This window comes from Perca flavescens, chromosome 2, assembly GCF_004354835.1.
Source record: "Perca flavescens isolate YP-PL-M2 chromosome 2, PFLA_1.0, whole genome shotgun sequence".
NCBI classification, from domain to species: Eukaryota; Metazoa; Chordata; class Actinopteri; order Perciformes; family Percidae; genus Perca; species Perca flavescens.
In genome coordinates, this window is record NC_041332.1 from 29,936,822 (window position 1) to 30,081,000 (window position 144,179).

Consider the following 144,179-nt stretch of genomic DNA (forward strand, 5'->3'; position numbering starts at 1 on the left):
TGGCATGGTATTTTTCCAGTGTTATACACAGCTGCTGTACCAGGGTCATTCACTTGCCACCTCTCTGCAGAAATACTGAACTGATTATTTGCATCAATAACACAGTTAATTTATTAGTCATTAAACTGATTGGTCTTTGGACAGAAGGAGATATTTCTGGCAGACAAGCTGCACCTGAAATGTTATTTTAGCTGCCGCAGAGTATTAAGACATAGTAAATGCTGAGCCCCTAAGGAGCTGGTGAGGTTTGTAGTTCAAGCAGCTTGTTGTAATCACCCTCTTCGCTTTGCCCCATCAGCTATAGAATCTAATCAAAGACTAATCCATCCCCCAACATCCTGAAGGAGCAGGTGTACATTCATCTGTTAGTGAAATTAAGCCTCTTGTTAAACCCCTGCTGTGTTTATCTTCTAATTAAAACCTGATAGATAGTTCTCTACATTAATATCACACATACAGTGCATGTGAGCTTCAATGTCTAAACCTGGGTGTCCTTGTTTGGCAGGGATAAGAGGTGTATTATGTACAATTTCTGCAAAGCGTGGATTTAACATGCTTTTCAGATTTGAAAGGCTCAGTGCTTGCTTAGACACTCAATGTGCCTGCACATGCTCGCTGTTTCGACAAAGGCGTTTTCTCTATGAATCTCATTTTGGCAAACAAATGCGTCAGTGTTGCATATACATGATGCCTACATCCTGATGAATACTGTATTTCGCTGTGGACGTGAAACAAGGCTGCATCTTTTGATCAGCTAATCGCTTACTTTGCCAAATATAAAAAGGCTAATATGATTAGATACCAGAATGCATAAAAGCAACTCGAAGTTTTGGAGTAACACAGCATTCAGGCTATTAGTTGATTTTAGTAGTGGCAATATGGATAAAATCCTTCTATCATGGTACATTTCATTTTATATTGGTATATCGATATATCTTAAGGCTCGGACACACCAACCCGACGGCCGACCTTCGGCATAAAAGGCAGTCGGGCTGACTGCAGGTGGTGCTAATCTGTATTGTTGCCCAAAAAATTAAAACCGGCAGCTGATTGGACGAACGCATCACATGGATCATCTGTCTTCATTTCAGATCGACAAAGGTCAGTTTAAAAGATTTTTGTCAGATTTTGAGAGGCATTAGTCACGCTCATCCCGCTCGTCATTTCCGGGTTAGCACTCCACCAATCAGATTGGTCATTGAGTCCAACTGCCCGCCTTCCGATTCAACATATCAAATCGGCCCAAATGAAGGCCAACGGGTCCTCCAACTGATGACGGCACAGAACACACCAAACAAACTCAAGTCACTGACCTCGCCAGACTAGTGTGTCAGCGCCTTTAAGGTTTCTAGAAATTAATGACATACCATTTATAGATACAATAACTGGATAATCCCGTAAATCAGATACCTGTAAGATGTATGCAATAGTCCAAATATTGTACTACTTACTGTATAAATGCTATAGTGAAATCTATGACACTCAAGCAATTTATATTGTCTCACAGTACGTATATACAGTACAGGCCAAAAGTTTGGACACACCTTCTCATTCAATGTGTTTCTTTATTTTCATGACTATTTACATTGTAGATTCTCACTGAAGGCATCAAAACTATAAATGAACACATATGGAATTATGTACTTAACAAAAAAGTGTGAAATAACTGAAAACATGTCTTATATTTTAGATTCTTCAAAGTAGCCACCCTTTGCTTTTTTTGATAACTCTGCAAACCCTTGGTGTTCTCTCAATGAGCTTCATGAGGTAGTCACCTGAAATGGTTTTCACTTCACAGGTGTGCTTTGTCAGGGTTAATTAGTGGATTTTTTTCCCTTATTAATAAAAAAGCAAATGGTGCCTATTTTGAAGAATCTAAAATATAAGACATGTTTTTAGTTATTTCACACTTTTTTGGTAAGTACATAATTCCATGTGTTCATTCATAGTTTTGATGCCTTCAGTGAGAATCTACAATATAAATAGTCATGAAAATAAAAAGGAAACGCATTGAATGAGAAGGTGTGTCCAAACTTTTGGCCTGTACTGTAGGTATGTAGGCTACCGCTCAACTCAGTGCTGGAATTTAGGTAGTGTTTAGCAGTACAAACTTACAGCTCTTGTTTCTTTCAATGTACGTCTGTTCTAGCAGTGTGTTTAAGTACACTGACAGCTACTGGAAAACCTTTTTTCCTTGTATGCCAATAAAGACGATTCTGATATTGTGCTCCTTTCTGTGGTTGGGGTTTAATTTATGTTTCATGTTTGGTAATGGTTAGACATCCCAAAGATGAGTGGTTTGAGTTAGAGCTGAAGTTAGGTTGAGATTAAGGGTCGGGTTAAGCTTGAGCAGAACTAATTTGTGTTGTCCGACCACGTTGGAACAGTTTGTTCTGAATGGCCACACTCGAAGACGGAGTAAAAAGCCAGTCCCCACAAAGAGGGGGGAGACGCGATATATATTTTCAGACAGTCTCTCCAGGAAAACAGTAATAGTGTTGCATTCAGTTGTTCACATGAAAATTGACAGTTGTGTAACAAATGAAAAAAAGAGAGTTTGAGAGGAGTTCAAACCCTGGCTCCTTTCCCATACTCACAGTTTACCAGTCATGGTGTGAAGTGGGTGTAATAGTCGGATAGTTGATTTTGGAAACAGAAATGGTTGAATCCCCCTTAATACGAAGCAAATAAAAATGAAGAAGCATACTGGCAGCTTAAGCATCGCAGAAGTCGACAGGTTGGTTTAATGTTGAGGTAAGGGGGAAACATACTTTGACACAACGCCTGTATGTTACAGATCTAGTCCAGTCAGTACTGTTACTTATTACTCAGTATAGCATCGCCATTTTCTTTGGTGGAAGTGGCTGTGTTTTGCTCAAACAAGCTGCAGCTGTGTGCAATACAGTATGGGAAGTTCAGTTCAGACTCTTTGCAAACCACAAATAGGCTCTAGGAATGTCTGTCTGTCTGTCTGTCTGTCTCTCCCCGTCCGTCCGTCCGTCCACTACTTTGGTCCAGACAAAAATAAAAATATCTCAATAACTATTAGATGTAGATTGTCATGAAATGTGATCCAAACATTCATGGTTCCCAGACAATAAATGATGTTCACATTTGTGGTTTTGAGTGAAATGCCTCAGCAACTATTGGATGGGTTGACAAGAAATTTTGTGCAAACTCAAATTGATGTCCCCCTCAAGATAAATAGTGACTTTGTGATCTCTGATGTGTGTCTGATGCATGCATGTAAGGAGGCTCTGGGTGTCTCAAGGTTAAGATAAGATGAGGACCTTGTGGATATTACTGACTCCGACAGTCTGAACAAAGAGTTAGACACTGCATTGTTATGTTTACACTTGGTTCTGTATGACGTGGATATGCACTGTAAAAGAGTGAAATTAGTGTTCTGTACGCAAGATTTTCATATGGCTGTGTATATGCATACATGCTGTACTAAGGTCTTCTATGATATATCGGATTTGTGTTGTATTAAACATATATATTCAAGTAAGGACAACTGAGGCTTGTTGTTTATTCTATTATTATTTCATCAAAGTGGAGATTGACCTGAAGTACAAAGATTTCTACAACTCCTGACCGATTAGTTAATTCTATTTTATTAATAATTCTTTAGAACAATTTTTGCCCCCAAATGTTGCATGTGCATTCTATGCAGGCTGGTAGGTACAGTAGGAGTACTGGTACCTTCTTTTTTTTCCAATTCAAGTAATCTGCCCTTTTCACAGAAGACATTTTGACATTTTACAGTAGGAAAGCACGGGTTTAAATAATAAAGTTAAAGACGGCGGAATTTTGTTCTGCAGCCTGAGTTTCAGGGTCATGTTCAAGTTTTAGGTATTTATTGTCAAATGCACAACAATTAGAGAACCCTAACCCAATGGAATTCAAATCCCGCTCAGGCCATGGCTAACATTGAATCCAGTATGGGTCCTTCAACAAGACCTTTGATGCTATCTGCCTACTTCAAGTGTGAGTGAAACCACAAACAGGAGAGTCATACCGGCTCCGACGTCGCCCGGGTCAACAAGGTCCGCGTCAGGTGTTAGGGAACCAGGGCTTGAGATTGATGAGGTACAACAAAAATGCTACGGCAAGAGGGAGCCAGGACGCAAGGTCAGCGGGGGGATGTCATCATCCCCCTTACAATCCGAGGTTGGGTACCAAGCCCCAAGAACAGACAGGCCTTAACACAATGTAGCAATTCTAATAATACTTCCCAATAAAAACAAAAGTTGCTTTGTATTTACACTCAGCAGTGTTCCACGTTGAAGCCAGCGCTGCAGAAAGACTCTTTGTCAGAGCCTGCGACTTCCACTGGTGGATCATTGGATAATAAGCTCAGTGTGGAGTAAACTGGCAGTTATGGGGTTAGGATGAGAGAAAGCAGGATGGAACAGATCTGGGTTTTGATTGGTTTGATGGAGGAGAAATCTTGTGATGTTTGCTTTTGTTTGTTTTCATATGTAACAGCCTGACCTGTCTGTATTTCCTTGATTAAACAAATAATAAAACACTGCAAACATGTATAGTTTATTGAATTCACTTTAACAAAGATTGAGAAACTGACAAGGATGAAAGTCTAGCTGTGGTTCATTAGTTTATGTCGGACCAATGTTTTCTGAATCTATGAATATTTTATATTTCCAGCACTTGTGTAAATTGAACAGCTGTAATTAAGCGTGCCTAATAAAGTACTTACAGAGCATACAGTTTCTAACTGCAGACACTAAACTTTGAAAAGATTCGGTACCAGCACTCTAACAGTATTAGATGGTAGGGAATTTACAGCGGATCTTGAAATAGTTTACAATTAAAGTACCGAGGGAATAAATGAATTGGGCATGAAATTGTTCTGCAGTATATCAAAAGAATCGCTTTCAACTTGGACGGCAGCCTTGGGAGCCCATTTTTTCAAGATATACTCAAAGATATGAAGAAGTGGCCTTTTTAATTTTTGCTGTGACAGACAGGAAGTGGGAAACGAGCGAGGGAGGAGGAATAAGAAGGGAGGGAGGAAATGCATCTACTGTGTGTGGGAAAAGAGAGAACGGGGATGCTTTGCTCATTAAAAAACAAATGTATGTCTGTACTTCGACATGGCTGCCTTTTATGATTTGTAGGACAGATGTTTCTGTTGCTCACTCTCTCTAATGATGAATGCTTGAAAAAGCCACAATGTTGTTTAACAAGACTTACTGCTGCTGCTTAATGTATTTCCAGAATCCTCAAAGACTCCTCTAATCATTTTGATTAAAAGTATTAACTCTGCAACACAATAAAAAAACAATAAATTTTTTACCCTCTCCCCAAGTTGCAGTTTTGCTTTCTTAATACAGGTAGCCTTGCTAGTTTTGTATCACACAAGACAAATATAAACACAGTATAAATTGTGTAGATTGTGTATGAAAATAATACAATGTGACATCAATACAAACAAACTCATAATTAAGTGTTGTAATTTTGTTTTTTGCCATACATATTGATCACGGATTTATGTAATTTCTGGCTACCGTTTTTGTTTGGATTATGTGACAGTGGCACAATATTGGAAACATGTTTACAATAGACAATGCCACGCTAGCCATTCTGTAAAGCACTAAAGACAAAGTAGAGCTTCGGGCTGATCAGAATGTCATTAGTTTTGCTGGTATTTAGTCATAAACCAAAATATCGGACAAAGAAATATTTTGACCTGATGATGGCGAAGAAAGAAAGGTCACCGGTTTAAAGTTTTTAGAATTTATCCTGAGGAGGACATGGATGTGTTAATCAAACGTCACAGCAATCTCTCCAATAGTTTTTGAGATATTTCAAGAGAAGCAAACCTCATGGTGGCGCTAGAGGAAACCACAGGGGATCATCAAAGTCGTTAGAATACATTGTCAGTAAATCCACAAATGTCTGTACAAAATTTAGTGGTAATCCATCCAGAAGATATTGAGATATTTAACAAAAAAATGTAAACTTTGACCTGCTGATAAAAATGAAAAGAATCACAAAAGTCATGAGAATTCATCCTCTAAAGAAACCTAAATACAGTATCTGTAGCAAATGTCCTGGCAATCCATCCGATTGTTGTCAAGATGTGACTGAACCACTGATGGTGAAATCAGGGGATCACCAAAATCAGTAGGATTAATCCTCTGGGGACCATGCATGTTACAATTATTCCATCTGTATATTATTTTTTTTATCCAGATGGTTGAAGTATTTTGTCAAATGACCTTTTTGGTTGTTCAAACATTGCCAGGTGTGTTTTTTGTATGAACGGATGCTTAGCTCTGTGACTGGAATGTAATGGTCACACATGAGAAACACAAATTGGGGCTTAGCTTTGACCATCTGCTGCTTCAACCCACAAACATTTCCTCCTAAAACGACAACAACATGCAGATGTGCGAGTGTGTGTACAGACACTTGTGGCCCCTTACACACTTAATGAAATTGGCTATGCCGGACCTCATACCAGGGCCTCATGTCTTTGCAGCGGCTGTCAGTGGAAGTGGGCTTCTGTCAACAGATGGCTCAAGCAGCGGTTCTGACAGATTAATTTGTTCCCCTAAACAAAGTTGTCGCCATCGACCGCCAGACCGCTGACACCAGAACCCCATTAGTGTAGTTTAGTGGTCTGGGCGGGAGACTGAACATGAACTGACGCAGCAAAACGAGCGAAAGGAACATCCATCTGTTCTTTCCCTCTTGCTCTACAGTGAGCGCATCCATCTATCCTTTCATCCATCTAGTCTGCTTTCCATTATTAATGAGACATTAGCTCTGTATGTAATTAATTGGTGCTGTTAATAGTGAATGCATCAAATTAATGATTTTTAATTAAGGAGATGTTTGGGTGTTGTTGATTATGCCTACAGGGCACATATCTGCTGTGGTTTATGTAAACTGTCAAGCTCTCTTTTGTCTACATTTAATGAGCTAAGTCATGGTTTGGGCTGCCCTAAGTAGGTAATGCAGCACATGGGCCTGTTTAATCTGGCAGCAACAGTTGATGCGTTGAAACCTGTTAATTTCATAATGATCTGAGAAGCCCCTGTGATGTCGGCTCGCTGTAGCATATGTCTTCATTATTTTGCCCCGCTCAGCAGGAACGCTCTGACCATTTAGCGAATAGAAAACCAAATAACGGTCTGCACACAGACATCATGATGACTGTATTTCTTTTTCTTGCATCACCAGGAATATTCTTGTTCTTTTGCCACAGATCAAAGCCTCCTGTCAAATACAATCGCATCCAGATGATCTTTTGAACCTTTTAGATGTCGTAGCACGAGGAGGTCCAAATACAGCAATGGACTTGTATCTTGAACAGCCAACCCAATCGGGTTGGTTTACATGAGAGTAACAATTTCACATCTGCAGGTCTGTTTAGCTTCGAGTGCAGCTCTGTTCTGTTTTCTTTGGGCTCAACAATGAAGCTGAATCATAGAGTGAGCTGTGGGCTTATCATTTATGTCTCTGTGCTGTAGCTCTGTGTCTGCGTTTTTCTTCATCTTCCAGTGCAGCAGCAGCAATAGTAGTAGCAGCCTATATGAGGACAGTTGGTCCTCATATAGGCTGCTTTCTGATGAAGACCACGTCTTCCCATCTCTCACTGTCGTCAGTACGTGCAGATGCATCAAATCGCCAAAGAGAGAGACTTTTAGAGGCTGGTTTTGCCAGTTGCTTTTACAAATGGAGTGAAGAGAAGGAAGAGTACTGTAATTTTGAGATGATAATAACACTGTCAGCATGTGTGTGAGTAAGTATTAGTGTTAGCTGGTGCAAAAAGGCACCGTCTTGTTGGTAAATGATGGTTCTGCATGGCGGTGTGGTTGCAGCCGGGAACAGACAGTCAGCAGTTTCCAGAATGTTCTGTGGTGTTGGTCTGTGGAAGCGGATGCCTCGACTCCCACCACACCCTCGTGGGTTTCTGCAGGACTGTTTGTCTTTTTTATCATTTTAAGGAGCATCAATATTTAACTCAAACAGAGACTTCTTTTTTTTTCCAATCAAGAGCACATTTGTCTGAACTCTGCTGTCATTCTACAATGTCCGATTCTTGAATTATGCACCCTTGCCTATAAAATGAGAGCCTACTTCAATCTACTTGCTCGTGGGAGGAGACTCAAGATTTTAAGTAGAGGTGCTGACGTCATACATGTGGTCCAGTCTGTGACTCAGCCACGTTGCCAGCATGGTGGCGACTGTTTATGTCCAAAGTGGCAGCCGCGGTGGGAAACCTTTCCATCGCTTTTGTGTCTAAGTGCGTCATTCAGAGCACTGCATCATTTATGCTCCACCTCAAATGAGAGCCTTCTCAGGCTAAATAAAGGCAACTGAGTCTTATGTAACCATGGTCCAAGTGTGCAATAACAGTATGCTGAGTAGAAAGAAAAGACACAACTTGTTCATGTTGTTCTGAAAATATCTCAGGGGCGTCACTCTGAGAGGAGCCGTGGCTTCACTTAAATAGGGGGTAATTTAACTTAACCTCTCGCATTTCCACAAGAACAGCTGAGTCTGTTTTCTCAGTAGTTTATCTGTTTGTGCATCCGAACCAAAACTATATACAGTATGTGTGTGTGTGTGTGTGTATATATACAGTACAGGCCAAAAGTTTGGACACACCTTCTCATTCAATGCGTTTTTTAATTTATTTTCAAGACTATTTACATTGTAGATTCTCACTGAAGGCATCAAAACTATGAATGAACACATATGGAATTATGTACTTAACAAAAAAGTGTGAAATAACTGAAAACATGTCTTATATTTTAGATTCCTCAAAGTAGCCACCCTTTGCTTTTTTTATTAATAAGGGAAAAAATTCCACTAATTAACCCTAAAAAAGCACACCTGTGAAGTGAAAACCATTTCAGGTGACTACCTCATGAAGCTCATTGAGAGAACACCAAGGGTTTGCAGAGTTATCAAAAAAAAGCAAAGGCTACTTTGAGGAATCTAAAATATAATTCATGTTTTCAGTCATTTCACACTTTTTTGTTAAGTACATCATTCCATATGTGTTCATTCATAGTTTTGATGCCTTTGGTGAGAATCTACAATGTAAATAGTCATGAAAATAAAGGAAATGCATTGAATGAGAAGGTGTGTCCTATATGTGTGTATATATATATATATACACACACTGTATATAGTTTCATAGTTCAAAATGTAAGAAATACACAATGCCGTAAAGTGGTTTTTTAACAAAGCCAGAGTAGCCGGTCTCATGATTAACTACAGAGCACATTATGGCGCAAAATGCCGCTCTATCTCATTTCCTTTGTTAGATAGCATCTGTGTCACTAAGAGCGCTGAGAAGCTAATGCTAAGTGAGGGGCTAATGGGTCTTTGAACAACAAATGTAGCTGCAGGATACGGTTTTAATGTGTTAATTTTGTGAATGAGATAAATGAGGGGTAGCGGCCAGCAGGAACCTGACCAGATCACACAGACAATAATTACAACCACTTAGCAAGACAAAAGGCCAGGAAGCAGAAACTGAGGAGAAATAGGCTGGCTGTTATATCCCTGACATTATGGATATGAGGGCACATTGGGCTTCAGTTATTTAAGATTTAACTTAAAGCTGAATTATTGCACAAATAGAGGGTTTAAGTAAAAAAGAAAACAAAATTTCATTGTTTTTGGCGGTCCTTTAATGTGTTACATTAAAAAAACAGTAATCTATATTTTTATGATAAAGCTGGATCAGATGACGTGTATGTGTGTAATGTGAAAGGAGTTGCTCATAGTGACACTTCCACAGTTATCACCCAACTCTGCAGTTTCCCTCAACTTTTCAGGGCATTTAGTAGCGTCGTCTTCAAAAACAGAGCTAAAAAAATGTATTTGGTGTGCCGTCTGCTCCAATAACAAATGCTTGATACAACACAAGGCATCTACAATAAATAAAAAATTACAGGTACTTCTTCGAAGTCTCTTTGTTTGTTACGGTCTAACACGCTTTCTTTTGAGCTGTCCCTCCCTACACTGTTCAACAAGAAATATGCCATCAAAATACCATTTCCCTGTGCCTTTAAACTGTCACTTTAATCCACTCTCATTGTTTACGTACTTTGTCTTCAGGCTTTGTTTCATCTTTTTCTCTTGGGCTGCTTTTCGTTTTTTTTCTTCTTCCACTTAGTTTACAGCCTTTTTCTACATAAACTTGAATCGGAGCAATTACTCTCCTGTCCCGCTCTAATAGCTGTGGTTAAGATGGAAAACAAGCCCCTTTCAGTCACAGGATCGAAAATGGCTCGAGAGGATGTATATGGGACCAGCACCAACAGCAGCACATACACGAAGACCGAACTAACAGCTCTGCACTGTCACTGCCCGGTGCTGCCTCACATGGAGAATCTGGCTCTGAGAACTTCAGGAAAACTCTGTGCCCCACAAAAACTCAGTGATGACCTCTCGACTCTTGGAATAGGCTGCTGTCACCTGGGTAGTAATTACCTGCCAATCAGGGCAGTAGATGGACCTGCAAAGAAAAAGGGGTGGCAGTCAAAGATCAGGCTCAGTCACTGCGATGAAAAGTAAGGGAGAAATAGAAAAATGAGGAAGAGATCGCAGGCGAGGTGTAGGAAAAAAAACAGATAGAGAAGCTCATTATGAGGCCTGTGTCACAGACACAGCAGTCACAACAGCACAGGGAGACTGAGACGGTCCGGCTGGAAACACATTCTCATGCCTCATCTATGGATGCCAATTTTGGGGGCTTTCATCTGGGGATGCCATTGTGCTCCATTTTAGGGCTCTGATCCTGTACGCTTGCTATTGTACAAGACAAACTGCAAGGAATACATCAGTGCTTGCTGCTGTCGAGCAGATGATTAGAAAGAAAAGAGAATACGGAACAAGGACTGAAAACTGGGCTATATCTTTAAAGAATGTTTTGCCAATAGATAAGGACTATTTTTGGAAAGATTAGAGGATATTATAAATGATCACTGATGGTTAATTGATTACATTGTTTCTTTATAACCGTGTTGTCAGAAAATAAAGTTTCTCTTCTTTGACAGCCCATTGATGTGAAGCAGAATTCTCTTCTTCTGTTGGATTTATTATTTAGGCCCGAGCATCAATATTGCATTGCTCGTAGTTCCTGGAGTGTTGATCCCGACTGCGCATCATCTTTGACTTTCAGGCACTGTCACTGAGTTTGTGTAGAAAATGGCAGCTGTCTCCAGTATGTTTAAATGAAATTTTTTTTGGCCGCAGGTTGTGAATTTTAGTGTCACTACTTAGTAGAACACAAAGTTTTGCAAAATAAGAAGACTAAACAAAAAATACAAACGGAGCTTCCATGCTTGGAATACTGATTGTTGGATTGGGGATTTACATTTTCTATACAAAAGTCAAACAAAAGTGCAAAACCTTGAAAGCCTTCGAGGAAAGACTGTCCCAAAGAATGCGCTGTTATACCCAGCTTCAATTGATTAATGCGTCTCGCCTCTCTCTGTGACAACATGCTTTTCCGCCCGCCCTTTGAGTGTGGCCATTTGGAACAGCTATAAACACTTGACGTGGTCGGGCATACCTTGCCAGATGCCAAAACACTGCATGGTGGTTTATGTTTTATAACACTACAAGATGGAAGCGTAAATGTCAAAGTTAGCCAGGTTCACCTACTTTGCTGGACAACCCTGCATTTATTTGCCAGAGCCCTCTGCATAACGCACCCTAGCTTTGCTAATGCAGTGGTCTCTGAAATAAATGAGGGCGCCTATGGTTCAGAACATTGCGGGGTTTATGAGTGTGGCTTGCAATTTATTTGATTAGCCTATTAATGGAAATTAGCCTACTTACATACTTACATTAAAATCCTGATCACAGTAGCTTATATTATAATGTTATATTCAAACATTCAAACGTAGGCTTTATCTATAAATTGCAGGAACGTCTTTGTGTGTGTGTGTGTGTGGGGGTGGGTGGGTGGGTGTTATGCGCATATCTCTCGAACCGTTAGTCCGATGGATTTCAAACTGGATTTCAAAAACTATATTTAAAGATATCATTAAATATATCGGTAAATGAAGCACACATTGGCTTTTGGCGCTCTAGCCGCTGGCCACTCCCCCTCTCACACTGAGGACCAGAGACAGAAAGCAGCGGAGTTTTGGCAGCTAAAATGTGGCATACACCTCAGACCCACAAAAATGTGCAAAGTTGCACGTCTTGGACTTTGAATAAACAAACGACAATTCCCGAATTTAAGGATGTTTCAGAATCCCACACATGCAAAGCACAACCACAGACAACAAGTGCAGACAGAGCGTGATGGCAGTTATAGGCAGGCTATCTATTTTATAAAACGAGAGGTATCTGTGTGTCCGTGTTTGGGGGAAGGTAACCTGCACATCAGCAGACCCCACATGCAGAACGCTTTAGAACAGCGGGGGGACTCTTTTCCTGCTATTGTATTAAATTGCTGTGAGCTGGCAGAACATAATGTAATCTCGGAGATTATTCCTTCAGAGCGCTGTGCAATCTCAGAGTTGAACCGGGCAGATACATCAGTTTTCATCAGACTCGCCAAAATAACCCCGCGAATCAAATCCATAATTCACCATTAACCGTCAAGCCACTAAACTTGTATGGAAATGAACACGTCTGCTGAAATGTTAAATTCGTTAACGATCTGACACAGACAACACTCTGTGTCAGATCGTTGTCAGGTTGTTGTGTTTTAGCGGTTCCTACCGTAATTTTAAGCCGTAAAAAGTATGTCTGTCAGTTGGGTACAGAGCTCCGCGTGAGCACCGGCTTTAATGACTGTCAATATAGCCAGCATCTAACGTTAGCTACTCCGCTGTGCTGTGGAGTAACATCTGGCTATGTGAGACAAGCATCTAGCAACATTGTTGTGGATGCTGCGGTTTAAGCCTGGTGACCTCAGTGAACTTCTAGTCTGGGGAGGAGGGGGTGGGGGAGAGTATTTGTATTTGTACTGCAGTAACTATTTTAAACACTAGTTGTCAGTATTATATATTGCACCTTTAAAACACTTAGAAACATGAAAAGAGATGGCATGAACATGTTCATGCATATAACATACATCAAGCACTGTTTCAGGCCTTTTTTTGTACATGAAGGCATGCATTTGTGGCCACAGGAATGCCTCTCACATGTGATTTAAGTTTTGGGATTTTGGAGCCCTTGTACCCCCTCCACTCAGGCACTTATGCTGATCATGTATGTGGTAGCATTTAAAGTCTGCGAGGGCTTAGTGCTTAAAGTGGAGACTGGAACTTGGCAACTCTCATTGGAAGGCAAAGGAGCAGCATAATGCCCTCTGACCTCTTATTTTGGTAGAAAGAGCAGCTTCCTGTTTGTTTGCACTCTTGAAGGCGGGACAGGTGGACGGACTGAGGATCAGTGACCTGTGACGGACTGTGGATACACCTGCTGAAGCTGCAGGCAAAACAGACTGATAGGTGTAGTGGTACCACACAGATGAACCCAAAAGAGCAGACATGAAATGAGCGACAAACGGCCACTAAAACAGGAAGGCTGGAAGCACAAGAATTGTTTCATTTTATTTCAGTGTTGCAAATGAATAATTTCATACCAGTGTTGCAATAGCCAACGGCAATAACACTCTGTAGAGAATTAGCAACAGTGAGGTTTATTTCACCTCTAAGTTAAGCACTTATCACTTCGAAATCATCCATGCTTGGCCATGGCTGCTATGTTAATCAAATAACACGTAAAAACAAGTGTCAGTAATGTTTTTGAATTTCATCACATCTCCACCAGTGTGGAAAGTGGCCATGTTTAACTAATAGTTTCCTTTAAATTATGTAGAGGGCAGCGCTCAATATTGCTCTGGACAACGGCAGGCAACTTGAAATGATGAAAAACACACTAATTGTCATTTCCTTCGTTTTAGGTTTCATGATTTCTTGTCAAAGACCACACTCGTCATCATTTCAGGCCATTCAGGCTGTTTAGATCATAGCCTCATCTCCCTCCGTTACTGCCATCTCTCCATCCTCTGCTTTGTTATCGTCAGTCTCATTGTGATTGCTGTTCCTCCTTCCTTGTTCTGCTTGGCTTGCCTACTGACAAGCTGAGGGTAATGGAGATGGGTAGGAAAGGCTCAGAGCGTCGCCCCCGAGCCCAGAGATATGAAAAACTAAAACTGTGAGAATTATGGTAGTAGATTCATTTGGACTTATGATGTTTGAATTTGCTACTTGCGTGTGCTCCTTTTCTTTTCTTTTTTTTTATCCGACAGGATGCGAACAGGGTATTGGAGAAGGGTTGTTCTGGAAAGCAAAACAACAAGCAAACAGACAACAAGCAAACAGACCAGCAAAAACGTATCATTATTTAGCAGATATAGTAGCATAAAAGCGAATCAATTTTGTCTTCGTTTAGGATACGTCTTTTTAGATTTATTTTAAAAAAACACAATGAGCTAAGGTGTACTGAGGCAAAAAAACATATTTTAACTGTATATTGGAGCTGAGTGTACAATAATGGGCTTTGCCACTGAGATGTTGTAAGCATCGTACACACAGAAGAGGATGCTGTGAGTTTTGATCAGTAGGACGGATTCACTCGCAGCCTTTTCTCGAGATTGACTGGTGCCTCTTGTTTGGCAGACTTTTTATATTAAGTCTTTGCCTACTTTGTCCAAGAAAAATAGTTCTCAGTCTCTTTTTACACACACACACACACACACACACACACACACACACACACACACACACACACACTCTTCATCTACTCCTGTTCCTTCCCCATCTTCTCTCCTTCCCTCAGTGCCTAAGGGTGCTCATTTTTCAACAAGCTATAGTTTGCTGTGGCCAGCTTGTGCATCACAAAAAAAGCCAACACATGCAGAGTGTTTGCATTATAGATCTGCAGAGGAAAACCAGCAGCGGCGGATACCTGGAGGTAATCATTGGGAAGTTAATTTGAGGCGATTCGGGCGAGTGGCGATTGATTGTCTACCTCCTGTGTCGCTGTGATGCCCACAGGAAGGCAGCCAGTCTTCATCTGAAGCGGCTCTAAAATAAAAAAAACATACATCCCCATGCACACACATATACCCCAAAGCTAAAGCAGTGAGATGAGACGTATGAGGAATACTAACAGGGCCTCGTATAGGGCTCGAGGTGAAAATACTACTCTCATTACATCAGGCATTGTAGAACTTATGTTTCATGTTTCTGGATGGAAGAAATAAGCAGATAGAAAGGGTGGAAACTGTGCTAGTCCTACCAATGGATAATTTAACACATATTCTGGCTATGCATCTTTCTCCACTTTGTAGAAATGCTTTCTAGAAATAGATAACTCATAACAAGTGTCCACAGCTTTGAAAATTAGCCCTATGAGCTGTGTTTATGGATCTTTGATTAATGATGCTCCTCCCTAGCCGTATGCTCCCTAATGCAATATGTATGCATTGTTTTTCCTCCGTTTCCTCTGTGAATCTGAATGGACTGCAACTAATTACACACAAAGCAAAATGAAAAATACAAACTGCTTTTGCGCATTCAATTTGCATGAAATCTGGCTTTAATGTCACCTAATTTTAAGCTTGATAAAAAATCGGAATAAAAGCCTCTTATGAAGATCTGCTTAATAAGGGTTGTTTGTGGGAAGATTCAAACGGCTTTGTCCTCACTTTGTTCCAAAAGATGAGTCCAAAGTGGAATCGGAGTCAAGCTGGAGTGCTTTAGCTGAGCTTGGCTGAACCTCATTATAACTTTTCAATTATAGGCTGATTGAAGTCTTGGCTACTGTAGAATCAGAAACCCTCCAACCAATCGGGGGGATTTTTAATCATTCCCTTTGGTTTAAGGGGAAACTATGAATAAGAGAGGGTAATGAATGGCCCTGTGAACTGCAGTGCCAAACGAAAAAGAGCGCTGAATAGCGTTTTTGTTGGAGAAGTTAATGTTGTTGATAAATAGAAAATTTTCCTTATTTGAAAACAACCGAAGATGGAACTTTGTCACTTATACTTGCATACAGAAGACACTCAGATCCCCTGTATGAAGTTACTGTTAACATTTCTTTGTTGTCAAATTACAACAAAGAGGCGCAGAACGACAACAAAAAGATGCAAAACAAAGGAGACTTAAAACGACAAAAAAGAGATGTAAAATGACTTGAAAGAGGAAAAAAATGACAACAGAGATGCAAAAAGACAACAAAGAGATACTAAACAACTGCAAAGACATACTAAACGACTGCAAAGAGACGCAAAATGACTACAAAGAGATGCTAAAGGACTACAAAGAGATGCAAATTTTACAAAGAGATGATAAACGACTTTAAAGAGATGCAAAATGACTACAAAGAGATGCAAAAACAACTGCAAAGCAAACTGACGACAAAGAGAGGCATTGTCTGTAGTTGTTTTGTGTCTCTTTGGCATTCATTTATTACACTGAAAACGTTTTGTAACTATTAATAATTTACAATTTATTATTGCCAAGAACCAGAGCTTTAAATGTGAGTGTTTTTTATTTTACTCATTTCCCAAATGTGCTGCCTCTGCAAAGTTCAGTCTCTGAAAAAAAATTACCTTTGTGTGCACTTTGAGAAACAGCAAAACAGCCGAAAAGCAGGACACCGTTCTGCCTCTTATCTGATACAGGCCCGATACAGTATGTTCGGTGATGTCAACTCATCTCATCTGCTGGCAGATTATCTCATCCCACTCACTGTCTGACTGACTGACATCCCTCTATTCTGCTTCCTGTCTCCTTTGGGAGCAGTCGGCCACATGGGGAAATCTAGCATGTTTTAAGGCCGAATGTTTTGCTGTTACACACGTGGGTGTTTTTCTTTTCTTTCTTTCACACAAATGGCCTCCTCCGCTTTCCTACCACCCTCCCCTTATCTGAAAGAGTCGTCCTCCAGTGCAGTTGGTGTAAGAGCCCGGCTCAGACAACACAAGCCTGCCAACAGTCTGCCGCAGATTCCTCCAATCCCTCTTCACAGTCGTCTTATCCCAGGCCTCATTATCCCAAGGCTCTGGCAGTCCTCAGCTGCACAGCAAACGTACGCTGAATCCGCTCTGAACGGGCTCAGAGCATCTTCATTATGTGTCGAGCAAACTGATTGCATACATCATGGTCCGCTAGGGAGGCCTTTATGCATGCCTTAATTCACCGGGGTTTGAAGGAGTCCTCCCTGAGAGAAAGAAATTCTATTTCTGTAAAACATCTGATATGCACTCATTTCCTCATTTGCTGTTTCTATGGTGAAACCAGCCTCTTCCCTCTCTCTCTCTCTCTCTCTCTCTCTCTCTCTCTCTCTCTCTTTTTTTTTATTTCAAACATTAATCTTCACATTTCATTTTTGGGGGCTTTGATCACTTTTGTGTGCTGCACATCATCATGCAAGTTGTCTCACACAGCCGGGGGCTACCATCATTATTATCAATCAAAATACCGGCAACGTCCAGCCACGTTTTCCTTAATTATACATCACAACAAAGCAGGCTTCAAAAGGTGAGGGTGTGTGTTTGGATGATGCACTGTACAGTCTTTGTAAGTGGACTTGAGTCTTAGGTGTCTGCTTGTCAATGTTTGAGGGCATTCGGCTTTGCTTTAAATCCAAACCCTTTATATCCTGCTCCCTCAGACGCCCTCAGCCTGCTCTCTGTTCTGACACGTTATGTCTGCCTGTGTTTGCCGTGTTTCTCTCCTCTTATTCGCCCCTTTGAAGTCAGGCTTTCTCGACAGTCTGAGCTCTCCTACACTTGTCATTAGGAGCAGCACTCCCCTTCCTGTCCCCTGTATGTCTCATCTCACAGAGGGGGGGGTTTAAAGCCTCACCCAGCGACTGGCTGATCAACTCCCCAGGCACGGTAAAATGTGAGATATTGATATGACGCAAGCCTTTAGTGTCACTGTGGAGGAATGAAAGCAGCACAGTCTTCTTCTTCATTAGTGCCTAATTACATTTCCTGCTTAGACTCACTCTGCTCCTTTGATGTAACACCAATTAATTGAGATTTCTTTTAAGAAACTTAAGAAAATACAACATTTCTTCAGTAGCTTTGGAGAAGGATTAGCAGAAGCACCGCAGTTATTATGGTTGTGATTATCTGCTCTCTAAAATAGTATTTTAGCAATTTAGGTAATTAGACAAAACGAGAACAGTGAGAATCAATAACGATTACACAACGTTTCGGGGTAAATCACTTGTCTTGGAAGCCTTATCATACTGCTGGAGAAATACATCACATCCTGCAGACTGACAGAAAGCCGTTTGGTAGCAGGAATAATGTAGCAGAGAAGAGAGGTGCAATGACTTCAGGTCACAGTGGTGGTCATAAGAGGGTCGAGATTTAAACAATTGTAGCTTAAGGTGGCTTTTCTGGCTTTTTCCAGGGCTTTCAACCACATCTCACGGTCGTAATCAGGAAATGAAGTTTGCCTTGTTGTCATGTATGCAATTTTGGTCACGTGGTAACAGGCAGTCATATATAGAGGGAGACTGTAACTTTCCTTGTGCATTTCAGTAATTGTTTGGCTCCGTCACTTCCACTCGGCACTTGATATTACATAAGTCATGCGAGCTCGGGGAAGGGTCTGATGGAAGCGGATGTTTGAAAAGGAGCATGCTTGCCCTCATCTGTAGACTCCTACATAAACTATTAAATAATAAATTGTGAAACGGCTAACTACATGTGCATTGTTACTGTGACTCACAAACGAATGCATTTGTGATCATTAGTTGAATTCTTCAGTGTCTTCGATTACAACAGAAATATACTGGATTTATATTGCATTTCACTAAACAAAATGGTTTAAAAGCAGAAAGAAAAATGCAAAAATGCAATGTAAAGTTGGATAATATTAACTGACGCTGTTTATCGCAACCACACAATGCACACTGGGTAGACTTAAGTCTGGGACTGGGATTCCCACAAGAGGAAGGGCCAGCGATGGATAGCTTGTTAAAGGTGCTCTAAGCCATGTTGGGTGATGTCACTTCTTGTTGACATTCGAAGTATTGTCAAACAAAACGAGGCTAGCTCACCCCTCCCTCCTCCTTATCCCTTACCCTCCCCATCCCTTCCGTGATCTAAACCCCCAAGCCCCAAATCCTTCTTGTCTGTTATTGGTTGGAACAGTGAGGAGATGTTTGCTGTTTGTGACAAAAAATGTTGTAGCCTAAAAAATGCGTGACATCGCTGAGAGCACCTTTAACCGCTATTGAAATCCACAAACTGTGTCTGATCTTTCATTGACCCCCAGTGACTCCTGGATGATGACTTTGATCCTTTCCCAGTTGATGTTTTGACTGGTTTTGGTCTGCTCCAGTCTTTCATTTCAAACATTTATTTAAAAATGTGATAGTGGGTGGGGTCCTGTCTTTACAGCGTATTGTATAGAGAGCAGAACAGCAGAGATCTTAAGTTGTTAAATGGTTTGTGGAAAGTGCTGAACCTTGTGACATGAAGTGAAGGGATGATCCCTGTGGTCCGTGTTTATTTAGCAGCATCCGTCCTGGTCTAATGTCTGGGTGGGATTCTCACTGCATGCATGTACCTGTTGGTCTGGAGCACCACCTGGACCTCTCTCCAACCTCCTCTGCTATTTGTAGCAGGATCCTCCTCACCACTGATTGTATAATAAAGACTGGATGCAGGAGCTCTCTAAAAGTAAAAAACATATGCCTACCAGCACCTCTTAAGTTCACTAATGAACATTCCCTTTGTTTAATTCATAGACAAACAGAAATATAACATTTGCAATTTGTGTTTTAGTGGAGTTATGTAGTGTAACCTTTTCTATGCTAAACTAAGCTAGTCACCACCCGACTCCAGCGCCATACTTAACACACAGATGGGAGAGTATTTCCTTTAAAGACTATTCTGTCAAATAAGTTGTTATGGTTTTCAAAAATTTGATGCTTTCTATCTCATTTCAATATGGAAGCATATTTTGATCCCTTTTGAATTTAGCTGGCTAGGGTATTGCAGTGCCTTTTTTCACTCTTCACCCTGTCATAGCTATTTAAGGGTCTTATTCAAAATGCAGCCCCTCACACCTTAATGAGAACCAAAACATGCAATCACATCACTCCAATTCTCGAACATCTCCACTTGCTACCTGTTAATTACAGAATTGACTTGAAGATCCTGCTCCTGGTCTGTGAAGCTCTTAATGGTCTGGTTCCAGATTACATATCTGACATGTTTCCAATGTATCCGCCTGACAGATTTCTCAGGTCACCAGACAGATGTCTTCCTCAGATTCCCAGAGCTCAGTCTAAATCTGGCAATTAAGCATTCAGTGTTTATGCACCTGAAGCCCGGAACAGTCTGCCTGATCATTTGAGGTTTGCACAAACACAATCTTCATCTACTTGTGTGTGAATATATGTGTGTTGTCTGTCTGTATATCTGTTTTCATCGTTTTAAAAAAAAATGTATCACCCTGTATTGCATTTTGAATTGCTCTTGTATGCGATTATGCTCTTCAAATCAACCTGAATGTGTGTACAAAACTAATTCAATGCTACTGTGACCTCAAACAGGATAATAATCAAACTGTTACACTGCAACACTTGACCAGAGCCATTTGCAGACTTGTATTGGTCCCAAGTTGGATGGAAGTGTTTCCTCCTGGGGAAAAGTGTGATCATGATGAAAGCGTATCAACACGGCAGTCTTGGGAATCACTGCTGTGCAATATTTTGCAGATGGTGAGTATAATTAGTGTCCCGGTATTAAAGGCAATTCAAGTAATTGCTCCATTGCATCCTTCCTCTTCCTCTGTCTCTGGGTGATATTTAACCTAGATAAAGTAAAGCAGTTTTACTCACTTACATACTGGCATTGGCCTTTGGATTAGTAAAAAAAAGTCTGGCTTACGTCTGCAGTCCAACTCGGGATAAACCTCTCATTCATGTTTTCATGGCAGTCAACTGGCCCTGGTCATCCAGGGAGCCAGGTAGGCATTACCCTGACCAGACTAACAGTCTTTTGTTAGCAGTTCATTTTATAGACAAATCTCATAAGTTGTACTGAAGGAGAGAATTTGACAGTTTTAGCAGGGATTCAGACCGAAAACAGCCCTGCATTAACACGAGCACGGGGAGCTGCTTTGTATTAATGTGTTTAAAAGCTTATGAGATGCCAAAATACGGCACAACAGTTTTTAATACTCACAGACAAGATTTTACAACTCTGGAAATACAGCATTCATGTTACAAAGTAATCCTCCAGGAATATGCACTTGCATGACATGACTGTCCACTGTATTGCTGGGTGATGTAGAGTTGCAGCAAAAGTTAAGCCCGGTTCAACTTTTTTGCTGGACGATCCTGCGTTTTGTTGAAGGAGCCCTCACCCTCACTGCACCGGCGGACTGACTCCATTCATTTGAATGACAGTGCTGCGTTTTTTTCAAGCAGGTCTCGAGTCGGTCTAAATGTGACTTTACAGAGCAGCTAGTTTCAGGAGGGCAAATACCTCCACCTGCTCAACCTCTATTCTGTAGAGCATTCTATTATACACCTGAATCAACCCACCAAATTCAATGGCCAATGGCTACAGTCATAAAAGTAAAAGGGTGTTGCCACACTTTTGTGAGTACAATATTCTGAGAATTGATAGAAATTATGACTCAAGTTTAATAAACCATGGATTTCATTTAAATGGTTAAAAAAAGAAAATCCAGCGTGCTAACCTGCTGCCTATACTCACACTATTGTGAGTATAGGCAGCAGGTCAGGGCATCAGGTACTGGAGTATTTTTGGAGCTCGGCTCTGTTTAGTAATAAGCTTGCTCCAGAAGGGCTTGTCATGCCCGAGCTCTGCCTGCGCCACTCTCCTGCTCAGTGTCTCCCTGCCAGACCACAGCAGGCAAAGGCAGGCGAGCACCAGCAACAACTTCCACACACACAAACACGAGCACACAACTGCTTCAACAGGAAAACAGAGAGCGAATACAACTGCATTTTCCAGACATCGAATCAGTTCAGTATTGGACATTTCTGTTCCATACTCATGCGAACATAATAAATGTGTCTCTGAATTGCTCACACACTGTCCTCCGTTGCAGAAAATTGACCGCATAATTAGCACTTGAGGACGACACCACAGGTGAATTTGCTTACTCATCTTCTCTGCAGATAAATGAGAGCACACACCGTTGGACACCTTGTGCTCATCAGTTACCGAAGTGAGGCAGGTGGTGCTGGATAGCCAGCGTGTGTGCCCTCTCCATAGCAGTATGTGCTGGCATCCTCCCCTGCCATACTTTCACCGCCTACGCACACGGGTGTTGCAGATGGGCTCGGGTGTAGTGTGAAGCTGAATGCTCCTTTTCGGTCCTCCACGGTAGGAAAACACACGTTCCCACCTTTAAATCCAACACACTCAAGGTCACAATGCTCAGAGAGGTCATTTAAACGACAACATACTGAGACAACCGCATTTCATGTACAATGACAATAAAGTTGAATCTAATCTAAACTTTGTCCAGCGAAAAATGCCAAACTTTCCACTTGTTCCAGCTTCACAAATGTGACAATTTAGTGATTCTCTCTGTTTCATATCGTAGCCAATTGAATATCTTTGAGTTTTAGACTGTTGGTTGGACAAAACAAGACATTGGAAGAGATGACCTTTGATTGTTGGAAAGTGTTAGATGCATTTAAGAAAGTTTGATACTGTAGTTGAAACAATGAATCGAGAAAATGGTCGTTAGAACAGTCAATAATGGAAATACCATTTTATATTTTATATTACTATAAATGTAACATATTTGGGATTTGGACTGTTGATCAGACGAAACATCAATTTGAAGACTTCTCCAAATTTGTGATGGGAATTTTCTGGCAGGCTGTCTTTGATTGCAAAATCACTAAATCATACGTATGTGGATATACAGTATGTCAGTGTGTGGTGGTGTACGACCGGTGGTTTGCATTTAGGTCTCTCTCACAATAGTCAACTTTTTAAAGGAAACCCTAAATTACACAGTGTGAAGAGGTGTTAAATCCTTTAGGTCACAGGATAATAGTTCTAAGTAATCACTCACAGATAATATCATCCTGTTTCCTCAGGCAGTTTCACACCAACTCACACAGCTCTGATGACTCTCGTGAATGTGATGATCATCAAGTGATATCAAATTACTTATATGTATTTAAAAATACTTGGAACGGAATTTAAACGTCTCTTGGGTGAGTACCATGACATCTTTAAGAATATAGTACTTCTAGACACTGAAGCGCTGACACACATACTGGTTCAAACTTTGAAACCCAAGATGCCATATTTGTGTTGATGCATCATTTTATCAAACAGAATTTTTTTAGACGTCTCGTACATTATTTTATACGTTTCTCTACAATCCAACCCCACATGGTTTGTAATTTATGGAGACACTGTATATAATTTAAAATAAAAGTCTTGCGTTTGGAGGTCCGTTGGATTGTCAGCGTTTTAAATGAACGACCCCTGCAGTTTTACCTCCTGCTGTCAGGTTCTTGATGCTGTAGAAATGGCAGTCAGGCATGAATCCCATCAGGGCAATCAAAGAGATTTCCGCTGATCTGATCCACCTCTTATTCACCTGGCTGTTATTAACCTTGCCTGATTTGATGAGAGAGAGAAAAGGTGAATGTATATTTCTGCTTCTGGCTTCCTCACGCAAGATTATTGTATTCTAGAACGCCGTCGACACATCTCATTATGAAACACAAGATGTGATTTGGTGCGCTGCTGAGCTGTGAGCAAACGAAGGGAATTCATTCAAATCGCCAATTTTCATGATAACAAACTCTGCATTTCAAAAGGGTTTTTGACAACTACAGCTTTTTGGCGGGGGGGGACAAGACGAGTGTAAAGGAGAAAAAGTTCAGACTTGTCGAATTCACACACTTTCAGTTGAGTTAAGTGAACATGCTGACCTCACAGAGGGCAGCCGTCAAGATTAATGGCCAACATCAACATCGGCTCCCTGAAGGATCCAAAGGCATTTGAGATCTTCCTGTGTGTGTGTGTGTGTGTGTGTGTGTGTGTGTGTGTGTGTGTGTGTGTGTGTGTGGATCAGTGGTGAGCTACAATACAGTACCTCCATTCAACATCATCCATTGACAACAGGTTATGGTGATTAAGTGCTCCTTTATCAGTTCTCGGGCTACAACAAAGGTCCAAAATAGGATTAAGCGGAGACACGGAACGCTACTACTGCTAATGCTACGGCCCTTTGAGAGTCTGCTGGCAATGAGAAGAGCAACGACGCTGCAGGCTAGGATTACTGAACAAAGAGATGGAGGGATATGGAATGAGGCCCCCCCCCCTTTTATCTTGACATCGAAAGCCCTTAAATGCTTCCTGTACCATCAAATTCTGCTCTGTGAGGCAGCATTCCTCGCTTGTTTTTCCATCCCTCATGTCCGTGGCGTGTTGTTTGTCGCCGGATGAGTTAGTGCTGAGGGGCAACAGCAGACGTGGTTCGTTCGAGTGGCGAGAGCAGCGAGAGGGACGTTCATTCATCAAGAGGAAGTGCAGTGCAATCGAGGCAGTAAGTGTAAGGTAGATAAATGGCTAATAACCTCAAGGGTTGAAATGATTCATCACTTCCTAAAATTAAGTTCATTAAAGGACTCCCTGTGGACATACACAAGTGTCTCCTTGTCCAGATGATCTTGTTTGTTACAAGAAAAATACATTTATATTAGTTATTTCTTCATATGAGCACACACAAATCTGAATACTGTAGTGCTGCAACAAATTATTATTTTCTTTATTGGTTCTTTGATGTGTTTCTTGCAGTGGAGGAAAGTAACAAAGTACTGTGCTTAGTATTTTTTAGGCATTTCTACTTTTACTTATTTCATTTTTAAACTACTTTATACTTCTACTCCACTACATTTTAACATTGTCAAAAAAGGAGCAAAATTAAAGCAGCAGAACCAGCAATACCGTCTATTTTTAATTGTATACATGTCAAAACCTGGCGCCTACATTGCCCACAATGCAGCTGGGCCACTGATAGTTTGGTCTGAGATTCAGGTGTGTTAGGCTAGATGTGGCTAATGTACTCACTTCTCTAACTCCACACCCTCCGATTTTCTTTCCATTTTCAAACTTGCAGTCTTCAGCCGCATCACTATTTTCAATTAATCAGATTTCGCACAGCTTTTTTTTTTAAACATATGCAGTGGTACTCCCAAAGACCTTTAATCAGACTTTTAATCACACTTCCCCTGATTGATGATTTTAAATGCAGGAGTATTTTTACATTGTGGTATTGGTACTTTCACTTTATTAAGGAGTAACCGTTCCACTACGGTTTTCTCAATTAGTTGATCAATCGTTTAGACTATAAAATGTCAAAAAATTGTGATTAAAGTGCTCATCTCATTTTACCAGAGCCCAAAGTCATATCTTCTTCTTGTTTTGTAGGACCAAACCCAAACATATTGAATTTACAGCAATCATAATACTGAGACAAGCTGCAAATCCTTACATTGGCGAAGCTGGAGCCAGAGAAGATTTGCTTGACTAAAACAATTCTTCTTTTAAAATTGATTTAAATTATGTCAATCGACCTATCGTGTTAGCCCTAAATCACAGATTTGTTGTAGCATTTTGTGTCGGTGCATGAAACCAGAACCACATATATAAAACAAATATTCTACAAACTAGATTACTCTCCTCCATGACCAGTCAGTGGAGCAGAGCTGCTGCTTACACAACACATGAGTGGAGCCTGGGAACAACAGGCGCTCAGAGTAACCTTGCCAACCAAAGTGGAAACTCCCCCACGCGTCTATTCATGTGGGGATGTACAGCCATCACTGCTTCCTCACAATACCGTTTATACTGCGAGTGCACACTGAGCTCTGAGGCCCGGCCAGAGACGAGCTATCACTAGGCAACAGGCAGGAAGGGAATCCGCAGCACAGCACAGACTCTGTTACTGCTGCTACTGTGAGCTGTATGGGCTCATGACAGATAACGGTCGGGATAGAACTGACACTGACGAAACAAAAAACCCAGAGGGTCACATTCAAATCAGTCTTCTTCGCTGTGATTTAGATGCAGCAGCATGAAAGCAATATGTTCTTCTGTTCTGGCTTCAGTGAGGTTAAAATCACATGAATTATCTCAACAAAAAACAATTAAAGAACCAGGACTTTTTTATCAGTTTTTTTTAGACGTCTAAACTACTGTCCTTTTCATGATTTTTTCCAACATACTATACTATGCTTTTTTCGATACACTATACTATGACTTTTACTGGATATGACTTTTTTTTTGAATACTACACTATATCTTTTTTTTTTTTAGCACTTTTTTTGATGTACTATACTTTGAGTTTTTTGCCTTTTTTATATACTATACTAGGACTTTTTTCGATATACTATACTAGGACTTTTATATGACTTTTTCTACATACTATACTGTCTTTTTTTAGCACTATTTTTGACATAATATACTCCAGTAAGACATTTTTCAATGTACTGTACTATGACTTTGTATGACTTTTTTCAACATAATATACTATGACTATATATTTTCAATATACTATACTTTGACTTTTTTATCACTTTTTTCCGACATGCAATACTATGACTTTCTTCGACAGTCTAGAGCATGACGTTTTGTCGACATTCTAACTATGTCTTTTCGACATAGTATATATGACTTTTTTTAATCACTTTTTTAGGCTACTATGACTTTTTTGGTATACTATACTAGGATTTTTTCAACATACTATTCTATATCTTTTTCATGATTTTTTTCAAAATGATATACTATGACTTTTTTGGACATGCTATACTATGACTTTTTGTGATATACTATACTTTGACATTTTTATCACTTTTTTCGATATACTATACTATGACTTTTGTCAACATACTATACTGTCTTTTTTTTATCGCTTTTTTCGACATACTATCATGGCTGTATTAAGAGAACTGGATACAGCGTTCGACGGGAAGCCCCATTCATTCCAATGAGAGTGCTCATAAAGCACATAAAGCAATCATGGTCTGGTAGCAAAATGCTCGTTAATGAGCTTCTCTCTCGTGTCTCTTACAAGTGGCAAACTCATGAACTCCCCGTTTAATTGTATAAAATAGTCACTAACGTTAAACATTGTATTTTCGTTGTTCCTGATCATTTACATGCTTATATAAATAAACAATGGATGTATTTAGACAACCAAGGAGATTTAGCTAATTATTATGTTGTGCTACTAGCTAGCTATTAGCTAGCGCAGGCTATTAAGGTTAGCCTGCAGTTTCATGAACAGAGCTTCTCTTAATAACATCCCATGGCTTCATCTCTCATCCAAGTTACAGGCTTTACAGCATACATTCCATGGATGTATTAATAGAGCACATGGTGAATTACAACAATTAGTGTTAGCATTATCCATTATTACAGCTACAGGACCTCGGGAGAACAGTCATATGAGCATGCGTAGTGCAGTCTGCTTGCGTCCATGCGCCGTCCATCATGCCTAGTTTAAGAACTCTGGATTCGGCTACTAGTAAATGTTAATAACGTGACGTTTTAAACAAGGACCCTTTAAGTGTTCGGGCTGGTAAGTTGATGTACCCCAAAAAACATTATCCGCTAAAATATAGAAGTTTCTTTCGCCATGCAAAGTCTATGGGAAAAGTCTTTCTGGGCCAGAGGGGTGCAATTCCACCGTTATCCGCTAAGCCCATGGTTGCTTTAAGACATGGCGCTGTTCCTAGGGGCTTGTATACAGTATGACTTTTTTTTCGATATTCTCTACTATGACTTTTTTATAACTTTTTTTTCGACATAATATACTATGACTATTTACAACATACTATACTGTCTTTTTCATGACTTTTTCAATATAATATACTATGACTTTTTAATTACCTTTTTCAACATGCTATACTATGACTTTCTTCGACATACTATATAGCATGACTTTTTTCAACATATTATACTATTTTTGACACGCTATACTATTACTTTCTTCGACATACTATATAGCATGACTTTTTTCAACATACTATACTATTTTTGACACGCTATACTATGATTTTCTTCGACATACTATACAGTCTTTTTTTATTACTTTTTTCTGACATACTATACTGTGACTTTCTTTGACTACTTTACAATGACTGGTTTCAACATACTACACTAACTCTTTTCGACATACTATACTATGACTTTTTTGGAATACTATACTATGTCTTTGTTATCACTTTTTTCGACATACTATAATATGACTTTTTTCGACATACTATACTATGACTATTTTATCACTTTTTTCAACATGGAATGTCATGTGGACTAAAAGTTGGAGAGGTGCCAGTTTTTGGTTTGAGGTCCAATTCTGTAGCGTGCAGTTGGTTTCAAGACCTACTTTACAGATATGAAGACAAAAGTTGTGTTCCTGTCAATCTCTCTTATCACTTTTTCCGACATACAATACTATGACTTTTTATGACATACTATAGCAGGACTTTTTTCGGCATATTATACTATGACTTTTTCAACATAATATACTATGACTATTTACAACATACTGTACTGTCTTTTTCATGATTTTTTTTTCAATATAATATACTATGACTTTTTATCACCTTTTTCAACATGCTATACTATGACTTTCGTCGACATACTATATAGCATGACTTTTTTCAACATACTATACTATGACTATTTTTGACATACGACTTTCTTCAACATACTTACAGCATGACTTTTTTCGACATATTATACTATGACTTTTTTGACATACTATGTCTTTTTACAACATACTATACTGTCATAAATTGTTTTCGACAACTACACTGACTCTTTTCAAAATACTATACTATGACTTCGACATTCTATACTATGATTTTTTTTATCACTTTTTTGACATACTATACTATGACTTATTGGACATTCTAAACTATGAAATTTTCATAAATGTTTTTGACATGTGACAGACTTTTTTCAATATACTATACTAGTCATATATTAGTCTGTAGAGGGTTGGGTTGGGAGCCGGAGGGTCTCTGGTTCAAGTCTCCATAGGGACATGCTATACTATGACTTTTTTATCCGTATTTTTCAACATACTATACTATGATTTTTTTTATCACTTTTTTTCGACATAATATACTATGACTTTTCTATCACTTTTTTCGACATACTATACTATGACTTTTTTTGATATACTATACTTTGACATTTTTATCACTTTTTTTCGACATGCTATACTATGACTTTTTTCGACATGCTATGACTATTTTATCACTTTTTTTCGACATACTATACTATGATTATTTTATCACTTTTTTCAACATGGAATGTCATGTGGACTAAAAGTTGGAGAGGTGCCAGTTTTTGGTTTGAGGTCCAGTATACTAAGTGAAAGAGCCAAATATGACGAAAACCTAAACTCGTGTGAGGTCAGATATCTTAGGGTGATAAGAGAATGCTTAGAAGACAGAAGGTTGAGTGTTCAAATTCTGTAGCGTGCAGTTGGTTTCAAGACCTACTTTACAGAGATGAAGACAAAAGTTGTTCCTGTCAATCTCCCTTAATACTTTTTCCGGCATACAATACTAAGACTTTTTTTTGACGTACTATACTATGACTTTTTTCAATATAATATACTATGACTTTTTTACACCTTTTTCAACATACTATATACTATGACTTTTTACGACATATTATACTATGACTTTTTTCAATATAATATACTATGACTTTTTACACCTTTTTCAACATGCTATGACTTTCTTCGACATACTATATAGCATGACTTTTTTCAACATACTATACTATGACTATTTTTGACACGCTATACTATGACTTTTTTTCGACATACTATACCATGACTTTCATATGACTTTTTTGGAATACTATTGTCTTTTTTTATCACTTTTTTCGACATAACTATATGACTTTTTTCTACATACAATACTATGACTATTTTATCACTTTTTTCGACCTGTTATACTATGATTATTTAATCACTTTTTTTCAACATGCTATACTATGACTATTTTATCACTTTTTTCGACATGCTATACTATGACTATTTTATCACTTTTTTCAACATGGAATGTCATGTGGACTAAAAGTTGGAGAGGTGCCAGTTTTTGGTTTCAGGTCCAGTATACTAAGTGAAAGAGCCAAATATGACGAAAACCTAAACTCGTGTGAGGTCAGATATCTTAGGGTGATAAGAGAATGCTTAGAAGACAGAAGGTTGAGTGTTCAAATTCTGTAGCATGCAGTTGGTTTCGAGACCTACTTTACAGAGATGAAGACAAAAGTTGTGTTCCTGTCAATCTCTCTTATCACTTTTTCCGACATACAATACGACTTTTTTTTGACATATTATACTATGACTTTTTCAGCATAATATATTATGACATTTTCATAAATTGTTTTCGACATACTACACTGACTCTTTTCAAAATACTATACTATGACTTTTTTTGACATACTATACTATGACTTATTGGACATTCTAAACTATGAAATTTTCATAAATGTTTTTGACATATGACAGACTTTTTTCAATATACTATACTAGTCATATATTGGTCTGTAGAGGGTTGGGTTGGGAGCCGGAGGGTCTCTGGTTCAAGTCTCCATAGGGACATGCTATACTATGACTTTTTTTGATATACTAAAATTTGACATTTTTATCACTCTTTTCGATATACTATGACTTTTTTTCGACATACTATAATGTCTTTTTCATGACTTTGTCTGACATACATACTATGACTTTATCACTTTTTTCCCCGACATTCTATAAGACATTGTCCGACATACTATACTGTGACTTTTTTTTTTAAATCTGTTTTTTGGACATATGTATTTATCCAACATACTATACTATTAAAGTTTTTTTTTTTTTTTTTTTTTTTTTTAATTCAGTGGCAAGGTGGCTCAGTGGTTAGCATTGCTCCAACAAGTAGGCACAGCAGACTTTGTCCCTTGATTTGATTCCCAGTCCGGGATGGCCCTTTTGGTGTGGAGTTTGCATGTTCTTCCAGACTTTTTGGCATACTATACTTTCCTTCGACATACTATACTGACTTCCTTTTTTTTAATTTAAATATGCTATACTATTAGTGGCACAGTGAATAAGTGGTTTGCACCAACTAGCACCAGTAAGTTTCAAGTTTGAAGGTTAGAGCTCTATTCAGCATAACAAATAAAGGGCAGTTGCTTTTCCAGTTCATATCCTGTTAAGTACTGTGAGATGGATCGTGGTAGGCCATTTAAATAAACCTGAGTTGACAAAGTTAAAAAAACAACCTTAACAGAAATCTTTTAAAAATGATGACCTATAAAATTGCCATTGAAGCGAACACATGTTCAGTATGGAAAATCTAACCTGATAAACATTGCCTGGTTTCGCCAAATATGACGGTCCATCATACAAAAGGTTTGTCGTAATAAATTTGGCCTAAAAAAACCTGCACTGTGATACATGTTAGAAGTATTCCCTTTGGGATGTAATTAACCAAATGATTTGCTTTATTGAACATATAAGATGCCTTCACACAGGTAACAAAAACAGACAACTGATATGCTTGAAATGAAAAAAGAAAAAACCCACATTTTATTGCACTTAAGTTATAAGAAAATAAAATTCTAAGTGAATCAAACAAATACACAATCCCTTTAAGGTTTTTTCTGTCTGTTTTCTTTTTTGCCAGGCAGTTTACATGAACTGAAAAAATAAAACACCTGCAACAAATCTGATTTCTCAAACCAGATCATAAATTAAAACAGGGAGAAAACAACGAGAGGAGATAGAGCAAGATTGTTTTCTTTTTTAATATACAGTGTTATACCACTTTCACAGTTCAGCTTGAGTTGTGACTCTTGGAGATTGAGACGATTTTACGTTTGGCAACAATGTTTCTGTTCATGTTTGTTGCCTTTGTGTTTTTATTTTTCCCCACTGACAATCCTTGAGGCTGCGACAGCCGCCCCGGTGATTTTAACTGCAACACATGTAACACTAAGACTCCTGGCAGCTCGACCTGTCAGTTGATCCTTGTGATGGGTCTCCTCTGTTGCTTCAGACATCTTTGAATGGAACAACAATCACACACGGATACGGACAGTTCTCTCATTCACGTGTTAAAATCAATACATCTGCTAGTTTTTTTTTTCTTTGCCAGTCCACACAGCATTTGTACATTTCCCCAAAGAACAGGCTGAAAGAGCGTTGTCCCAAGGAATGTGTTTACAAGTTGCCCATTAACACGCTAACACACACACTCATGCACGCACACACACGCACCCCAACAGTGTACATCCCCTTGTTTCCTCTCTGCAGGCGATCACGCTCCTTCCTCTCAGCCTCGTAGAGGCACGTTTGGCTCAAGTTTCAGTGGCAAAAACAAACAAAACAGAAATGTTGGATGTTATATTTTGTGATCTTTTGTTTCTTTAAGTCCAAACATATAGAGTTCAATTTGGAATTTTGCCTGGGACTAAAACGTCACAGCAAGTAAAAGTTCCATCTCTCTCTTTTCCATTCAACTAGCAGCATAAATACAGTTTGGCCACTGGGAGAAAACAGTAGAGGGGAAGAGGCTGGGGGTTCAGGGGCATTAATCCACAGCGCTTAGAGCTTTGCTGCCTCTCGTCACAGCACTGGCATTGAGGAAACCACCCCAGCTAGACCGAAAAATTCTGGACAGCATTGATGTTTATGTGGAGACGGAGCTCCAAACCCAGGTATGTAGAAAACAAAAAGGAAGAACAAACAACTCGAATAAAAAGACGAAGAAAAAAAACCTTATGACATAATGACAGCAAACCTAAACAGAGCAGGTTTCTAATACTGGGATTTGTTGCTGTTGGCAACCGAAGAAGAGAAAAAAAAAAAAAAAAAAACCGTGAGAAACGCCTTTCATATGATAAACCAAAAACGTATTGAAATTCACAGTTGTGTTTGTGTGCGAAATTGTAAAGAAAACTACAGAAACCGAGTGGAGAACAATAAGAACGGAAACGGAGTGACAAGAAACGAGCCTGATTACAGGCTGAACCCTCCAGTCTCCCTCTCTCCTCCGATACAAGCAGCTCTTTAGGTGTGTGGAAATTTACCTTCCTTAATCTTTTCCTACAGTCAATGTTTTCTACTTTCCGGGTTGAGTGTATGTGTGTGGGTGCGTGCTCTGATGGGATGGGGGGGATCTTTAAAAAATAATATATCTCTGTACATCTCAAAATCTGTCAGGCTTGAGCGAAACCAAGTCTCTGTGTGAAGCGGACCCCAAACGGAAAGGGTTGAGTCACTTCAGAAGAGTTCAGTTGTCATCAGTCGTTCCTTTCTTCCTCTCTTCTTTCTCCCAGCCAATTGCGGGACAGACCGGTCGTGCACCGCCGCCCCGTTTCCAGCCAGATTCCCTCCGACTCCACCTCGTACTGGTGGTAGGGGCTCGAAAGCAGGGGCCGAACAGGTGAGAGGGTCTGTGGCTCTGTCAGTAACATTTTCCCATAGGGGGGATGGGGAAGATAATGGTAGAGGACAGGACAGCCCACTGTCAGTGGTGGTGGTTGTAGATTTTGCGAGTTTGGGTGAAGAGTTCTGGGCTTTGGCCCTCTGGTTTCTAGGTGCCTCCTCTCCCAGTCCCTCTCTATTCCTTCCTCTCCACGGTTCGCTCTCTTCGTCCTTCCTCACCACATCTCCTCACTTCATGTCCACGTCAAAGTCCAGCACCAGCAGCTTAGTCTCCTCTGTGCCGTTGCGGCTGCCCACCGCACACACCAGCTTGGTGTTGGAGGCCCGGATGCGCCACACCACACCGCCGCTGCCACCACTCTCAAGAGTCACCAGGTTTCGGATGAACTCGCCAGTCTTCAGATCCCACAGTTTAACTGTGCCATCGTCCGAGCTGGTGATGACAAAGTTCTTGTTGAACTGGAGGCACGTCACGGCGCTCTGGTGCTTGTGGGGACCTGAACACACAAAGAAACAGATGGTAAGAAGGATGTAAAGAAAGGCTTTAGCTCCATCCCCCTGGGCCTCTGTAGTTCCTGGTTTCATTTGGTCAAGCCATTTGTAATAAATATGTGTGTGATGTAGTGGGTAGAGACATGGATGGGTGACTTTGAAATAAAAGTTAGATACAGAATAAATAACTCGTAACAAATCTTCTGTTAAATATAGGGAGAATTCATCTCTTATTCCTGAAGTTGTTATGACAGTGTAGTGAATTCTTCTACTGTAGGCAGGCTTTAGGCTCGGGCCTGCCTCTGTTGCAGCTTCAGCTACACATCTGTGTATCTGTGTGTGTGTGTGTGTGTGTGGGCCACACTTTTAGTGAAGATGGCGGCTTTTACTGCCTTCACTGAGGTGACTTTATTTATGACTGAACGTGTGCAGTAACTTAAGATTTCCATAAGGGCTTGAAATGATATCTTAATTAAATCAATTAGGGCGACACAAAGCACAAACAAGCGCAGAATCAAGTGCTGGCAAATGAACTGCTTTTTTTTTTTTTTTAAGTTTGTTGCCATAGCAGCTATTTCATTCATCAGACACATTGAATTTCTTTCCTCTTTCACAATCAATTTGCAGACAGAATTTGTTGAAATCTCAGTCAACAAGCTTTCACTTCTTTTCCATTTCTGTCTACAGTTGGTTCAGAGGCTGCGCTATTTACCCCAGTATACAATACTGCTCTGCACCAACCCCCCAACATGCCTGCCTCTCTCCTCCCTCCCCTCTCCCTATTACCACAACAAAGCCTGCTCCATCATTACCTATACTCTCGCCAGCTGACAGTGACGACCTTGTTGTCGGCCTATTGTCTTATCAAAATACACTAATGAATAGCAGAAATTGTCCGCTGACCTAATTATATGACCTACAAAGTCCCCCAGCCTTCATCCCTTCACTGTAGTCACCCCCTCTTCACAAGACACACACAGTCGGTCTTATTCCTCCTTCTCTCTCTTCAGACTCTCACTGGGGCATCCCTTTGTTCAGTGGGGGTGCGTGTTGGTGTTTGTAGGACCAGCACCCAGGGTTGTAGTTTGCTAATGAGGGCATTTAGGGGTGAGGGGCGCTGGTGGTTGCTGCTGCTATTCAGCAAAGGATTTCCAACTTCCTGTGAGGCACCAGTGCTGCTACTAATGCAGTTTGAACTATTCAAAACACACAAAGGAAACGAGAGTGTAATCAGGACCAGCAGGCCCACAAGGTGTTGGCTCCGTACTGCCACACACAGACAAACAGGTCATTTATAGCCTGGGTTTTAATTGGACAGTCCGTTATAGCCAAGTCCCATCTTATGCACCTTTTGTTGTTGTTGTTGTTCAAGGCTTCTATTTGTATAACAGTTAAGTGTACATCTGAATGGTTCTGCAGCCTGGTGCATAAACTCACCACTTTGTACAGTCTCTACTTAATCTCGGTAATGACTATAATTCAAATATATTGCTTCAGAAATGGACATTTCACCTACTGTGGTCTATCATTTAGGTGACAAGCTGCAGAAAGACACTACCACCTAGTTACAGAAATGAAGAGACCTACAATAGACTAAAAAGGTAATGTATGCCAGAAGCAACCAATCTCAATCTCAAGTACCTCTTCACCACATGCTACGTTCCAAATGTGTATCCATTACTTTTAGACTTCTCACCATTTATCCATTACTAGCATCATTAGCAAACTATTTAGGCTTATGTCACACACTCTCGATATCACTCTTGAACTAGCTTCATACAATGCAACGCATGTTTGTAATAATAATGCAAGTCAATAATTCAACTTGTCTCCGGAAAACCTCCAGATTCTGCTGAAGTAAACACCTGCTGTAAGCAGCGGCAATTTCCCATCACAAGTGAATGTCAGGTTCATCATAAATGTCCATGAGCTCCTGCTGTAAACATCAGAGAATATTTTTCTCTGACATTAGTTCCTACCATTTTTTTTTTTTTTTTTAACCTTTCTGCCATAACAGCAGTTAAGTTGTGACTTACATCTGCTCAGGGGAGGTGCACATGTAAGTTCCACCTTAACTCTACATTTAAACTTGAACCTGCTGGGATGGGAGACTCACCTTGCAGTGTTTGCAGGCACTGGCCCGTCTTGATGTCCCAGATCTTGACAGTGGAGTCAGCGTTGCCTGAGACCAGGATGTTGTCTTTGAGCTCCATGCCGCTGGTGAGGGACTGATGCCCTGTTAGCGTGTGGATGCAGTTGCCCGTCTCCACGTCCCAGACCCTTATAGACGTGTCTAATGAGCCGCTCACCACGTGGATCCCATCAAACTAGAAGGCAGAGAGGATCAAAAGTTCAGCCCCGACATGTATTGATTTATTCTGAAAGCAGGCTGAATGTTCATTTTAAACTGGGTGAAAATCAAGTTGCCACTTCAAGATAACCGCAACCGTCACCTTAACTTGATACCTACACAGCATACCTTCTTTCTATTAACAAACTTAAGATTAAACTCATTGAAATGAATCAATTTTATTGATCCGTTAAACTTTGCTTCGTATTCCCATGTCCAATAGTAGAGCACCAACACTTTTAAAAGCCTAATGATGCAGCGTGCTACAAAAAAACAATCTATCTGTGCAGTAAACAGCCTCCTGGCTGAGCGTGATGGCACCAACTAAAAGTGCACTGTAATCACACAGAGTGGGTGAGAGGACACCTTAAAGGACACAGAGAGATGAATTAGAATCTCTTATTGGCATTTCTTTAAACCAATCACAATAATCTTGGGCGGTGCTGAGCGGCACCTCTGCAAAAATAGCCTCGGGAAGTCACTTGTTTTGGTGCACGTGTGTGCGTTCAAAAGTTGCTTTAGTCTTTCGACAGAAAACTCAGATTGGACAGATAGTCTAGCTAGCTGTCTGGATTTTAGGTTAACATTATCTGATATTTCCCACTCATTCTAAACAGCATGAAATAAAACAAAGTAATACTTCTATTAACATTGGCAGTTAAGTTGAATATTTAATTTGGCTCCCTAAAACAGTTTTTTGACAGTTTGTGATGCTACAGTGACTCGCCGTTGACATAGATTGATTGCTTTTCATTGGATGGTGCAATAGTTTCCCAGAAACCAGTTTACAGTCTTTACTAGATAAGATTAACTTTTAATGGTGCAACCTTTTTTTTTCTTTTTTTTTAAATCAAATTACTTATTTAATTTAAATTTAACCAGCTACTACTTTTAAGACCTTAGGGAGAACTTAACTGGATTTATGAATAGACTACAGAATGTGTGTCTGAAGCTGCTCACCTGTAATGAGTACACTCTGTTGGTGTGGCCCTGCAGCGTGTGGAGGCAGGTCTCCGTCTCGGGGTCCCACACTTTGACCATGAAGTCGTAGGCACCGCTGACCACCCGTCGCCCGTCATACTGGACGCAGCGCACCGCCGCCACGTGGCCCATGAGGACGTGTAAACACTGACCTGTCTCAATGTCCCAGACGCGCAGCGTGGCGTCACGAGAGCCACTGACCACCCTGAGACAAAACCAGAAAAACACAAAGGGTCAGGTACGTGTGGTAATACATTACGTTTTAAGTTAGACATTCAGTGTTGAAAGTATGAGTCTGGGTGCAGCACATACAGTTAAAACGGTTGAAAGGGTTGTGAAATTAATAGCCTTTATGTTGAGCTTCAATTTTTCAAAGGAGGCACATCTCCCACAAGTTTTAAACAATTAAATTTGATAGTCTACACAACTTCATTCATACTGTGGCAGCTGCATTGACAGAATAATGAGACCGGTATGAACATTTTCCTTCACTCCTCTGACATCGAGTAACCTACAGCATCACATTCATGTTCATACTTGAAAGTACAAAAACATCCATCCATTTAACTCAAACAGCCCTCCAGCAATGTCTTCACCCAGAATGGAAAAAAGAGATATATTATAGGTTACAGAATAGGAAACTCCCTTTAGGGAAGATTGTTGGTTGAGCTGTACATTTTTTTGTTTTGTTTGTACCAAGGATATTATTTAAGGTTATAATTAAAACATGAGAAAGGGAGGATAAAAGTATTCAAATCTGGTCACTGATTGACGAAGCTTTGATTAATTTCCATCAGATTCCTGATACTTCGCTAAAGACTGAGACATTCCTCCATATTATCTCTATTCACAAAAACATGCTGTAAATACACACAGAACACACTATTCATAAAATGCCTCACGGTGTTACACAGATGGAAATCACCAACATGTTATTCACTGTCTGCCTGCAGCTCACAGCATTTCCACTGAGTGAGTAATCAAATGCTACACAAAAACCTTGGTGGGCCCTAAGGCCATAAGAGCACTTTGAGTCTCCGGAGTGTAATACTGAGTGAATGAGCGAGCAGCAGTTCACTTAAGATGGCTCACAGGGTCTATTTAATCACTATGAGGCCGCATGCTCACTTTCATAGATACTGTCCTCTTTGAGTGTTGTAGAGATGCTCTTTTTGCTTGGTGCGAGTGCTGTTAAGTCAGGCATTATGATTCTAATAATTACAGAGCTTATGGGCACATTAAAGGAATTGTCCAAATGCTTATTTGGTTTGGTTTTGAGAGTTAGATGAGAAGACTGTCGTTTAAACAAAAAAGATATAACGTGTTATTTGGTGAGCTTTAGAGGCGCCGGCAATGGATTTTATTACCTTTGGGCAGAGCCAGGCTAACGGTTTCCCCCTGCCTCCAGTCTTTATGCTAAGATAAGCTAATTGTCTGATGGCTTTAGCTTAATATTTACCATACAGACATGAGAGGGGCATCGATCTTCTTATCTAAGTCTCGGCAAGAAAGCAAATAAGCGGATTTCACAAAATATATTAACTATTCCTTTAAGAGAAAGAGAATGTTAACAAATCAACTTTTAGATTTATGTACTGGTTTGCCATAACATTATTTGTAAAGCTCATTAAGGGCTGTTTAACAGTCACCCCATCCGAGCTGGCGTGCGCCAATGTGACGTCAAAATGACGTTGATCTCGCTGGCGGGCCAGGATTTTGAGTGTGCTATCATAATCAGTTTGTCAGAAAATAGTGTATAATCACACTATTCAGAAGCTCAAAAATGACATCTTAAAATGTCTTGTTCTGTGTGACCAACAATGCAAAACCTCAAGATATTCAGTTTAATATCACATAAGACAAAAAGAGCAGCAAATCCTCATCCTAATAGTCGATCAACTCATCAATTAATCAACTTATTTTTCAGCTCTAGAAGTATTAGTTAAATTTGCATCTTATCAAAAGCCCTAAGGTGCCAAAAGACACCACAAAAAAGTTTTTTTAATTTTACACTTGATAAAGCTTAACAATGAGCTTGCCCCATACCTTTTCTCATGTAGGTGCATGCAGCGCACTGTTGAGGTATGCCCATAGAGGGTGTGGATACATTCTCCTGTCTCTGCGTTCCAGACCTTGAGTGTGCGATCAGTGGAGCCGCTGATAATGATGTTGTCTCGCATCTGGGATGACCACACGCCCCCTGTGTGGCCCACCAATGTGCGCAGACACTGACAAGATCACAAAAGAAGAAGAGTCTTGATCAGTATAGTTCTCACTGCTACTGCAGCCTTTGGATGTTTGAAAAGTTACAAAGACATTTAGGGTGATTCATTCATATATTTCACATTCGAGTTTAAGAACTCAGAAAAATCATATATGTACATTTTCCCCCCACTGCGATCTCCTATTGCCTTCGGGAAGAAAAAAAAGACAAGTGCAATGACATTTCTGACCTTTTTTGAGGGAAAGAAGAACTTAGTCGTTCCCTACCTGCTGCTGCGCTTGGACGAAATCTCTCCCTGAGCTTTTATAATAGCTTTTACTTATCTGTTGGAAAAGCGGACTATTCATTCTCTTTGCTGAAAGGTCTGACGACTGTCTTCAATTGAAAAATGCACCCATTTATCCTCATTAGGGATGGTAGTTTAGCTATTGATAACAGCAGTTCTGGAAATATTTCTGATCAATTGAATTTGTGTCTCCACAAGTTTCTAATTTGCTCCTTGATTTAATTTTCCTAAAATGTATTAAATTAGAATCCTTTGGGGAGAGGAGCGAACTGTGGAAGAGGTCGGTGGCGAGTGCTGTGGATATAGTCGGGTTCAGAGTAGAGCGTGTCAATGAAGTGTTCAACATGTGACCCCCTGACTGCAGCTGATAAGCCGCTGAGCAGTGAATGGCGGCGCAGGGCGAGAGGTTTTTATTGCAGCGAGTGAGAGAGGAAGATGATGCCGCAGCCTGTCTTCCCCCTCTCCTGTGATAAAGATAATCACTTTGTTAACTGTGGGCCAATGGGGCATGACCTGACAATCAACCTCACTACAGTGTTAAAAGTCTCTTGTTTTATCACCATGGTCCTTTTTTTTAGATTTATACAGCAGTGACATGAATAATACTACAGCTGCAAAAACATCTGGCTGAATAACAATTTATTGTGCATTTAAAAGATGGCAAACACATGGCTAATTTGAGGAATAATGTGGTGCATTATTAGGATTATTTACAATGTTCTGACTGTCTAACAATTAGATTAATAATTAATAAACAATTCACATTTGTAATAAATATTTGCTTTTCTTCCCTAACACTTAACCACAGGCTTGCAGTTTATTGTAATCATACTCCCATAGATGCAAGATTGTTCGCGTGAATCAAAGCCACTGGTCGAGGTTCCAAGAACAAGAATCACAATGTGTGAATAGAGCCTACTCAAACACTGTGTGGGAAGAGAGAATACCTGAAACGAAGGGCTTAAGCGTCTTCATCGGTCTATGAAAGAAACATAAAATGAGGCCGTCCCTGAGAGTGAAAGAAGATTTGCATTCTTTTAATGAACCTTTTTTTAAACACATGGGGGCTTTCATACTATGCTTAACATTTGCATTATATTTTCTATTCATATAAAGAAAAACAGTGGGAGAGTATTCACTATAGCAGCCCCAGAGCTCTAGACCATGAAAGACTGGTTATTTACTGTCGTTTAAAAAAAGCCACATTCTTTGCCTTAGCAGGAAATATCAGAAAATAGGGATTAACAAGGCTAAAGCTCATAAAGCTAATTATTTGAAAAGGTTAAAAATAAACTACCACAGGTTAATAAATCTCATTATAGACTGACGCTGCATGTTTAAAAGATTACCTACAGGCTACAGTTGAATCGACATTCAGCACGCTTGAAGGACTAGCCACGTGGGGATATTATTTTCTGTTTTGCTCTTTCTGATCAGTGATCATGTGCAATAATGTATTCAATGGCCTCTTGATAGATAAAGTCATGAACTTGGTGAAGAGTTATTTTCTGCTGGGACACTTAAGCCAACTCAGCCGCCAAGAGCTGATGTGTCACGTATGCACAGATACACTGTATTCCACCACAGAATTACCATGGAGACACAAACTCACAGCCTCTGTTGTGCAGTCACACATAGCCATGGATAAATGCTTAACGGCTTTCATTAATTTAAGGGATACTTTGTTAAATTTTAGTCCAGCTCTGTGTCATCTTTGTGTGGGCAGTGTGTTTAGATGAACAGTGTTTGGCTTCGCTCTGTAGCGCCAAAGCACAGTTTGGAGCAGCTGAGTTCTGCCGAGATCATATCACCGGGCCTTCATGATGCATTCCGTGTAACCGGCAGATATTAACAGACCTCCGCTGCTCTGCTCAGCTTGGAATTCTGTGCGCTGCGGCCACGGAGGGAAGCCACACAGCATTTATCTGCACAGTGCCCATACTTCCATGACACAAAACTGGATTTAAATCTGCAAACTTTCTCTTTAAATTTGACAAGTAGTAATTTCCCTGTCTCCAATAATCTTAAATGTACAGCTCAAAAAGCAATCTCTAATCTCTGTTAGTTTAAAAAAAAAAAAAAAAAAAAAAAAAGGAGAAGGTAATCTGGGTATCCATGCAGCTTAAGCATCTGGCAGAGAACACCTCTCCCTGGGTATGACAGCAGTCCATAGAGGTCTGCCATCTTAGATCGGCCTGACAGCTGAGACTGCTGCTGACAGATGCCACCAAGGACATGCGCTGCTCTGTTAAGCACCCGGCATCCACCTTAAAATCCTGATATGGGTGCAGCCGTTTGTGTTTGGAAGATTGACATATTTCACTGAAACTGGAGGACACGCAGAGACAAGGGTCCATCAGGTAAAGACAGGGCCTTCAACTGTCGTCTAAGCAACTGCTGCTACAGCAGGAAAACAAGCTTTTTGAAATTTCTTCCAGACCGCAAATCCAAACTACACATGCAAGCTTCAACAGATTAATTTTACATGTTTAATCTCTAATGCAATACTTTCACCACAATCAAATCCCCATTCTCTTACCTGATCGCTAAGCAACGGCCCAGGGCTATGGAAGCATTTACATATGTGCTCATATTATCATTCCGATTGCCTCACAGCAAGGGTCCAATTTACTTTGTTTTATATAACAAGAGAAATCAAGGGGAAGACCAAACTGGCAGCAAAGATGAAACATTAGCAGATATGTTCTGCAATGCTGCACTGACGAGTATTTGTTGAAACATTAAAATGAAGCTATGTTCATGCAAATAACCCTGTCAATGTGATGGGACACTTTAGTTTCTAAAAATGCCCAGCGATTAAAAAAAATAAATAAATAAATAAATAAAATATATATATATATATATATATATATATATATATATATATATATATATATATATATATAAAAAAATTAATAGAAACATCTGTTACAATCTTGCCAGCCTCATAACTGAAGCATTATTTAGAGATGTGCTCTGTGCGGAGGAAACAAGATAATATTGTGACACAGCAAAGTGATGTAACACCACTTGATTCACCCCACATCACAGGAGGAATCTTTTCATCGCTCTAAATTGAACACAAGGTTTCTGAGGAAAGGCAGCACAAGTGGCCAAGAAGAAGTGTTAACGCTGCTCTACCTCTGGCACAACTTGTCTATGGTGTGACCAATTTCTTTTTCCGTCTCATCAATTTAAATCCTCTACCTGCAGTGCAAGCTGCCAGAGCTGCATTTCAAATCTCTCCTCTGAAGAAAAAGGACAGAATTAACTGATCTCCGAGAGTTTGAGCCAGTTTACCCTTGTAATCTATAATCGTCCAACAAACTCATTTTTGCAGGGACTGCTTTTCTCCTGATGAATGGAAAACAACTCGTTATAGAGCATGTAGAAAAGACAAGAAAACCACATCTTCAGTCTAATGGCGTCACGCTTCAAAAGGAGAACGTTTAAAGACTAACATCAGAGCTCTTCCATCTCTGGTCTGCTATCTCTTATTGATCCTGAGTAAGACCTATGTTCTGGTGTTGGTGGCTGAGCTGTGGAAGGGTACGCCGAGCTTTCTCCGAAGTCCGAGGATTAATGTGAGAGGTAAAAGATGCACCAAGGTCAAACAAATCACTTTTAAATGGAACATTATAGAGCAGATACCATATGTAAATGGGAAGGAACGGATATTGGCATGTGGATTGGGAGCCAAAAGAGACATTCATCCTAGGGCCAACTCAAACTGTGTAACACCTCGAGATCACTGATAGCCACTTTACAGGCCGGAATCTAACGGGGATAAACTGACGGCGAGAAAAAACCTAGCAATCAGGTCCTCAAATACGCTGGCAGAGACTATATAAAGAACGTTGACAGCAGAGGAAAGACAAATGCAGGTGCTGATAATACCATTGTATTTTTATTTTACAGTTTTACTGACGGCCACTACACCCAAAATGGTCGACGAGGCTCAATTGGCCATTCCTCTCCAGTGAGAGATTCTCTCTCTGGAGTTGAGAGCTAAGGAAGCAAAGAGATGAAATCCAGAGGGGGGGGTTGTGCTCTGAATAAAGCACCCAACAGAAATGGATTTAGGCTCATCTCTTCTTCATGACTAATGTAAACAAACAAATTGGAGGTGGATTAGTGTTGTAGAAACCATAGACTGGTAAGGTGACTCAGCGCAGATTTCCACCACCAATATGGAGCCGATGCAGCTGTAACGCAACAACCTTCCATCCAGATGTTAGTCTTTGGCTGAAGGAGAGCCAAATCGTGCTCCATGCCTATCGGATGACCTTGGTGAGATCGGTTCAGATCAGCAAATGCTGGGACTGATATGCGTGTAATCACCAGTTGGCTGAATGCCAACTATCCTATCTGTTGGGCCGAGTCTTTAAAGCAATTAAAAGCAACAGAAAGAGAAACCGACTGCAGTGTGATCATGCAGAATATCAACTTCTCTGAAGGGTTTTCTTTGAATGTATTTTTATTTTTGTTCACAGCCCAAACGTACCTCATTCATTAGCAAAGCAAAGGTAAAAAGAATGGAGACAAATATTCAACAACAGTTCAGAGGATTTGTTTTTTGAAAAGCTCTTTTGAAAATAGAGTCCAACACAGAGGCATGAAAGCGCTGTGATTCACAACCATCTGTGAACCTCTCTCCAACACCAGAGTACAACCACTGCTTTTCTTTTTAATACACAGCGTAAAACTGCAGCCAAGGCCTGTGTGGCTGCACCAGCTTCAGCTATGAATACTAACAACTCTTGCGGACATGTGCTGTGTAACAAGTCTGCAAAACGGAAAAATGTAAAAGGACGCACTAGACAAAAATAGATCGAAGATGCAGTTAAGTGTCAGATAGGAAATCGGTTTTGATGTAAAACATGCTACTTAAAATGACAGGAAGTCTTATAAATAGGGCTGTCAATCGATTAAAAAAAATTAACTAATTAATTGCACAATTTGCTGTAATTAATCGCGATTAATCGCTTTTTTAAATTGAGACTGAAGATTATAATAATGGATATTTAAATGCTAAATCACTTAACTTTGCAAATATGAAGAAAAAACCAAACAAGGAAAGGTTCTGCTAAGTTCAGAATGTTTAATATCTTTCAGAACAACAGCAGCAACAATTTGGCTTATTTAGTCCTGCTGAAGGCTGCTGGAAACGGCTAGAAACTGTCTGACTTGAGAGCAGATTTTTGTCACCGTCCCCGGCTGCTGTCGCCTGCTCTCGTCTACTTTACAGGCGAGGCGCAGTTCATCTCCAACGAGCCGAGAGTTCAGTCGCCGGCAGGGCAGTCGGGAATCACCCGGAAATGACGAGCGGAATGAGGTGACTAGTCTCTCAAAATCTGACAAAAATCTTCTACACTGACCTTTGTTGAGCTGAAATGAAGACAGATTCAGCAACTGCAAGGCCTATTTCTCGCTTAAAATGTTTTCAGAAACATGTTTCAGTGAACTATTTTAGTACAATATGAGATCGTATTCTGAACGGCCGCCATGACAGTCTGGCTTTGGATTTCCGGAGAAAACAAACCCATGTGACGCGTTCGTCCAATCAGCTGCCGGTTTTCATTACAGTAGCACCGCCTGCTGTTATGTAGACGTATTACGTTTCTCAGCCGCCACATGAAGTAAACAAACACAGCTGCGTTAATTTCGTTAATTAAACGAGTTAAATATAAAAAAATTAAGGCGAAAATGAACGCGTTAATTTTGACAGCCCCACTTATAAATAATTAAGATGTGTCCGAATCAACAAGTCTGAAAAATGTATGAAGTTCAGTCAACTTGAACTACATGCTTTAAATCGATTTAACGTCTGACCACAGTGCAGAAGGAAAGGAAGCCATTAAGATAAAAGGAGAAAACCAGAAATAGAAAAGCAGTTAACCCATACCTTTCCTGTGATGGCCGACCAGACTTTTAGCGTGTTGTCGTCAGAGCCGCTGACGATGCGGTTGCCACAGAACTGGAGGCAGGTGATCACATGGTCATCATGACCTTTCAACACCTTGAGATGGGACAGACAAAAAGAGATGCAATGAGAAGGACATGGAGGACAGGGGGGGATGCAGAATGACACAGCAAGAATTGAGGCTGACAATGACAAGTCTCCGGTGCTTTGTACATCAAAGAGGAGATAAGAGGGAAATGTCACCAAGTGCTGCAGTGTACACAGCTCTTTAAGCAGTGTGTGTGTGTGTGTGTGTGTGTGTGTGTGTGTGTGTGTGTGTGTGTGTGTGTGTGTGTGTGTGTTTCATACTGTGTCACAGCACTGCTAGCTCAGCAAACGACAGATGCAAAGGAGTATGAAGAGCACAGTAACCAAATTTACATCAGTGTCGCCCTAAAACGACCCGCTGCTGTTTCGAAAGGAGCAAAAGCATACAAGGCCCATTTTTGGATCAGCTCTAGCATGCTGGTCATGCTTTATGGGAAACTTCTGAACAGGCAAAAGACAAAGGAAGTCTTTAGATGAGAGTAAGATCCTCCGGTGCTGCAGCTCAATTATTATTCAACAAGAATACTGCAGAGTCCTGACCTATCACTAACTTTCCATCTACTTTCTGTGACTCCAAGCCATTAGATATCAGATCTATAAGAGAAGCTACCCTGTGAGGAATGTAAGTTTAAAGGAAAAGCTACCTTGGGTGATTTGAGGTCCCCTCTCCTCCAGTTGGTGTCTATTCTGTGCTGCCTGATGTAGGCACTCTTCCAGGGGCTGTGAGTGAAGCCAGGCTTGACGATTTTCCTCTTCTTGAGGGGCAGAGGCTCATCGATGCCTATGAGGAGAGAGATGGATGCAGATTGGACTAACGGGAACGTGTTACCCCTAAAAGTTTTTTTTTAAAAAAAGGTATAACTGCATCTTTAAGCACAGCATTGCCCACGGCAGTAGCTCCAGACTGCTCCCGCTGGGTGACTGCATTTTCTGTCTGTCTGCATCTGTTGCAAAGACTTAAGACTCACCTTCTTCCCTGCATTTCTCCCTCCACAGCAGGTTGTCTTCTGCCAGGATGCGCCAGTAGCGACACGTCTGGGCTGCTTGGAGTAGGTCCTTCGGTTCCAGGAATGACAGCACATACAAAGCCAGCTGTTGAAAGACAAGGAATGTGAGAGGTGTAAATGGAAAAGGAAACACAAAAAGGAACATTTATTCACTGCTGCAGGTGTATACAACTGTACAAGCCCCTTATAGAAGACTTTATGTTTGAAGCAACTAAATCACAATATTGTGAGACACATTAACAGCATGAATCTAACTGACAGGGTAGACAATGGTATTACCATAGAATTGAGTCAACATTTCTATTAAAGCTGAATAAAACAAATACACAATAGGAGCTTGACACAGCTAGTAATAATGCCGGGGCTACAGTTCGTTAAGCCAAAGCCGGCCTAAAAAGACACAAAACCTGGTATGACGAGTATAAATTTGGACCCCTCAGCAATGGGGGTGGGGGGAGAATGTTCTGCTATTTTTTTCAAACATGTACAACAGGTGTATATTTGGACAATGTCTGTTGCAACTATGAAATAATGCGGTCGGTCCAACCATTAGGACAATATCTTGTCCTCTGTATAATCATCATCATAAAACGTGTAAGGATTATGGGTTCATTTTGTAACCCGCAAATATTGTTCTTCTATTATATTACAATAATCCGAGATGATAATGACCCACGGCACGCTGTGTGACAAAATTCAGAAGAGGATACCGGGGGCCGGTTTCACAAAGACATTTTAGACTGAATTGTAAAGATAGGCCAGTCCCAATTTTGCTCTTAGATCTAGTCTATCTGCAACTATTTTTCATCATCATTTTCACCTTCATCATCATTTTCTTGATTAGTTATTTTCAATTTCTCAGCCTGAGGAGCTTGTTTTGTTCGACCTAATGTCGAACAAAACGATATTGAATTTACCATAATTTATGATAAAGGATCCTGTCATCAATAAATCCTCACAATTGAGAATCTGGAACAAGATAATTAGTTGGGCAATTTATTTGCCAAACGATTAATGAATTATATAAATCAATACTATTTTCTCTCAAATATTTTTTTTTTTGTATTGTTATACTCTTTGCTGCATATTCTCAGTAAATCACCCCTGTAACTGTTGAATCTTGTTTAATCTTCTGGAGCAAACCGAGCTGAGAGGTTTGACACTGCAATGTGTTTTTACTTAGTTGATTTACCCAGAATTCATTGCAAATTAGTCCAGTTAAGATAGTCAAGAGCTAGGCAGCTGTGCAACAGAGGGATTTAGACGTCCATCTGAAATCAGACTATTTGTTAGATTTAGGCCACAGTCAAAGTCTATCTTTGTCAAATCGGGCCCCTGATCTGAATCTCATTGTACCTTCATGGAAGATTTGGAGAGGTTTCCTTGTAAAATATCCGACCTCACGCAGTTCAAAACTTCTTTGACAGCATTTCAAAGAGGACTGAGGGTCACCATGAAGGACATACCCGGTGAAAGTATTCCGGTATCAAAGTTTAGTTTTAGGGATATTTCAAATCACTAGTCCCAGACAACATCCACAAACCTTGACATACCTAAATCACCTGAAAGCCTGTCTAAGCCAGTAGTCATTATTGGGCTACAGGATATGTCAAAGGTTTTATGAATGGACCTCGAGCGATTGCTTTTTTTTTTAAGCCCAACACACCGCCTTCTGCAGATTCTCTAGGTGGTTTCAATTTCAACTGTATCTATAGTGCGGCCACAGGGATTGTCCTGTTAACATTTCTTGACAGCCCTTCAATATATTTCCAGCAGCTCCAGCAGAGAGGGCAGACAGGATTATCAAAAGAAGGAACAGGATATAATGAAGGAGAAACGGAAAAAGAATGAAAAGAGCGGGCAGATTTCCTAGTGAGAACACACACGATGCTGTTGTGTATCTGGCTTTAGAGCAAGTGGTGCTGACACCTTGAAACTTTGCATCCTATTGCCTCCCTCTATGCTCCACCAGCCCCCTCCTTTCATCCCAACACCTGCCAGAGAGAGACAAGGTGTTAAGTATTTGATCAGCTACAACAGATACGGTGGATTGAGGCGGTTTTGTAAGAATACCTTATGTGATCTTATCGTCAGCGTGGCACTTTAGATTGTTTGTATTGTCAGTTATGATGCAGATCAGAAACAAGACACCCCACTATGGATGTTAGATGATCTGAAGGAAGACTGCGACAGGATTACGGCTGGAAAGGAAGCCTCGTCTCTGTCACATTCACAAAACAATGTCTATTACAAGGGATTCCCATGGGAGTTCAGGTCAGACGGAAGAGGAACATGAGGAGAAGGACTAGAGATGAAGTTGTGTACTGATAACAGAAAAAGGGGGATTCAGGAACTCACCTCTTTGGGCAGCAGGGAGATAAAGTCTCGCTGAAACTGCGGCTCGATCACCTGCATCATATGCTTGACTTGTGTGGGCTCACAGCTGTCTATCAACTCATCCAGCGCCAGCAGCTTCTCTGGGCCAGTCCAGCTCTGGAACACAGAGGAACTGGTTTAACAAAAATGGCATCCTCTACATTACATTCATTTAGCAGACCCTTCTGTCTAAAGTGACTAAACCTAGATTGGAAGTAAAGCTACACTTCATATTATTAAAAAAATTCAACTGCAAGTCTCAATGCACAGCTGGTGCCAATGGGGAAAAGGTGTAGCCATTAAAAAAAATACTGAGCTGCAAGGGTCGTCAGCCATGTTAAGATGCTTCTGACCTTTATCACGGCTAAACATAATGTTCTTTTTCAAAACGTTAAAGTTTCCAGTTGCACGGTTATTTATTCGCTGCTTGCTTTTCAGGAGCACCATGTTCACTTACTTTGCAATTTCAAACACAGCGTAACATTCCTATAATTCCTCTTGTATCTAGTTGTGTTTAGTGACTCTGCAATTTCTTTTTTATGTACCAAATCATGTACTAATACACTTTCTGCAGTACAACATTATAGGGACTGACTTGTACAGCGATGTATGCAATTGGCTTTTATTGCTTTCTATTTCACTGCAGTCTTTACTCTGTGTTCTCTTTGTACTGTCCTCTCTAGAGGTTCTCAAAATAAAGGGAAAAATAGGTTTGGCTATCACAGGTGGTGATATACTAGTGAACTCTGTTAGCAGAATATTAATTTGGATTGCCACACCCGACACAGCTGTAAATAGTGAGTGTTAACTGAAAAACATAGCAGTGGGGCGTTATGGCCTGATTGTGCCAATTTATCGGTGTCAAACTAGCCGCCTAAGTGTGCTTGCGTATGCTCTTATTTTACGTTGATTGGAGCGCCTTGGAAACGCACTGCCTTGTGCAAGGTGTCTATAACACGTTAATGTTCCCTACGTGCCTTCCACAGCAGCGCAGAGTTGCTCGAGGCACCTGCCTATTTCTAGCAGCCAACACAGAGGAAAATTTGAACATCAGGAACCACACTCTATCAACAACATTATTAGAACTCTGTGGGGTTATTTCTTCTGCTTGAACATTCAGTTGTTTAACGCTGGCTGATGACTAGCACTGCACCGTATGTTGGACTCAACAGCTGTAGCTGTTTTTCTCTGTGGAGCGATGAAATCTAACAATGATTACAAGCTACAAGGCAGGAAGGAAAATCTGGCACACTCAAACCACCTGTAATTTGGCAGCTAAAAGCTTTAGCCAGAGGTGCTGGTTCTGGAGATAATCAGGGGGTTCAGAGACCTCCTGAGACATGAGTGGCATCAATCTTCTCATCTAACTTCCACCAAAAGTGTGAATAAGCGTATTCTCCAAAATGTTATCTAAACCATGCGTGTCCTTGTGTTTGTCTTTTAGAGTGCAAAACCCCAAAATAAGAAATCAAAAAAGTTTCGACGTATTTTTTGTGAAAACAGTCTTTCTAGCTAATAGTATGCTGCCGTGTAGTTTCCCTCCAATAGCGGCAACAGGCTAGGACTGGACTGGGGAATGTATAGAATGTAAGTTTGAGGTTTAGCTGCCTGCAGCCTGAACTGTCAAATTAAAGACCGTAGACTGCAGCAGGTCAGGCTTGAAGAGTAATATACGTAAAATAAACACTGAGGTGTCACAGGTTCGCCCAGCTATTCAAACATAATGAGTTTAAGCTCTCTAAGGTAATGAAGTCCATGGCAACCTATTCTATAGGAAATCATAGAGACCCCATCAAGGCTAATATGTTTAAATGACATCCTATTTTCCATGAAGTCTGGAATCACTAGAGCTGAAGTCTAAGATGAAAGAAATGACTCCATTATGTTGCATCTGTACAGACGATGATAATATAGAAAGATTAATATAGAAATAGGGTAAACTATAAATACAGTATTATATTTTAGGTCTTTATCGGTCTATGTTCTCTACAGACACTGACCGTAATCACTGAAGTGGTCGAAACAAGATACAAATAACGTTGTCTATTCTTGCTCATCATGGACACAAAATTACCTCTTAAAAGATCCAAAATCTGCATTATTGTCCCTGGATAATGCAGTAAAGATACACAACAAGGTAACCGTAGGCTTAGATTATACTGCAGTGACTTTAACGTCTTAATATCAGAGGACAATAGAAGACAACATGTGTTCAACTTTTAGTACAGACTATAAGTCTACAGTAGAAACGTAACTCTGCTTTAAAGTCTGAACAGGTACGGCTAATTCCAATTCCACGCTACAGTGGCTTTGGTAATGTGGTGGGCCAGAACAACAAGGCAGCAATTATCTCTTAGACTAAGTGAACATTGATTGGGCACAACATCTGCTTTTTGATGAGCTTTTGCTCAAGGGGCTCGGAGTTGCCCGTGGGGGAAAAAAAAAAAAAAAAAGGGACGAAGAAGAAAACTCCGCTGTGCTCACCTGAAATGTTCGGAGCCATTCTTGGAGACCCGTGGGTGGCTGGATTGAGGTGATGCGCCGTCTCTGCTGCCCCTGACCATTGGCTGTTCTGATGTGGCCAAATGTGGTGGGTGTGGCTGGACATGGGACAATTCCTGTCGGGCTGCAATTTAAGGAAAAAGAAACCCTTAGAAGCTGCTAACAATAATAATAACAATAATAATAACAATAATAATAATAATAATAATAATAAGACATCTTCACAGACGATTGACCAACAGACATTAGAGAGAGGACATAAAAGCACTGCTTTCCACAAGAAGTATCACAAAAATATAGAAACATTAGGAATACATTACAGACATTTAAAGGATACACTTTTAATGAGAACAATAAACTCGATAGGAGGGCATTTTTTGTTTTTCACAGATTCATTTTGCTGCAACCTTTGTAGATTTGTCAACCAGAAATTATTTTGTAGTGGACAAAAACATAAAAGATGGCCCATGGGTCCCTGCAACAGCAAATAATGCTAAGTTAAATATTTAAAGCTGCACTAAAAGCAATTTTGCCAATCTTTGATTTAGCAATAGAGGTATACAAAAAACTAAATTAAAGCTTAGCGAGATCTGATGATTGTCCTTCAGTTTAAGAAAGCTTAAAGGAAGTGCATTCTGCTAGGCAAATAAAAAAAAAATGTATTCTTAAATTATGCTAATTTACTGAAAAGAGGTGTTGTTATAATAAAAAGGTAAAATCTTGTTTATTATGAGATTATGTAACAATAATACAGCTGCTGTTGGAACTGAAGAATAGAAATGACTTCTGAGCTGTGTAAAAAAAAAAAAAAAAAATACTGTTTTGTTGTACAGTTCTAGCAAAGAAAGCTAAATTTACAACCGTAAATTCATACTTGACCAAAACATTGTGGTTTCAGAACAACAAGGATATCATTATGTCCTAATCACACGTTTACTAGTTTCAAACTGAATGCTATCCTGTTGGTTACAGAAGGAGAAGCAAATCTGACGTGCACTATGGCGAAATCCCAAAAAACTTTAGTACATTTATTTTATTTTTATTTGACAGGCACAGTGCATATTAATACAAAATATTGGCCTGAAAGTACCAGGATATATATTTTTTTCCTTCACAGTATGCACAATCCTACAGATTTCTGTCGGAGTCCAGATTCTCCTGTTGTAAGAACTTGGATGTGAAAAGCAGCACAGGACTTCAAAGGGCACCCATGTGCCCTTGTAACGTAAGGGCAGTGGGAGAAACCATCCAGTAGGCACCCTCAATACCCCAGATTCTGCTTGCTGACAGCAAAATGGAAAGCTGGGGGTCCATTTCATTATGGATTCATTTTTAATGGGAGGGGAAGCTGAGACGGAGCCAGCTACATGGCAACATTTAAAGTCAAGTGGCTGTATTCAGTCTGAATTTTAATGTGGCTACATGTGAACACGTGCATTAAATATTGAGGGTTAGAGAAACATCTGGGGCTGCTGGCTGGATGCTGGATATACAATATGATGTGAAGCATTATTCTGTTTGAAGACACATAGCTTCTTTGTTCATACCTCTTTTATTATTTCTTTTCATGGTAGCATCATTAATGTGTATAGCACTAAATTAAGGAGATATGCCTCTTTAAAATGTCATTTCTACTTAAGGTAGGAAACAAATGCAGGACACTGCAAGGAAATATGGGAGAAGGGGTGTCTCTGTTGGGAGGTCTTAGGGGTGAAATCTAGGTTGCTTTACCTTGGATACTCAGGGCCTTTACAGGGCTTTTTTCCTGAAGGGAAAGATCGGACCTCGGGGCCATGGTCCAACTTTCTTTTCATCTGAAAAAGAAAGAAGAAAAACATGAGAAACCAACAGAGCATAACACTGGTGGACACTGAATTTTAAAACACAAAACCTAATGATTACACTACATTCTTCTGAGAAGTAAATACAAATGTACACCATATAGAATTTGGTTGGAGGGGGCAGTTCTAGCATGTGTTGTATAATCCATCATTGTTTCTTTCCTTTCTCATAACTTTCTTTCAAAAACAGAATCTAAGCCACTTTACTTTTTGATTGAGAAGCCAATTCTTGAAACGCAAATTTAAAAAAGGAAACGGACGTTTATAAAAACGGGTGCAAGCTGAAAATTGCTTTTGCAAGTCAGACTTTGTTAACATCATGTCTGAAATCCAGCATATTAAAATACAGACACCCACCACAGTCTTGCAACAGCTTTATGCAAATAGGAAATTAAACTTTAATGCATAGGCTCAAGATTCCAAGTATTAACATGTTCCATAACAAAGCAGAGAGGTAATGACCTATCTGTGGTTGAGGCAGCGCAACATTATGAGATAGCTCGATCGAAAGCATGTTTAACAATGCTGTGCTTTATTTTGATAATGTTCCATGTTGGAAATCCTTGAGCAACCAGACACCCCATAATATCCAGAGGCACTCGCACATTCACAAACAAAACTCCAAGTGTACACCATGTTCATGCACACAATATAACCACAAAGTACAAAAGGGAGGATAGAGGGTGCATTCTTTGGCACTGACGTTTTCATACTGATACTTGAGAAACAAAAACAGTGCAAGTCAGTTCTTTATTTCTTTCTATCACCTGCATGTGTACACACCACCGAGTCCCTGTTACCACCTACCCAACTGCACAAACAAAGGAGCCTGTGTGAGCCCGGGCGAGCCAATTTTCTTCATCCTATGCCTGCCACTCTCTGGCAAGGCCTCTCACCACACACACAAGTGATCACCATCTCATTGCCGGTCCCTCATGTTTCACAAGCTAACTGAATAACTGAACTGAAGTGTCTTGCCAAAATAAGATATATAATGTAACAGTCTGGCCTTGTTTCTTGATAAATTAAACGGTTTCATGTTTAAATTAAAGCTTAGCGAGATCTAATCGTTTTGGACTTCACTTAAAACAAGGTATGTAGGACCCACCAGCAGTACCAACATCATAGTGCAGAATGATTCCTTCCTGTTTTTCCATCAGGTAATAAGATTTTTTTGTACTTCCTTTTAGGATCAGTTTGTCTACAGTTCCAGCCTGTTGTGCTGCAACAAAATGTGTTGCTGTTCCAGAACTTCCATCTGATCTCCTGCAACTGTAAAAACTGATAATGACTTTTAAAAAGCAGAAACCACATTGAAGATGAACTGTTTTTCTCCCCCCTTTTGAGGCAAACAACTGCATTTTTGGAATGTTATTGTAGCATTGGATCTTACACAAGAAAACAGCCCTGGACATTTGACTCCATACTGTCTGGCTTTACAGTGGCATGATTACACGTCTCTCCTCAAGAAGTGGGTCTTTTGTTTATCACTATAATTTGCATTTGGTATCAATACAGGCTACCTCAGTATTTAATGTGGAGTACAGAATGAATCAATGCACCAAGACAACTGACATAACAACCAAAGCCTGAGTTTAGAGAGGCATGAGTACATGACCAGCACACCAACTTGTACTGCAGGTTTGGTGTCCCCTGGACATTACACTGTAATCTGACCAAAGATCTGTGATCTTTTCCTCACAAGTCTTAAACCCAACTGCCTTGTTCTTAAAGCGGTGATCTCACTGCAATGGCAGTTCAGTAGCCAAGGAGAGCCTGGGTGTGGGTATGCATGAATTTGTGTGTGCTTCAAAGTGGGAAAGAGAAAAGGGGGAGTACTGGCTGGCTTTAAGAGTGTGTGTGTGTGTGTGTGTGTGTGTGTGTGTGTGTGTGTGTGTGTGTGTGTGTGTGTGTGTGTGTGTTTGTGTGTGTGTACAAAACCTCAAACTAAATGCAGGCGTGAAAAAAAGCAGCATGTAACCAGCCCCTTCTTGTGTTTCAGCCTGGGAAAAAGGTAACCAAAGCGCGCAGTGTTTGTAAATCACCACTAATCAGTCCTCCCCTCCTTCCTCTTAGCCTCCCCTTCCCTATCTGGCCAAAAGCACGACAGATGGATACACAGAGAGTTAATGATGTTTTAAAGACAGCAATCACTCTAACATAATGTGTTGATTCATTTCAACGCAGACTACATCCTGCAGCATCAGTCACTTGAAAAATCTTTTCTCATTTTTCAAATACTTTTTCAAGCAGCCATGAAAACAGTTTCATCATGTCAATCAGCAATCACTTGAGACGCAGCAATGCATCTGAGAACTGGCCATATTGGAAAGAATTGGCAAGTTGTAGGATTGGTCTATTAAATGGGGAAAATGGGTTTTAACGTCTTCCAAAATAAGTCAGTCTTGGCGTTTCAGTGTCTTTCTGTACCATCAAAGCGCGGCATGAAAATATTCGAGCTCTAGGGGCTGACTTCAAAATCCTGATATTTCAGGATGAGCGCACACACAAAATAGATGAGAATACAAATGGGTCACCGTTCAATTAAATAAACTATTGCCCATTGATTCAGAATTACATTTTCACCTAATTACACCACTACACAGACAAAGTGCACACAGCTACACAGAAAAATCCGCCCATTGCAAGGGAGTGTGATTTTTGAATGATATGTGATTATTAAATTTGTTTACTTTACACACTCTGCGTAATGGATTCCCTTTCATATTCTTGTTTGTACCCCCCATTTCCAACTAAATGAGCATCATTTCATGGCTGCCATCCAGCACAATACACCCAACATCCTTGAGGATATTCTCTACCTCACGCAGTCTGACACAGTGACCCATTATCTGTGGTTGGAGCCTGAGGCGTGTGCACAATGTCAGGGAATAGGCTGCTCCAACAGGCAAGAGCAGACTGATCACATGCATGCATCTCAAGCAGTCACTTTGGTCCCTGCAAGATAACCACTGCTGCATAATGTAGAATCATAATAACCCTGCAAACTGGGGAGGATAGCAGGGGGAACAGGCTATTTTTGTTCATGGAACTGATAGTTATTTACAAAAGTGGAAGTCTGCATGTTTTAGAAAATATATGGATGTGATATTCTATCTATATGTATTATATACGTTATAACTAAATCATCAGCTAGGTTATGTTGAGGGGAGGACCACAGTTGATGAACAGTGCAGGGAGCATCGAGCCAAAGCTTATGCAAAATGGGATCCTATGCCAGCCAGAAACGGGAAATAGTGTATAACGCGGAAATACAAAAATATGTTCATCCAGCATTGCAGATTTGAATGGTCATACGAGTGCCACAGCAGTAACCACTTTACAAATACAACGATTAGCCCTGAATTGGTGAGGTGGCGTTTATTTACACTGCTGAAGTTACTATGAAGGAAAGGATGCATTTAACATTTAAAAGCAGCGTTGACATACTATATAGGCCCAATTAAAGCGGCTTCTCTGGGGGGGGGGGTCTGCTACACTGCTGTTCATCCTCCGCAGTGGCCGCACAATTTGCCGTGAGAGGCGCGTCAAAGATAATGAGGGCGACAAAGCGAGTCAAACACTAAATAAAAAGAGACGGGGATGTGTTGGAGGTGACACGGGCGGTTAATACAACCATAAAAGCCTACTCACTTTGTAGAAAATCATCTTTAAAGTGCCGTAGAACCCCATCCTTATAATCCGGTGTGTTTTCCTTTTTCCTCTTCAGTGACAATCGGTGAAGTCCAAATCTGTGTGCGTAGTGGGGAGATAGCACTGACAGTGTGAGGGCAGCGCACTCTCAGGTAAATCCGACGCCGTCTCTCATGTGAACATGCTCGGGCACGTCACCGGAGTGGCGTGCATGCGGTAGATTTCCCCGGTATAGGCATTCAAAAAAAAAAGAAGAAGAAGAAGAGGGGGGGAAAAAAAAGCTCTGCCGCGTCACGCCGACTTAAACGGGGCTCGGTCGGTGGGGTGAACAATGCGATGCGACGATCCCGGAGGCGTGTGCGCCGCCGACCAGCCTCACCGAGCAGGGAGTGAACAGATGAGGGAGAAAGAGGGTGACACTCGGCAGAAAGGGGGAGGAGTGGAGGTGAGAGCGTCAGAGCAGCAGAGCAGAGCTCTCTCCCTCCTCACAGGCTGCACGACGGCTCCTCCAAACAGGATCGGATTACAGCCTCCCCGGCGGAGACAGCAGGAATGGTGCAGTCCAACATTCAACACTGTGCGCAGCGCATCCTACGCGAGCAGGGAACCAGGGACATATGCGTAAAAAAGACGAGGCAGCACACACAGACCGGGTGGGGTACACACTTGTCCTTTTGCATAAAGGTGGACCCCCACTTGTTGCGGAATCAAAAACACACCATCCATCCATCCACCCAGCCAGCCCAAGGCTCTTCTCTCTATTTTTACGCTCTGCATCAAATATCAAATTTGCCTACATGTAAAGTATATGCAGTGGTGGAAAGTCACGTTATATTTTCTTTAGTACTGTGCGTAAGAACAATTCTGAAGCAAACCGTCTGCTATTATAATCTATCAGGCAACGTGTGAATGGATCCACCTTTGCTGCACCTGCTTATTTTCACACACACACACACACACACACACACACACACACACACACACACACACACACACACACACACACACACACACACACACACACACACACACACACACACACACACACACACACACAGAACAGTCCAATATTTGCATTTCAGTATGGCAGGTAATGAGTGATTGCCCCTGCCCAGTGTTTTACAGTTTGTAAAAAAATCACAACCTCAAGATGGCAGCTTTAGTTAAACAAAAATAACATTTAGCACAGATTAATGTACTACACATATTTATCTTGTTTAGCCATACAGGATACGTTCATCAGAGGCCTTTTGTTTGATTAATGTGGGCAAATTGAGAACAGAGAATATTAAACTGTGTTCCCTGCCAACTGTGCTGCAAGACAACAAACTGAAACATATTTCAACATCAAACTGACCAGCTGCCATTTATAAACAGTTGCATTTGTGTGTAGTTTAAATTAAACTTTAAGCATTTGTTTGCTAGCTTTTGGGAATGCCATAAAAAAAAAATTCTGGTATAGATATCCAGTTCATACCAGTTTGGAAAATGGTTTTATACATCTTTGTTACCCTTGACATCACAAGACGTCAGCATTAGATCATTGACACACAGGACACAATGAAGGATCATGGGAAGGGCTCTATTCACAGGTGATGGAGCATTGAGATCTGCCAGCATTTCAGACACTCCTGGTTTCCACCTGTAATTACTACGTGACCTGGCACAGAGGACATTTTCTAGGGCTTGTTACTGAAAAGAAAAACTTGGCAAGAGAGTTCTGGTAAAAAAAATCTGTCACATTTTTGAGCTCGAACTTGTGAGTTATTTTGGACTATACACAAAAATAAATTGATGTGACACTGCAAACCGTACAGCTTTTTGCATTGTGCAGACTGATCTCATAAAGTGGCTAAGTATGACACGCCAATTCGTATGCTGTTTTTGCGTGTTATCAAGACGCATAATCGCTTTTTAGCATGTTTATCAACGCCGTTCGGCCGCCATTGACCTACATAACGTTTTTTTTTGTGTTAACTTTTTTTTTTTAAGCCTTACCCAATGTTTCTTTCCTAAACTCAACCGTTTGTTTTTCTAAGTGTGTGACGTTGGTCACGTCTTCTTTTCCTATAGTACGATAGTACGGCACGTTCTTGCGATAAGACGCCACGTGGCAACAGCGTAGACATACACGTGGAAAGCTCAAAATGTGTACAGATAACACACCATTTGGCTTTAGGAAAGTGGCGTATATGTTTACGCAAAGTCATGATGCCATGTTGCATGGTGAATTACCATAGTAAATAAAAGTGAATCATATGCAGTAAGTCTGAAATTAATGTAACAAGAGATTTAAATCATGATCATTTGAGAAGACATGACCGGTGTAAGAGATTTGGCTAATCCTGGGATTTAGTCACACTTTCTCCACCACAGACAGGCACACAGAAAAGCACCCAAACCGGTGCACGTCAGGGTGCATCAGACAGAGCTGGTCGGGCTTTGTCTGTGTGTGTTTAAGGTGGCCCTCATGAGAAGGGCCCTCTCATTGCGCTCTACTGGCTCAACCTTTACACAACACATTGGAATGCTTGGCATGCGAGAGGGGTTGCACTGTGGCCTTTGAATAGGCCGTGGCCTCCTTTGTCGCTCTCCTTCTGCTAGTTGGTAAAGCATTAACAGCCTGCCCCCCCCCACCACCACCAAACTGACCTTCTGCTTATCAGAACCAAAATCATGCTGGTCCGATATAAAGCCGCAAAAAGACGTTTTTCTCTCAGAGCAGAGTTTTGTTATTATCAACAAACAAACCTGTTCAGGTACCAGTGATCCAACAGACAATGGCTCTAATATTTGAACAGCAGAGGATGTATCAAAATACACTCATTACATCGCAGTGCAGCAGATAGCTTGTGGGGAAATGCAAATGTCTCATTTGACTGTGCACAAATAATACACATCAATACCAAGGTTTCAGCACAGTGTCTCAACAGATACCGTACAAGCCTTGTACAAGTTGAGCATCCTTGGATGTATGAAGATACTGGAGGAGGCCATTAATAAATGAATGAGAAAATGATGGCTGCAAATATTGAGAAATTTCCTCATTAATTTTACATTGATCATTTCTTAAGCAATAAACTGAACCCTTACAATCCAAAAGGTATTTCAAAAGCAAGAAAATCCTCACATTTTGGAATAAAGTGTTTAATATTCTGACCAAGAATGAATTGATTTAGAGCTGAAATGATCAGTCAATAAATCGATGGACAGAATTAATCTGCAATGATTTATCAATCGTAAAAATGCCCAAAACTGTTTATTATTTTTATTTTAAAGATGATTTGAAGATTGGCTTGTTTTCTTAGTCTTCTATAATAGTTATTTAAATTTCCCTGAGTTTTGGACTGTTATTGTCAACTTTGGCAGTTAAGTTTTTACTTCCTAGACCAAACAAATACTCTACTAACCAGGATAAAATAATCAGCAGGTTAACCAATTATGTAAATAAAAGTTACTTTCAGCCCTAAATTGATTAACTAAAATGTCTAATAAAATTTCTGTTCAGTCCCTGATTAGAAGATTAGAAGCCTTAGAAGAGGTACTAAAAAGGTCTAACACCTGTCTAGTATGATTATAGGAACGTGAGTTGGCCTACTATTCCAAATCAACAGATGTTCACTACAGGAGAAAAGGAGCTTTCTTAAGCAAATGTTTAATGTGAGGTGGCGAACTTGAAGGAGGCAAATACTTCTTGGGTAGTGATGCATCACTAAACGGCACTGTGTCATTGTGCTCTCTGTGAAAAAAAAAAAATGAGGACTAGGGGATCTCCTCTCAATAGATTTTCCTGAAATGTTGAAGTGTGAGCCCCATTCCAGGCTGGACAGATGCAATGCATGTGGGGGAGGTTTGATGAATAAGGAAACCATGGATCATGGCATTCTGCGAAGGATAATAATAGCATCATCTGCATGGAGTTGAATTAACATATTCTGCAGCCACCCACGCGACTAAAACATTCAAGTTTGAAGGGGTAAGGTCAAAAAAGAAATTAAAGCAGGAGCCACTGGCCATCTCCCTTGTGACATCAATGGTGTTCATGGAAAATAAATGAACAGGGGTCAGTATTTGCAATTATTGGCAAATATTTAGGAATTTAAGATGCAGCATTTTAAAATGTATACAAGTAGAGAGAAAGCAATTAATAGAAAACACAATGAAAATCATGTACAAAAGCTACAGAGAGAACGTCAAAATTCAAGGAGCCAGTGTTGTCCTCATTCACACAGGTATACATACATACACTAAAAGGCTTAAAAGTTCCCATGACATGTTGCTCTTTGGATGCTTTTCTATAGACCTTAGTGGTCCCCTAATACTGTATCTGAAGTCTCTTTCCCGAAATTCAGCTTTGGTGCAGAATTACAGCCACTAGAGCCAGTCCCACAATGAGCTTTCTTTAGTATGTGTCATTTCTGTTTCTGTCGCTATTGAGGAGGAGAGGGGGGTCTGGTGTGAGTGCTTAAGGAAAAAGGAGAAATCCGCATGCAGAAAGCCAAAATAATGCTTAATTCATAACCTTTAATAAATGAATAATGAATATATGTGTTCAAAGTAAAGTGTGCACTGGCCATGTCAAATTCATAGTTTTACAAATAAACAGATGGACAACATTCAGTTGTCCTTGTCCTGCTGGGACACATTTTAGAGGTGTGGATTAAGATGGACAATGCATCGCTAGTTGTTCCTCAAAAGGTGTTCAATTTGTTGTGCAAGAAGTAATGAAGTCCAAGTAATCAATGACTGACTGTGTGTTTCATTGCATTTTAAAGACTTCAATTATGCTCTCAATAGTTATGTTGTCCAATCACAAGCATCATACCCAAATCCTCAGGACATCAGCAAAGCATACTTCAGCCCAGTAGCACTTGCTTGCTGGAAACTGTTGTAAGAAAAAGCTTCAAACTAAAAAGTGTGACCCTCTCCAAGAGCCACAGCCTCCTTCATACTGACCCTCATTACATTTGACCTACAACATGGTGGATAAATTGGCCTGCAAGTTTGGACAGCTTGCTCATTTGTCCAAAGCCAAGTTTATTTACATAGCCCACAATCACAAGTTTGTGTCAGAGTACTTAACAATCCGCACAATTATATCTGTACATTGACACCCTCTTTTATCCACATCAATGATATGATCAATGACACTTCCTTCCATAATAAAAAAAAGGCACCGTTTGTACAGTGAAGACAGTAGCACTAGCGGAGTTGAAATTTTGAGTAGATAAATGTGAAGTACAATATAAAGTCAATATTAAGTGGTATAAGTTTAAGAGTTTCAAGTATTATGATGCGTATGAAGTTCTGTAATGAGAAAAAGTCCACATTTAGTCAGGACAGTTTCAAAGTTTTAAAGCAATGTTTGGCTCTGTAGAGGAAGATTGATTTTCTTGAAGTCAAATAATTTCCCTAAAAAATAAAAAATAATAATAAACTATACGATAAGTAACCTCAAGGGGGGTTACTTACTATACGCTCTAATGGCAAGTAATGGAGTGATTAACATTTTTCGCCCTTTCTAATCCTTTCCCAGTAATACGTAGGCCTATCTAGATTTTGCATTTGGATGCAGCCTGAGCAGTCATATCTCATTTAGAAATGAAAGAGGGTTACGGAAATGTGTGTGATGAGCCAGGTGAAACTTGGCCGGGGCTGGCATCAACATTTACACAGAAACGAATAAACCTCTTTAATCATCCAGAATTACCATTCTGCATCGCAGATAAAGCAGACCAAGCCAAATTGTGCCTGCTGGGTGTTGCCTGTCATGTGTAGATCCCTAAATATGTTTGAGAAGGTGGTGGGAAACCATGTGACTTGGTGACTGACGGTGACTTGGTTGCATGCCTTAACCTTAACTCATGCATCACGCTGCCTTTGGTATTTTATCTCCTCTTGTGATACTGATCTCATCTGGAATACCATCTTCCCATACAACCCTTTATCTCTCCAACAAAGCAGCAATTTGCATGTTTGCTGTTCTAAAGAATGGATTTCAAAAGAAAAAATGCCTGAGTAACCTCTGAACGGAGATTTTACCTTAATCTTAGTGCAACAGAGAATCCTATTTAACACACACACACACACACACACACACACACACACACACACACACACACCTGTTAGATGCAAAGCAATTCTATTGATCAGTATGTATTAGCCACTTTATTACATACTGATCCATCCATCCATCCATCCATCCATCCATCCATCCATCCATCTTGTCATGACATTTTTTGCTGACATTCACGATCCCCAGTGGATGAAACCTAATGACTTTGGAGACTTTTCTTCTAGCGCCACCAGCAGGGCAAAATGTTCACTTATCCCGTAATATATCAACAACTACCAAATGGATTGCCATCTAAGTTTGGACAGAAATTCACGGTTCTCAGATGATGTAACCTAAAAACTTTGGTGATCCTCTGGTGCCCTCATGAGATTGACATTTGTGGTTTGGGGTAAAATGTTTAAAAAAAAATGTCTGTAGAGACATTCATGCCCCCCTCAGGATGAACTGTAGTCGCTTTTGTGATCTCATGACCTTTCATGTAGCGCCATCATCGGGTTAAAATTGGAGTTTGCCAAAACTTTAGTTTATTACTAAACTAATGACATTATGACTGCTAAACATCCGTATGTTATCATTGTCATCGTGTGCATCGTAGCACGCCAACGTTAGCATTTAGTCACTTGTTATACAACATTACAGTGTTGCTATATGAACTTCACATACTCTGTATAATTAAAAGTGGTGTGTACTGTATGTTTAGCACTTCTAAGAGGTGTGCAAGTACAGTACCCACTCAAAAACACATAATTTACCCTATTCTAAGCTTATGATGTAAGCGGCGCTCTGCATTTAAAGTTTAACAGTTCAAAGTTATATGCCAGTGACACTACTAATGATAGAGTTTTGAGGGGAATGATGCTCCTCAAAAAGTTTCCTTGAAAAATCAACAATTTTTACTGTGATGAAAAGATCATAAACTCCAGTATAGAACAGACTGTAGTGTTTCTCAACATGACAAACCGGTGAGGAACAAAAGAGCGAAGAGTGCATGGTGGTAACCCCTCCACTGGTAAGATAAATGGAGGGATACTTTTTAACAACTTGTAGACTGTCAAATTTCAAGAAAGAAAAGGACAATAAAGACAATGATCAGAGAAGGTGGATCCTACTGACCGGTGAGCCTCACTAATGGGGTAATTGGAAAAAAATGCAGGTTGAACATCTTCAAGTTTGCTCATCTTTAAGTTGAAAACACAGCTCTGATAGCCAGGTTAAATAGAGAAGTGGCACAAATGGACAGTGACCAAAAACAACCAACCTTTTGATAAGCGCTAAATACGTGACTCCCATGTTGACACAGAAATCCAATTTTCAGAAAATGAAGGGCACATTTGATCTTGTTTAGATAGGTCTACTGGCTTTGAAAGCCAAGGCTCTTGTCTAGAGTGTTTGGGATTATGATTATCTCTGATGGACCACCAGCAGAGTGGGGGATAGCAACCTTTTTAAGTGCCTGACTTGACTGCTATCAACTGCGATGTCTGATGGCACAAATGGCACGAATATAAGTCCAATATTCACTCTGTTTTAGCCCTGGTTTTGGTCTTTACCAACTCCTGAGGGAAATATCTGGCTCTTCAGCTGCTAAATGCTTCACTATGTTAACCAGCTAGTAGATATCTGTGTCTGTCTGTCATCTGAGCAGGTAGTGTACAGTGGGTTTTTAGAGATTTTTTGCTGAAGCAGCTGAATCTTTACACATTATGGCTGCTTTGAAGAATCCATCTTCAAATAATTGTATTTGTTCATAATTAAGAGATAGAATAATTGCACAGGTTGATTACATATTTGACATTTAATTATTATTATTAAATGTGCCAATTAATTACTCTTCCACTATTTTTTAATTACGTAATTCAAATGCAGCTTTAATGAATAAATTAGTTTACCAAATTTGATTTAAAATCTGTAGCAAATATTTCTATGATATTAAAACTCAGAGGTAAATGCATCAATACAAATGGCCTGAATAGGTGGAAATATTTGTCTGTATTTGCTTACTATTGCTACCATCGGCCATTGTGTACAGACAATCCCAAATGGCAAATGTATCGTGTATCCCTCCACATTAACAAATGCAGACACTTAATAGTGCTATGCACTGTGAACACAGAAGACGTGGAGCTATTACTTAACAAAACAGCCTGAGGTGAACTGAAAATTACTTGTGAAGAAAGAATGCACCAGTAAGATGATCATAAGTAATGCAGTGATTTTGCTCATTAAGTGTACTGTGCTATGGGATCATATTTACCACCGTTTAATATGGTAGGACTGAGGATCAAGTAGCCTTTTTGGCTGAGGCAATAAGACTTATTAAGAAAAGTCACCTAGGTTGGAATTTGTATATGAGGAAAAGAGTGGACCTCATTGTTCTGAAAAAAGACTGGCCATGCTACAACACAGTAAAGGCACAATACTAAGCAAACTGAGACCATCTTTAGAGAGCGTGGTTAGATGGATGATAGTGATGCCGATAGAGATGGGTCTCCCAAGGTTTAAAAGGCTAGATGGAATGACAAAGGTTAAGGGTCATACATGTTTCATTTTAGGAAGGGCAGAGGAGCAGTGAACCTTGGAGCACACACACACACACACACACACACACACACACACACACACACACACACACACACACACACACACACACACACACACACACACACACACACACACACACACACACACACACACACACACCAGTAGTTGTAGACAGAAGAGACAATCTATGTAATAATGAAGAGTTAAGAGAATAGGCAGGTTAAACACTACTGCTACAGTACTCTTTAAATATGGTGAAACATATCAGTCAACTCATAAAAGAAGCTCAACAATAGATAAGGCTAACATAAGAAAACTTTACTAAACATATGAGATAAACAGCCCCTTACAATAGGAAGTTTATTGCAAAAGCTTTGTCTTCAAACCTAATAAACCGCACCAGGGAAAAGCACAGAACAGAAGTATAAAAATGTACTAACTAGGTCTGCAGTAATAATTGGTGAACATATAGGTGGTTGCCATATGTCCATTGAATCTTTTTTTTTAAAGATTATTTTTGGGCTTTTCCGCCTTTAATTTAACAGGACAGCTACGTGAGAAAGAGGAGAAAGGGGAGGGAAGACATGCAGGAAATCGTCACAGGTCGGATTCAAACCCTGGACCTCTGCGTCGAGGCATAAACCTCTCAGTATATGTGCGCCTTCTCTACCCACTAAGCCAACCCGACCACTGTCAATTGAATCTTGAGACGGAAATCGGTCTGGCAGCATGCAGTGTCTGAGACGTTATATCCCATGCTGGGCAACATGGAGCCAGACGGAGGACAGAGGAAAAACCCAGCTGCTGCCAAAAGGAAAATGCATTTCAATGTGAAAAGGACAGAGTTTGGCATAATTCCATCAAAACTCCTTAAAAGTAAGACTTCTGCTACAAGAACTTGTCTAAATATGATGCTAATAAATTAGAAGATGAACTAACATTGCCGTTGTTAAAATAAATTAATTAAGGTGAATTTTAGCAGGCTTTTAGTGAGTATTTCCAAATTTCTGTTGATTGCTTAACTCTCAAAAAAAGAGGCACAAACACTAAAAGCAGTGGTTATGTGTCACTGATTCGATTCAGACTGTGCTGCAGTCTTCTACTCCTCCCTGCCTCCAACTCATATAGCGTCTGACACATACTCAGAGCACTCCTACACACCGAACTACACAGAAGACACCACTCTCTTACTTCCTATCTTGCAGAGAGTGAATAAGGCAAGAAGAGTATATCGGGTCATTTGGAAAAGCACCTTTTTCGGAGCCTTGAGTTTGTTGATTTGTCTGCTCATGTGTAGTGCTTTATGCCATGCATAATAGATACAAGAAATCCCCCAAGAGCCCTGGCAACAAGAAAATACAATGCATAGTCACATACTAGGCAGCAGAGTGAAAGTCTTGGGCATGAGGTGATATTGATATACAGTACTGTACCAGAAGGTTTGTAGGTAGAGCGAGGTTTTCCCCCCAACGTTGTTATGGAAGTTTTATTGTTTGAAATACAATTAGATTAATATTGTTTGAAATTCAATTAAGTCACAGGCATCATATCCATCAATAATTTCTGAAAACTGTATGTTTTTCTTAAATAACACAAATCACACAGACGACAACTAAAGATAAAAACGCAAGACTTATATCAGAATAAAGCATGTTTGTGTCTTGAGGACAGGAAAATGATTGTTCAGTCAACCATCGTGTCTGTGCTCGACTATGGAGATATTTATTCCTGTGCTGTTCGCTGGTACTAATAACTTGATGCAGTTTATCATTGTGTTTTGTGTTTCACGCCAGGAGATAAATATCATATTCATCACTGTGTGCTATATACACACACACACACAAGTAGGCTCACTAGAAACAAGAAGAGAGCTTTTAACATATCTGTTTATAAAGCTCTCCTGCAAAAGCTGCCTCAGTATATCTCCTCAACTTTAATGCTCACCAAACCAAATCTCAGGCCTGTGTAACCCTAGTTACCCCTCGAGTAAATACTACATTTAGGAAGACTGCATTCCACTAATTTGCACCTTAGAAATGGAATCAATAACAGAGCATTTTAAGTCTTGAATGTCTCATCCCACTGGCCATTTTCAACGTTTAACCTCAAAGTCATTTAGTGATGTCTGTGGTTGTCCCGGATGCTGTATGTCCTTTTATGATGTTCTTTGTATGCATATATTGCCTTTGTTTGTCTGGCGATGTCGGTTTTTCTTTTTCTCTGATCAACTTAGGTCTCTCTTGCAAAAGAGAGCTTGATTTCAATGAGATTACCTGATTAAATAAAGGTTACATACTGTATATTTCACAGTAGTATTATTTTCTATCACAATGTCGTTTGTTGGCTTCATTGTTCACACAAACTGCAAAGTAAAATGTTTAGATATTTTAGTATTAGAATTAAAACAGTATGTGGCGTTTGATTACACACTCCATTACTGTTGTGGCTTCTTTGTGTCCCTGTTCTGAGAGAAATAAATGGACTGAGAAAATAAGGCTACTATTTTCCCTTGGTAAGTTGTTCAAAGTGGACTGCAGATTGCCTAAAAAACAAAGAACAATCACTCGGTCAGTGTTTTCAGTTTAAGGTCAGGGGTGTGGTATTATCTTGAAAATATCTGTCCATTTAACATAGAGGTCAAGCTATAACACGCTACAAAATGCAAATTTTCACCTTGTGGCAGGAAGTGTATTGTTAGTTCAAGCCATCAATTGTCCTGCTTCAGTCTCCAAAACTTGTCATTCATCTTGATGAGCTGTCTCCCTTGAAATGACATCTAGCCTGAGGGGGAGCTAACCAGCATCTATAAATGCTACTGCAAGCATCAAAGAAACAGATGGCATGACAAAAAGTAAACACGCCTTCCTTGTTTAAATGATGCCGTCTCTCCTGGGTTCGAACTGCAAGCAGGGACATTGTGTTAAGTGTTGCTATAAGCATCAGGATTGTTATGCCTTAACACAATGCCTCATGAGAATGACAGAGCAACAGTTGTCTGGAATAACTTTAAATATGTTTGAGTGATACGTTCAAACATAACTCCACAATCAGAGGTCTTTGGTCTTTTTAAAACTCTGAAAGAGCTGTTTTAACCCAGTCCACCACAGAACTTTGAACTGCTTGTATTGGGTGGATGGTTGTCATTTCTTGTTTTATATGGAGCTAGTTGAGTTGACATGTCATGCTGTCACTTCTTTTCCTTTACTTTAAACCAACAAAGAACCTACGCAGCCAACTGGCCAGTCAATGAAATGAGCACAAGAGTGTAAATTGGAAGTGGGGTTGGAACAACTTCCCCAAAATAGACATCCCTCAGCACACACTGCACTACTCTCACACCGCAACAGCATGGGAGGCTTCAATGTTTTCTGCTAAGAAACCACATTGGTCTGCATTTCAAAAAATAGTGGGACAACAACTTGGGGGTCAATACCGCTCAAAGTGAACATAACTAGCACAGCAACCAGAGTATCCAAACCTCATCCCCATCTACACAGCACTTTAAGTCTTTATTGAAGCAGACATTTTAGTGGGTGTTGATTTAATTTATTCAGAGTAGCTGACATATATATTTCATGGAATTTAAAATTGACAAAGTACTGTATTTATTTATGGGTTGCACTTGCCGTTCATGAACCCTCAGCTAAACTCAAGGTTGTTTAAGTCAAAGTGTATTATCACTTTCAGTCACTTTCTATTTGCCCTGCCATGTTTCATGACCTTTCAGTCAAATTCAACTGGAAATTCAGGATTTTAAATGTCAGGCAAGTCAAAATGATGCAGATGTCTATCCTTTACAGTCAACTCAAGTTAATGTGTTGCTCCTCGTTTCATGATGACAGTTCATCCACTGGGACTGTAGTGATCTGTGCGGTTGTTTTAAATGGAGTAGGTGGGCATATTTGAAGCAAAAAATGGTGGCAGTTTATCAAAATAATGGAAGATTTAGATTGGTGATATTCTATATTTTTCTTATTGTCAAAAAAGATGAGTGTATGTTGGATCGACTATAAATAAACTTACTGTAAATTTCCATGTTCATCGTAATGAACAAAAATGTCCTCCAGTGCAACAGTGTGGCACTGACTGATGTTTCAATGTGATGTACAGCACAGAGGAATAAACTAATGGAATATATAATATGCTTTGGATACACAGGCAATACTTGTTGGTAGGATACATGTTTGTTGTTGCCTTTTCATGGGGTTAGTTGAAAATAAAAGGAGAATATAGAATATCATAAAACTTGTACTTTAAAATGTATATAATGCAGCTGATGCTAAACATTTCATCCTGTGCTACTGCTTGCAAACTACACTCTGACTCTTGCTTGCCCTTAGCACACCATCTATTGATCAATATTCCTGACAAGCCAAAAAGTCTATCATTAGCAAAACCTTCACCAACACAGTTCATGTATGGGAGGTAGTGCCTCACCACACAAATTCAGCCTTGACCCAATAGATGACCTTTAAATTTCACAATAGGCAGCCCACAATAGATTGCCATGTGCCTAGTGGTTTAATCTCCACAGCCCATCTGCTGCGGCTGCTGCCTGTGAGTTGAATCTGGGAGAGGAGAGGGAGTGCCCAGCTTCCCTCTGAAGCTTTCGGGTGTCTATCTCACTACATCCTGTGGGACAGCTGTATGTTAATGTGCACAAGAGGCCGGGGACAGCAGCAGTCACTGGGATTGCCAGGCAGACACAGAACAAGGACCCCGTTCTCAGTGGGTAGCCAAAGGCATGAACTTGGCAGATTAGACATTCAGGAAACAAATAAGGCTCCATCACAGACGGGCATCCAAAATACAGAACAACAACAACCAAACACACAAGGCTGCAGAGAGAGCCCAAAAAAGAGAAAAAGGAATTCTTGAACTATTTAAGTGATGAGACTGAAGAACTCTGCTTGCCACCTTGTGGTTTTCCTCCCTTTGAAAATAAAATACATGAAGTAATTAGGATAGACACCATCAAGTACAGAAATCTCTTCACTTCTTATATCCTCAAGAGTCCTCATTTCGTAAAAGAAACTGCAGCATTAAGACGGTCAGTTTTTTATGGCTAAAATCAAGAGGAATTAATTTTTTACTCTTGTACTGCTGCAAGTATTGGTTTTCTTTTCTTCTCCCTGAGCCGTTACAAATAGCAGACTGGCGGTCAGTGCCAGCGGATGTCCGATGGTTCAGGTAGGACCAGCACAGTAAAATGTTGATGCTTGGGGGAAATCAAATCAATAATTCAAGGCCAAGCAAGTTGCAGATCTAATCCTGACGCCACGATGACGAAGGACAGGAAGAGGCGTGGGCAGCAGTGGAGGACCCTGCTACTAGCCGCCCCCCCTTCCCCCTCTCTGTAAACTGTTGCCTGGCAACAGGATTCACTCTCGCTGGCCTCCAGGCTGCAGTGTGCTGCCTCTGGCCTCATCCGGGGATAAGGCTCTTGTTTGCCATTAAAGTCAACCAATTCTGGCAATGGATGCAGGGCTTGCCATTCAGTAATGAATACTGCAGAGGCTGCTAATATAGGCTTCAATTTCACGATAATAAGGCCAATTTTGTCTCAAAATGTGACACAAAATCATACAGTGGGGCTGGATATTTACCAGGAATTTCTTGCCATGTGTATTATTACAATTTGTCACTCACCTCACTCAGCTAACAATGCCATAACCACCAGGCCACAGCCCCAACAGGCTGTAAACAATCCTCTTTAAAAAGGAAACAGCACAACATCTAGAGTTTCTCTTTTCCCTTCTGTATTAGCCATGCCATCTGTCTCTGATGCCCTCAGTGACAATGATGCTTAATTGTTATGCAGGAGAGATGTGCTTACAACAAATGGATTGTTACCAAGCATTCAGCCAGTCTCTGAAATAGCCATATCATCTGTGTTTCTCCTGTATTGTGCTCACAGACATATGAAGAGCATCAGGATGTTATGAATGAATCACCATATGGCGAAATGATTTTCCACAATAGCCACTGGAAGATGAAACCTAACAGACATAAGAGAGAGAGAGGTATGGGCAAAGTACAAGTGAAGACATCCTGGTCATTGGGGCTGAGAGATAAAGTTGACAGAAATTCAACTTTCAGGCTTGCAGGCTTTACTAACAACACTCAGCTAACACATCAACATGCAGGCTGTACTTTACTTGACATTACAAACACACCAAAGCACGTCTTAATGAAAGACTCTGTTTTTCATTAGAAAAGGTGCTAAGGCTCTTAGAAATGCAAATGTTAATACACGTGACAATAAACAAAGCAAATCAACACAGCAGCGAGTTACTTTTGTGGCAGAAACTGCTGGGAGCAAATATTTGACATTACTGGTTACTAATTGGTATTAGCAGAAAAGAACGTGTGCTCTTTTTCTTTTTAAGTAAAAGAATTTTTTCTGAAGTGCAAAATATTTGAAAGCATCTATAAGGATGAGTTTGAAGTCTATGGCAGAAAAACTGCACATGGGAACCTTATTTTCAGTTATATAACAGACTCCTTTGAAATCAGCACTCTGAAGTTCAACTGACAACATGACATGACTTTGCATAAACATACACGCCACTTTCTAAAGCCAAGTGGCGTGTTATTTGTACACATTGAGAGCGCCGTATACAGCGGACGGGTTTGGTTTAGGAAAAGAAGAACCAGTTGGGTTTAGTAAAAGAAGAAAGCTACGGTTGGGTTTAAGAAACGTGACACGCGGGTTGGGTTTAGGAAAAGAAGAACGGGGTTGGGTTTAGGAAAAGAAGAAAGCGACGGTTCAGTTCAGGAAACGTGACACGCGGGACACGATCCCCGGTCTCCTGGGTGAAAGTCCTGTGTTTTATCCATCCACCACCCCGACCAACCTCCCTACACAGATTTTCGCCCTTTCATACTACTCTCTATGGCGTCAATTCACATGCAATCGCAAGGTAATATAAGGGAATGGAGGCCAAACGGCGTTGATAAATATGCTAAAAAGCGAGTATGCGTCTTGATAACACGCCAAAAATGGCATATGAATTAGCGTGTCATACATACGCCACTTCACGAGATCAGTCTGCAACTGAAATCAGTGCAAACCTGTGGGTCTCTGCCTTAAGAGAACCACAACAGAGAACCACTGACTGGTTCCCAGCAGAGAGGTTTGGCATGCTTTCGTGATTCCTTGTGTCAATACTGGCTGTAAAGAGATCCCTTCCTAAAGCAATTTCAAGGTAAGAGATGGGGGACAAAATGAAAACTGAAACTAATATGAGCCTTCAGCAGTCTACATTAGACAAATCACATAAATATGTTCCACATTTACAATCTTGTTAGTACAATTCTCCCTCTTCTTGTTCCTTGCTGAGCAACAGTGGAGAGATAGTGGCAAAAAAAGGACAATTTGTACTAAAAAGCCTGTTACTTTGAAAGATATCCATTTCTATTTGTCAGACTACTGAATGCTCATATTAGTTCTTTTCTTTACAAAACAGGGACTGTGGATTTGTCCCCCATCAGTTACACTTAAATTGTTTTAGAAAGTGATCTCTTTAAGGACATTTTGTATGGAAAAGCCCCAGGAACACAGACATAGGCAGCATTCTTCTATTTGCATAAACAGAATAAATATAGATGTATATAAAAAGAAATTAAACTATAGCGACGGATAACTGCCACAGGGCAGCGGTGCCCATGTGTGAATCCATATCTCGGCAATTACTTTTAACACGCACAGTAGCATTCCGGTTATGCGTCTTTTTGGTGAAATTTAGGATATGTTTAAAATAAGCATACAGTAACATTATATTGACTTGATGAATTCCTTAAAATGCCCACAAGTCTCTGCTGCACTTTAACAGTCTGCTGGATTCTTTATCTGATCACCGGTGATATAGGAGGAAAGCAACATTACGGATGTTTCAGCAGTTTTTATTTTAAATAATTCCATCCTTTTTAATGAGTGAAGGCAACACATTTATCCTTTGTAACAGCTATGATATAAAAACACATACTGTGAAATTCAATCTCTTGTGTGCCTACCCTCCAGAAATGGTTTTACAACATAGTAGTTTTAGTGTTTTACAGTTTGTTAAGGGTCCACAAATTATCTAAAATAGATTGGCCTGGCAGCATTGGAGGTTATAAAATATTTTCCAAGTATTGAAACATTAATTTGCATACTGGCAAAATGTGTTAGAGAAATGTGTTAGAGATGCCAAAGTCTGAGGACAACTGGCCTAAAATGAGTATACATTAGAGAACGATTTCAACAATATTAATCAAAGAAAAAGTGACATTTTCATATCACCCTGGGCATAAAAAAGGTAAATTCTTAGCTTGCAAATTCTACTCTTCCCAGTAGTGATGAGAACAAGAAAGTGAACTGGGTAGCCGGCGCTGACTTAGCAGGTGCAGGTACAGCTGGCTAGGAGGATGGAGCAGCAGCCCAACCTGGCCACAAGGCTCTCCAACGGCCCTGTGAGGTTCCACTCTCCCAAGCTCATCACAAATTAAAACAGGCCAGTCGGACCAAATCAGCACTTTCTCTTATCCACTGTAGCGTGCTGATGTTATATGGAGGTGTAAGGGAGGCCCTGAGAAGATCAGGGGAGATGAAGCATTAAGTGCACATGTGAGTACTGGGAGCCTTAAGCAACTTCAACTTTGGTGAATCTAATGTGCATGACAACTTCTGAAAAGGATTTCATGATGTGGGATCTGACAGCCTTCTGGTGTTCAGGAAAGCACGACAACTGGACTGTAATGTATGTGGGAGAATTACCTTGGATTATGGGAATATGTGGAACTAGAGATTTGGGTATGTTATGCTAGTGGCAGCTAATGTAGCCTTGAGCCCCTAGTCTAAAGCAGAGATGACGAGAGGGCTACAGAGGTCTGGTAACCTTACCTCTTTCACCTCTCCACACCATCAGTTTGGGGCTTTTGGTTTTCATTTTCAAACTTGTCGTCTTCATCTCCAACCAACACTGACTCAAGTGACATACAGTAACTTGAGTCGATTTATCAGATTTCACTGCAGCTCAGTGTTCGAAATATCTTTTTGTCTTCAAGGGGGTTTCTCTATCTGATAAAAAAAGTTGGCACACCTCGCGCATAGCCTAACAAGGCTATACAATTAAATAACCTAGGCGCGAGTGGTGCTTTTGCGCAGTATGCACACAGCAGAGTCTTTTGCCACGAGTCCAAGTCAAGTCTCTGACCATATGATCTTTCCCATAAATCTTATGAAGTCAAAGCATGTCCAGACAGTACAGTATTAAAATCAGTTGTGGAATAACTTTATGGGGTCTACTTAACACATCCCTCTAGTCCTCAGACCTGGTGAAATATTAACCTAAGTCTGTCACATTATATGGATACAACTATAAAGATACAATGTGCCTGTTCCTAGCATTAGCACAACACTTTGCCATGGTTAGCTTGTTACTTGTGATGATATCATATATTCTAAATGTAACGTCTCTTTCATTCAAAAAAATGTTCTAATGTCGAAGTGGAAATCAAGAGAATAGTGGCAGCGCCACACCAGTTACAGAACAACATGCATCTCAACGTCAGCCCAAATCACGCACAATAAGCAGTTAGAACTCACTGATGTAATGCAATTTATTTTCTAACTGTTAGTACGCTCAGTGAAACTGAGTCCAGCATGAGGGGGACCTGACTCAGAGGAGGAGAGGTTAGTGAGGCCAGCGTCTCCACGGCAGCTGACAGTGCGCACGGATCCGCTGTGCCACGCAAGGATGAAATAATGAAATAATAAATAGGACTACAGTAACACAAATATGTGCAGAATTAAGACCCGGTGTTTGGTGGACCGGGGTACACCTTGTTCACTTAATAGCCTACAAATCATCCACGGGATCAATTACGCATCACATGAGTTGCGTTCATGAGCGTAGGGTAGGCTCAGGTCTACGTCCGAGTAGCCTATATTTTAATTTAACATCTTTAATGGTAAGAGATCGCACAGGGATGGATAATGAGTGTTGATTAAGATTAAATTACAATGCCACATATGGCAGACACCTTCAGATATGAGAGACCCCCTCAGATTTTTGACTTTGGTGCTTTTTTGGGAGCCAGTCCTCACTCTATGGGAGCTCGGCTCCCTCTGGCTCCCATGTAATTCGGACACTGCTGCAGCTCCCTCGGCATGCTTTATACAATTTCTCACATATGCTGACTGATTTCTTTTTTTATAATTATTTTACCAAAGGCTCCAGGAAAGAGACCAATACACCTCACATTTCTAAGAGCTATACTGTATGGACAACATTTCAGGATGGGAAATGCCTGCCTCTAAAAGTTAGTTTCAGTGTAATTCAATTGTAACTTTTATTTGGCTAAACTTGAAGTCTGTCCCCAACACGGTTGTGTTTTTCCACTGGACTAATGGTTAACAAGTGGGAGGGGTAACGAGCAGAGTAATGAGGTTGTGCTAATTACATCAGAGTTCTGTTTAAATGAAAGGTTGCGGATGTTGCTGCCCAGTTAGGCGACGTAGCTGGAAAATCTAATGTAGCCATGGAATCCCTTTCATTGTCATATATCACAGTAATATAACAGGCTGCTGACACACTGCAGCGGAGATAGAAACAAAGCTCAGAAGATCCAGCTGCTCTGTGCTCATGTATGTGTGGATCTTTGTGTGTGCATTTATGTGAGAAGCCTATCATTGATTTTTCATTTTGTATTAGTAAATTAATCCCTAAAACGTGCACCCTCTGTACTCATCAGAGGAGAGAATATTGATTGCTGGGTTATACTGCCTTAAGGAGGCCATGAATTGCTAATCAAAATCGAAATTCTGCTGGGAACTGTAACAGGGTAAATATTCAATTCCTGGCCATGCAAAACAAACAGCTAAACTGTTGGGGGAATGAGAAAATGGAGCAGAATCACTGGTTGTAACTGTGTGTAATTGCTTTTGGTCAATTTAAAAATCCAGGAATGGCATGCTTTTTATGAAAGGCATAATGTATACTTTAAAGAGACATGGAAAACATTCTATGTTTTTTAAACCTGAACACTTATCCTGGTCATGACTGACTTTTGCCCAAGTTGAATTTGAACTCGTGATTATTATCAGAGTTTTAACACACTATACACAATAGTACAGTTTTTACTGACAATTCTAAAAAGAACTAAGTTTTTTTATAGATGAAAAGACATTGCCATTTCTGACAAAAGCACATCTAAGACCTGTGGGCGCTATTGGCATACTGATGTACAATAAACTTGGACTGACATTACAAAGACATATTACACAATTTGAATGTTGTCTTGGCAGCAACAAAGATTACTGGTGACATACTTTTTCGCTCCGGCACTTAATGCCACCCTCTTGTCTAATGTCTGAGCACTCTGAGATGGGTATAACACTGCGGAAAACACTGGAGCGTTTGAAGTACTGCTTTAACACACAACTCCTTCCAATTGGTATTCCACCATTATTATCCATCAGGCAGCTCAATAATTTCCCTTCACACTGAGATAAAGTGTTTATATTTTGACATATACACTCAGGCAGCTGGCTGAATACAATAATCAACATGAGATGCTGAAACGAGATTCCTACTCTTGTACGTGGACAAGGCTTATGTTCAACGTGAGGTCAAAGCTGTCCTGGGCTAAAAAGGAGCTACTTTTTCTTCCAGTGGTAATCCATGCATAATGAGACAGGAGGTTAGATCAACAGGGACAGCGCGCCTTTCCTTGTAGCCTGACGTGACCTCCACATGATGCAGATGTACTGCGAGGCAACTTGTTTTTTTATGCATTTCAGACGCCTAGCAGAACTGAAATATGTCAACTGAAAATACAAAAATGCAAAATAAATTGCATTTGTGTCCAATTATGGATTTCCATGTCCTTTTCAATATTAAAAATGAAGAGTGATTAATTCCTGGATTTTCATTGCAAATAAACAAATAATGAGCCCTAAATAAGATGCCTGGAACCTGGACAATTGAATTGTCCCCATCACAAGACAAATTAGCAATGGTTTTCCTGTATTACCACTTAAGCTCCAAATAATGATTTGATTTTATCCAATATTTCCTTTAGGATTTTTTTTTAGCAGTGGGGGCAGGTCCATACCCTCCCTCCCCATGAAACGGAACTAACACTTCGCTGCAACACAAACCAATATATTTATTCACACACACAATGAGGCATATTTTCAGTTGTGATTGAACTGTATTTTTTTAGTTACTATATAGGCCAACTTTGATCTTGACATATAGGCTAAGCATTCTGTAGCAAATAACAATAAACCCACTATTAATTACATTATTTTAATGCAGTGTAACTACTTCAGCATGTAAATAATGCACCTAAAATACAAACATGAGCAAGGGCATTCAGCAATCTCTATCGAATCAACAGCCACGTGCAATTTAGCTAGGAGGTGAAGAACCCAAACAACGAAAATCACCAGTTTACTTAATTTAAATTTGCAAGACCAGGCTTAAATGAACTGACAACATAAGTTATACGACTTACAGTTCTCAAGGACGTACACGCACAATCTTAACTGGCTAGTTATCCTTGTGTGCCCGTGCTATTCTCCGACATGCACTCTAACAATGCAGTCCTATTTCTGATACCGTGGGGGGCAGAAATGTTGCCGTGGGGGGGCGCCACGGTCAAATCAACAGAGGAAACACTATCATTTTATTATAAGAAGAAAATGTGCATTTGTTTATCACAGACAATACTTAATTGGCAAAACCCTTGGCTTTGTAAAAGACTATACATTTTAGTCTGAGAAAAAAAGTGACAATGTATTTATTTTAATGCTCTTTTAAGTTGATGTAACCATTAAATAAAGTATAAAACGGGACACTCCTGACTCCACACAAATGATACACTGTACTAACACTGTGTGGTAGACTGGACTTATAGCATGCAGTGAGAGATGAACAGAGATGCAGCTTTTGACCACACACTACCACTTCATGCCGTGCCCAGTTGTGATACTGGCAGCCACTTTGCATCTGCTGACTTGCACCCCATCAAACTCTAGCACAACCAAGGATGATAGATGAGCAATTACACCTACAGACCTCGGCAAAGTGACTGAAGGCCAAACACTATAACAACATTTCATAATTCAATAAACAAAGAATATTATGCCAGGGGAAATGATTTGCAGATTGCAGATCTGATAATGGTACGGCCCATCAGTCCAAAGTACCTGTGTGTTTTGATGGGCCAGTTATGAAACAGCTATTACAAGTTTACCTAGTATTTTGAAAAACATGTATGCAACATGCATTACTGTGATAATGAAAACTAATTTATCCTCTGTTTTTCAGACTAGTCACTAGCACCACCAGACCCTTCTCAGTTGTAACTGAGAGTGGGTGTGGGAAAGGTTAATTGACAGTTCATTTCTAAAGGGGCGTCACCAACGGATACCGCTCAAATGTCTCTGGGCGCATTGGATAGTCCTTCAACCAATCAGACCAACGATCCGGGTGACTCTGTGCTTCGGTAGCCGTCATGTTGAATGTAAACAAAAAGCTGCTCGCCGTCGCTGCGCTATCGTCGTCGCATAAAGCCCGCCTTAGCGGTTGTGATTGGTGTAAAGCCCGCCTAAGCGGTTATGATTGGTGCCTCGATTTTGGGGACATTGGAAATGGGTTTGAATGGGCTCTTGGCCAGACTGACTTGCAGAGCAAATCTCAAATTTGCCGGAAGTTCGTCAGGGTTTACCCAGGCTAACTAGTCACAATAATTCTATTAGACATATTTACTCTTAAACAGGCAGCAAAGCATCAATTTAAACAATAAAATTGAATATACTGCTGGTATTTGTATTGGTTTCTCAAACCAAAACTTGATCAAAACCTATTGATCTTTTAGCAGAGACCTTTTTGGGAATTGAGTCCCAAGAATTTTCTGTACAATTACTGTCGCATTAAACCTAAAGAGATGTGCAACAGCGTAAGAGCTTCTTCAGACTCTTAACGTAGTATTGAGTGCTGCACTCGTAGTCGTCATAACAACCTGAACATTTATTGAAGCTCTTAGCCGGGAGTGTCTGCATAGTGAAGAGGGGAGAGTTGGTGCTTGAAAAACAGCAGATGTGTGTCTGAGGGACACAGGAACTGCTTATAAATACTAATTTCTGCAAGAGGTAGACATGTGAATGGAAAACAGCAGAAGTCATACAGTCTTCCGGCACAAAAGCTGCAATTGGGAGGTATCCATGATTTCACAAAACTGAAGCATGACAACAGAGAGGTGCAAGACCACTGCTGATACTAAAACTGCAGCAAACATGAAGCCAATAACACTGTCAAAGCAAGATAAATTAAACACACATGGTGCAAACACAGACATAGTCGTAATGCACAAACCCTCTTAGCTGTATATTAACATGGGGAAGGTCCAGGCACTGAGCTTTCTACTGCCTCAGTGAACTTTTAGTTCATGCTGCCCCCTAGAGGTACTAAAACAGCATTTTGAGTTGCTGCAGTCAAAACATTTCAAGCACCAGTGAAGAGCACAGTGGGATTATGATCAGCGTTTCTCCGTTGTACGTAAAATGATGGAACTAATGCTATAGATAAAGATGAGGAAATAAACACAAGTGCTACATAATCAAAAGATTAGGTTTTTCTTACCTGTGTGTTCAAAGCGTTGCATAACCGGAGAGCAGGACATAAAAGAGAAAAAAGAAAAAACACATTTCTATTAGTGAAAGACTCTTTAATAGAGGTAAGGGCATCAGCATGAGCAGATGAGTGCGTTATGAACAGGTTCAAGGAGGAGTGTGTGCTATAAATCACTCTCTACTAAAACAACGTGATGTTGTCATTTATTAAATCAAATATGAGCCCTGTGGTGGACGGGCGACCTGTCCTTGGTGTCTCCTGATGTGAGCTGGGACAGACTCTGAAGAGGTTAGCATAAATGCTGCAGTAGCATCAGTTAGATCACAACTGGAGAGTATATCTTCAAGGAACGGCACTCAAGGCTTTTCTTGACAGAAAAGCTATTTTCGCTCTTCTCCTGATTGGCTTCGGCAAGAGTATGGTTTGTTGATCTGATTGGTTAAAGTTAGCCCGTGATAGACTGTCATAGGCAGATGCTTCAACAAATCACCTGCCAAGTATTTTATCGGTATTTTTAACGGTTTCAAATGACGTCAGGTTAGGTGAACTGCTCCTTTATAAGTATTGTAGCCATTAACAAATACTGTTGAACCGCAACACAAAACATGTGGTCAAAAAGAATTGGACAGCAAATGTTAAATAGCAGCTAACCACTTCCAAGTATCCGTCTAGCTGTCTGTACGTAGCTTTGGATTTGCTTGGCAAGTTTACACAGAAAAAAGCTAAATCTGATCCTTCAACCTGTAAACTGAATATTAAAGCACCACAACTGGGGATGTAAGAGACTCAGTCAATGGAAGGAAGATTCAGAGGAATGAGTAATGAGGTGTGTGATTAAGGAAGAGAGTAGGATTACAATAACCTACCCAGTAAAAAAAAAAAAAATAAATCATAAAAGATTTATACCAAGCAAATCCTTTTGAACCTACTCTAAAGCTTGCATGGTTTGGACTTCTGTGAGGCCGACTTGCAAGGACTACACGGGGGTGGGATTCACAGAGCTGTAAAATTGTGCCTACAGCAATTAGACTGCACAACAATAGACTTATAAGCTCTTAGGAATCTTAAACTATGAGCATACTGTATCAACACTCAACTTTTAAATATGTGCTTGTCATGTTTCCTCAATGTTTTTACTGTCTTGTCCTTGTTTTCCTGTCTTTTAAGGTTTTGTATTTATGTTTTTAATGTTATGCAGTAGGCTGTATAACAATGGAGCGTGTAATGGTGACCACATGAATTTCCTACTTGTGGATAATAAAGTTTACCTTGACAAGATTTTGTTGTGGGTGTCTGATTTATTGTGAAGGTGATGAAGCAATTCACTTTTGGTTCATAGAAATCAACTTTGCTTCTGCAGTTTCTTGAAACATTTGTACAGACCGGCATCAGCTGAAAGCTTATTAGCACCGAGCCTTGAGAGCACAAACCGCTGAAAAGTAAAAGCAATTTCTTTGTTTGGCTTAAAAGGAACAAACTAGGGCTGAAACAGTGAAGAACAGTGATAGTCTGCGGTCGTTCTTCTGAAAGCAAAATGTGAAACTTACAACTCCCACGCACAAATCACAGAGGTAAACATGTTGTGAGGAGACCAAAGCGTCAAGTCACAGGAATGAAAATGCACTTATTTTTCACTTTTTACTCACTTTAATGCCATATATTTCTTTACTCATTGATTTAAAAGTTATGCACACTGGAAACCCTCTAACTAAAATGTTCTCACATACTGTAAATTAATAAAAATTGCCGCAATCATTCCAAACATTTTCTCAAAGGCAGCTCTCAAAACTGCCTTTTCATGTTTGTTTGTTTTTTAAATCAGAGGGACCAAGATGGACCGTTCAAACAGACTGTTATGGCTTGATTTGGGGATTTATTCCAATATGAAAGACTGCTTTGTTACATTTTAGTTCTGATTCATACAAATAAACTACTTGACAGCAGCTATACAGCTTCAGCCAATTAAGGATTACAACTGATGTCCACGGGATGCAGCTCTGTCGCACTCGAGTTGCACCACAGCCACCTCTCTGCCGTGGTAGAAATGTCCAGTGAACGCATTTCAGAAGCGTAGCATCTCAAAGTAGTCTGTTATGAGCTATTTTACCAGCATTTGTGTGCCACGGATTTTAATACATATTTGCATCTAATTTATTATCAATATGGACACAGATCCTTTGTGGCTGCACCTAATTCAGGTTATCTTTTTGTATCTGTATTTTGTAGTAGTGCATATTAAAAATGTATTTCAAATTAGTACAATACAGAAAGGAATTTGTAGTATTTTCTTTCCCATGCTTTACAGAGTTTGAAGTGACAAACAAATGAGAAGTGTTACTAACAAATACAATGCGTTTTAAGTTTATTATGTTCCTGCCTTTGTCTGCCACTGAGTCTTAAAATAACTTAAAGATAAAATATAATTGTTGTTCATAAAGAAGTAATTTGCACCTTACAATGCCGCCTTTTTAGAAAGTTGCAAAATGAATCATCGAACAGTATGTGTTGTGCTCAGTCAGACGGAGTCATCTGTACTGCGACTGAATGACTCAATTTAGCCGGGACAAAAAGCTGCCCATCCAGTGTGAGGAGGGCGGGTGTTGATTCTGCTCGTCGGAGATAAGACCAGAAGTCATCTCTCCTTATGATGGGAGGAACATTTCAATGAATCAATGAGTGAAAGAAAAGACTGCAGAAGTAGGAAGGGAGAATGACGAAATGTATATAACGGGTAGGCAAAGCATGAGTTTTATGAACAGTGAGTCAATATTCTGCCAGGCATGCAGCCATCCTCTTTCTGTTCTATACCCACAGAGGGCAACTGAAAGGGAGCTATAATTTCCACATCGTTGTAGCGTTAATGACACAAAGGAAAGGTATGTCCTTAAAAGACTAGAAAGACATATTTCTGTGCAGCCCAGAAGGATTGCTGATTATTCTTTGCTATCCATTGATGGAGATAAAACTCTCAAAGGTATGAACTCTTGGAGGAAGGAAGCTTTAACCATTCCAACAACTGCAGCAAGAAAATTCCTCTAATTAAATGTTACAATAGAGTATGATGCTATAGGGCGGCAGTCATTCATGCATTATTCTTAACATCTCCTCTCTCAAGATCCAGTTATCAGTTGATGCATCTTTTGGCCAAATTTACTTAAGTAAGAGCACATTTACAGTGAATGCATCCACCTCCTCACAGCAACAATGCCTTGATGTTTTGAATAATAAAATGCTGGGAGTGCTGCAGCAAGACTAATTTAATCAAACAACACGTTTAACTAACAATTTGGAAGGTTTTCATGCCGTGTTGGCAGAGAGTAAAAAGAAAAGTAAGAATCTGGGGAGTACGTGTTTGGCTGCGTTCAGACTGACGACAGCACTGCTTCCCCATTCATTTCAGTGAGCCCTAGGAGTTGGTACTGCGGCAAAAAAACAACGCAATGCCCCATTGTCCTGCAGCACACTGCATTAGTCAATCAAATACTGTATATAATCTTCTGTTTACCTTGAGAACATCGTGACCATGGATCAAATGACTGCCGCCATGATAAGTTTCCAGCGTTGAGTAATTCTGCCTCATAGTATTATAAACCCCTGTGCAGTGTTTTGGCATGTGATAAGCCTTCAAAGGCATTGATGTACTCCTCAAACTAAACCTTCCGGATCATATTTCATTTTCTCACCGGTACCTGTGGCAACGCAGCCCCTTGTGGTTTTTTAAACACAAAGTGCTATTTTTGCTCTGAACATAGCCTTACTTGTCAGACCTGAAGGTACAGTACACCAGAGCCAAGGTCATTTATAAACTGTACAAATTATAAATATGGATGTCATGGCCTCAACCTGGCAGTCATCCATCATCTCTCACACTGTACATGCTGCTAATCAATGGCAGATGATGAATCAAATATACTAGAAAATTGTCCTACTTCTTGAGAAGGGCTGCAAATATTATCGATTAACGTGCCAACTATTTTCTCAATTAATAGTTTGTTTATAAAATGACAGAAAATGAATGACAAATGTCCATCAGGGTTTTCCAGTGTCCAAGATGATGTCTACAAATGTCTTGACACCCCCCCCCCCCAAAAAGGCAAAAAAATTATCCACATTGGAGAAACTGCAATCACAGAATTATAGCATTTTTTCTAAAAAAAAAAAAAAAAAAAAAAAAAAAATGAAGAAAAAAAAAAAAAAAGTCTAAACTGAAATCATTAAAAAAAGTTGGTAGATTAATTTTCGGTCAATTTACTACTCAATTACTTGACTAGAAAGCTAAATAAACCATCTAAAAACCTATTGGGTTAGCTGAAAAAATGAAATGTTTAATTTTACGAGAGTAATGTGAGTCAAGGACTGCAGCAAGTGTCCAGACAGCACTGCAGTACAATAGAAGTGCCCATCAAAACCAGGAGACTACACGCTGCGACTCAGACAGCAGGGTTCATACACAGATTAGACAAACTATGCAGACAGTCGAATCAGTTACAGCCAGTCAGCCATCCATTCACAGGCTGTCTTCACTGATGACCAGATTATAGCGAGCAGGACACTGTGAAAGGCGCAGGAGTGGCTTGATGAAGGTCAGCACTCTGAAATGCTGATAGAAAGACAGGGGGAAAGGACCGCACAGAGTGATTCACGGCTCACATTTCTGGAGAGAAATCACAGCCTAGTCGGGCGGAGCAGCCAATTGTAAAGACGAAATTACACCAAGGAACATTAAGAGTTTAACACACAAAAACGCAACTATTCTGCTATATCAGGACTGTGTGGGAGTAATTTGATCACATTTTACTGGCATGGTATCCGGCAACATAAACAAACCTACCAACCATCAACAGATTTTAATTCAGACCATTGCACATCATCATGTATTACAAACAAGTACCACAAATAACCAAACTAGCAGCAGATGACTCAATGTGCGAATCAATTTACATACATACAACCGTTTCAAAACTAATATAGCGCTTGCAATTATCAGATTTCATATGAGAATCTAGTGCTTTACAGCCCATTCACAATGACAATCACTGTCCCAGCTTTTGAGTCCAAGTGAACGGCCCAGAACTCTGAGGACTCACCTGCTAGCTTGCCACCCAAGTGAGATTACGCTATATTGGTTCCGTTTGAATGAATGCAGTGTGAACCATGGGAGAAGGGTCCTTTGGATTTTGTTTTGTGGGGAAAAGAAATGTTTGACAGTTTAGAAAGGTGTGGTTTTTCAGTTAGCAGCTTAGAGACTTTAAAACCCCAAATTTTTCGAACATCTCAGAGCAGCCTGAGTGTGGTCACTGTCACAGGAGGATTGCACTTTTTATATAGAGAAAAGATTATTTTTGGGGGGCTTTTTTCCCCTTCATTTCAGAGTGACAGCGGATAGATGGGAAAGAGATTGGGGATGACATGCAGCAAAGGGCCGCAGGTCGGATTCGAACCCGGGGCACTGCAAAGGCCTCAGCCTACATGGGGTGCATGCTCTTACTGGGTGAGCTAGAGGGGTTTCATTAAAAGAAGACTTCAGCATATTAATTGCACAAGGTAAAAAAATAAATAAACAACGGGTTTTCACAAAAACAAACTAAAAAAGAACTTAAATGTTCAAAAGCCGGTTACCTGGGTGGTCGTTTCAGATTCAAGTCTATTGAATGTGTCCAATAATGTTGAATTATGTAGCAAAATGCGTGTGCCATGCAGCACAACTGAGATGAATAATTTAACTTAACGAGTAATGCAAGTGTTTGCCAAAAGTTTTGAGAATGACAAATATTAGTTTTCACAAAGTTTGCTGCTAAACTACTTTTAGATCTTTTTTTCAGTTGTTTCTGTGATATACTGAAATATAATTACAAGCACTTTATACGTTTCAAAGGCTTTTATTGACAATTACATGACATTCATGCAAAGAGTCAGTATTTGCACCGTTGGCCCTTCTTTTTCAGGACCTCTGCAATTCGACTGGGCATGCTCTCAATCATCTTCTGGGCCAAATCCTGACTGATAGCAACCCATTCTTTCATAATCACTTCTTGGAGTTTGTCAGAATTAGTGGGTTTTTGTTTGTCCACCCGCCTCTTGAGGGTTGACCACAAGTTCTCAATGGTATTAAGATCTGGGGAGTTTCCAGGCCATGGACCCAAAATTTCAATGTTTTTGTCCTCGAGCCACTTAGTTATCACTTTTGCCTCATGGCACGGTGCTCCATCGTGCTGGAAAAGGCATTGTTCTTCACCAAACTGTTGTTGGAAGAAGTTGCTGTTGGAGGGTGTTTTGGTACCATTCTTTATTCATGGCTGTGTTTTTGGGCAAAATTGTAAGTGAGCCCATTCCCTTGGATGAGAAGCAACCCCACACATGAATGGTCTCAGGATGCTTTACTGTTGGCATGACACAGGACTGATGGTAGCGCTCACCTTTTCTTCTCCGGACAAGCCTTTTTCCAGATGCCCCAAACAATCGGAAACAGGCTTCATCGGAGAATATGACTTTGCCCCAGTCCTCAGAAGTCCATTCACCATACTTTCTGCAGAAGATCAATCTGTCCCTGATGTTTTTTTGGAGAGAAGTGAGTTCTTTGCTGCCCTTCTTGACACCAGGCCATCTTCCAAAAGTCTTCGCCTCACTGTGCGTGCAGATGCGCTCACACCTGCCTGCTGCCATTCCTGAGCAAGCTCTGCACTGGTGGCACTCCGATCCCGCAGCTGAATCCTCTTTAGGAGACGATCGTGGCGCTTGCTGGACTTTCTTGGACGCCCTGAAGCCTTCTCAACAAGAATTTAACCTCTTTTCTTGAAGTTCTTGATAATCCTATAAATTGTTGATTTAGGTGCAATCTTAGTAGCCACAATATCCTTGCCTGTGAAGCCATTTTTATGCAACGCAATGATGGCTGCACGTGTTTCTTTGCAGGTCACCATGGTTAACAATGGAAGAACAATGATTTCGAGCATCACCCTCCTTTTAACATGTCAAGTCTGCCATTCTAACCCAATCAGCCTGACATAATGATCTCTAGCCTTGTGCTCGTCAACATTCTCACCTGAGTTAACAAGACAATTACTGAAATGATCTCAGCAGGTCCTTTAATGACAGCAATGAAATGCAGTGGAATTTTCATGGCAAATGACTATGCAATTCATCTGATCACTGTTCATAACATTCTGGAGTATATGCAAATTGCTATTATAAAAACTTAAGCAGCAACTTTTCCAATTTCCAATATTTATGTAATTCTCAAAACTTTTGGCCACGACTGTATGTGTTGAAGAAGTTTCACTTTGCTTCACATCTTCATTTAAAATAATGTTTAGGGGTTGTGACACCTCCCTAAAGGAAGCGTGTATACTTTCTCAGCTCCTCGAGTATCCAAAAGCGTGGGAAATGTCAGTGCCTTCAGGCAGCCCTGTGGCAGGTGGGAGCACATCGCTATCCAGTATGCTCTGAATGTAAAGCACAACCCTACACAACACTATACACCCCCAGCTTGAACTCAAGAGGTATTTAGATCAAGCTTAAGTTTACTGATCATGTGCAATGTCAAAATGCAAAGACCAATTTGACTTTGTTGACTACTGACTATAGAAAAGCTGTATTTAGATATTCAGAAGGTTATCGCAATATGTTTTGAACACATTTTTTGTAAATGTATCCCATTTCCAAATAATATATTAAAAGGCATAGCTAGATAGATTTCAATCAAGGCAGAGTATTGTTTTTAATAAAATAATCCCATTTTTTGGGTGCCATAGTTATGAGTCTCGATTGAAATCGAGGGTAAACAAAACTGTTTGGCTGATCTGCGTGTTTTGTAGATAGCTGACTGGATCGGTGTGCTCCCTGGAATGGGACTGCTTCTCAGAATAGCCAATGGCAGAGGCCTTCCTCCCCTCTGTGTTATTTGGAGCCGAAGGCCAATGGAATCCAACCTCCTGCAGTGTACTGTGGTGTGGTCCTTACTTCAGGACAGAGAGAAAGGATTGAAGTCCAGTGGACGAAATCAGCTACCTTGCAATCATTTACTAATACCAGCAGTCTGCATGTACATAACAAATGGGGTCAAATGCATCAAGGTAATATCATGGGATGACTCTTTGTTGCAAGCAAAGAAAGTTTGATTTAAAACATGCAAATACCACAGCAGATACTAGAGCTAGGGCTGCAGTCAACTATAATTAAATAATAAACACTGCATTTCGTTGTCTTTGTACTTTACACAATGACAATAAAGTTGAATCTAATCGTATTATTATAGTGAAAATTGTGAAGAAATACAGCATTTCTTACAATAACAATTTCCTACAATCACAATGTCTGTCTTCAAAGGTCTTGTATTTCCAACTAACAATGTAAAATCCAAAGATATTTAATTTGCCGTCTGAGAAGTTACAACGAGAGAATGGTGACCACTTCAAATATCACTAAATTGATTATCAAAATAGATTTGACTAATAAACTTATCTAATGCTTATCCACTATTAAGAATCCAACAAAAATAATTACAACCCCATTTTCATGATAGTTAATGTCTGTTTCTCTTACATGGTAGAGAAACAAGCAATTGACAACTTTTTTCTAGTTTTTTCGGGGATAAAAAATTGAAAATTCTGAAATTCAGAATATACATAGTCATACACCAAACCAATTCTCACTTCAACTTCACTCCAGTGTGTTTCAATAGATTGCATCAGTAATGGAAGAAGAGAAATAAAGTAAAAAAAAATTCAAAAGATCAATTAGATTCTTGTGCTTTCAAACCCAATAGTCTACATTTGGCTATCCAAAAACAGGGGGAAACACTTAAAAGGCCTGATGGTGTTTTTCAAGCAGCATGATATTGTCAGGAGAGCCTTACTTTCTTTACAACACTTACCTACCGAGACCAACATTAGTAAAGGCAGCTGCTCCTCCAGGGCAGCAAGCTTATCTAAAGTGAAACGCTGACTGCTAATGAATAATGAGAGAGTGAGGTAGTTTAAAATAAATGTACTGTTACTGAGACACAGAGGAGATTAATTTACTTACATTTCATAGTGCTTAATAAAGAGCACATACAAATTTGCATTGCTGATGTTAAGAGAGTTTTAGTATTTTAATAAGGTGCTTGTTTCACAAGTTTAAGTTTCTTGTGGTGGTTGCTGTTAGTGTTCCTGCTGTGGCTATTTTTGTGGATTTCCCATTTCCCCATTGTACCAACCTTTAAAATGTGTGCTGCCTGTGAAAGTGTTTTTTTCAGCTAATATTAACTCCTCATTTTACTGACACGATAACACAGTTTTGTTATTTAAATTTGACAAGCTACTCAACCCTAACTGTTACTCACATGCATCACTGTAGTACTTACAAAAGATAATCACAGAACAGTGACAGGTTGTATCAACAGGTTGCATTTCTGTAAAACTAAAACTATGAGTCAAAAGAAGAAAGAGCAGCAAAAACAGGGTGATGACTGTGATGCTAAAATTAACTAAGCAAAATCCAAACATTGAATCAGCTGAGGTGATGTCAAGGTTTTGTTGATGGAAAACAGTTGGTTTTGAAATATGAATAGTAAAGACAACCAACACTTGAGCCGCTATTAAGACCATCTGACTCGGTAGTAGCAGGATCAGGATCATGTCCCCCCTGTGGTCACGTAACGGACAGGGACAGACAACTCAAATTGAAAGTGAATACGAATGTCCTCAGTGTATCCAGGCATGTTCTCAAAAATAGATGGTAAAAAAACGTGGGGCAAACCGTGACAGATGTCACGATGATTCATACAAACTTAATAATTAACTGTTACACTCTGCTTTCAGCTCACACATTACTTTAATATTTTTTTTAATGGAATTCTGTCCATCTGTAATTAACCAGTTGAGTAGAAACTGTAGAAACAGGGGAAACGCATGCGAGAAGAGTCCCTCGATGGATACATATGCGTCTCAGACCAGTGGGCCACCAGTATAACTAAAGCTCACAGTCGTGAAGTGACAGACTGAGAAAGGCCAACAAATGAAGCAAACAATATATAAATGCAGCAAAAACATAAAAGTACAGTAGATGTGTGGCTCTAATTAACGCGTCTGTAGACAAAACCACAGGAGACCCTGAGGCTCTAATTCAAACTCGCTAAAGAAAGTTGCCACACCAACAACACCTGCTCAAACAGCATATGCATCTTGCTGATAGCTGTTGATACAGACATAGCTTCTTTGGGCAAGTCCAGATCACCTTACTCAACAGGCCTGCAGTGCAGGGTGTGGTGGGTGAGAAGAGCAATACCACAACTAAAATGTCCTGCTGTTAATGTTCTATATCTTGATCGCTATCTCCTGCAACAGCTGGATGCCCATTCTGGCTCCCGGAAATACAGTGTGGCTTCTCCTGGTCACGATTTAATTGGAAATTTAACCTAGGACTATCTTTATCAGTACAGTAGGAGAAGTTTTAGAGTCGGTGTAGATCTCACTTTACGATACAAGACATAGATACAAGACATAGATACAAGAATCAACACTGCCTGATAGAAAGCTCCCATGTTCACGTCCAAATGAATATTTTAATTGGCGGGGGAAAAGAATAAAAGAAGAATTAAACAACAATACAAGCTCCAAAATAGAAAGTTGAAGCATACACAATTTGTATTTAACAGTATAGTTGGTTCCTTTTGAAGACATAGTTTCAAGCGACTTAAGTTGGTACCATACCGCAGAGACCCTGGGAAATCCCAGCTATGCCATTCACTGGAGACAGCTGCCACATGCAGAGCAGAGCCTACATGGCTTCCTGCTCTGCATGGAGCAAAAACCACATGATCTGGCCTTGTGGGACCTTCCATTAAGTTCATCCAACAGACTTTATAAACAACCTTAAAAACTCAAGTTCCTTTTCTTTAGTCTAGAGCTTCCTGACACACCGGCCTTTTTAAACAACAAAAGCAAAAGATCAAAAGTAAAGTTGCTGAGCACCAACACAGATGCCTTAGTCTAAATCACTGGCATACATATGACAGAGTTTAACAATTCAACTCAAGGCATAATCCCCATAATGCTTTTAACAGTTCTTTGTTGTTCAACAGTCAAACCAAATATTATCCAGCTAGAGACAGATCTCTTTAGTGCTGTTCCCAAGAATACTATAGGTAAAGTTTGTTAACTGGTTGACAGATGTGGAGCCTATCATTTGAAACATAATTCAGTGTATGATAAATGAGTCAGTGTTTTTTTTATTTATTTTTTTACCTTATACATAAACAAAACCAAGAGTTTACAGCGCCCATGCTGGAGGCTCAGCTGAAGCACAGATGAGGCTGACGGGAATGTCGCTGTTATTGCAGGAATTTGTTCTTAAATTAAAGAGTGGACAAATCTTGGAAGTAAAGACAAGATGTCTTTTGTGCTAAATAAAAGGTATAACTGCAATGTAAAATTATATAGACTACCGGTCAAACGTTTGGGGTCACTTAGAAATTTCCATTCCACTCCATTATAGACAGAATACTTAATGCAATATCTACATTGCCCATTATCAGCAACAATTCATCCAATGTTCCAAAGGCACATTCGGTTTACTAATCTGATATCATTGTAAAGGACTAACTGAGGAAACATTGGAGAACCCTTTTGCAATTATGTAAGCACATAATGTTATCTGAAAACAGCCGCCCTGGTTAAAAAAAAACAACGCAACTGATCTCAGCTGGTATTCTGTCTATAATGGAGTGGAATGGAAATTTCTAAGTGACCCCAAACTTTTGACCAGTAGTGTATGTGGAGATGTAATCAGGGATGACATATAACATCTTAATGTCAAAGGAGGTGTAACACACAGACTTCCTCTGCCTCGCAACAAAGATTTGACTGGACATTTTTTAAGCCTGTGGCTGGGTTAACTAAAGGAACCTCCTGCTGCGGTCTCTCAGCTTATCCTTTGAACCTACTTTTTAACCACTGTATAAACAGCACTAATTAAAACTAAATCACTGTAAAAGACCCTTTGTCTCAAAAAGTTGGTCAACACAGCAGCCAGCTTTGATCAGAGATTAAAACCAAGAAAGGAAAAAGGGCAAGCTGACACTCCCCTGTCGTTGTGACATTTACACTTATTTCTATTTTAGTCTGATATTTCACAACCTTTGTCCTCACTACCTCGTCTATCTCCAATTTTTTTTCTAACAGACTAGAGGTTGATATTTTTAACTCCCTATCTTTTTATCTCTCACGACATTAAGGAAACAATGTCAGCACCACTGTAACTCAAGAGTTCAAATGCAGCTATGTGGGTTTATTTATTTTTTCTATGTGGGATTTTATTTTTTACACTTTGAGAAAATTTATTTACAAAAAACTAGGGAGTGACAAACTATATGTAATTGCAAATAATGAAATTCTCTGAATGTGTTCTGGTATAAATCTGGTATATGTAGATTTATTTAATCAATTTTATTAATATCAAATAAAATGTAATGGTTGAACAATTATGTGATTGTGTCCTGATTAGCTATAATCTCTTGACATTTGAATGTTAATACTGCCAGTGACAAAACATGGAGATTAGAGTTATTTAGGGTGTTTTAGTCTTTCAAACATTGCCCTGGGTTCGTTTGCAAAGCATCTTACTTGACATAAGAGTTTAATCTTATTTATTTCCAAGCTAAATTAATTCAGCAAGAGTGTCAAAGGAGACTTTTAATGTAAGTAGTGTTACTGTTACAGCTCCTAACTGTCAACCTAATTTGCTGTCAAAGAGGAAGAAATTACTAATGTCCGTTAAAGAGCACTGATGTTTTGGAACTGCTTTAACTTTCAACTTGCTCTTTCATAAAATTATAAATGCAAACATACAGTACCTCCCACTTAAGACAACAAAACCCCCAATGGTCGAAAGTAATTTATGGTAAATTGATTTATGGTAAATTACCACTCGTCAAACGGTCAGAACTCCTTCACTGGCCACTATGGATGAGACTGACGGATATAGGCTATTTACGTAATTTGTTATACATTTTAAGACAAAAAAATTTCGGTATATTAAAATCCTACTCCAAATGATTTATTAATCTAAATATTAGATATTAATTACTTGACATAATAAAAATCTAATTTTACTTAATTTAAAATTACTCCATAAACTGTAACTGAAGAATTTATTTTTCCTATTGCCTGTCCAATTATTGCACACACACATGATATATCTTCATCTAAAAACGTGACCTAAAAATAGGCTCATTGGCGACGGCCTTTTTAAGGCACCCGTCTTCTGCCATTGGTGGAGCCGTGGCACGCAAACCTTTGTATCTGTGGGCGTGCGGAAACGACTGAAGTACGTCTGACAAAAGGACAAATACATCTTACATTATCACAAGTTTCTTATGTTCAGTCTTAAATTCAAACATGGCATCATTAAAAAAGAAGATATTCTGCTAATTTGTTTATTGGCGGGTGACTTTACATTCATTTCACCGATTTTAAAATTCAGCAGAACTGAAAAAGGTTCATTAACTGTGTAAAAGTGAACATTTCATTGTGCTGACAAAACATGAAAAGTAGCCAAGTAGCTTCAATTGTGATTTGCCAATTTGATAAAACACCACAAACAACAACTTACGGGAGAGGGGTGAGAGATGACCTTTGACATTTGTGTATTCTGTAGCTCAACCAAACCCTAATAATTCGTACAATACTCACCCGCCTGCGACAGAAACTCTGAGCAATGATGTTGATGCTAAATATCTTGAGTACTTTCTGAGGGGGTTCCTTGGCAACGTCCTTGGGGTCTGCCCGGTCGAGTGGCTGGTTCTCCAGCGGGACGTGGGACGAAGTTTTCTCTTTCCCAAAGGCAACATTTGGCATCTTTCTCCGAGCACCAGACGAGAAACGGGGGAAAGGGCAATGCCTCAGCATTGCAAAACAGGCCGCTTACTAGATCATATCCCAGAAGGAGCTCCCAAACCTGGCTGACTATTGTAGCAAGCAGATAACTTTTCTTACATGAATGTAGAACCTTCCTTTGACCTCACAACCATTGTGCAGACATCTCAATACTGTGCTCGCTGAGCCTCTTCACCTACCTACTCAGAACTCATCTCCCTGCTGACTGGCACCCTTAAAAATATCTCTGGGGTGTGAGGTCACTGTTGCGCCCAAGCCAGGCGGAGCAGCTGCCGTCAGGGCCTGAAAAGAGGATGGACCAACTCAGCCTCTCCCCCTCAGACAGGCACTGTGGAATCTGCTCTCATGACCCCTCGGTTGGTGGAATGTGTACCAGCAGCCGTCCAACGCAGCCCACGTGTCCGGGGGAGCTTCCTCATTGTGGTCATTCTCTGACCCCTCTCTTGTCCTCCCAACTTAGTGGGCTACATCATTACTGAGCACAGTTATCTTTACGCCATGAAAACTGTCAGTGTACAGCAGGTTACTATATCTTCGTCTAAATCAACTGAAAGGTTGAAGCTAGGATATGTTATATTCTAACTTTCTCTGACTCTTCCATGAACCAAGGTGTTGAGGAATGTCAGTAACTCTGTCTATGTCAGCAAAGAGGCTGAGGATATTTCAGGAGACGATCACACACTAGTTAGTTATGATACAATGTTAGTATGTGTGACACATGCACCTAAACAAGGATTCACTTGACCAAGTGTCAAGAGGGATGGACTTTTAAGTCTATGAAAGTGTGTTCACATGCAGCTGCAACGAGAGAAGTCTTTTTCAAAAAAAAATAAAAAGTGGTACAACAGCAGGGAGTTGAGACAAGTTATATATGTGGTTTATGTCAATTCCCACAGGAAATGAACATGCAGCAGAAAACAGCTGACAATCTGTGATGAACATGTATAAATCTACAGAAGTGGCAAGAGACCACCTTCTCTGTGTGCATTTAAATGTCTGAACACATGGTAACAGAAAGACCTACAGGGCTTAACCCCTCTTCTATTCTCACATCCACCATTGTTTGAGGAGGATTACAGAGCCAAAGCATCTATCAGAGTAGACTGAGGGCTCTGACACACCAGGCCATTGGACGCCATTGAGTGTTTGTGGAGGACCAACGCCCATCGTTTTTACAGTATGTTCAGCACAATTGGAGCAAGTTGGCGCCTTATCGGCAGCTGTTCAGCCAATTGAGCATGTTCAACAAACACCAGAGGCTGTCGATGAGAAAGAGCTCCCTCTCTGAACATTCAGCCGATCAAATTAGTAATGACACCCATATAGTGCAATTTTTTCTTATTTTTCCCTTTCCACTTCTTTTCAAGCAAAAAGACAAAACTATCTAGATGTATGTGCAGCTTTTAAATAAATCATATCCACAATTCATGTATGAGAGCTACAATTTGTAGTCTGGTAGTGTGATGTACTAAAATGGTGATAAAACAGTCGAAAAATAAATGTATCAATGTTTATCTGTGAGTCCTGGAGATCACATCGAAGTAGGAAACGCATGCTTAAGTTTGTCCATAGTGCTGGCTTCAAAAGAAGGGAATGGGAGACCGAGCGATTATTCGTAGGACGGAAATGTAACGTGACCATTCTTTACCACAAGAGCAGAATATAGTAAAATAACCAATGAGGCACTTGTGGATGGGTGCTCGTCTCGGACTTGCCCCAGGCTTAGTAGAGGTTACTTGAGCTTTCGGACTAATCTTAGGTCATAAAGCTATGTGACAGACACAGTGTTCCAGTCTGCTTCAACATGATCAACCAAAAGTAACTCGTTGCAAGCCATGCAAGCAAATTTACCCTTTGAGCCTTTGCAATGCTTGCAAGAACATTTTCCTTAAAACATTATCTATTATGCCATTTTCCATCAAATGATCCACAAAATAACATGCAAAGGCATTTCAAAAGATTTGACCGCATTTCTGTTTGCTTTCACATGACCAAAAAACTAGGGCTGCAACAACGAATCGATCAAATTTGATTATTAAAAAAGTTGGCAACGAATTTCATCATCGATTCGTTGTGTCGCACGACTACTACGCCACTCAATAAGTCGCGGAGATGTTTGAGTATAAAACAATGTAGTTCAGCGCGGAGCAAAGCGGAAAAAAAAAAAAAGAGCAGACTGGAGGTAGAGGAAATACCATCGGAGAGACCCGTAACGTTGTTCTGAACCACAGCTAAAACGTAAACATGTTGGAGTCCTTGGTGAGGAGGAAGGGAGTTCAACAGCAGGGTAAAGTCACTACAGAATCCTACTTTTGTTCCGTTTTGAAGTGAGGAACGTAATGTCCCTCCAGTAGCTCTTCTGGTGCTGGTGTGGTGTTTACTCGCAACACAGTCTCACTCCCTACTCGTCAAATGTATGACGCATGGTCAAGGACCCTGGCGTCAAGTTTCAACGAAATAGGGGTACCCTTGACGTTATTTTTCGACGAGGGGGGTCCGTCAGATAGACATTCATGTTATTCCCTCACCGTCGGATATCGACGAAAGAAAAAAACACGCCCCCCGGCCCCTTAACTCGAAATCTGTGACAGTTATTGGTATTTTTAGCCCAATAACCGCTGTTTTAATCAACATTATTCACGAGATAGTATCATGGTTTATATGTATTTCTTTTTATGTTATTATTTCGGTATATTTCGCCAGGGAAGCTGGATTGCTTTTTTTTTGTTGATTTATATTTTTTAAACTATAATGCTACATCTATCAACATTTATTTAGATGTTATCATGGTATTCATTTCTTTACTTTAATAATATTATTTCGGTCTTATTACCGGTGAAATATTACAGTATATGCTGTAATACAGAACATTACGATATGATCCGAGCAGGAAGCATTCAAAGCCGATAGGCCTATCCCCCAATGCAATGCGGCCATTCATTTCAAAGAATCGGGCAGCGATCAGCTGGTCTTTAACGCCAGGATCGCTTCAATATACATATACACAGTCAGTGGTCAGTATCACTTCAATATACATATATACAGTCAGTGATTGTGTCACCAGCAACAACACGTTGCTCAGTTTTATTCCAGTAAGTTATGAACCATAATAACGTTTAAACGAATCCGCGAAAAACTCCGGAAGTGACGTAGTACGTCCCGCTCGGCGGATACGAAGATAAAAATATATAGGCCTAATATTCGTAATATTAATGTTTTTTTCTAATGTTGTATTTGAGGAGTTAAACAATAAAGATTGTTATAATATTAAAATACAGTTTCATGTATTTGTTCACGTTTAAACGAATCCATGCGGAAGTGACGTGGAAATTCCACATCTCGTCTGTGAAAGAATGTTTCAAGTTGTACGTGAGAATTTACACAATAAAATACTAATAATGAAAAAATTGTGTTTTATATTTAGCACTTTTATTTGCCTTATATATACTATATAAAAAACCTACAGTTGAGTGTTTAGAAATACAGCCTAATGGCTTGTTTGACTAATTTGCATTTGTTTTGAATTGTACTGTTGTGAAAAACAATATACAAAGAGAAGCATTTTTTTATTTTATTTTCCATACATAGTTATTTAAAAACGCAATTTTCTAATTTTGCAGTTGATGAATATTAATAGCAAAGACTAAAGGGGAAAAACATAAGTATATTTATGTGTGGGACTTAGTTTGATTTAAAATCACACTGCATTATTAGTTGTTTTAAATAAATTACTTTTTTGAAATATCAATTTATGGTAGGCCTAACATATTCATTATTATATTCAGAACATGATCCTCATATCAATCACCGTGGTTACAGCTTGTAGCCATCCTAACCTTTATAGCCTTTACTGAGACTACCTTTTCAAAATTAAGAAGGGACTAGTTTTAAGAAGCATTTTCAGGAAATTAAAAGGATAAGCAGATTGTTACCGAGGTTTTTGTTCACTGAGTAAGATGTATATAGCTTTGTTTGGGTATGTATACATATACAACATTTGTATGGCATTTTTGGCACACTTCTACCTCAGCCCTACTGCACAAAGACAAAACTCACACATCTCATTCAACCATTTCACAAGCTGAGAAAAGGGTCATGACATGGGTCAGAGCAGTGGTTCCCAACCTTTTTTCCTTGGTGCCCTAAACTATAAAAACGTTGATGATGATATAGGCCTAATTTGGACCTACCTCAATTAAAACTTTAAATAATGTTGCTTGAGATTGAGGGTGTGCAATAGCTTCATGATAAGCATGGTTGTGTTGCTCTTGTCACTGTTTGTGAAAGATGAGCAATAGATTGTTGCTGTGTGATGTGCTTCAGTCTAGCCTATATCACTTTGTTCATGTTGTTTTTTATTTTAAGTATGTCAGCTGTATGATAAAACAATATGTCAAGTGTTATTTGTGAAGCATTTGAACTCAAGGCAAATATACCTCTGGGGACAATAAAGTAGGCTATCTCCTGCTAAGTGGTCTCCATGATGTGTAAAAATTAAAACGTTGTCGTAGGACTATAGCAAACACATCGTTGGAAAGGTCTCAACCTGGAGAGGAACATATGTCAGTCTGAAGAGGATACATTACTCCTGCTTTGAAATATTGACCTCTGAACCTTGAACCCAGTACATGTATGAAGGCCTGTCATTTAGCAACAGAAGGTTCTACACACATAAAACCAGCTGTTATAGAAAGCTCTGGACCTCAGCTGTCATGTAGATATGGTCACCAAAGTTTATCCACTGTAAGCACTGTCAAATATGGTAATAAGCTATATTCACCTATTTAACGATTCGATTTTTAAAATCTGATGACACCAGTGTGTTCTCCATCCCAAAAAACCCCAGGGTGTATCCAAAATTATACACTGCCAACTTCTACTTATGAGAAATATACCAATATACTTTAAAACTACAACTCCCATAAGAAACGCCACAGAAGCTGTTACAAAGCTTGAGCACTTGTAGTTTTTTCGGGGTGGGTGGGGGGGACTCGTGCTCTCCTCCTCTTTCTGCTGTCTGCCGTGAAATGGCTTGATTCCACTTCAGATTGAGGCCGCCCGCCGGCCGGCCGAGCACACAATATATGAGACAAATACATTAAACTGTATTTTATTATTATAACTATCTTTATTGTTTAACTCCTCAAATACAACGTTAGAAAAAAACATCAATATTACAAATATTATATATTTTTATCTTCGTATCCGCTGAGCGGGACGTACTACGTCACTTCCGGAGTTTTCCGCGGATTCGTTTAAACGTTATTATGGTTCATAACTTACTGGAACAAAACTGAGCAAAGTGTTGTTGCTGGTGACACAATCACTGACTGTATATATGTATATTGAAGCGATCCTGGCGTTAAAGACCAGCTGATCGCTGCCCGATTCTTTGAAATGAATGGCCGCATTGCATTGTGGGATAGGCCTATCGGCTTTGAATGCTTCCTGCTCGGATCATATCGTAATGTTCTATATTACAGCATATACTGTAATATTTCACCGGTAATAAGACCGAAATAATATTATTAAAGTAAAGAAATGAATACCATGATAACATCTAAATAAATGTTGATAGATGTAGCATTATAGTTTAAAAAATATAAATCAACAAAAAGCAATCCAGCTTCCCTGGCGAAATATACCGAAATAATAACATAAAAAGAAATACATATAAACCATGATACTATCTCGTGAATATTGTTGATTAAAACAGCGGTTATTGGGCTAAAAATACCAATAACTGTCACAGATTTCGAGTTAAGGGGCGGGGGCGTGTTTTTTTCTTTAGTCGATATCCGACGGTGAGGGAATAACATGAATGTCTATCTGACGGACCCCCCTCGTCGAAAAATAACGTCAAGGGTACCCCTATTTCGTTGAAACTTGACGCCAGGGTCCTTGACCATGCGTCATACATTTGACGAGTAGGGAGTGAGACTGTGTTGTTACTAGTTATCCAGCTGACTAGCATGACAAGTTAGCGTTAGCTCATTAATAACCGTAGTAAAGCAGGGGGGGTATAGTTTGCAAGACTAAAGACAGTTTTATTCACTCGCCTTTCTTGGCCCATTCATTTTTCAATCTGTTGTCATGTATATATCCTGTGCTTTGTCCCGTATCAGTTATTGTTGACAAATATATTTGTGTGTTGTACTTTTTAATTTAATTTTAAAGTTCTTTTATAGCACTTGGTCATCTTAAGATGTGTTTAAATGTGGTGTATAAATCAACTTAACTTGCATTTACTACAATGATGGTAATTTAATGAATAAGCTTCAAGTGAACTTGGGTGTGTGTATGTATTGTCTGTATCTGCTCTTTGGGTTACTTACCTTCACACAACTAGTAACTAAAACAACAAGTATGTATGTAAGTATGTATTGAGTTGATGTAAATTAATGCTTTTGTTTTTTTTATCAGATTCATCGATTAATCGAAAAAATTATCGACAGATTAATCGATTAGTTGCAGCCCTACAAGAAACCCAAACTTAAGATAAAGTTCCTGGAGTTCCTAAAGTTGCCACAATCTGGGGCTCTAATTTTGTGCATTGTGAAGTTTATGTTACCTCCTTGGGAGTATCTTAGAAGATCTGGACTATGACGCTACAAAGGGTAGATAGAAACATGCAGCTCCACTGAGTTTTACAGTAATCGAGATCACCCAAACATAGAGGATCAATACCAGGAATAAAACAACTCTAATAAATTTAGCAAAAGCTAGGTAGTCTTACTAGACATATCTCTAGGCAAAACCACAGATTACATTCTGCAAAAATGCTCTGGGTTGTTTGCATTTCTTTAAATCAATCACAATTGTCTTGGGCGGCACTGAGTTCCAGATGCAGCGATGGTGCTTCTGCAAAATGGTCTCGGGAAGGAACTTGTTTTGGTGGAACATTTGCATCCCGCAAAAGAAAACGCCACATCAACTATTAAATTAGTATGATATAAGTTAACTGTTCACACAATACAGTAACATGAGCTATTTGAATTTGCTGGATACATGGTTAAACGTAACTTGCTCTGAGAAGTGTGTATCGCTGTGTGTACTTCATCCATAGGAATCTCCGCCAAAAGGTCCCAGTTAAGATAGTAAATGCTGTGAATATATTCTTTTAAATCTTTACAATAATTTACTTTAAGAACCAAGCAGACGTGCCAAATTGCACGATTCAGATTTTGGTCAAAACTTGCCATTTTCAGTGTGTAACGTTAGCTTGCTAGCTCGGAGGTTGTTCTTGTTGTGTCCCGTAGCAAAGGGATTTTGACACACTGATAACAGCAGGGGAGGGGGCAAAGCCGGTCCGGCTTATCAAGGAATGTACTTGATCCAGACTATTACAGGGGTAAATGTCTGCCGTCCATTTGTCTGCTTTCTTTTAATGTTTCTCTGTCTGGTCATTGAGTTTGCAATCCCTGGAGCGTCAGAGGTCAAGAATGTGTGGCTTCTAGTAATCCGGCACACTTACAAATCACTTCCAACTTTTCAGTGCAACTGAGACAACAGGGTATGGCTGCAGATGTAGACCCTGTAGAGGGGGACACCGTAGGCCTTGTGTAGTATAAAGTTATTAATATTGAATAAAAAAATAATAATCAAAATCAAAAAAAGCAACACTACCATCATGGTAACAAATGTTGCCGACCCAACCTGCAAGAAGCGTTCTTTGTTGAGGCAATAAATCAAACAAATAATCCTATCCTATAATCCTAATATCCTTTGAAAAATGGACAAAAACTGCATTTAGATTAAAGTACAGCAGACTGTTGTGTTTGCATACTGGTGCAATCATTTTGCTTCTCATAGTAAATGTTTGTTGTTCAAACAGACTCAGGCTATAAAACAGGCAAAACGTAACAAGTTTCAGTTTTTACTAGTATCAGTAAAATGTTTACAGCTGCATATTAACTGCACTGAAATTCTTCAACACTATTCCTGCTGGTTCAGTGCTGCCAATATCCTTTACACCCCCATCACTGGAGCTCTGGAGAGTGCGAGATCACTTTGTGATTAGAAAATCTCTCTAGAAGATGAAATATCGCTAAATGATATTCTTATTGCATCCTGATGACAGGCAGTGATCAGCCTCTTCATTTAAGTAAGGGATAATACCATTAAGGTGCATGTTCTGCAATGTGTAATGAATGATGCAGTGTGCCACCCAACGTGCAGTGGGGCATGGTTTATTACATTGGAATGTTGATATAGTAGATATATGTATAAGTGAAGGTTTCTAGCATGAAAATTGCTATTCACACCTACACTGTCTCTACATCAGCAAGCAATGAAGCTACAACCTCTGCCAAACACCAGGGGCATTACTAGAGAAAGCAAACAAATGAACGCTCACTCGTTTTCACGCACTGCTGGACAATCTCCATGCGAGTCAGGCTACAGTTCATGGCTGGGTAAAGTCTGTAGTGCAGTCTGAGCACAGCTGCAACAAGCATTGTTGGATTATTGTACGTACATGACTCTCAGACCACTGCCTCCCTCTGGTGTCAAAGACTGGGACAACAATGCTGCGCTGCAAACTCCCCCAATACAACAAAATCCTGTCAGATGCAGGTTTTTACAAGACATTTTAAGAATCAAACTGTGCTTGGAACCTTTTGAACACACAACCAAGAGTGTTTTTCTTAAGAACATTAAGTCTGTAATGCAATTTAGAGCTGCACAACACAATAACCACAATAACAATTTCAGCATCCACAATTAAACTTGATCAGCCCCTTAACCAGCTTAACCAGGCTCTGCTTCCCAAACGTGATTGCCACTGCAGAAAAAAGATTTGCCACTGTACACACAACCTGCAAGTATAATGTAACTGTATGCTCTATGAACGGGCAAATCCTTTTGGTACATGTTTCTTTGTCGTTGCCTTCTAAAGCAGAAACAGCTGCTGACAAAAAAATCTCGCTGAGCTTGCAGGAGTGGTGGGCGCACACACACACACACACACACACACACACACACACACACACACACACACACACACACACACACATATGTAACAAAACAGCTCTCTCTTTTACTACACATGCAAATCCTCGATAATTTGGAGAGGTGGTTTGTGTTTGAAATATTTTTGGAGCAAAGCCTACCCAAGGCAATTATATAACTTTGAACAACTTGTGGTGATTTTGACATCAATTAGCACAACACTTGGATTTATATAAAAAGCTGGTTTAAAAAACAGGGTTTGACGACTCATGAAATGCATGTGACAGCAAGTGGGAAGCCAGTGAGGGATTATTTGAGGGATGGTTTGAGTAAAAAAGATGACATGGAGAGACTGCAACTACCAATTCAAAGGGCCTTTGGAAGTGTGTGTGTGTATATATATATATATATATATATATATATATATAGTCAGCCACCAATTGTGCAAGTTCTCCCACTTAAAAAGATGAGAGGCCTGTAATTTTCATCATATGTACACTTCAACTATGAGAGACAAAATGAGAAGAAAAAATCCAGAAAATCACATTGTAGGATTTTTAATGAATTTATTTGCAAATTATGGTGGAAAATAAGTATTTGGTCAATAACAAAAGTTCCATCTCAATACTTTGTTATATACCCTTTGTTGGCAATTACAGAGGTCAGACGTTTTCTGTAAGTCTTCACAAGGTTTTCACACACTGTTGCTGGTATTTTGGCCCATTCCTCCATGCAGATCTCCTCTAGAGCAGTGATGTTTTGGGGCTGTCGCTGGGCAACACAGACTTTCAACTCCCTCCAAAGATTTTCTATGGGGTTGAGATCTGGAGACTGGCTAGGCCACTCCAGGACCTAGAAATGCTTCTTACGAAGCCACTCCTTCGTTGCCCGGGCGGTGTGTTTTGGATCCTTATCATGCTGAAAGACCCAGCCACGTTTCATCTTCAATGCCCTTGCTGATGGAAGGAGGTTTTCACTCAAAATCTCACGATACATGGCCCCATTCATTCTTTCCTTTACACGGATCAGTCGTCCTGGTCCCTTTGCAGAAAAACAGCCCCAAAGCATGATGTTTCCACCTCCATGCTTCACAGTAGGTATGGTGTTCTTTGGATGCAACTCAGCATTCTTGCTCCTCCAAAAATGACGAGTTGAGTTTTTACCAAAAAGTTCTATTTTGGTTTCATCTGACCATATGACATTCTCCCAATCCTCTTCTGGATCATCCAAATGCTCTCTAGCAAACTTCAGATGGGCCTGGACATGTACTGGCTTAAGCATGGGGACATGTCTGGCACTGCAGGATTTGAGTCCTTGGTGGCGTAGTGTGTTACTGATGGTAGCCTTTGTTACTTTGGTCCCAGCTCTCTGCAGGTCATTCACTAGGTCCCCCGTGTGGTTCTGGGATTTTTGCTCACCGTTCTTGTGATCATTTTGACCCCACAGGGTGAGATCTTGCGTGGAGCCCCAGATCGAGGGAGATTATCAGTGGTCTTGTATGTCTTCCATTGTCTAATAATTGCTCCCACAGTTGATTTCTTCACACCAAGCTGCTTACCTATTGCTGATTCAGTCTTCCCAGCCTGGTGCAGGTCTACAATTTTGTTTCTGGTGTCCTTTGACAGCTCTTTGGTTTTTGCCATAGTGGAGTTTGGAGTGTGACTGTTTGAGGTTGTGGACAGGTGTCTTTTATACTGATAACAAGTTCAAACAGGTGCCATTAATACAGGTAACGAGTGGAGGACAGTGGAGCCTCTTAAAGAAGTTACAGGTCTGTGAGAGAGAAATCTTGCTTGTTTGTAGGTGACCAAATACTTATTTTACTGAGGAATTTACCAATTAATACATTAAAAGTCCTACAATGTCATTTTCTGGATTTTTTTCTCATTTTGTCTCTCATAATTGAAGTGTACCTGTGATGAAAATTACAGGCCTCTCATCCTTTTAAGTGGGCAAACTTGCACAATTGGTGGCTGACTAAATTGTTTTTTTCCCCACTGTGTGTGTGTGTGTGTATATATATATATAGTGAGGAAAATAAGTATTTTAACACCCTGCTATTTTGCAAGTTCTCCCACTTAGAAATCATGGAGGGGTCAGAAATTGTCATCGTAGGTGCATGTCCACTGTGAGAGACAATCTAAAAAAAAAATCCAGAAATCACAATGTATGATTTTTTTAACTATTTATTTGTATGATACAGCTGCAAATAAGTATTTGAACACCTGAGAAAATCAATGTTAATATTTGGTACAGTAGCCTTTGTTTGCAAGTACAGAGGTCAAACGTTTCCTGTAGTTTTTCACCAGGTTTGCACACACTGCAGGAGGGATTTTGGCCCACTCCTCCACACAGATCTTCTCTAGATTGGTCAGGTTTCTGGGCTGTCGCTGAGAAACACGGAGTTTGAGCTCCCTCCAAAGATTCTCTATTGGGTTTAGGTCTGGAGACTGGCTAGGCCACGCCAGAACCTTGATATGCTTCTTACAGAGCCACTCCTTGGTTATCCTGGCTGTGTGCTTCGGGTCATTGTCATGTTGGAAGACCCAGCCTCGAACCATCTTCAATGCTCTAACTGAGGGAAGGAGGTTGTTCCCCAAAATCTCGCAATACATGGCCCTGGTCATCCTCTCCTTAATACAGTGCAGTCGCCCTGTCCCATGTGCAGAAAAATACCCCCAAAGCATGATGTTACCACCCCCATGCTTCACAGTAGGGATGGTGTTCTTGGGATGGTACTCATCATTCTTCTTCCTCCAAACACGATTAGTGGAATTATGACCAAAAAGTTCTATTTTGGTCTCATCTGACCACATGACTTTCTCCCATGACTCCTCTGGATCATCCAAATGGTCATTGGCAGACTTAAGACGGGCCTTGACATGTGCTGGTTTAAGCAGGGGAACCTTCCGTGCATGATTTCAAACCATGACGTCTTAGTGTATTACCAACAGTAACCATGGAAACGGTGGTCCCAGCTCTTTTCAGGTCATTGACCAGCTCCTCCCGTGTAGTTCTGGGCTGATTTCTCACCTTTCTTAGGATCATTGAGGTGAGATCTTGCATGGAGCCCCAGTCCGAGGGAGATTGACAGTCATGTTTAGCTTCTTCCATTTTCTAATGATTGCTCCAACAGTGGACCTTTTTTCACCAAGCTGCTTGGCAATTTCCCCACAGCCCTTTCCAGCCTTGTGGAGGTGAACAATTTTGTCTCTAGTGTCTTTGGACAGCTCTTTGGTCTTGGCCATGTTAGTAGTTGGATTCTTACTGATTGTATGGAGTGGACAGGTGTCTTTATGCAGCTAACGACCTCAAACAGGTGCATCTAATTTAGGATAATAAATGGAGTGGAGGTGGACATTTTAAAGGCAGACTATTAGGTCTTTGAGGGTCAGAATTCTAGCTGATAGACAGGTGTTCAAATACTTATTTGCAGCTGTATCATACAAATAAATAGTTAAAAAATCATATATTGTGATTTCTGGATTTATTTTTTTTAGATTATGTCTATCACAGTGGACATGCACCTACGATGACAATTTCAGACCCCTCCATGATTTCCAAGTGGGAGAACTTGCAAAATAGCAGGGTGTTCAAATACTTATTTTCCTCACTATATATATATATATATATATATATATATAAATAAAATATGAGACTCAAACTAATTTCATGTGGGAAGATGTGAACACTAGTCCTTTGTGTCTCATCTCTGCCTGTGTGACAAGGCCAGTGTGTGGGAGACACCTGCTACAATAAGCAGGCTGCTTTTCCTTTGGAAAAAAACATTTAATTAGTGGCATTGAACAGTATGTGTGTGTCTGAAGAACTGAGTGCACTTCAAATTGTCCAAGTTTGCAACAGGATAAACCATTTGGCTGGCAAGTTATTACTCATCCCTACCTCCAACTGTAATACATGAAAATTGTTCGAATATTGAACAACCTGCAGTACAGTGCACATTGCTGTGCAGTGGTATAAGTCTGTAGGTGTAGTATACATTCCTATGGTTCAGAGGCATATTGCTCAATGCCATGAAGCTTTCTGTTACTATGGATGAAGCAACGGAGTGGGAACACCAGAGGGAAAAATATTATTTCAAACTTGTAGAGGTCACCCTGTCCCCAAAGCCATTAACAAACAAGCACTTCCCTGATCAGCTGACTTCTCTCTTTTTTTTTTTTTTTTTTTTTTTTTTTTTTTTTTAAAAGATTTGTTTGGGGGCATTTTAGGCCTTTATTTTTAATAGGACATATGAAGACATGAAAGGAGAGAGGGGGAATGACATACAGCAAAGGGCCGCAGGTCATCGTCGAACCTGTGGCCGCTGCGTCGAGGAGTAAACCTCTATATATGGACCCATGCTCTACCGACTGAGCTACCCAGGTGCCCGACCACTCTCTTTTTTTCCTTTTCATCAATATTCACAAAGTAACGACTTTGGAAATCTGATAAGACATGAAACAGAGGAGAAGAACATCTGAGCAACTAAAGATGATACAAACAGATTAGAGTTAAATAGATGCATTGAATTATGCTCAGATGCAGATATAGGTATATGTAAGTGCCCAGAGGGCTGAGGTGAAAGGCTAAAAAGGTACAGTATTTGTTTTTTAGTCAAGACCCAATATTAATACATTTCTTTTAGTTCAGATAACGCATTAGTCAGCAGGTGTTGATGTCAATGTTAACGTGCTGTCAATGCATTCTGCCCCCATCATGCCCTACCGCTTCTCATAGGTCTGCAGATCCATTTGTCACCAAAGGTCTCTGATGAGCCATTATGAGACATCTAATCCTGTAATATCACGGGCATAATCTTGTTTCTTGTTTATTCTTATCACATATTTTAAAAAAACACATAACTATGCCAGTTTAACATAACTAAATGTGATTGTAAGACAAAGATTTGGTTATGGTTTGGGAACAAAAGTAATAATAAAAAAAAAAGTGTATAATACTCTGTGCCATGTGAAAAAATTGGTCCCTCAATTCCAGATTTAAAAGCTGTTAAAGTAACAGTAAAAGTAAACAGTAAAACGCATTCAATATCTACACTTTGACAAAATAAACTGCACCCTAAAAAATATCTGTCACTTCTGATTGCACATCATTCATGCAGAGTTATGGAAATAGAGAATACTGGAACACAATGATCAAATTCCTCATTTTTTCTACAGTCTAACAAATGAAAGTAGCTTAGATGTTAGTTTCAAGCTTGTCTGTCACTTGTTCTGTGAAGCTGAGCAGTATAAAGGGTTTCAAATCCAAGTCGTTACATTAGTAGTAACTACATTCACAATTGCTGGGGGTTCTTATGGAGCGTTTGATTTAATGGTCTGCGCTTGCTAATATCAAAACTGTAGATACTGTACTAAACAACATTTTCTCCACCGTTCATTAAATCACAGTATGTGGTGTAACAAATACCTCAAATTCAGACACACATTCGGATATCAACACCTGCTTCAGCCCAACGGCTACAAGCCTCATGTTAACCCAGTGATTCTCAAACTTTGTCTGCCATTCCCCCCTTTGAAGGAAGAAAAGTTTGTGTTATTCTGGTCATTTACGTGGGGACAGTGGGGAAACTCAAGTGTCCAGAATGTGCTCGCTGCTCTGCCTTCATCAGCACACACTTTGAGAACCACTGTGTTAACCAAACACTATATATTCGGTCATTTGACGCGTGAAAATGTCAAATGATGTATTCCCTTTTTAGTGTCCTTAACAGAAAGGCATCTGCTCAAAATGTAAATCGAAATGGAGTTTTGACTTGACTACAGAATATCTTTCCACATTAGGCCTGCAGGGACATTAATACAAGGCTTGAATATTGATTCATGAAGCTCTTAAAGTCGGGTTGCAACTAACGATTATTTTCATAGTCGATTAATCTGTTGATTATTTTCTTGATTATTCGATTAGTCGTTTGGTCTATAAAATGTCAGAAAATGGTGAAAAATGTGGATCAGTGTTTCCCAAAAGCCCAAGATGACATCCTCAAAGGTCTTGTTTTGTCCACAACTCCAAGATATTCAGTTTACTGTCACAGAGGAGAGAAGAAACTAGAACATATCCACATTTAGGAAGCTGGAATCAAAGAGTTTTTACTTTTGTCTTAAAAAATTGCTCAAACAGACTAATCGATTATCAAAATAGTTGGCGATTAATTTAAGAGTTGACAACTAATTGATTAATCTTTGCAGCTCTATCTTAAAGAATTTTTAAAAAGGTTAAATGATGAGCAGGAGCCCAAGTATCACCCCGTTGGCACGAGGTCAAAAGACAAGAGTGTCAAGTAAGAAGAGGAGGTGAAGAGTCTAATTCTGGTGACCAAAGCCTACAGCACCTGGAGTCTAGGAACACAGTCTGCCCTAAAGTCTGGCCTTCAAGGGCGTGTGAAGACATGCACAGGAAGTGTACAAAACAATTATAAGTTTTTGTGGTGCTACTGCTACTTTACATATGTAGTTTTTGTGTTTGCACAATGGACCTTTTTCACAGCAGACATTTTGACTTGTCATAGTAGGAAAAGCACAGCTGAAATTGATAACCTTAACGATGGCTCAATTCCATCAAGTGTCCCAGTGAGCTATTCCAGTGAGTCAGCGTGCACAATACCAGGGCCTCTCCTAAGTGGAATGCAGCCATCATTAATGGTTTTGAATACACCTGTGCTTTTCCTACTATGTCATGTCAACATGTCTGCTGTGAAAAAGGTCTATTCTGCCACACATACAGTGCTTGCAGATATCGCCTCACCCCCAAATGGACTCACACATTCTTGATCCAAACATGGGTACTGATCCTCTACTACAACTCTGTTGCCACTTGTTTGGCATATGGATACTGCAGCTGTCAAAATGCACATGATATATCATATATACAGGACCTTTAAATGTGTAACTTATATGAAGGCAATCTATCTTCTGCTACTACTAATACTACTACTACTACTACGCACTTAGTAACCCTGGTTTGACGTATAGAAAGGTAAATAAATATATAATAAGTTTTACTTCATTACCAAACTAATAATTGATGGTTTCATATTCAGGTGAAATAATTGTCCTACGAATGTTCTACTCACTTTACCATCTAATAGGACTCATGATTCTGAATGTCCAGGCGTGTCTGCATGTTAGTGCATGTGGCCATGACAAAACATTTGTATTTCACGAATTGGGAACGGTCTGTGAGAGCCATTTGGAGGCAATACCAGCCCGTTTTTTTTTTCTTTTCTTTTTTTAATTCAGTATTTCCAGTAACACTACACACTCAGAGACTTCTTAAAGCTGATGTTGCTTTTATTCAAGGTGTCTATGATCATCTGACCAAGGCCAATTAGCGGTCCCTAGAGCTGCAACAATTAGTTGATTAATTCAATATATTATTAGGCTTTGGACTGTTTGGTCAGTCAGAACATTTGAAGATGCCACTTTGGGTTGTGATGTGCTCTTTCACCATTTTCTCTTTTTTCTTTTTATAGACCAGATGATTCATTGAGAAAATAATCTGCAGATTAACCAATAATGAATCGGTTGTTTTAAGCTTTTAATATTTTAACCTGTTGTAAAATGTTATTTTTATTCTTTCCAGCACTTTATTGTTTAACCTATTTCTGCTTAGCTTGAACCTTTTCTGTTTTTACATTCTGTGCAGCACTTACTCTAATCTTGTGTTTTTTTTGGAAAGTGCAAAATAAGTGGCCTCAAAAGTCAGTAATTTGTACACACTGTTGTCAAATCTTCAACAGTATACTTAAAAAGAATGCTCTGATGTTTCCTAAGATACCGTTTTTATTTTTGTTTTCTATGCTTGGAAGTGTGTGTCACAATGTCCTATATAGTTTAAGTGGCTAGAAAAAAAACCCGGAATATTTCACCATTACTCACATTCAGAAGTCATTCCGACTAAAACAGTTAATATGTCAGATGAATCTCACTTGAGCTTTCAATAACTGTTGATCTACTCTTTTTACACCACTCCAAATTCCAAGCATACAAGACCCACAGCTTAACAAATTGTGTACATTCAACATCAAAGCCAGCTGGCCCACTGCAGTAACTAAGACCCTGACAAACCTATCTGACAGCTGTGTCAGATGGTGAGAGGCACACAGGAGCAAATTCAGACTAACTGCTATATTTAGGCCAATATAAAGCAAGGGCAACATCTCCATCAAAGGCTCAGACACACACATAACATCACTCTATATTGAGACCCCAGGTATGACATATTATACAGGAAACAACTGTGGCGGTTAAGAGAGACATGCTTTTCAACAGCAATAATTAAATGCCATTGCTGTGCAGCTTCCTATTGTCAGAATGTTGTGGGAAGAGCGGCATACGCTGATGACAAATCTGTCACAGCCTTAGTCAATCATTACTGTCTGTTGAGATGGGTGTATTATCTCTGGTGTCCTCTATGTTGCCTCTGGTGAAGAGATGTATAATAGGCTTTATACAAAGGCATAAAACATTGTTCACTTAAAACCGGACAAATACTGGATTGAGGGGGCTGATGCTGCTGCCGATTTTAATTTACAGTACCTGTCAAAAGTAGCTTTCTCATTCACTTGAATGGGAAAGCGTGTCCAAAAGTTTGACTAGTAGTGTAAATGAACAACACAAATGCACAATATAGTTAGTACTTTAATTAAAACAAATAATTTTACTGGTGGGAGGGGTTTTATTCTCAACAGACTCACACCACCATCTGCTGAAGTGAGCCTGGTGCTCCAGTGGAGTCTACAGGACATCATGATAGCATTAAATCTAAATGACCCCAAGGACTTTTTAAAGTTTTATGTGCTTTTTTTTGGTCTAAATATATACATGGATGTCACCTCTTTGAATTTGTTTTTCTTGTCAAACACAATGCAAATCATAAATATCATCCCTAGCTTCCAGAAAATGCCATGGCCAACTCCATTTCCTCCTTAAAAATACAGGTGTTGTGAAGGCCACTGAAACACTTAAAAACAGTCATGACATCAGTCATCAGTGAAACGAGACACCGGCATTAAACATCCAAACACCGGTGCTGTGCCACATCAGAGACCTTTCAACAGAACACATTAGTCCTGTTACTGAGGAAAGATCTGACAATCTGTTACACTTGTCTTTTGAACATCAAGTGCTACTCCATACTCGTCAGTCATCATGTTGGACGATCAATCAGTGAGGCATGAACGTGCTTGGAGTTTTAACATGTCCTAAAACCTTCTAGTTCTACGTTCTACACTTGAATTAAGTATTTTATGAGGCGGCTGTTGAGCTATTATTATTATTATTAGTATTATTATTATTATTATTATTATTATTATTATTTCATACTCTGCTGTCACTCTATCACAAACTCCATAGCAACATGGTCCTGAAATGCATCACATATTTAAAATAAACCACTTGTGATTACTCAGTTTAAGCTGTGTATGTTTAAGCTTTTAGCTTCCTTGACTTTGCAGTGCAGTAACATACTTGTGCCAAAAGAGGGAGCTGCTGCTTTAAATATGAACCATGTGCTGTCAGTGCAGTACACTGTGGGGAGTTATCACAGCAGTGATGAGATAATAACCAAACGCTTTCTTTGAGAAACTTCTGAAACTACTGTGCCTGCTGCAAAAGTATAATTAAAAAAGGGTCAGTTCACCAAAATTACACATTTTCTCACTCAAGTCCAGTAGTCTCTATCCATGCTTTAGGTTTTGTTTGCCCAAGTTTTGAGGTAGCGGTCTCGGCATTCACCCTAATAAAATTAAGGTGAATTCAATTTTGTTAGTGGAGGTCATAGTATCGAAAAATGACTTCAATAATCTTCCAGAATCTGTCTCTGTTAACTGGAGGATTGTTAATATACATAGGAACTATTTGTTCAGAAGAAGGTTCAGTACTTCCCATGAAATCAATCAACAGCTGGGCTTACCTTCTTGTTGGAAGAGCTTTGGTGTGTACAACCCGAGTCCAGGTTGTTATTGGGGGCTGACAAATTGTTCCTGAGAGAGGGAGACCGCAGCCCTTCCTCCCCTTCTCCTTCCTCCTCCTCTTCCTCCTCCCTCCCACTCTCCGCCGAATGTTCAAAGTCATCACTGTCTTGGTCCATCTCTTCCTCGTCCTCATCCTCCTCCTCCTCTTCCTCGTCGCCCTCTTCCCTCTCCTCTTCCTCCCTTCCCTGCTCCTCCCCTCCCTCTGTCCTCTCCTCCGCCTCCTCTTGGTGACTGCTGCTGTTGTTGTTCTCTTCCTCTTCCTCCTCCTCCTCCTCGTCCTCTTCGCCCAGTGGCTGGCCTCGCAGTCGCCTCTGCTCTGTCCCCCACATCCATCGGGCTCCTTTCTCTCCTCCGTTCACTTCGTTTGGTGGGCCCTCCTCGTCCTCCTCCCCTTCCTCGTTTCCCTGAGGGCCGTTGCTGGCTCCTGATTCACTTGGCGCCCATGGTTGTTCTCTCTCGCCATCAACCTGCGACGCCTCAGGCTGGGAAGAGCCAGACAAAAACAAACAATGCCTCAGAGGAAAGGTCTGATGCTAAATTAAATCGGTTGCACTTATACTTGCCTAAAAGTTCTCACTTGGTTAACACAGTGCACATCCACAATTACATGACTTGATCTATGTATCTTCACACCTTTCTAATCAAATTAAAATCTATAGGTTTATATTTCAAGTCCTTCCATGTGACTACAACATCATTGGTTGAATGTCCGTTGGCCATACCCTTTGCTGCTGCAGCTGCGCTGCCTCCTCTACTACCCGGTTCATGTGCTCATCCTCATCACCCTCCTCTGCTGCCTGCTGGGGTGCCCGAGCCGTGGAGGAGGCGTTACCTCGCACTGCCGGACCCCCCGGCCCCCGACTCCGCCTGCTGCTGCTGCCCCCCGACAGCAGATCCTGGTTCATTTCCAAAAGCCAGCTTGCTACCTCCTGGACCTTCGCTAGGCTGTCTGAGGAGGAGAAGGGCTTGGCATTCTGCAGAGAGACACACACACACAAAAGAACACAGTTAAAATATGTTAATTGTTTTCTTGTGTCCAAACTCAGCTTGTGTTTCTTACGGGAAAAATAACGACACTCAAAACAACTGCTAAAAAAAAGAATCTCACAAATGCATGCTCAATTATATGCTCATTTCCTCCAAATGAAAGTGTGTAAATCATATTCTATTATTGTTTCCTCTGAATTAAGAATAATAGACATTAAACATTTGCTCTTGGAGCCACACTATTGCTGCTCAGCAGCAGACAAGGAAAAAAGGTGGGCGGGATTTTGTTTGGCTTCAGATCACACAGCGTTGGATGCTGTGCCTCATATGCAGACAGATTGGCAGAAAAGAGAGCCACTAGTGTTCCAACTTCCAACAAAGCCAATAAACAAAGTCCAATCTGTCAAATACAAAAGCAAAACATGGCTTAAATGTATCAGAAGCAACAATTGTCTTTAAGAGTTTAGTAATTTACAAGCTTGAAAAAAAAAAAAGAAAGCTGGCTGCTATGCATTCACTAGATTATGAAGGCAAACCTACTAAATGAACACACAAGTCACATAGCTTGCTTCTGTAATGTCTCAAACCATACATAGAATTGAAAGATAGGCACCAGAGCTTTATCTACAATGAGACAGCTTCTCCCTCAGACGCTGTGTCACCGATGCAGCAATACAGACAGGAATCAAACTCAAGCACTTATCTGTCACCATCAAAGCATCTTGACGCTCTTGAGTTTAAAGTTTCTTTCAGTCCATATGTCCCTGCACTTACAGGCAACTGACGTGCACGCATGATTGCAAAAAAACTAGGGATGCACCAATTCTGCCTTTTCTCTTCACATACTGTATGAATACCTAAACTTTATTGTATTGTGAAGTTATGTGAGGCCATAACAACTCGTGTACAAGTAATTTCACAACTTTGATGTTCATACATCAAAACTTTCTTCAGGCTTTTGCGAATTTTATAGTTTGTATAATTTATAAAATGGTGTTGGTACAATTTTATAATGAAAGAGACAAAAACAGGATTCATTGTGGATTGCGCACATCTGTCCAATACCAGAGTCACTCAATAAGATTAGTATCAGATTGTTGCATCCCACTGCATGCCTGGGCAACAGGACTTTACTACACAAGAACGAGACATCCCATACGTTTAGCTGACATTTACTGATTCAAATGATGTCTTCTGTGTTTTGTATGTTGATAACTTTGAAAGTTGTCATAAATAAATCAAAGATCCTCATGTCCAAGTGTTTACCATGTTGTTTCCCAAATTGGGCTCTAATGTAAAATCTTTTTGTATTTTTTTTTTCTTTTTTTAGCCAATTAAAAAATTAACAGGTTGTTGTACTGGGAGCAGTGATTCAATCTGCAGTTGCATCCTCTTAAAAGGTGCTGTAGGTAGGATTGTGAAGATCCAGGACATAGGCAAAGAATTTAAACATCTACAACTTCTCAGTCCCTCCCCCCCTTTCTGCTATAGCCCCAACTGTCTCCTAGGTCCCTCCCCCCACAAGGGAGAATGAATGCGTGTGCATGAGCAGTGACTGACACGCTGCTAGACAGCTAGACACCCCCCCTGGCCAATGATTGGAGCATCTGAACAGGGTGCGGAGTTTTTTGCAAATCACACTACAGGCTGTAGGTGGTGCCAGAGGAGCTGATTTTTATTTATTTTTTTAAATTTCTGGTTAATGTAGTTCTACTGGAACATAGGGTCAGTTTCAGCAAATATGATAGAAAGCTAGTTTTCTAAGTCTTACCTACTGCATCTTTAACATGCAAATCTCTCCATGGGATCAAAGGGCAGCTTGAAAAGTAAAATGGTATTCCAATATCTTCCAGCCAGGATTTTTTGTGGACCTTTCCTGTGTTAAGGGTCTAAGGATAGAGGGTGTCATAGGAAGCACACATTGTAAAGCAAATTTGTGATTTGGGGCTATGTAAATATAACTGACTTGACTCTTTCAGACATCTGGCAAAGCTACCAAACAGGACACAAAATCTCAGTTGTCACGGTCACTTGATTGAAAACAGTAACAAATTCACAGACACAATATGTCACTGAATTTACTAAATTGCTGCATCTAAGGTCCGATCCGGTTTGTTTATGTGGTTAAAAAACTGAAACGGACAGTTGGCTTGCTCTGTTGACATACACACTGAATTCTTCAGTATGATCCTTAATAGAAGGTACAAGTATTACTAGTACTACAATGTATTAGTGCTGCAAAGATTAATCGATTAGTTGTCAACTCTTAAATTAATCGGCAACTATTTTGATAACGATTAGTCGGTTGGAGTAATTTTTTAAGACAAAAAATAAAAATTCTTTGATTCCAGCTTCTTAAATGTGAATATTTTCTAGTTTCTCTCCTCTGTGACAGTAAACTGAATATCTTTGAGTTGTGGACAAAACAAGACATTTGAGGATGTCATCTTGGGCTTTTGGGAAACACTGATCCACATTTTTCACCATTTTCTGACATTTTATAGACCAAACGACTAATCGAATAGTCGAGAAAATAATCAACAGATTAATTGACTATGAAAATAATCGTTAGTTGCAGCCCTACAATGTATTATTGGCTGTTCTGACCTGGTTTTAACATCTGTCCTTGGATCACAAGTGGACAGTTCTAGTTAGATTTTCAAGTCATGTTTCCATTTTTCCACAGGCCGTAGCTTTGAATGCAAGACGCGCCAAGCATTTACTGGCAACTCTGTTTTTCTAAACAAAAAATGGCTTTTGGAAGACAAAATGTGTATGCATGCATCAGACATGCATCCATGTCTTTTCAGTTAATCACAGTCAAAATAGCCTAGTTATAACCACTGTGATTTAATGTTGTAAAACAAAAAGGCATTGTATGCTCCTTGCTTTGGCATTTTAGTCTAACATCTAAATGGATTCTGAAACAAAGACTAAAAGCACTGAAAAGCAAATCAACTTAATACAAACATTTTATTCTACAGATTCAACATTCAAGAGCAAGAAACGCTTATGTAAATAAAGCTAAGTGGGATGTGTGACTCATGGGTTTGTTGAGTCCAAGTGGTAGTGGGCTGAGTAGGTAGCATGCAAAGCAGTTCCATCCTTAAGGCTTATTAGTATCAATGACTTCCACCAATACATGTGAAGCTGTAAGGCAACTAGGCATGGGCCGGTATAAGATTCTGAAGGTATGATAACCTTCAGCAAACATATCACAGTTTCACGGTATTGCAATTACAGCTTTAAAATGGTTTCTTTTGAAATGTAAAAGACAAGAACTTTTTTCCCAACTGGCAGGGAGAGGGATTTCTAAACTGCACTTTCGGTCCTTGACAACACATTAAAAAAAACAGCTCATACCTTAAGAATGGTATGACGGAAAATTGTAGTGGTTTTGAAACTTTGACTTTTTCAAACCGTGGTATACCTTGAAACCAGTAACCAGCCCATGTCTAAAGATAACTAGTAAGAAGTAAGTACTACAGTGGAGCCTCTTTATGTAAGGGCACCAACTGTTAGTAGTGACAGTTTAGTATTGTAAGACTAGATAAATAACAGATATTTTACAAATCATAAAACAGTATATCAACAGTTAAAATTACACATAAGCATAACACATCATTATAGTGGAGCACACACTTTCTTCCTGTCATATAACTCTGTACATAGTGAATTAAGCCCATATGATGGTCATGCCCTCATACATTTCTCAAAGTAGTCCACAATAAATACAATTCACTTCATACAACTTTAATCTATCCCAAAAGGGCAATTCAAGTTTGCAGTCAACCAGTCACAAAGCAGACAAGAATAACACCTTCGCAGTCAGTCATTCAATCAACCAACATGTCAGTAGCTGCAGATCAACAACTCAGGCAAGAGCAGCGAAGCCCAAAAGGTCTTCCAAACAGTTGTTTTATTGTGAACAACAGAGAGGAGAGAAATTTGGCATACATTCTTTTCAGTCTAATCTTCAATTAGTAAACAATTCTTTCTGGGTTTTAAGCTTTTATTCTCATGATTTATAGACCATTACATTTGGCAGTTCACTATCAGGCACATGAGTTCAGAGGTTCACTACTAATCTTAGCTAATGTAGCTTTAAAGTGCCAATAGGCCTTTTCAATGCCCACACAAGGTCTCTATTTAATCCTAACTATGACAAATTAAGAATACGCTATGCAGATGGCAGTTCCAAACCCCCTCAATGCACTACATACAGTACAAGATGAGAACATATATTTTCGGGAGGCTTACATATTTTATCTGTCTCAGTGAAAACCAACTGCTTTGACCTTGAAGAAAAAGTCACTGTTCCCTTTGTAAGGCTTCTCCCTGTCTTTGCTGTATGGTCCCAGGGCTGTTGTGGGAAGCATTAGACCTATCTCAGATTGCACTGCCCCCCCTCTCCCCCCCTCTCCCCCCCTCCCCTCGGGACTGCTAGTTCATTGCTGGGAGCTCAGAAAAGGAAGGCTATGAATAGCTAAAGTTGTCCCTGCCATTTACCGGAACGGCCGAGGCTTCCGTAATTAGTTCCCTAAACACATGAAATGAGTTTGTTGTTATTGTTGTTCAAACAATTGTGGGCAGTGCAAACCGAGTGAGAGAGGTTGACTCACAATTTCAAAAAAAAAAGTTTGCAGATGATACTGAGTTTTGATTCATTTGTTGGCGGAGAGCTTTAGGGTATTTGTTTAATTATAGCTGAAAAATACTTCTGTTAAAAGGGTCTTTTTAAAACATGTTATCATTTACATTTCAGTTGGATCCTTCCTTGGAAATGCACCTAAATGGCAAGCAGAAAATTATTTTAGAATAGCAGTATGCGCTTATAAAACTTCTGTTGAAGCTTATAAAGTGGTTGAATCTGTGTTTTGGGGCTGCTAATACATAGGATTCTAGGAACACTTGTAGTGAACAAAGACTTGGCACATGGTATTTAGTATTGCAGGACTAAGAATAGAGACTGATGAATGAAACTTGTGCATGCAAGAGCAATGAAGTGGACAAAAATAGCTTTGGGAAGCTGGGGAGGGCAGGTGTGAATTTGTGCCTCCTAAAGCAAACAGGTGACACAGGTGCCCAGGAGATCTAGAGCCTCTATGAGCAAACACAGAAAATGAGTGATGAATGATTGTTTAGTTATGGGGTACAACTAAATACATTGTTTTATATTAACTTCGTCTTATACTGATCATGTTAGCTTGATTGCCAATAAACTAACATGTCAAAATAGACAATAACTAAAGCTGTTCTAACAGTGACCATGGGGTCACTCATGGAGAGGTAACCCTCTGCTCTATGGAGCGTTTTGGCATGGTTTAGCTCATTGTTTTTGTTTTCCAGCCCGCAAACTCAGCTCTCATCAATCTCATTTTTAGACACAACAGGCAGACTTTCAGCTAAAACAAAAACACACTGTATGCTGCCTGCTCATCGCCACCCAACAGACAGACCAGATTAGCAACTAACTGGTAAACACAGTGGGGCCTTTAGCATCTGAAATGCGAGATGTTTCTCTCAGGAGTTAATCAAGAACATGCTAATGTTGTTCTGTGTTTGTTGGATGTGTAAATAGGCAACTGTTTGCCAATATCAACATCATAACAATTTATAAGATGCTATGCTAATATGTGAGGTTTTATCCACTACCCCCAAGTGGCAAAAAAAAGAAAATGAAAATGAATGCAGCTTTAGCAAACACCACCAACAGATTTCTACTTCTTCAAAGCTTTTGTGCAAATATAATGAACCAGTTTGTGGTATGCCAACTTAGACCGAATCTCTTTAAGCATTATAAATGCTGCTTAGAGGCTAAAATAATTTCCATTTTCTTAGAATAATAACATGTATATAGACCAGCCTTGGTAATGTGTGCCCAGCAGTCTGACAGTGTAGTTGCTGATGGAGAGGAGGAGGTGGGGGGGTCAAGTTGGCACACACAGACATTACTTTATCCTTGTGTACATACTCAACATGAGGCACTTCAGCAAGAGTGTGCTTCTCTTAGGTGGATTTGGACAGAGTTATCTACATGCTGTGATAGGTGGGCAACAGGCATGCGTTAATTTTCTTCGGCAGCAGCTACCGTGCCTGCCCCACCACTCAGCTGACATCCAAACCACTGTAGACCATCCTAAAACAGCAAGTCAGTAAAACTTTGTTTATGAGCTACATTAAAACAGTTTTTATTAACCGCTACATCACTTAAATCACTGCTAATTCAAATTGAACTCAAAGGCAGTCTGAGATGCAATCTAATTATAGCTGTGATGTTATGGGCCAGAAGTATGTTAGAATACATATGAATATACTTAGCTATAAATTAGTAATTTCCAAATTATTTCTAGGGGTGCCTTGAGCCAATATGCAGTATCTGTATCAGTAGGCCTTTTAACTGTTCTGTATCAGTCGTAAGGCCTGATCCATTTCCGGTCCAATTGTAACCCACTGCACTCCGGGATCTGGCACGAGATGTAAGATAAATTTGTTATTTTTAACTGCAAAGTGTCTCGTTAAGTACATATCTTGGCCACAATTCTTATATATTGTCCCGTTTATGAAAAAAAGACCAATGGTCAATATATTCTTATCAGATTTTGTGAAACTCTCAAAAACCAATAATAGTATCGGCCTAGAAAATCCAGTACGGATCAGGCTACAGAAGCTCATTTTTTCCACCGCACAGCCTCTACAGCTGGCAGAAGTTCATCATATCCCATTAAGTCCTATCTTACAAATAGAACCTTTTCAGTTGGTATTGGAGATTCTGTTTCGTCCGTAGCTCCACTTACCTATGGCGTTCCACAGGGTTCCATTTTGGCTCCTACTTTGTTTTCTTTATATATGCTACCATTAGGATCAATCTTTAGGAAACACGGAGTGTCTTTTCACTTATACGCAGATGACACACAAATCTATCTGCCTTTTAAGCGCACTGACACAAAGGGCCTTGAAACCCTATCTGCGTGTTTAAACAATGTAAAATCCTGGATGTCCTTGAATTTTTTACATTTAAACAAGAGTAAAACCGAAGCTATTGTGTTTGGCCCTGTTCTGGGAGATGGAAAAAATACTTTTAATACTGCAGACCTGTACTGTGACATTAAACCTACTGTCAGGAGTCTGGGAGTGGTTTTGGATTCCACTTTAAAGCTAGATAAACACATAAACACAGTGGTGAAATCAAGTTTTTATCATTTGAAGCTGTTATCCAGAGTTAAGAATTTTCTATCACCAATAGAGCTTGAAAAAGTGATCCACGCTTTTGTTCTATCCCGTCTGGATTATTGTAATTCTTTATATGCAGGACTGCCCCAGTTCTCTATTACAAGGCTTCAAATGGTCCAAAATGCAGCCGCCAGATTCCTGACTGGGGTTTGCAAACATGAACATATCACTCCCATTTCATTGTCTCTTAACTGGCTGCCGGTGCGCTACAGAGTTGATATGAAAATAATGCTGTTTGTCTTTAAATCTTTAAATGGTCTTGCACCAGCTTATTTATCTGAACTGTTAGATCTGAATGTACCTGGTAGGTGTCTACGGTCCACGAGCAACTATAATCTGTCCCAGCCACGCTCGCGACTAAAGTCAAGAGGGGACCGCGCTTTCGCGGTTGTTGGTCCTAGGCTGTGGAATAGCCTCCCCGTCTCCTTGAGATTGCTGTCCTCTTTATATGAGTTTAAGCTCAAACTAAAGTTTTATCTCTTGGAGCGTGCATTTCTTTAAATTTTTATTTTTTATCTATGTCTTTTTGTTGTCTGAAGGATGTTTTATTCTATTTTCTTATCTGACTCTTGTTATGTGAAGCACAGTGGTCAACTTCTGTTGTGTTTACTAGTGCTATATAAATAAAATGAAATGAAAATGAAATGAAATCATATCCCATTAATCATGTGATTTCCCTGCTTTAAATTAGCAGACCGTAAATGCCCGTTTTATGTAAGTTGGTTGAGAAAGCAATGTTTTGAAGGATAAGAAGAATGAGACTAAATGTTCTCTCTCATTGCACACAGTTTGGACTGAAGTTTATGAAGACATTTGGGTACAATTAGTTTTGAAAGTGGTGCCAAAAGTAAAATATTACAATTTCTTGAAAATGTTTCAAGAGTAAGTCTGAGCAGCAGAACAAACCATGTTTTACGAAACATCTGTCACCACCACGGTTTGCAGGGATTTTTGTAATTAAAGTATGGTTTAATGGGGTGTGAAGATTATCTTCTTATTCTAGTAATTGAGGAAATATTGTACACGCAAATTAATTTTTGCCAAAGTCTTCTACCGATGCGTGCAAATATGTGAATCAATGATGTCCGAGTTTGTGGTTAATTATCTAAAAAAAAGAAGCATCTATAAAAATATCCATTTCAAATAATTCCAATTCATGATTAATATACTTTTGAGGAGATTCTATGTTTGATGATGGATTGTGAAAACTGAGATCATTTTCCAGCTTTGAAAAAGATGAAACTTGCCTTAATAGTTTCAAGGCTACTGGATACAACGAGCACATAAACCTTTTGGAGAATAAGGAACGAAAATTAGAGGACTGTGCTGAACACCCACAAATGGCAGCAATAAATCACACCAATATGACCTTAATAGAACAGTGGGGGAGAGTGGAGGAAATATTGGCTGTTGTTCACAAAGCACATAGTAACATATAGATCGAGCAGCACTTAGATTTTTAAAATACTAACAGTGGGGACATCAGCGAAGCCTGATCAAACTAATATTCCTGTTTTTAAGCTGACCAATACATTCTGCTGTCCTAAACCTGCCTCCTGAATAACTGCAACATGTCACACAAAAACTAATGACTTAATGAGAATTTTGAGTTTTGAAATTATGAATTTGTTGAGCCAAGGGATGAAATATAAAAAAAAAAAAAATGCTTTACAGCAGAGATCTTTAACAGGGGGTCTGGGGCTCCTGGGGGTCCTCAGAGCTACTGCAGGGGGGCCACCAAATTTAAAATAAAAATGTCTTTACATGAATCCAACATTATTAGCAAATAAAAATCAGCCTATTTGTGAAAAAAACTAAGGTCCATCCACAGATAAAATTCATCCCAAGGATTCACTCTGCCATATTTATGTGCAACATTAAAACATGATTTATAAAATAATGGCAAAAATTATTTAATAGCTTAGTATTATACACTAAAAAGGTATGCATAAAGACTTTAGGCTGCCCGCACATTACAGTAGGCCCAATTAAACATGCAACTAATTTTATGCAATATATGTAGTAGGGGGTCCCTACTCCGTCTCTCTCTCTCAGTTAAGAGGTCCTTGCCTTAAAAAATGTTGAAGAGCCCCGCTTTACAGGATTCCTACAAAGTTTAGAAATCCTATAAATGCGCTGTTTGTTGAAACCTTTGTGTCTCCAATTCAATGCAGGAGCTATTAATCGATGTTTCTATTCCGAGCTTGTGCCATGTGATGTCTCAGAGGAAGAAAGTGAAACCTCAACTGAGTATTTCCACATTCATTTCACAGTTTCAAATACTTCACAGTGTGACAATGCTTTCTCAGGAAAACAATAACTTCCATTCAACATAACCGTGACATTAAGGTTTTGTCTATAAGCGCTACGCGTCCTCTAAAACGGTCACTCATTTTCTCTTTGATTGAATTGTTGCCATGCAACAGTCCAATAATACCACAACATTTTCCTTTGTGGATTTCTATCATTACTCATGAGAGCATAAATCTTCTTGGAAACTAAGAAAGTCAATCTCCTTTACAGTGAGAGAATGGCCTTCTGCCAGAAGGACTCTGGAAGGGAGTTAAAAATCGGAGTCAGTGCCAGCCAACGATTAAAACAGTCATGCGCATAATAAACAATGAAACAGAGGGAAAGACAGTAGCCAGTGTTAGAGGAAAATCCCACTCTCATTCACACACAGACACACACACTGGCACGTGCACACAAGCACTCAGACGCACACAAAATCTTGTTTGGCTTTTATTTGTTCCATTAGAAAAAGCTTTTTCTCGAAATTGATGAGGGGCAGCAATCACTGTAAACCACAGGCAGTCTGAAGGCTTCCATTTAAATGACTCTGCTAGCTGAAAGCAAGTCCACTGTTGTCAAGGCAGCAAGACAGCCATTAAATCACCTGATTCCATTAAAGAATCAATTACTGCGCTGCTCTCGCTGGCAGCACACTTCTTATACCTGGGAAATCATTTTGGACAACCAAAGCAGATAAACACGGACGCTGTACTTCACACTCAGTGCTTTCTGCTATATGCTATCAGGCCCCCAAAAGGTTTCCTCCATTGCACACATGGTGATAACACATAAAAAGCATACAGCTGACTGGTATGGAGACACGGATGTGGCTGTGTCAGTGGGCGCTGACGCATTGTTACCTTTGGTTGAGGTGGGCATCCAGTGGCCAATCGCTGCAGCTGTTCAGACGTATGGCTGGAGAAGAGATCTGAGCAGCACGCTGTGCGGCCCAGTCTCTTCATCAAAGAGGAGATGATGCTGCAGCCACAGCCACACATCGACCTGCTCATTAGTAGCCTGGCTCTTCTGGGGTTGGAAGATGTGTGGAAAAGAGACAAGCAGCAAGCTGCAGCCACTTCCTGGTCCTTGCCAAATTCCCCTCAGTTGTCCTCACACCTGATGCCTTTTCTGTAAATATTCCACATGGTGCTGATCCACAGGTACTCTGCCACTAAGATCAGGTTGGTATTATCCACAGTCAACATAATACAGACACCGACGCTCACCTTAATCCACAGTAAGGGCACGCGAGTTGGGAAGTACAGTTTGCCGGTCCATTTCCCTCGGGATTGCTTCCCACTTACTACACTCCCTCTGCTGTACTTCTATCTCTTCACAGCACACGCCTCCTGCTGTAGCTCCCCCTTTTTTTGGTCAAATTCACTCCCATCCATAAAACACCTTTTCCTGATATTGCAAATAATACTCAAGATGCAATGTCTGCCACCTCTCCCTTCTGTCTCCCACAATTTCCATGCGTTTCTTTCCACACCCTCCACTGCCTTCGGCTGCTGTGCAATGAGGATGCTATCCCCGTCAACGCTGCTGCCACCACTGTACAGCCCCCCCCACCACCACCACCACCAGCGGTAAGCCACTCAGACTGAGCTCCTCCAACTTGCCGATAAAAGTGCTTCCATCACATGATATCCGAGCTCCTAGTTGTTCCACTAATTGAGGAAGCAGTGGACAGAATATTATAAGAAATCCAAGCCATACTGCATGCACCAGAAGGAGTGATAAGCAGGATACAGTCAGGGATGTAGTGGGGGAGGGGTCCAGGGTAAGCATTTAGTAGACAATAACAGAGTAGACAGGATTATTATGGTAATAATCTGTCACTGCAGTCAAAATGACGCTGAGGTCTGCTTTATTAATCGATGAAATAAAATTGCCTTTTCACAATGACAGTTTCTCCAACTCATCAGAAGTGAAAAACAAACTAAAACCACTAAAATATGCAGTTATCACAGTAATTTACAGATATTAAGCTTTTATTAGAACTAGATAGAGCATATGTATACACTGTATATGTGTAAATATCTCAACCTGCTTCAGTGAGACTGAATATTCACCGCTCACCTCATCACAGATGTTTAACCCGATGAGTGTAGAGACGCGGAGGGACGAGATGAACATTGTTTACTTTGTACCAGAGCTGATGAAGCTGGGAGGCCTTGGGAGGGAGAGATAGCAAGTGGGAGGGACGGTAATAATAGCAAGGAAAAGATAGGTTCCCAAAAACTGAGAATGGTTCCTCTGTTAAAGGAACGGGAGCAGCTTGCTATTAATAGCACACACATAATAATGTTAAATGACTATTCTCACTGCCTGCTATCGCCACCAATACAAAGACAATGAAAAATGGTAAAGGCTATGCAGATGCAGCAAAATACTACACTAACCAACTAGAATGACAGTTAAATAGAAAATTAATTGGCAGCTATTTTGATAATCAATTATTCATTTCGGTCATTATGTAAAGCAAAGGGGGAAAAAAGGGGGGGTGGACATCTGATGATCCCAGCTTCTCAAATCAGGATTTTTTAGCTCATTTATATTTTTGGCACCATTAAAGATATACGAATTAGCCATTAGTAGTTCAGCTTTGCAATGTACTCAATGTGCAGACAACTATCACTGGATTACTTTAATACTTAAAATGCTCATATGCTTTTTGTCTTTTTCCCTTTCCTTAATTGGGTTGTATTTGTGTTGTATTTTTGTGCTCGTTCTAGGCTTCCAAAGTGAAAAAGCCCAAAGTCCACCCCAAAGGGACTTACCATCTTCCAGAGAAGACACTGTTCACAAACTGCTCCGAACAGCTCTATTGTAGTCCAGCCTTTCTGTGACAAACGAGCGTCACTTTGTAACACACGTTATAATGCTCGCCTAGCTGCTAGCGTGACACACCCTCATACTCTGCAACTGAATGGCTAGTAGTCCTTACCTAGGTACTGCGCATGTGCGACTCCCAACAAATATGGAACAGAAGTGTGATGCCTCACTCTGTAGCTAAAACAAAGAGCTCAACACACAGGGTGAAAAGAGGAGCTGCAGCAGTGTGAAGTACAACAAAAAAAATGTTTATTAAACCATGTAAACCTATTCTGGTACAACCTCTAAATACAATTATGAACCTGAAAATGAGCATATGAGCACTTTAAGAAAACATTATTTTCAGGAAGGTTTGGGGAGGTGTAAGGTGGTCTTTTTATTCACAATGGACATTGGAGATAATATATCCTTGGTAAGTGTAAATAGCATAGATTCTAAAAATGCCAATCATGTCTGTGTATTAAGATTTGACTGAGTTATAACTCAGAGAAGGAGTGAAATGTTTGATGCAAACTGACTCACAGATCGAAAACCTCTGTCTTGTATGACAGTAAACTAACTTTCTTTTTGGACTGTTAGGACAACACAAACTATTTGAAGGCGTGACCTTCAGTTTTGGGAACTTATGATGGTCATATAGGAGGAGTATGTATGTATGTATGTATGTATGTATGTATTTCTGACTCACAAACTATTAATCCCATAATCAAAATGTAAATTTAGCAACTTTTAAGGCATTTTTGTGGTCTGGGTTTATTTGCAAGAGTGTACAAATATGAGCCGTAACTAACTAGCAACCTATTTAGTGACCTTGTGTGTATGTGAAGTTTGGCTGTGTGTTTGACAGCTCAGAATCTAACTGATCACCTCCAGCTCTTTGTCTATTTCCAGCAGCACTGTCTTTTTTTCTTCTCGTCTCTGCAAAATTACAAAGTGGAATCATAAAGCCGCTGGAAAAGTACAGACTTTTCGCCCAAATTGGAGCATTTTCTACCCGTACAGACATATCTCGGTTTGTCCTGCTCAGAGCAAATCTGGGTCTAGTAACGTCTATGAATGTCTTTACATCAAATTTCTGTGAAAATACGCAGTTTTTAAAATTGGCTTTATGTTTGAATACTATTTTAAGAGGTCATTTAAAGTGTGCATTCACAGAGTACAAAAGCATCTATGCCCCTGGGCTGTCCACCCTGTTCAGTATTCTACATGCTGGCTTAAATGAGGCAGAGATCCACTATAAAATCGACTGCCATTAGTCTCTTTTCAGGTGGATATGGCAAAAATGACAAGAACTGTTATTGCTACATCCATTTATTTGGGTAAAGTGCATCATGTTTTGGTGTGCAGCTGTGAACGGCTGCCAATTGCGGCCAACGTAAAAAGGTGGTGAAAAGGGTAATAATGAAGCACTTAAAGCTGTTCTCCGTGCTTACTCACTGGCACATCTTACTCACTGGCACATCTTTGTGCCGTTGATGAGATTGCTACTAAAGGTGACATCTCACTGTGATTCATTGCAACAGAGATTTCCTGAAACCACAGGTTGCCATCTCCCTGGAACAAACAGCACACCAGGAGAGAAATTGAACACAGCAAACAGAGATTGGTCTACAATCATCTATAAAGAAAAGTGTAACACTGTCAAACTGGAACAAGGACAAAGGGTTGTATTAAAAAAAGTCCAACCTTCACTTCACATAATGCGGCAGCAAACCGTAAAGCAGTACAGTGACAAAATGTTTCATCTTAAATCATCTGTTAGCTCCATAAGTAAAAAAAAAAATAATAATCATGTTTACTGTTGTGTTCTTTTCTTGGCGAGGACTGAAAGACAGGGCAGGGGTGAAAGGGTGCCCTGTTCATTATGTATGAATATTGCTTTTCACTGTGTCAGCTCACTGCTTCAGTATTGATCCATAAAGAGGAGACTCACTGCACCATAGCGGAGGGTTTCAGAGGAAGACATAATGACTCAAAGCTTACATGCAGCACTTACAGGGAGTATCAAATCCCAATGGGCCAGCTAGACTGGCATATAACATGGCATGAATTCCACTGTTTTATTTGTCCTATGAACAAAATGACTATATAAAATTCTACATTCTGCAGTGTGCCCACTCAACTGATATTCAGCACTACGTTAAGTAAACAAAAGATTCACAGATCAATACTGTGCTCTATACCAATCTGTGTTGTTTCTTGTACTTAACAAGTAGAATCAGGTACTACAAATTTAAAAAAGAAGAAGAATAATCAGAATCAGGCATTGGACAAAGCTGTTAATGAGTTTACAGGAAGTGCAATATGCAAAGCCAATTTAATGCCATTACCGCTAACATCTCATGTCATGATTCCGTTGTCCTATGACTGTCTTTATGGACTGGAATTAAAAAAATAAAAATCTCACTTTAGGTTAAAAGGGCTAAGAACGGATAATATTCCTCTGAGTTTCATTGTACCTGCAAGCTGACTTTTAAAAATTAAAAGGCCATTAAATGTTTAATAAAATCTCATCATCCTCATCAACGGTTGAAAAACAAAACAATGCAGCCTTTTTCACTTTAAATTTAACTTCAACCAAAAACCAAGTCAAGCTATCCCCTGAATGATAACTGTACTTATCTCGCCACAAACAATCAGTGTGGCTAAAAACAAAAGGCTGTGTCACTGTTGTCTCATCTTCCATTGTCGTCTGAAATGTGGCATCATTACACCACATGCTGATCCTTTCATTGTAAAGACAAAGCAACTCATTTTTAACTCCATAACCGAGATCAACATATGTATAACCTTTAATTTAGCCTTCACTGATGTACTTAAAATTTAAAACGAAAAATATCGCATTGACTTTTTTAACTGCTTAAAAGGCAAAGTGGATTTGGTGAGCATTAAAATGTGTCTCAGTGGTCTATTAACACATCAGACAGTCCATGATTGGAGAGGAATTTGATAGAATGGAGGGTCAATCTGATACGAAGTGAGAAAAGAAAGAAGCCTTAAGGCTTAAAATATTTAACATGTTTTACTGTGGAGCTAAACAGGGCTAAAAGCACAAGGCCACATTTTCAATCAGAGCCTGAGACTTCAAAGACAAAGATATGAAGTCAATCTGATGCTTTAATATAAAAATCTCTCATTTATTTTCTGTAAAAAGCTAGCGATGAACTGAAATCAATTTAAGCATAATCTTTTTCCCTGCAATTTCCACATCTAAAAATCTTGTGCCAGAAAATGTTCAATTTACCCAAGACAAACCTACTCAATGCATCAATCATTTTATTTCCAAAAACTTGCATAACTCAAACTTGTGCACTTTATTCATAGCCTAATTATTATATTGTGAGGCTTCTTGCTATTATTCTTCATTACTTAAAGATAGCATTTTATTACTTGGATTTTCAACCATGAAAAAGTACTTCTGAGCCAGGTCCTAGGCTGCGCAAATATTTTTCTCCATCCCGATACAAACTAGGACACCTAAATCCTTATGGGCTGATACAGAGCAACGATCCGATACCAGTGTTCTTCGTTATCATTAATTTAGAAGTTGTATACCTATCTATATGGAATGGGTCGCAAAAGCCCACTTGGACTACTACTGGTGACCTCCGTGTGATTCGGCTTGTGTTTGACAAAGTCAGATTTTTTTTAATCATACATTACTTTGCAACATATTTGCAGATTTATTTATATATTTAAAGCCAAAAAAGAAAAAACAGCACTAACGGCAATATCCTAAACCATTATAATAAAGAAATACTGTTTGTATTACCAATCCCTAAAACCCGAACAAAACTTGTACAGTTGAGTCACAAAATCATACTGTTAAATGTCACAATGTCGATGTAAAGTCATTTAAAAGCCAATTATTTCCTATTTTTTGCAAAATAGGAAAGATTTACACACCTCTACATCCTTGATTTAAAGTCATGATCCGATTCGATGTATAAGTTGTGCAGCGACTGATGTCTGTCAAGTAAACCTACAGCCTGTTCTTTATCCAGAAGACTGATGAAGCCACTAATGAGACATTAAAAATAGACTGTTGTAACCACTGTCTAATTAACAAAGCTTAGGGTTTTAACCTCCACCAACAAAACATCCATTAACGTTATCAGAACTTCACCAAGGTCAATTATTCACCCAATTCTGACCTCTAATCCGTAGTGTTCAAATCCCCAAGTGATGAGCAACACACTTTAAAAGAGCAATACGATACGTAGACAAATTATATCAGTGGTTAATCAAGTGGCAAATTGTGCCATTAGTCTCTTCAAACCAATTAGTATTTGATACATTTGAGTCAGTGGGCTTGAAAATCATGTCCTCAATTATCATGAAGCTCCAAAATTTTGACAAATGAAAGAAAAAACATTGATGAAGCTAGATAGGTGTCCTCACTGTTTATCTTAAAGCCTGCATCCTGTCATATAAAAGGCCATCTATCCAGTTTGTTTAAATGATTAAGAATTAAATATCAAAACAATGACAGTGTGTCATTTAAACAAAATAATATCCTCAATAGGACCACAACATATGACCGAGCTTGCAGACAAGACAATTTTCTCTGAGTATGCTGCACTCTAGTGGAGAACAGGCAGATTGTGGATTTATTTATTTCTCACAACTTGAGACCATTAAAAGCATCAGCATGCTCGCCTTTCTTTCTTTCTTTCTTTACTTGTCAGTAAATGGTTTGGATTCTCAAAAGGTTAAATCTGGGATGTGATGAGGTTTTAACCATCACTCCAAACACAATTGAATTTTGTTATTATACATTAGAAAATGACACTGAAAAATAGATTTGACCATCATCAGAACTCATCTCAGGCCACCATGTCAAAGCAAAAAGAGGTCCAGTAATGTCACAACTTCCTGTCTCCCAAACACAGGGACAAAGAAGGATTTCCTGTTTCCAACAGGATCTGAAAAGCATGAATGACTGAGAAAGTGTTAACCACACCCCTCAAAAAGGATGACACAGATCCTTGCATCAACACCCATCTCTTCGGTCACAATTTTACAACACAACAAAACACAGAGCGGCCTCAAAGCACAATGATAAAAAACATATTATAGAGCCCCTGCCCAATTTTGCCAATACGGCAGTAAGATATAAAACCATCATAGAAAAAAATATGAGCTGCAAGCTTGAGGCTGTTACTCACTTACTCTTGAAAAGGAGAGTCTTTAACTAGTGCAGTACAAGTCCACATAACCATACATGACTGGTTAACCACATTTACAGAGCTTGAAGCAAGTAGCGCTGACTACGGTCACTACTAGTCTTGCTTTGCCAGACCAAAGTGCGCTGGAGGAGAGTATGGCTACTCCACATAGCATTCGGGGATGGGTGGAAAACATGCTCTGGTTTATTGGCATTTCTTTAAACCAATCACATCGTCTCGGGCAGTGCTAAGCACAGGAGAAAAGCTGCGGTGCTGCTGCAAAATAGGCTCGGAAGGAACTTGTTTTGGTGGAACGTGTACGTTCAAAAGTTGTTTTAGTCGTGCAACAGAAATCTCAGATTGGACACAGTCTAGCTAGCTGTCTGGATTTACCCTGCAGAGATCTGAGGAGCAGTTAACCATAGTCCTCAGATATCCACCGGAGTTTAAAATGCCAACACAAAGGAAGCCCAAGGCAACGGATATCCAGCCTAAATGAGTGAAATCAACGTTGCTACTCAACGGAGCAATCCCGGAAGTGGAATCTCAAGGATATAGACACTAGTATATATATATATATAGTTACTACTAACCTACTGTCACGGGGTCATGCCTTATTTTAAAACACCGGCCCCTTTTGGCTCACACTGAGAATAACTGTTCTTCTTTAGTGTATAAAACTTGATTTGTTTAAAGAAGATACATATGGCACCTCATCATCTGCCACAGACTTGGTTTACTTCAGTGATGTTTCATTAGGACTTGTGGTCATGTGCATTGATAAACATGAAGTTAATATCTAGCAAAATATGTCCAAATTTAAAGAAGACAGAATTACTGTGGTTTAAGTTGGTTAAACCTTCTAGATTTCTGAAATGTGCATCAGCAGCAATTCTATTACCATCACCAGCTATCCGCCATTATCAATTGTGTGTATGCTCTTCACTGGAGCAGGCAAAAGGCTGTTCTGAATTATTTACAGAGAACGAGTGGGTGAGAGGTGTGGGACTGATTAGGGAGTGAGACAGAGGATGGATAAATCTCAGTCCTTTTCAACAGTCTACTTAGGAAGCAGTTTCAAATTGTAAAAAAAAAAAAAAAAAAAAAAAAAAAAAAAAAAGGACCTTTTCATGAAATGACAGAACTGCACTTCCTTCTGCAGGGATTCTACAGTCACCTTTTCACTGGAATTCACTATTCTTTTATTACTTTATCATAGAGCTGGGCAATATATCGATATCGTGATATGAGACTAGATATCATGTTAGATTTTGGATATTGTAATATCGTGATATGGCATAAGTGTGGTCTTTTCCTGGTTTTAAAGGCTGCATTACAGTAAAGTGATGTACTTTTCTCAACTTACCAGACTGTTGTAACTGTTCTATTATTGGCCTTAGTCATTATATCCACATTACTGATTATTTATCAAAAATCTCATTGTGTAAATATTTTGTGAAAGCACCTATAGTCAACCCTACAATATCGTTGCGGTACTGATAGGGGTATTTGGTCAAAAATATCGTGATATTTGATTTTCTCCATATCTCCCAGCCCTACTTTATCACTTTATCTTCCATCTGAAAAGCAAAATCTCTTCCAGCGAATGTAACAAGCAGAAGCATGCACAGTTCAAGGAACAAAAGTTAATTGATCATTATTACAAGTGATCCGGTTTCAAAATGAAAGTCTTTTTTCTTAAGCAGTATTTGTCCGGTTTGTCTTCCATTTACCAGACAAATTCCTCATTTTCTTGAGCACAAGGAGATGGCACTGGGATACACATAGGGAAGTTGCACTTGGATCACAATTCAATCCCAAAACCATCATCCTGAATTATTCAAACCCCCATATCAAATGTCCTTTATCCGGTCCCTGGGAGCACGGTAACAGTTTTAAGGGGGAAGACAATGTTAACATTTTGACATTTGAGTGCCAGTCCACACTTTAAAAATGCAGCAGTGAGCCAAGCAAGGGATTGCTATGTGCTATCACTTTACCTTTATTTCAACAGCGCGTGCCGAGGATGAATAATTCACGACTTGAACCACACTCATGGCTTTAAAGGAAGAATCCCCCTTTACAGAAATAAGCACTGAATATGCCATACACACATTAACTGTATGTCTTTGGCCCCACAGCCACACATGCATTAATATTTGCAACTTGACCTTAAAAATGTGCCTGAAAAATACAAGTTGTACATTTTATTTAGAAAAAGACATTTGTTAAGTAGACAAGTTTGCCAATATACGGATTTACAGAATTGAATGAATAAATAAACTAAAAACCGCTATTCATCATTTATGAATTCATGCAGCTATTCACGTCCCTTTTCAGCTCCCTGCTTTCACACACGCTTTCACAAATGACCAACACACACATAGGATGGCTCTGAGTGAATTCACCTCCTGTTTGTTGATAACAACTCCAACAACTTCCACTGGGTCTCGTGCGCAAGTGTGAAAGCTCTGCATCCTGCCAGAGATGCTGACAATGAAACACAGGGTGGGCCCTTCCGTACACCCCCGACAGCAATCATTTTCTTGTCCTCCTTGATCTCTGTGGCACTTTTTTCCATTTCATTAGATAACACATGGCTTACACATCCTCAAAAAAGGTAGCTTATATAGACTATGCACTCTGAGGTAAAACATATCAGCCATCTTTTACTTTTGCCGTGCCATTTCCCCTTTCGGTCATAAAATAAAACATGGTATTTAAAACAACAACAAAAGGTTTAGGATAGTCAAGGACACATAAGCAAGGAATAATAACAGAGATTGAGAAATCCAGGTTATAGGAGATTTGTAGAGCTGAAACAATAAGTTAATTTCACTTGGCAGACAATCTGCAACTAACTGGATAACCAATTTCCCGGTTTCTGTTTTATATCAATGCAAACTGAAAATCTTAAGACTATAAACAAATCTGCCGATTAAATGATGAAAATAAGCCAAAGCATCCATAGGCAAATTTAGCCTGTGCAGTGTTACTTCAATAGTACTATATAAAAAGTAACTTGTAAGTAGCTCCAAAATGAAAACGTGTTTTCTGCTGTGCCCCGGGATGTTAAAGTTGAAACAAACTGCCTTGTGGTGTGCCAACTGGTTGTGCATTTTGGATCAGATTTAAGAATTAAAGAAAAGTCATCATCACAAGCCCGTCTCTGTTCTTAAGACATGAAAAACAAGACCGTACAACAGCCTTGATGAGATAGTAGTTCAGTCCGTAGGGACTTGGCTTGGGAACCGGAAGATAGCCTGTTCCAGTCCCAGACGGACAATGTCAATTCACCTCCTGGGCACTGCCGACCCATCATTCTCTCCACATTTAATGCAAATAATCTTAATTGTACATATTCTTTTTCTGGTTTTGAATATTCTATTTTCATTTTATAGTTTGTTATCGTTTTGATCCCTTTTCTGTAAAGCACTTTTTCTTCCAGTATCATTAAAACCAGTGTTTTTTTCTATAGGTAGAGCACTTATTTATTGTGGTTAATTCCACGGTGGAGTGGGAATAAAATATATTTGATAACAGGCGCTTACGTGGGAAATGTGTTGCTAGAAAACAACTGGGTTCAAGCTTACATCCCAGGGCTCGACAGTAACGACTGCCCTTGGCAACCAGTTTGAGTCAATTGGCAACCGTTTTGTGGCCTCTGGTTGCCCCCTTTGGCAACCACCTGTTCAATATATTACGGCGCATGTCCTCGGCATAATGGCAACGGTGCCCGGTATCTACCGGACGGAATAGCAACGCAAATTTCGGTGGCTGTCTGCGCTGCTCTCTGATGCTCCAAAACAGACGTTAGAGGCAAAAGAAGCATTGCTGCATGTCACGCTAGTAACATGTTACACTTGCATAACGGCGGTATAAAGATACCACCCTACTTGGACATTAACAGTCAACTTGTTAACGCCTTTTAAATGAAAATGTCATATCCTTTTTTGCTTTGTTCACGGTTGGTCTCTGAGGTTTCATTTTCTGAAAACAAGCTTGTGAACAAAATTCTGTTCACGGGCGGAGAGAGATACTTAGTCTGCAATTTGAAGAATACAAATATGCTTGCAAGGAGCCTTATAAATGGCTGCTTGATCCCAAACACAGCTTCAGATACACTATATGCCAAGGAGTGGGGCTGGGCTATATGGAGAAAATCAAATATCAAATACTTCGATATCAAAATTGCAAAGATATTGTAGGGTTGACAATTATTGCTTTCCCAAAATATTTACACAATGAGGTTTGTGATAAATAATTATCAGTAATGTGGATATAATGATTAAGTGGATAAAGGCAAATAATAGAACAGTTACAACAGTCTGGTAAGTTCAGAAAATGACATCACTTTACTGTAATGCAGCTCGTAAAACCAGGAAAAGACAACACTTTTGCCATATTACGATATTACAATATCCAAAATCTAAGACGATATCTAGTCACATCACGATATCGATATAAAATCGATATATTGCCCAGCCCTACCAAGGAGCAATTTAGATGGCTTCTTTGTCATATACAAAGAACACATGTACTCTGACCCATTCACAACAACCACAAATCTCACTATTCCTGTGTGTAAACCAATGTGATAAGCACAGCATTGAGCACAAGTTCCACACGCACAAAAAACTTCCTGACCCCTGAGAAGTTCACACAGTTGGTGTTTACTTACAGTTCTCTCTGTCTGTCTTTGTTTAGGCCACAATTGATCTTTTCTACTTCAGGTCCAACTCTAAGGGTTGATTCTTTCTGTGGACAAAGAGGGGGGGAAAAAAAAGAGCTGTCAGTACAGCAATCTCAGACGTCAAAGAGTTAACAGGCCGTGGGGCCGTCTGGAATATGAGAGGAGAAAGCATGGGGGCCAGAGTAGTGAGATAAGGATGCTTGCATTTCACAGTTTATTCTCCAAAACCCTGACAGAACACGCCAGTTATTCAATAGGTTTGCCAAAAAAAATACAACAGAACAATTTAACAACCTGGCACGACACGCAACACCTGCATCAGCGTGCAACAGTGAGTCAACACCACAGATGCGTCAGTTCTTCCTCCGTCTCGTCTGATGGGAAGTGAACAGGGGGAAGCTGCTGGCAAACCAGCAGCACAGCTAACAGCATTAACATGATGGGGATTTGTTGCAAATAAAAAAAATAAAATCAAACTGACATTTGAATTCTCCTCACTTTTGTGTATAAAAAAAAAAAAAAAAATAGGCATGTCATGATCAAGTATTTGTTGGCCCTGATCCAAATCCCTTAACATCTGATCAGAAACTTATTTACCTAAATGTTAATTAAAGATTACATCACATGTCATTTAGCTGACGCTTTTATCCAAAGCGACTTACAATTGCTATATATGTCAGAGGCCGCATGCCTCTGGAGCAACTATGGGTTACGGGTCTTGCTCAGGGACACATTGGTTGATGTATCGCAGTGGGAATTGAACCCAGATCTGTGTCAAATCCACTGCGCCATCTACACCCACAAACATCGGACACATTGAAATAACAGCTGTAGACTACCAACTCTGGTTTGCCTTATTGTTTACAAGCTTCTTCCTTCAAATCTATAATGTTTCTAAGCTTAAATCATTGACATATGAATAAAAGTTTACTGGAACAACAGGACTCCTGAAACTGACCGACATGTAAGAGATAAGACCAATCACTCCGGTGGAGTTGCTGGAACTACAAAAACCAAATAAGAAGCGTTTGTTATTATCAAATAACAAAAATGTTAGTTGATGTTATTTAATTTCAGTAGTTCAACTGTTTGAGCTACAAACAGTTGTTACCTTTGGATAAGATCAGCTTTATGAATGAATTGGTGTATACCGGTAGAACTACTACCACTCCTGTCGGATCCTTCTTAGCCAATCCATATGTTCATCTGTTCAAATTATGCACCTTAAATCAACACTGCACAAATCATCCAATAGGGACAATCTTATTTCTGTATCCCATACTATAATTTGCTAAACAACGTGTCAAAACACAGATAAAGGTGTTTTAACATGAGAAATTGAGCAACTGGTTTTGAGCAGCAGCCTAAAAACATAATTAGACCCACTAAACTCCCCAGCAGTGACAAGGAGCTGGCTTGTCTAGAGAGAATAGGATTTCTAAGTTGACGTAAACAAAACTGGATATGGACTTGAGTTTTGGGAAATGAACAGATGCCAAGACATGCTATCCAGCTGTTTGACATTTGATAACCGTGCGACAGAAAGACGGTCGACAGAATGAAAAGCCTCACAATTCAGGATTCCTATAAATCGGCTTTTATTTGCAATGACGTGCAGAATTTAAGTCAAAGAATTATCGCCTCACGGTTGTATGCTTCCACCAACCAGTCAAGTTGTAGCTTACATACTGTCTGTCCAGACTCTTACAATATGTAGTGAAGACTTTGAAGGAATTTATTAAAAAAATAAAATTAAAATAAAATTGGTATTAAGTGCATTTTTGGGCTAAATGGAATTCATCACTATATTGACATGTATGATTCCAGTGAGAAACATGCTGTCTTAACTTGAAGATTAATTTACAGAGGACTGATAGCAAGCTTTGTGACAATCACCTGAAACTCAATATCAGAAAAACAAATGAGCTTGTGGTGGAATACCAGAGGAAAGGAGGCCCTCTGTCCCGGTTGTCATCCAGGGAGAGGGGGTGAACTCGTACAAGTTCCTTGGGGTCCAAATCAACGAAAAAAAAAAAATAGACTGGACTTGCAACACTGAAGCCCTGTTCAGGAAGGGACAGAGCAGACTGTTCTTTCTGAGGAGACTCTGATCCTACAGTGTGTGCAGCAGGCTCCTGCAGATCTATCAGTCTGCAGTAGCCAGTGCTCTGTTCTTCACGGTGTGCTGGGGTGGTGGCATCCAGGCTTGAAGGTCAGAAGTCTCAACAAGCTGTTAAGGAAGGCCATCTAGGTGCTCAGGTTGGAACTGGACAGTGTGAAGGCTGTGGCGGACAGGAGGACCAGGGAAAATCAAAGCCATCTTGGACACCCATTCTTACCCTCTCTTTTCAAAAGCAATTATTTAGCAATGAAAGAGAACCGATAAGAGTATTGATAAAGAACCGAAGCGATAAGGAGCGTCGATAAGAGTAGTATCAATAAAATCCTAACAATATATTGCAAAGCCCCTTGAGGCAAATCTTTTATTTAAAAAAGAACAATCATGGTTTTAGCTCAAGTTAAAGCTTTGTTTTTCTTGTTCTGCTGTATGTCTATTAGTGTGTAAGTTTATTGAGAGATAAAAAATAAATAAAAGTCAAATTTCTTGTGTTCACATGCTTGGCCATTAAAACTGATTCTAATAGAACAGGAGTTGTAGCCATGACCGCAGATAATGCTTTAAATATGGATGTTGATAGCAGAGAAGCTACAAATTCTAAAATGTGGATGCTTCACACACACATCTTCAATCAGGCCGCACAGAAGATCTATGCAATCACCACAAAAGTGGGCACCCCATTCAGTATCCGACCAAATGTCTCCCCTTCTGTTCCTGTGTTACGGCATTGAATAATGGCCAGAAAAGTATTTTTGCCGAACATTATGTCACAGTAAAGTTGACCTTTTGCATTTAAAATGTCCTCACTTCATTTTTATCCTTTTAGACATTTGTGTGAAATGTTGTCATAATCACCATAGGAATTCTTGAGTTATTTGGATCTTGCAATGGGACGGACGTGAGGTCACAGTGAACGTGACCACCAAAATTTAATCAGTTCATCCTTGAGAGATGAATAGGCAAATTATAACTCAGAGTCTTTCTGGCTCAAGAGTAGAGTATTAAGTATACACTTATTTGGGCTACACTAGTGAGTTTGGTCTCTAAAAACCTCTTACTATGGACACAAAGTTCTGCCGCTTTGGCTTGGCCCACTATGCAAGCCGTTAGCCAACCCATTTTCAGATACAAAATAAGCCACCTTTTAACCCAAAGCTTTCTAGGAAAAGTTTTGAATGTTTCCCAGAGGCCTTTGAGTGAGGCGCACACAGAGGTTGTCGATGCCTGCAACTTCAGTCTGGGTCAGCGGTGTCTGGAAGTGCCAAATAAAAAGGAGTCCAAGTGGAGGAATGCAACTGCCATGTTTCCTGGCTTCGGTTCAGATTGAGGAACTCTGGTCAAAATATGAGCGAAGCATTGGCTTATGAAACCATCTACAGTGAAGAAAAACATTTCTCTCATCCAAAATTTGTGTGGAAAACAACACAAGTTGTAAGTACCTCAACTCGTATATGCACTTATAGGTTAACGCATCAGTGATATTAAACCCAATTTCTTCTCAATTATTTTACAAAGCCAATATGCATATCTTTGTTTTTATAAGAAATGACTGCATTAGCCTAGCAAGTAAATAACAAAAGTTACATAAAATGAACTCGGAGCTGCAACAAAATACTGTGAAATACTTAAGTTACACAGACATAATAGAGCTCTTACTGCATTAGGGCTTTGTTCAGAATAGCTGCCCCATTTCTTTTGGAAACTTTAGCTTCATTTTACACACATTTGACTCAAACATGACTAACGTGAAAAAGAAAAAAATAGCCTACGGTATATGAAATATGGGCCTGAGTTGTACAGGCCTTCATTATGAAATGTTATGATGGGTGTGGAATGAGATAATTTCTCAATTGCATATTTCTGAAATGCATAACATGAATGTTAACTATATTTTGGAGAGGCTTATCCAATTTTAGATGCAATAGTTTTCACTAATCTTAATATACCAAACATTTTGCATACTAGACTATAAACTGTTATTACAAAAGGGTCAGACAAACACTGAGTTGTTACAAGAATGTCTTTAATTCCTGTTGCAGGAGTGAACTTCGAGCACAGTCTGGTCGACGTGCTCTCACACAGCAGTCCTGCAAGTCTCTTACCGATTAATATTAAAATAGGGCCTTGTCTAGTCACACTGGACCCGTACTTAATACGTGACTCATTCTGTATTTTGTCTGCATTAGTTTTGGTTCCAAGCTCCGTGGTCCACATGAGAGCTTGGTTTTGGATATTTCCTTGGTGAATGAAAACCACAATCTGAAAATGAGGATGCCAAGAGGGGAACATATGCAAGCAGGGATGATGTAAGCAGGGATGATGTATTAGTGAAAAGCAAAATGGGAAGGGCTTTTAAAAAGAAAAAAAACTCAAGAGGTGAATCTTCAAATAAGCAACGATCACTTAGCTTTTTTGCAAAGCATCAACTTCGCTCATATGGCAACTAATGACTTCCTTTTGATATGTATGCTGAGGTGGGTCCAGCTCTACTAAAGTCAGAGAACTGTCTGAAGCAGCTGCAAACTAGCCAGCAGTACAGAGAGAATGAAAGACACTTCATAAATCACTGCTGGAATGCAGCCTCATTTCCTCCCCGACCCCACCTTCTCCACAGCGTCTTCCTCCAATTCCAGGAGCTTTATCCACCAAGCAACTGAGACCTGGCCATCACAATCATGACACAATTTGCAGCTGTGAGTCTCAGCAGTTAAAGAAAAAAAAAAGAAAAAAAATGTCCCTGCAGCGTTTCTCACATTTCAGTCATGCAGAGCAGGCATTACAAAGCAAAACAAACACTAATGAGAGGAGGCATAATTAATGAAAGAGTAAGATCATACATGTTGGGGTCAGCCTGTTGATTCAGAGTTGATTAATGTCATTACTGCAACAACAAAAATAATTTCAAGCTTTTGCAGACACAAAAGTTTCCATTACAGTTGTGAGAGGCAGGCTCAGTTGAGACTTTTTAACTTTAGTTATTTTTTTTCTTCTATGTACTGTTCTTTTCTGCAAAGATTCACCACATTGTTTAACAAGTCAATATGTTACACAAATATGTTTATTACATATTGAAATTCATAAGATACAATAGGCCATGTTTTTTTATCTTTATCACAAAATTTGAGTTGATATTTTGTCTTGTGCCTAATTTGCGTCACATCAACATTCACTCTGCAGATGTGATGAAGCCCAATGTTCCAAAGAATTGCAGAGAAAAGCAATGATCCTAGTTAAGTCTGAAAAGTCGGCTTTCTCTGTATGAATTTATAAATGTAAATTGGTGAATTTCACAGCACACCAAACTGAATGCAAGTGCTATTGCAATGGAAGCTAGTTTATTGTTAACTGGTTTTCAATAGCTATAAATAATCAGCCATAATGACAACACCATACATATCATTTAGTGAGATAAATAGCAGGTCTAAAGAACCTTTTTATTTGTATTTTCTATATCCTATAATTTGAAGGATGAATGATACATTTGCATGATACTGAGAGGGACACACACCAATATGTGTCTAGTGCCAGTCAAACATAACAAAGAGGAACATAAGGTCTACAAAAAGGCGAGTAATCTTTTGTTCAGCGTGTGATATAATCTCTTCCTTTTCCTGTTATGCCAACAACTAGTCCAACAGTTTAGTATAGCTTATAATTAGAGGTTTCAATGAACTTCACATACTCTCTTTCACGATTCTTATTCTCTCTACATGAGATCAGGTGGTACTTTTATATTATTAATGGTACATTTTGTTAGATTTATCCGGCTTCCGATTACATGGAAGACACGCTTGTGAAAAAGTCTTTCCTCCCTAGAGACAGCCAGTGCCACAGAAATCCACAGACGGACAAAGATGTTCTTAGAGAGCAGATTAAGAGGTGTTTCATCCCAGAGGAAATCATGACGAACCTGAGCAGCAACGTGCCGCTACCATGGAAACACCGATAAGCCCACAGATGCCATGACTTTGAGCATTAGAAAATACTTTAGTACTCTAAACATAGAGCGGCCATCCGTTTGTCCATTACATTTTTTAGCTCAAATACACCAATTCAAATTTGCCAAAACAGCATTTACAACATATAAGTAAAATTATTGAAAAATAATTTGTCACTTTTAAGGAAGTTTAAAGTGTACTTTTATTTTTTAACTTATGAAAGAGTAGTGTTCGACTCATTATATTGATGTAGCGTTTATACAGCTTGGCCCATTAGTGAATTAAGTTATGATTTGGAAAGTCAAAGAGAAAAAAGTAATTGCTCCTGAATCAAACGTAAGTAAAAACAGGAATATCTGATCTAATTGCTATGTTATATATTCACAGGAGGCATGCAGAAGATGAGGCCAGATGTACTCAAACACTGATCCTAGTAAAATGCAGTACATTGTTTTAAACAAGTAGCCTAATGGATACTGTAGATATATTAAAATATGTTTAAAAAAGCAATTGCAAAAAGTTATGGTTTATACAGCATCTCTAATGCAGAGTGGTTATGTGTCAATTTAAGAAAAGGAACCAATTTTGGATCCATATCAGATCAGTCAATCTGTGACCCAAATGTAAACAAAAGTGTAGTCACACAACATGAAACATGACATTTAGTGCCAAATATCTTGATAACTATTTTAGCTTCAAGTAATAAATTATAAGTAGTCAAAACTACATGGTAAAAAGTTAAAACATCTAGGCATCCGATTGAACAAAACATGCACATATGGATGTCATTTTCACAGACTCCACCTACGCGATAGGTCATAATTCTCAGACTAATAAAATACCAAGAAGTTATTCCTTTCATCTTGTCATGTTGAGTATACACAAATGCTGCAAGGCGACAATGCAATTCAAGTGTACATTAAGGCCTGGGGCTCTACAGGACCAGAGCCAAAGAGCTACTAGAGGAAACACAGCAGTTGCAACACTTGAAAGAGCAGCAAAGAAACAAGAGAAAGCAGAAACTGTTTTCTACAAGACAGAGAAGGGGCCAAACCTGTCAGTCCAGGGACTGCAAAAGGGCTCTGGAAAAGCTTGCTGGTGCTTGGGGGTTCAGCGTGTTATCTGCAGCACCGCAGACCTTCCCTTTTGAAGTGATGCTGAGCCACCGATTGAGCCAGAGGCACTGGAGGTGGAAGGTGGGAGGCTAGAGAAGATGTAAAAAAATATAAAGCAATTAAAACGGTGAGAAAACTGTGGGTTAAAAAAATACACAGCAACAGCAGAGGAATAAACAAAACATGCCCGTTAACTTTCATCTTGTTATGTCAAAAATTGCAACTCTGAGACCATTTATGGCAAATTTCTTTTGGAGCAGAGCTAAAACTTTGAGGTCACGTTATTGTTTTTCTCTATTTTCTACATCTTGTTTAGAGAGGCCATCTCTCCTTTTAGGGAGTAATGCAGAAAGCATATGGAGATCATGTGTTGGAGAAGGAGTCTGCTGCATCGGGAAGGGGATGTACAAGGGACACAATCAGGCAAAATGGCAAAAGTGAGGAAAGTGAATTGACACACTGTTCTGCCTGCTCCTTCTGTTCACTGCAACTCTCCCTCAAGGATTATCCTCTCTAATAGACTTAAAGGCACTTTAACTGAGCCGCCAGCTGCC

The 144,179-nt window shown here is 39.7% G+C and overlaps 1 protein-coding gene across 3 annotated transcripts; it reads right to left on the bottom strand.

The window, feature by feature from the left end:
- Positions 1-33,185: 33,185 nt before the first annotated feature.
- fbxw7 (F-box and WD repeat domain containing 7) lies at positions 33,186-113,424 on the bottom strand. 3 transcript variants are annotated; one of them, XM_028594417.1, is made up of 11 exons: positions 94,096-94,497; positions 53,421-53,503; positions 51,672-51,813; positions 49,170-49,304; positions 46,773-46,896; positions 46,449-46,585; positions 45,700-45,813; positions 39,331-39,512; positions 37,264-37,489; positions 36,070-36,280; positions 33,186-33,958 (listed from the first exon to the last, which is right to left on the bottom strand). In XM_028594417.1, the coding sequence occupies exons 1-11, from the start codon at positions 94,309-94,311 to the stop codon at positions 33,690-33,692; spliced, it is 1,839 nt and encodes a 612-aa protein (XP_028450218.1). In that variant the 5' UTR covers positions 94,312-94,497; the 3' UTR covers positions 33,186-33,689. The 3 variants fall into 3 exon arrangements, with proteins under 3 accessions (XP_028450218.1, XP_028450226.1, XP_028450235.1); XM_028594425.1 differs by lacking the exon at positions 94,096-94,497 and adding an exon at positions 113,182-113,424 and having other exon boundaries at positions 33,690-33,958; XM_028594434.1 differs by lacking the exon at positions 94,096-94,497 and adding an exon at positions 57,185-57,733 and having other exon boundaries at positions 33,690-33,958.
- Between the last annotated feature and the right edge of the window lie 30,755 nt (positions 113,425-144,179).

Bases quoted from the DNA above. Each gene is read 5' to 3' on its own strand.
- fbxw7 (XM_028594417.1), bottom strand. From the start codon at position 94,311: ATGCTGAGGCATTGCCCTTTCCCCCGTTTCTCGTCTGGTGCTCGGAGA. The intron at 46,586-46,772 runs GTGAGTCTTAAG...CTCTCCTCATAG, and splicing joins GGAGAAATGCAGGGAAGAAG to GCATCGATGAGCCTCTGCCC. The intron at 39,513-45,699 runs GTATGGGTTAAC...TGATCTTGTCAG, and splicing joins GGTCGGCCATCACAGGAAAG to TGTCTGCGCACATTGGTGGG.